Below are 144,179 nucleotides of genomic sequence, written 5' to 3'. Positions count from 1 at the left end.
ACATGCCATGATCTATAGAGAGCTGCAAGCACACCAACACTGTAAATATATAGTTGATTCTCTGCCCGGTTGTTTTATTTATCCAGCAACCATTCCCAGCTGTCAGTAAGTTCTCTTTCCATTGCTTTAATCTTGACTGTTTATATTGGCTTTCTTTGGAACTGTTGCTTTTAAATCTGCATTTCTTTGCTGTTTTCTGTATTATTTCTACTTTTCCCTTTATTCACCCGCCCTTTGTTGTATATGAAAAAGAACCAAGAATCTATAGAAATGTAAAAATATGGTATCATTACTGTGATCAACGTTATTACTCTTGTCAAGACATAGCTAAATGTCTTCTCCATTCATACTCTCATATCTACAAATTTTCCTTCTGCTTCTTGTCTTATCTGTGCTTCTACAGATTTCTTGAAATATACGATATAAATGCCAATCATAGAAAAAGAGGTGTAATTTTTCCCATTAATGATTTTTAAAGTTTTTGAGAACATTACCCTGAACACTGTATCTACATCACTCCTGCCTGCCTCACACTGCTCCTGTCTCCCCTCCCAATTTCTTTTTTTTTAATTAATGTATTCAGATTACAACTCAATTGTTATCGCATCACTTGTATTCTCTCATTCCTCCCTCCCGCTTTCACCCTATTCCCCTCCCCCAGGTCTATGACCGAGGGGGACCTCCTCCCCCACTATATGGTCATAGGCTATCAAGTCTCATCTTGGTAGCCTGCTTATTCTTTCTTTGAGTGCCACCACCAAAGGGAGGTGGTCAAACATGGGGCACCAGAGTTCATGTCAGAGTCAGTCCCCGCTCTCCAGATAACTGTGGAGAATATCCAGTCCATTGGGTAGATTAGAGTAGGGGTTCGATGTTTACTATTTATATTGTCCTTGGTTAGTGCAGTAGTTTGAGCAGACCCCCCCTGGCCCCCAATTCACGCACCACGGTGTCTTTTTGTAGGTTTCTAGGACCCTCTGGGTCCTTCTATTTCCCCATCTCCTATATTTCTCTTACCTAGCGTCCCAGTAGGATGTCCTCATATCTGTCCCAATCTTGTAGTAAGTGAAGACTTTCATGGGCTAGTGCCCACTTTGAATGGCTGAGAAACACTTAAGGAAATGCTCAACGTCTTTAGTCATCAGAGAAATGCAAATCAAAATGACTCTAAGATTCCACCTTATACCCATCAGAATGGCTAAGACCAAACATTCAAGTGACACCACATGCTGGTGAGGATGTGGAGAAAGAGGAACACTCCCTCATTGCTGGTGGGAATGCAAACTTGTGTGACCATTTTGGAAATCTATCTGGCGCTTTCTCAGAAAACTGGGAATAGGGCTTCCTCAAGACCTAGCTATTCCACTCCTTGGAATATACCCAGAAAATGGCCCACCACACAACAAGGACATATGCTCAACCATGTTCATAGGAGCCTTATTCATAATAGGCAGAACCTGGAAACAGCCTAAATGTCCCCTTCCAAATTCATGAACTCTTTTTCTCAATAATTGTTGTCACATGGACACACACACACACACACACACACACACACACACACACATAGGGACACATGATCTACCGAGTTTATTTAACATTGTCCATATGCACATGTATCCAGGGCTGGCCATTTGACATTAGAAATTCTGCGTGGGAGCACCTTCCTGAAGGAAACTAATTTTCTCCCTCTCTCTGCCACAGGGATAAGACTGTGGAGTTTCCTGCATTCACACTAGCATGTCAACTGGTGCTGTCATTATGTTTATCTTGTTCATGGAGTCATATTGTTGAAGAGTTCTTGGGCACATTTTCCATGTCATGTCTACAAGATATTACCAGGCAGCAGGCATCCTGGGCCACTAGCTCTTACAAGCTTTAACATGAAGGCTGTATCATAGATATATCAGTTGGAGTTGAGCACCTTACATTCACTTATTCTTACTCTCTGCTTTGACCAGTTCTGCATCTCCTTAATGGTCTCATATGTTGAAAAAAAAAAAGAGAAGCCATTTTGAAAAAGGGTGAGAGCTACAGTTATCATAGACAATAGATAGATGATAGGATAATATGTACATATTATATCTATCTATAGATTTATAATACTTATCTGTCTATAGTAGATATATGTGGATATATATATGCCCATATACAATAGGGATATGAAAGCATGAGCAACTTTTTTCAAGACCCAGACATTAAACTCTAATCTGTAGTAATTGTGCTCTTTACAGTGTGTGTGTGTGTGTGTGTGTGTGTGTGTGTGTGTGTGTGTGTAATATATCAGTATATAGGTAAGTATTTGGACTACATGTAGCATGTTTTTAATCTGGAAGTAGTCAGTGAGCCAAGCTACATTCATTAAACATCATCTATAAACACAATGATTTTAGTAAAACTAGAGAAAAAGTTGTAAAAGATGTAGTTTTTGACCTAAGAAAGCTTACTATCTAGGCAGAGTGACACACCACACAATGAACATGAAAGGAGACATCAACATGGTGTAGAGATGCTCTCAGTTCAGAAAGAGAAACAAGTTGAGGCCAGTAGGTAAGAATTTCTGAACGTGAACTTTAAAAGGAAATGAGTATTGAAAGTTGACAGGAACGGGGCATTCTAGCTAACCCCTTGGTGTTAGTCGACTATTTCCTATAGCTTTCCACATTACACTGGGGACTGCTCAGTTCTCTGATGGCTTTTTCATTTCTGTTTTAATACATTATTATAAGCATGCTTGAAACTTAAGAAAAGCCTAATATGGCTTCATTTGGAGTTTCTTTTGCTTCTATGATCGTGCATATTGGTTTGGTATAATCACATCCTACCTCTCCAGTTCTTTCAGAGGTTTTAAGGGGTTGTGGTTTCTTTGGTTGTTGCTTGCTTGGTTCCTGTCTGAGTTTGGTTTGAGTTTTTCTCTTTTTAGGTATGTGTTTTTAGCAAGGCATACGAAAGGCAGCTTGTTAAAGGAAGTTGGATTTGCCTTTGGACCTTGTTTCATCCTTGGCCAAAATCCTTCCATTCTCTCTATATAGATCGAGTTATAAAACAGCCTCGTCCATCCAGAAGTCAGGAAGCCAAGGGAAAATCATCTGAATGAATCAGAACCTACTGACCACTTGGTCAATACACCCCAAGCCTAATATACATAATCACTCTCATTATCTTTTCTAACAGCTTGGCATCTTCCTTTTCACATTTGTTTCAAATTGAAGTTGACGAAGTGACTGTTACTTGTAAATTAAAATTCATCTTGGAAAGAAATAGAGGGCATAATGCTTTTAAACAAGAAGCCAGATTTCCAATAGCAGAAGAGTTTCTTCCTATTTACTTTGTTTTCCTTATGCCGGTAACTGTTTAAAGAACGAGCTACTTATGTAAGACCTCCCCCGATCCTGCCATGCCCATACGGTGCTCCACACACCTGCCTGCTGAAGATATACGCCAAGGTCAGCTGTGAATGCAATAATATAAATTTTATATTCCACTAAAGTATGTTTGACTGATCCTTCCTGAAAGGATTTCTCAGGCAAGAGACTAATAACTGGAAAGAGAAAAGGAGAGGGCAAACTGTAAGATGCCATAGAGATAAGAGAGTGAAATAGCAAAGAACAATTTGATGGCAGAAAGAAGGTCAATGGTTTTACAGTTTTGTAGAGCCCCGTCATGGCCCACATCACCTGTAGAGCATTGGCATCATGCACCCTCCTGCAGCACTGCACACCTTCACCTGTTGCATCTACCAGAAAAGCTCTACAAGGCACGTATTTCACATCACTTTGACTTTTAAGAAAACAACAAAGGGAGATGCTTTCATCTGGCTCATTATAGTTCTGATCTGCTCATTTTCATGTTCTGGGTGGCCAGAGAAGAACTCTCAGCCACAGAAAGCCCCTCGGTGTAAATTTGTCTTCACTGAAAGCCACTGAGCTTAGCGCTGTAGCTCGGTCACAGGTGTCTGCCCATTGCAAGCCAGTGTCATACTTGTCTCGTGCTTTTCATCAAACCTTTGATTCAGCAGGCAGATTTTCAAGGCTCAGTGCTGATAGAAATGCCCTGTAGCCAACGTCGAAGCCAGACCTTAGATTTATGGAAATAAAGTACGTGTGGTACTTCAATTATACATGCCTACTTTGAATCAAAGTGAACACTCAAAAAATGCATCCTATAAATCCTGCTATTGATTTTTTTTTTATCAAGAGAGTCTCCTGATTTGGCCCAAAGTGCTTTCCTCAAGGGGGCATTTTAATGAAGTCTGCATTCATACATAACAGCATATGAATGGACTTCCATCACCATTTAGTGTGTGTGTGTGTGTGTGTGTGTGTGTGTGTGTGTGTGTGTGTGTACACAGTTAAGTGGCAGGCTTTCGGGTGATTAAATGTCACCCTGCCTATCTCTGGCTCAGCTGGAAAGCTCACAGTGCCTGCACAATTTTCACAGTGCCTCATCAAAGTTTCAAAGTATAGTTACTAGCTTGTAGATTGGTTATCTATAGTAGTGTGAGGCCTTGACAGCGGCCTTGACACTTCTCTGAGAGTAGAATAAAGGTAGTGAACATGACTGAGTGCCTGCTCCTGCAGAGTGCATAGGGCATGAAGTGCCCAGCCTAAAAGAACCAGAACATGCATTTATATGTACTCATTCATGTGCACATACATGTACACAAACATTAACTCACATACATTGTATCTGCCACATATGTATACTCATACATGTATACATACATGGACACACACACCACACACACACACACACACATATACACACAAAAAAATAATGGAGAAATACTAATGAAATCCCAAAGTGGATTTTAAAAATTGTAAAAATTATCCACATGTATGGCCAAGGCTCTGAGGTTTGGAAGAGGTTTTCCGGTGAATGCTTCCTATACAAAAGTATGAGACAATATAATGAAGCAAGGACCAGTGTGGACATCTGAAAAAGCCAAGCCATGCAAGTCACATGCGGAGCATGCGCAAGGGTATGCCACCATTAAAAAGCAGACAGGAAATGGAAGGGATGGAGGAATGGGAGGATACAAGGGATGGTATAACAATTGAGATATAATATGAATAAATTAATAAAACATATTTTTTAAAAGCAGACAGGAATTAGGTTTCAGAAAAAGAACAGACAGGAAGAAGAAGAAGCTGGGCTTAAAGAGCTAAGCTAAAATGATGCTACTCTGGGAAGAAAAGGAACTCTATAGTAAGTGTGAAATAACACGTGTCATCTTATATGAAAAACAGGACATTTTGAAATGTAGACAGTAATTAATGGGGCCCCAATGAAACATCTTGTGTCACCAAGCAAAAAAAAAAAAAAAACCCCAGTGCTATGAATGGGTTACATCTTGCTAAGTTGTTGGCCAAACTGGTCCCATAGACCACTCAAAACATCACAGGTTATTGTCAAGGCTATTGATTACCCTTTCCAGACTGAGGAAGACACTGATAAAGATACCACTTACTTATGTCACTGAGCATGGAGGATGGAGATGGGGCCCAGCTAGAAGCTTTACCCCTACTTCTAGCATCCATGGTACTAGGAGGCACTTTGCACACTATTGCAAAAACAAACAAACAAACAAACAATCTACCTGTCAATATTACTTAGTTACAAACCCTACTACTATAGCAGTGACCCACCTGCAAGACATACTGGTGCAATAGTTGCACAACCACTTCTTTATTTAAGGGTCATTCTATTAAAGAGACCCTAAACTTGACGCTGCTGAAGTGGCCAAGATCCCGAGACTAGATATCCCATTGGCCCTAGGGGGAACCTACAGCTATTATCCTACTAAAAGAACACAGCAATTAGATGACTTCTAATGACACACTGCTGTAGCCACAGATCAGTGCACTGCTCAGCCCTCACCAGGGAAGCTTCTGCTCTCAGGAGAAAGGAATTAAAATAGAGGGCGAGATCTGGCTATTATGAATAAAGCTGCTATGAACATGGTTGAGCATATGTCCTTGTTGTGTGCTGGAGCATCTTCTGGGTATATTCCAAGGAGTGGAATAGCTGGGTCTTGAAGAAGCCGTATTCCCAGTTTTCTGAAATAGCACCAGATAGATTTCCAAAGTGTCTGTACTAGTTAGTATTCCCATGAGCAATGAAGGGGTGTTCCTCTCTCTCCACATCTTCGCCAGCATGTGGTGTCACTTGAATTTTTGATCTTAGCCATTCTGATGGGTGTAAGATAGAATCTCAGAGTTGTTTTGATTTGCATTTCCCTGATGACTAAGGAGGTTGAGCATTTCTTTAAGTGTTTCAAGGACAAAACTTCAAACCCCTACCCAGATCTAGCCAATGGACAGGACATTCTCCACAGTTGAGTGGAAAATGGAGTATGACTTTCACACGTACTCTGGTGCCTCATATTTGACCACGTCCCCTGGATGGGGAGGCCTGGTGGCACTCAGAGGAAGGATAGCAGGCTACCAAGAAGAGACTTGATACCCTATGAGCATATACAGGGGGAGGAAGTCCCCCTCAGTCACAGTCATAGGGGAGGGAAGTAAGGGGAAAATGGGAGGGAGGGAGGAATGGGAGGATACAAGGGATGGGATAACCATTGAGATGTAATAAGAATAAATTAATAAAATTAAATTAAAATTTTTTAAAGTAAATAAAATAGATAACAACACTTGACAATGTGCAGAGATGAGAGACTTTAGAGCTCTCAGCCCTAATGGGATGTCATCACCAAACCCCACCCATAACAGTTCAGGGACTGGTGTGGAAAAGGAGACATAGAGACTGTAAAAGACAGGGATGGGATAACCATTGAGATGTAACAAGAATAAATTAATAAAAAAAAATTTAAAAAGAGACTGTAAAAGCCAAAGGTGGTGGACAACTCCAAGGAAAGAACTGCCTTTTCCAAACCCAGCCGGGCTGATATACATGTGGATTCAAGAAGACTGTGCACAACGCCTGATAAAGCTCAAGCCACACAAAATCCCAACATGGAAAAGGGAAGGAGAAGCAAATTTCCGTTCTTAACCAATCAGCTTTTTGCAAGGGAAACATGCAGAGAGAAGGAAAATCCTTTTTCTTCAGTGGAGTAGACACTAGGTGTGTCAGCTACACTCCAGGGAAGGTCCCATGCCCAGGGCTTTTGTCTTTTTTGATGGTTTGATGGTTTTGTCATATGGATGTTTTGTTTGATATTATTTTTCTGCTGTTGTTTTGTTTTAGAGAGAGAGAGAGAGAGCATGAAGTGGGCAGATAAGAGGTGGCAAGGGTCTGGAAGGAGTTGAAAGATGAGAAAGAATATAATGAAAATATTATATGAGAACAGATAAGGAAAAAGTAAGAACAAATTTTCCTCTAGGTAAGTCATAAGTCCAGCTAGATTCAATATGGCTCACCTTTTTCTGATTATAAAAACGGCACCTTTGAACTAGAAATGATCATAATGAGTGAGTTAACCCAGAAGCAGAAAGACTCAAATGGTATATACTCACTTATATCTGGACACTAGGCCAAGGGGCATGTCCCATGAAAGTCTTCACTTATCAGGAAAGTGGGACAGAGGGGAGGATATCCTATTGGGACTCTAGGTGAGAGAAGCATGGGAGAATGGGGAAATAGAAGGATCCAGAAGGTCCTAGAAACCTACAAGAAGAACATTATGGCGGCGGATCGGGGCCCAGGGGTCCTGCTCAAACTATGGCACCAGCCAAGGACAATACATGCAGTAAACGTCGAACCCCTACCCAGATCTTCACAGTTGAATGGAAAGTGGGGTCTGACTTTCACACGAACTCTGGTGCCCCATATTTGACCATGTCCCCTGGATGAGGAGGCCTGATGGCACTCAAAGGAAGGATAGCAGGCTACCAAGAAGAGACTTGATACCCTATGAGCATATGCAGGGGGAGGAGGTCCCCTCATACACAGTCATAGGGGAGGGGAGTAAGGGGAAAATGGGAGGGAGGGAGGAATGGGAGGATACAAGGGATGGGATAACCATTGAGATGTAATATGAATAAATTAATAAAATATATTTTTAAAACAGCACCATTACAAGCATATGGTGTCATGTTTGTTCCAGCCATGTTTAAGCATCACTGTTGATGGGGCTTCATGGATGTAGCTGCTGACACTTTCAGGAATCAGTCTCAGAGCACACTCCCTGATCCTCTGACCCTTACAGTCTTTCCGCCTTCCCCCCACCCCCAGCCCCACTTTCTGCCATGGTTCCTGAGCCTTAGGTGCAGGAGTTGTGTTATAGATGTGTCATCTGGGACCAGGATCCACAACCCTACCTTTTGATCTGTTGTGATCTTCTGTAGTGGTATCTGTTGGAAAGAGAAGTTTCCCTGATGAGGGGTGATGACTACAGTTACCTGTGGCATTAGGACAAGTCGTAAGAATGTAGCTACAGACTATGTTGGTTTAGTCAGGTGGCAGTTGTGCTAATAGTTGTACTAGTGTAGAAGGCGGAGCTCAGGAGGCCCTAACTTTAGGCAAAGAACTGCAGGCAACTAAGGAAGGCAGAGAGTGGGAGAAATAGTCTTCCCAAGGGAAGAGCACACCAATTGGGTATCCATGGATGGTCAGCCATGAAAAACATACATACAACTAACATAAACACAGTAAATAGACTGAACAAGTTGGATTTATGTGTTTAGGAATACACACACACACACACACACACACACAGCAACAACAACATAAAAAGAAGCCCTGAAAGCCATGAATCTGAAATGAGGAGGAAACATGGAAGGTTCGGGAGTAAGGAAATAAAAGGGGAAATGATGTGATTATATTATAATCTCAAAAAATAAAAAAATTATTTTGAAATTCATACAACTTGAAGGTTTTTTTCATACAAGTCTTTCACTCGCTTGGTTAGACTTACACCCAAATACAAAGGGGAGACTGCCTCTGATATGAAGTCTGGTGCCCTCGATTTGATCACTTCCCCTTGGTGGGGTGGCCCGCTGGCACACAGAGGAAGGGGAAGCAGGCTATCTGGATTAGACCTAACAGGCTGTGGTTATAGGTGGGGGAGGAGGTCCACTTCTGTCAGAGGTCTAGGGGAGGGGAATAGGATGGGAGGGGGGAGGGGGGATGATGGAAAGATACAAGTGAGGGGATAACAATCAGGATATAATCTGAATAAATTATAAGGAATTAAAATTTTAAAAATACACATTACCATTTGAAAATTTAAAATTAAAAGAAGAAAAAGAATAAGGAAAGAAAAGAAATATCCATGATTTCATTAATCAAAGCTAATCAATGCTTGAAAACTACATTTTTAGAAGTTTACATTAACTCCTAATATTTACATTAAAATGAAGGTTCTGTATCTTTCTACATAATATGCAATTACTTCCTGTTTCTAATTATTCTATAATCACCTCCTTGGAATATATCATTGAAGGGAAAATCTCGTGTCTGGTTTTAGAAACTTTCCCTCAACACTCCTTAGACTGTATGTCTTTGAAGTCCTCTGCTAGACCAGGTAGAAAATGCAGTGCCAAATACATCATTAACCTATAACACAAAGTCACCTCTGAACACACACAGATGTCATTTTACTTTTTGGAGTTATGAGTTCCTTTGAGAATGACATGAAACGTATGAACTTATTCCTGCTAAAATATTCATAGATGGGAAAAAATAGATTGCTGGAGCCAGTTATGGAATAACTCAGACTGACTTCTCCACATCCAACCTTGGTGAAATCCTGGAACATGGTCTTGTATGTAACTTGGGGCTCTAACAGTAAGTTCAAGCAGATGGAAAAGGATTAGGGTGGAGCTACTGTATTTGCTTCCAAGTTCCAGGGATACACCTCAACAGACTTAGTTCCGCCCCTTGCTGGACCTCTGAAACCCCTTCCTTCTGCAAATCCTGGAGCTTTTGGAATAGCCCTCCTTGACTGGCATGATGTAGCCAGGTCCCTGTCCTATGGAACCCACACTGGGTTCTTGGAGGTTCAGGAGTAACTGAGGCCTTCACCAACTCTGTCTGTTTGCCATCTGCTGCAGAATACAAATGGTTTTCAATATGCTTTACTGAACACATCTCCAATCTCCAACCTTACATCATAATCACAGATTAGGAGTGCTTTAGTAGCATAAACCGTGTAACTCAAATATGCCCAATTTATTCAACATATTTATCAGAAAATGTCTGCCAAAATGCACTGAACCAAGAGGAATTTGTCTAGAATGTTGTTCTAAATGGAGGAGAACAGTATATCTTTGGTTAAATAAAAGGAGATCAGCGTTGCCTGAGGTGACTATAAACTCTACAAACTGTCTACACACACATATGCATTAACCATCATTTTAGCTTAAAAAAAACATTTACATACAGAGTTGATTCCCATTCACAGTAGTTTATATATTCTAAAAGTTGCTGAGCATTCTAATTTAGCAAACACTGGTCCATTGTCCCCAGTAGAAACACACAGTCAGGTTTGTGTGAGCTTGTGATCACAGTTTCATCAATAATTCCACGAATAAGTCCTGTTTTCCATGTTTTTCAGTTTAAAGATACTTCATTTAGCATACATATACATACATACATACATACATACACACACACATACATATATACATGGATAGTTTGCTAATGCTGGACACACTATCAACAGCTCTATAACTCACAGCTGAAAGAAACTTGTTCAGGACACACATTCTCCTAATGAACACCTTCTTGTTCTTTTTTTCATATACTTATTTTTTATTATTAATTTATTCATATTACACCTCAGTTGTTAGCCCATCCCTTGTATCCTCCCATTCCTCCCTCCCTCCCACTTCCCCCCCCCCCTACTCCCCTCCTCTATGTCTGTGACTTGAGGTGTGAGAAGCCTGAGAGAATGAGGAAATAGAAGGATCCAGAGGGTCCTGGAAAACTACAGGTGGGTCTGGGCCCTGGGGTCCTCCTCAAACTATGGCACCAGCCAAGGAAAATATAGGCAGTAAACTTCGAACCCCTACCCAGACTAGCCGATGGACAGGACATTCTCCACCGTTAAGTGGAGAAAGAGATCTGACTTTCACTTTCTTGTTCTTAGGGGTGCTTCAGCACTGTGCGTGAAAGTCATTTTATGGAACCAATCACCACCACCACTATCACCAAAAACAACAACAACAACAACAACAAACAAAAAAATTCAAAGACATAGCACCAATAACTATATCATGAAAGTGGCACTTGCTCATACATAGTAGGAGAGCAGAACCCAGAATCTGTACATCACCTGTTCAACCACAGCAGGGGATCTGTTTCACAACTCAAATTTACCATAGCTCTTATCCATGAGTGACTACAAGAGCCTGGCCGTGTTGCCCTCGGTGCTATAAACAAATGTTAGCAAATAGATACATTATCAAGTATGGAATCTGTGAATAAAGAATGGCTAGGGCTCTTAGGTAAGGTGTCAGGTTAGAAGTTTCTATGTATCTCTGCCTGTCAGAAAAGTTTTAGTGACAGGAAACAACCTCATTCTAAACACAGAGAAGAACACCACGGGTGAAGAAATCGGTGACAAGGAAGCTGACAAAGACAAAGAAACAGTGACGCAGAGAAAAGCAGCTTCTGTGTGCAGCTCTCCAATGGCCAGAAGCTGTACCTACCAGTGAAATTGAGACAGGATTAGAAAAACCAAGAACTGCATGGTTATCCTCACCTGTGCAATGTTGAAGGAATAAAACAAAAAAAAGAGAGACCTGGAAGTAGGAGAGTATCAGGGAAGAGGAAGGGGAGGAAGAGGGATGAGACGGAACAAGATCAACGGTCATTATGTGAACATAGGAAAATGACATGGAAAGTTTGTCATGTGAATATGTGAAATGTCACGATACACAATATATGCAAATAAAAATATCTTGATTTTCCTCTTCATTTAGCTTTCATTGCCTCATTTTTAGCCCCTAAGTCCACCTTGAAAGGTTAAAACTCTTAAAAATCCTCATACTGATTCCCACCCTGTCTCTCTCTCCTTTGTGAGTAGCACAATTATGAGTTACCCTCTTCAGTCACTTCAAACCTCCTCTGGCTTCAGTTTTGTTTCTTGGCTACTCTTCCTGCCTGGTTTCGCTCATGCGCTCCGCCTTTCCCCCTCCCCCAGCCTGCCTGGCGTTTTCTTGGAATCTCCCTTTCATGCGCTGCCCTGCTCCTCTCTCATACATTCTCAGTCTCATACCAGTCTTGTGTGTGCAGTCCCAGCTGCCACAAGTCCACATGTGCATCAGCCTGCACTGCACTGCAAACACTGTTTGGGTGCAGATAGCCACCACCTCCCGCTCTTAAGATCTTTCCAACCTCTCTTCTGCATGATCCTGAGTCTTGGGAGCAGGGAGAGTACAGCTGTCTCGTTTTGATCTGAGCATCCCACAGCCTCTTAGTCTCTAGTTCTACTCCATAATGTTAACAGCCATTATGCTGGTTTGTTTTGAAATATTAAAAGCTAATCTTTATTAGGCGAGAACATAAAGGGAAGAAGGCATTGTGCTCTGGGGAGGACGTGATGGTTCTGACCTGAGTTTTCCTTTGGTTACTTCTTTTATTTCTAAATAAAGAAATGGGAAAACAATTCCTCAAAATATATTCAGAATGTCCACACATTGGCTTGTATGATGGGTGTGTTTGTGTATTGTGGGCAGTACACAAGACTTCAAGGGACATACATTGTTCTAGAGATAGAGTTTCCAAACTGCAGATTGTACATAGTGAGTTGTCCACACATTCTAATAAAATGGAGTAAAAATGAGTTAAAATATATCTTGTACAATAAAACATTATTTCCTGAGAATTTGTGTATGTTATACATTTGTGTATGTACATGTATATATACAAATATATTTGAATATATATAAGGTATAATGTAGAATACATTTCTTCCTGTTGAGTAAAGTCAAAAACATTTGTTAAATTATGCTGAAGACTGCCAACAGAATCACAATGGTTTTAACTTGTCATAATAACACCTGACACTTACTAGTTATTGAGGTTTATATATGAAATCCCGCCCACTAAAGGCTCATGTGTCTATATGCTTGGTTGTCAGCTGGTGGGCCTGTAGGGGAATGATTGAATCATGAGATAGATTCTCGATTTGATGGTGTTATTGTGAGGTGGTGGCTACTAGGAGAAGCATCTGGGCTGGAAGATGTAGCTCACTGGGAGGATTCTTTAAAGAAACTATCTTGCCTCCCTTCCTTTATTTTTCCCTCTATCCCTCATGCTGAGTAGGATGAGAAATCCTCTCTAAGACCCTTTATCTGCCATGATGTTCTAATGATTATGAAACTAAAAATCAAAAGAAATATCTACTTCTCTGACTTTTCTGGTATTTAGCAATAATAACTAAAGTTGACTCACATCTGTTCATAAGTATTTTGTAGCAATAGTGTTTTCATTTAGCTCAGATGTAAACACTATTTTGTGAGTGTCAATGAATGATTGAATACATTTTGATTAAAGCCAATGATGAAAAATTCATAATCAAAGAATCAATTTAAGAAATAAGTGTGGATCATGAGTGAGTTGACTGGAGAAGAATATGAAAACAACACTGTAATAGTAGAGGTCAGAACGTGTGACAGAGTGTGTTTAGAAGTGGCCATTAAGGTACTGGGCCCAGCACACATTGAAAGGGGCCAGTGGGCCTTGCAGTTGCCATTAAGGTACTGGGCACAGCACATGTTGAAAGGGGCCAGTGGGCCTTGCAGTGAGCAAGGATGAAGGAAAGCTGTCCTTTATCCAGATCTCCTTTTCGCTTCCATGGATGAGTTCCTTCCTGTAAGCCATGATGAGTTATATTCCATTGTGTGTCACTCACTCTACTCTTCCAGATTCTCCTTTCAGTGGCCTGACAGTCACTTGACACCAGTGCATCCTTGGCCTTCCATTTCTACCCTCAGGTACCACCTTGACCAATGCTCTCTCTACCATCTGGATCAGCGCATTTCATATCCCAAATGTCTTTTGACCAGTCTCAGCTAGGTTTCCATGGGAAAACAACAACAACAACCAAAAGAACTTGAACTTCAAGGCATGAGAAGGAGAATAACTTTAAATCAAACTCATAGGTTTGTGCAATTCCACCAAGAAGAAACCTTGCAGGCCAAATGTGTTATTTGGAGTTTCTATTGCTATGAAAAATAAAATAAAATAAAACACCATGTCCATTGCAACTATTAAAAAGGGAAACATTTAATTGGGGCTGATTACAGGTTCATAGGTTTAATCCAGTATTGTCATGGCGGGAAGCATGGCAGCCTGCAGGTAGACATGGCCCTGGAGGAGGAGCTGAGAGTTGTATGTCTGGAATAGCAGGAAGAGAGAGCAACACTGGGCCTGGATTGAGCATTTGAAACCTCAAGGCCCTTCCTCAATAAGACACTTCCTCCAACAAGACTGCTGCACCTACCCCCACAAGGCAAAACATTTTAGTACTGTCACTCCCCATTTTCATTCAAACCACCACACCAAATATATGGTATGCAATACAGAAAGAATTAAGATTTAGAAGAAAACGATTTTTAAAACAAGAGTTGATATTTATTGATGACCCGTTGTGTGCAAGGCATTTTACAAGCATCAAGTCATTTGATCTTCACAATGATGCTCACATGATAATAGTGTCAGCTCCATAACAATAAGTTACACAATACTATTGACAAAGTAATAATGTCAGTAATGCCAGCTCCACTGTTCAGATGAAGTTAATGAGACACAGCGCTTGTTTTCTGAAGCAACTAACACAGTCTGATAGCTAAAACTTGGAAGGGCTATGGGAAGAAAAGAGTGAACTAAGATTAGAATAAAATGTGTAAATTTCTAGCTTGGGTTTACTTAGAACCACAAGGATTCAAACACACACACACATATATGCACACACTTGCATGTACACACACACAAACACACATGCACACACATGCACATACACCCACACCCACATACTTGCACACACATCACACTCACACACACACACACACGGTGGAGCTATTCTGATCCATGTGCCTTTTCCTGTTGACTACTGTGTGATATTTGTGGGTCTACCCAAAGGCAGCCTCCAAAAGCTTTTTCCTCAAGAAAGGCTCTGTGTTTGGAGCTTCCAGGTCAGTTCTTATTGCAGAGTGATGGTCGATGAAAATCTAGGAGGATACAAGGGATGGGCTAACAACAATTGAGATGTAATATGAATAAATTAATAAAATACTTTTTTAAAAAAGCATCCAATTTCATGTGAATGAAGTACTTTCTTTCATTTTATAGACTAATAAAATTACAGTATATAATGTCTGTCCTCAAAAAAAAAAAAAAAAAGAAAGTAAGTAAGTCTAGGGGCTCACCAAGATGCTAATACAAAGCACAAGGAACTGCTTCATTAAGTGACTAAAATCCAGCATCCTCATTTGTGATGGGCCAGTCCTCAACTTTATCTTGGGAAACCAGCAGAAGGAGATGGCTGCTGACCCCAGGTATCCCATAAGTGGGGCTAAGAAAGATCATCCCAGCCCCACCCCCAGTGAGCCAGCATCCCCACAGCTAATGTCAAGCAACTGGGTTTGATATTGAACACTTGATAAGAGTTTCTCCACAGAGGTATTTAAGAAACTGAAAAGGTTGTTCAAAGGTGGGGGGGAAAAAAAGGACGAACAAAAGAGATGGGGCTAGTTTTGTTTCCTAAAAGATTTGAAGTTCTTCTAACAAAGGAATAGGACTTCAAGTTCATCACGATACCCACATGACGGCCACAATCACATTAGAATCCCATCCAAATGCCATAACTATGAAAGAACCCAGTCCCCGCTGCTCCTACTCATTTCTAAAAGCCAGCGGAGAGCTCGTGTCTCATATCCTCTGTGGCCACAGGGAGCTCAGAGAATATCACTCTCACACACACACACACACACACACACACACACACACACACACACACACAAAATGTTACAAGAACAAAACATTCCAAAAGTTAACACGTGTGGTAAGCATTGTCTCTTCCTGCCATGGCCATCTGAGTAAAGCCTTTGAGAATAAAAGAGTTAAAATTTAGAAGTTCCAGAACAACCAGTTGACCTTTAAATGTGCTGGTTTGAGGCCAATCACCTTTCAACAAGCATGAAATCTGGCTCAAGGCAAGCCAAAACACACCAATTATTTTCACGGTGTACATGACTAAGCTCACAGTGTCCCATTTAGCAAAAAGAATAATGTTCCTTTTCCAAAAGTCAGGCTTAGTGGCTGAGCACCTCTGTTTGGAAGATTTTCCTTTGCTAGCCACCTCCAAAAGTGCTTCTGGACAAGCCTCATCCTAAAAAAGTACAGAACCTTGAAAAAATAACACGGTGCTTTTCTTTAACTTCTACATATAAAATAGCAACCCCCTCCCCAACTTTCAGTATATCTGAAATAAAAATACCAGAGACGCAGTTACCAAATTCAGTTATGAATTTCACAGCTAAAATACATAGCAAGGGGGAAACAATCTAAAGCTAAGTGTAGAGCATCCTGTGAGCTCAGCACTCAGGCAGAGGCAGGAGGATTGCTAAATTCAAGACCAGCCTGGAATATAGAGTAGGTCCTTGTCTCAAAAAGAAAAGGCATTCCAGAATCAGTAAAAGGGTAAAATGTTGGCCCCTGCTGTGAGGAAATTCTTTAAAATCCAGAGATTCAAAGCCAATCCCTGGAAGAGCATCTACTGCCTAAAATAATCCCTTGCTGCTAAAGGGTAATTCCCATGAGAGTCTTGGAAGTGGTGAGATTCCCTTGCATTTTTAAAAATAATATTCAATTTACAAACATTCCACCCCCACCCCTACCCTAAACAAACAAATAACAAGATGCAATAAACGTTGCCTAGCTATCTGGGGGCCATGTGCAGGACGCACACCCTAAATGGGTGCCAGACCATGACACCATTTTGTCTCTGAGCACTGCAAATGTGTGTCCTTTTTTCTCCTCTTCTGTTTTTCAGTCCTTGACCTCTGAGCTCTCATGGGTGTCCCAAGCACTCCCTTCCCATCGGCACTTGCTCCTACACTGGCCGGTTACATGAGCTCCTCACCTCCACATCTAGACCATAGCCAAATCCAAATCTAAGTTTCCTTGTTTAATCCTCTTCTTGAGGGCTATAGCTTTGGAGATGCCAAATCTGAAAATCCTCTCTATGGTGCGCACTCTAGAGTGAGACATTTGCCAAACCCTCCTTTCCCTAATATTTAACTTCCACCTCATCTACTCCTCTTTTGAAAGTCCAGAAAGAGAAAGGTCAGGATCTAACTGAAATGAGACTAGCAGCCTGTGGGTTGTGGCCCCCGTCCAACACCCAGCTCACCACTCTCCCACCACTTCTGCTTTGGGGCGGTGGAGGGAATGGCTTACTCCTGGAAGAACAGCCAGTGCTGGGTTGGGAACACCTCACAGACAGTCAAGAAAACACCTGCTGGCCTTGGGTAGATCCTAACACCGAAGGATCCTTGAGGTTTACTGTCTATCCAGACAGCAGCATGGTTGTATGTCTGGTCCTAAGGCCTGTTCTAGAATCTGAGGGTTCTCTCCAGAGTCCAGACAGCGCCTGTTACTTCATAAACTTGTGAGACACGGCAGTAGCCAAGGTTTCCACAGCGGCTCCTGTCCTAGGATTCCTAATAATCGGAGTTTCCACCACTGACTTCTTCTAAGCAGCCATTAATTCTGACTCCCTTTTCCTCACTAGATACCATATTGATGCCAACTCACAACTGGCTCCCCACTTTCATTTGTCTTACCAAGATCGGAGTAACATGCATGTGTCTTGAGCCCCAGCAAAATATGTGTGCCACCCAAAGACATCATGAAACATGGCTAGGCCTGCACTTAACATTTTAGCTTTTCTCCATAATTGCAATTAATGGTTGACTCAAGGCACAGCACATTCAAGCCTGTGCCCAAAAAGAGGGGGAGGGGGTGCTTCTACATTGAAAGATCTGCATGGCAACTTGACTTTATTCATCTAGGTACAAAATTTAATAGCACAGGAATTTGACCATTTTCTCCAGCCCAACCACTATTTCCTTGCTTCCTGCCAGCATCTTACCAGAAAATCCATCAGTATAAATAGAAGACAGCACAAGATGGCTAAAGATGGGACACTAGAGAGCTACTCTCACTGACGTTATCACCTGAGTAACCCAGGCTAAGTCACCGAATGTCACTAAACCCTCAGTGTCACTTTTTATAAAGGGGAAACTAGAACACCCACCTCTCAGTGTGCTGTGAAGGAAACAAACGACGTCAAGAGCCTGAAGACGTTTTAAACGGGGGTGAGAAGAGGGTAACAGGCCAGAGAAGAAACAGTGAAGAGACACCCCTCCCTCATCCTCACCGCTTCCATGGGCAGGTCCAGTGAGACTTCAGACGGGAAACCTACAGGCGATGACTCACATAGTGTAGCCCTAACAACCGCCCAAGGGAGCAGCCACTGAGACCTCAACATCCGGCCAAGATCTCAACCTGAGAAGCAAATTTTGAAATTCAGATGCATGGAAACATGCACTGTATAGACTTGGAACTTGGGATCTACAGGATAAAAGCAAAAGTTTTACTCACTTCATTCTGTTTTTTGTTTGTTTGTTTGTTGTTTTGTTTTGTAAAGCAACTGAAGAGAAAACTCTAGGACACATACCCCCAAAGCATGAACTTACTTTATACCCCATGGAAAATCAACTCCAGGAGAATTTTCAACTTTGGGTGTTCTGCTGGATCCCACTTGAATGGGAAGTGACACTCAGGGCCCCGAAACAGAAAGCAGGAAGTCAACTGAGCTGATTTTTTTCTAACTTCTAAAATATAAATTATCACCACATTGTCATGCATAAGAACCCCAATAAGTTGCAAACCTAACCCTCCCCTTAAATTGTGCACAGGAAACATCCTACCACCAGACTGGAGAAGAGGTAGGCGTGACTGGGTGGGGATTTAGGACAAACCACAAGTGAAGCCCACTATGAGTCCCCTCAAAGCCAAACCGCCACTGTACCTAGGGAAAGAGTTTGTGCCATTAAAGGTACTTTTATTGAAGAGAACAAAGGCAAACCCTCTTTCTGTTGACTCTAGTTTTTAATCTTATTTCCATTGGGATATCATAAGCCTCTACCTCACTTCCACCAACCTCCCAACACTATGTAAGAGAGAAAGAAGGTTAGTGGGGAGAGAGGGTGTAGACTTCACTTCTTTACTTCTCTCGGATGTTTAGAGTCAATTGAAGCCTCTTCTCCCCCTCCTTCTCTCCCTCCTTCCCTCCTTTTCTCCCTTCTTCCCTCACTCCCTCCTTCTCTCTCTCTCTCTCTCTCTCTCTCTCTCTCTCTCTCTCTCTCTCTCTCTCTCTCTCTCCCTCCCTCCCTCTCTCTCTCTCTCTCTCTCTCTCTCTCTCTCTCTCTCTCTAGGAGTGCAATCCTCCAAGTGTTCCTCAAAGCCTTCTCTCCATCTGTCTCCTCTAAGCTGCCACACTTTCTTTCTCTGGACTCTCATATTTATACCTTCTCAGTCCTCAGAATTAAACTAACTATAGCTGGCAAAGACCACACCCATCTCCACACCACACGAGGCAGGCTGTTATCAGCTGGCAAAGACCAAGTCCACTCGAGGCAACTATCAGCTGTGGACAAACTAAAGCCCAAACTAAAATCTCATACTTGAGGTTAAAACAAAACCATGTTTATATAACATAATTGAGGTTTTAAAGAAACCCAAACTTCTATTCCATCTTTCTTTCCAACCTCCTGTTGTGCCTGCCTGGTTTGACTCCAGTAGAAACTCTGAGTTCTGTCCTGTATGCTCTAATAGTTGCATTCGTTCATAGACCATCAGGTCCACCTGGTTTTCATCAGCCACACATTCTTCTGATCCTCAACTCTGGTTTTCATACCAGGCCTCTCTGGGATGAATTCTCCACTCCTCTGCTCCCCCTGGCTTCTCTTTGCCAATACTGCCAAGTGATTTTTTTTCTAGCAGCATACATCTTTCTAGCATTGCCTTCCTGACACACCCCTTAGTACCTACTGCTCATCTTTAACTTGCTCAGCAAGCGGTTCTCACCCTATATACTTAGGGGGCGATGTGTTATAGTGGAAACTGCATGAACCCGTGGCCAAGTGTATTGGTTAAGACTCTATCTTAGGGTAAGCTTTTTCTCTTAGTAGCTATGGGAGTCTGATAAGTTACAGAATCTCTATGTACCTCAGTTTTCTCTAGTGGGATAAAGACAACACCTACCTACACAACTGCTAAAAATTAAAAGAGCTAATTATAGATAAGGTGGTCAGCCCTCAGACTTGAATAAGAACAAGAATTAATGCTTATAAAGTTCTTACTATGTTTCAGATCTACTCGGAGAGTTGTGTCCATGGTTGTATTGCGATCATTTCTTAAGACTATTATTAACCTCATTTCACTCAAGGAGGAACCGAGGCAAGACAGAACCCACATACAGAGTCAGGAGAAAATCCAGTCTTGCCCTATGGCCGCCAACTTTTGCTACTTCCCTTCCTCTAGGCACGTGTGTGTGTGTGTGTGTGTGTGTGTGTGTGTGTGTGTGTGTGTGTGTTTTGAGAGAGGTCTCACTATGAAAAACAGACTGGCCTTGAGCTCCTAATCTTCCTCTCTCAGGCTCCCAAGTGCCTGCACCATTATGTCTTGTTTCTCCTCGGCTTTCAGAGCAAAAATCTCCTCTGGGCATGCCTCACTGTGCGACTTCACTTAAACCCAGCCCATTTCCTGTTGACAGATAACATCATAACTACTAAAGTTCACACGATGAGCCTGATGATCCTGGCCCTAAACAGGCAAAACTGCCTGAAAATTTGACTTTCTAGTCACACTGTTCACTGCCCCCCTCACCTCCACACTCTTCCCTTCATACACCACAGCTGAGAGAGACATTTCATAGGTTCCCAAGGTGATTCGTGTTCTTATTCCCTGCTCTTCTTCAATTTAACTCTAGGATTTATATTCTGCACTATTCAAGCACAAAATCACCTCATGTATGGAGCTTACTTCCATTTTCTGATTTTCTTTAAACAACATGTATCTCCCTTAAGTCCTACCTTGTATTACAGTCACTAGGATATCTATCTTATGGTCTTTATCTTCAGGGCAGGTACTTTGTCTTCATCATATTTGAACCAATAAAGTTGTCTATTATTTTTTATTGTTATCTTTTGTTTTTTGGGTTCGTGTGTGTGTGTGTGTGTGTGTGTGTGTGTGTTTATTGCTGTTTTGTTTTTGTTTGTTTTTTTTTTTTTTGAGATGGGGTTTCTCTGTGTAGCCCTGGCTGTCCTAGAAATTGATCTGTTTCCTGAAACTCAGAAATCTGCCTACCTCTACCTCCTGAGTGCTGAGATTAAATATGCACCACCACCACCCCGTCAATCATATTGAATATAGTGCCCAGCAGAATGTCTCAAACATAATATGCATTCCACAAATGAGGAAAATATTTTGTTCACATTGTATATTATAACATGGAAAAAAATCTCATGTGGAAACCCTAGTGCCTCCCCACTCCCCGCTTTGCCATTACTGTCAATAGCAATGATCAATTTCCTGTGTCAGCTTAGTGGGGATAAGGGAGAATTGAGGAGTGGACTGTCGATAAGGCTGTGTCTGGAAGAGAGCAGCATTTAAATTAGTACAGCAGGCAGCATCATTCCATTCACGGAGGGCTCAGTGTAAACAAAGAGAGAGAAAGGGAACCTCAAGCTGAGGGGGCCATCGCCACAGCAGAGGATCCCTAAGCTGATGTCTCTGTCTTCAAATCAGAGTATCCCTACACTGAGATCTCCATTGCCTGTCCTAGCGCTTTGAAGTATTTGGCTCAACCAGCAGCCCTCTGGTTTCTCAGGCCTATAGCATCAGTTTGAGAGTTATAATAATCCCTCCCCTGGTTCGCAGGCCTTCAACCTCAGTCTGGATTTCACCAGCAGCTTTCCTGGCTCTTCAACTTGCACACAACATATTGTGAGAATTCTCAACCTCCATAGCGACATGAGCAAATTCCCATAATAAGTCTCTTGCATGTCTATATATTTCCCATTGGTTCTGTTTCTCTGGAAATCTCATCTAATCATTTATCCAACACATCTTTTCATCCCTAGGTAATGTGTTATTCATTAGCGGTCAAAAATAAAGACACAAATGTCTATACTCAATAAACTTATATTCTGTATCAGAAAGACTGGCACAGAATACAAATAAAATAATTATACACATAACAGTAGGAACTGCCAAGTCATGGTAACTGTATCATCAACAAAGTATGTGACCTCAGGCAAATCATACTGTGATCTAGGTGTTAGTAAGTGTACAGTGTAAACCCCTGGTATTCTGTGAGTCTAATGCTAACTAGTCAAGTGTATTAGCCTCCTTTGTGAATGGATGATGGATGGTTATTTCTCTGGTAGTAAGTGGTAATGTATTTGCAAAAAAAAATCATAATACTATGTTATTGATGCTAATTTGTTCTAGGGAAATCAAGAAACTAGCATCTGAAAGGGTTTTTAAAAAACCAGTAGCTGAAATGAATAATTGCAGAAGGAGAAAAATGAATTACCTGTACTGTATCAGCACCTCTAGATAAAAAAAAAACCAGTAAAATCAAGGCTGTGAGATACAAGACAAGCTTTATGGGAAAGCTGTCCCAGGAGGGATGAGAAAAAAGCTTCCTTAGGGTTCTGTACTCTGCCCTCGGAGAGCAGAAACTTACTTGCATGAGCAAGTTAGCCCCCTCTGCTGTGGGGAGGAACTTCTTTTCACTTACTCTTGTATCTGGTGCCTTACAGGTAACAGGCATTGGAGAAATGCTTGTGAGCAAACCAATCATTCATCATCAAGAATTGTGTATGTAGAGATTTCCAATAGCAGGGTTGGGAAACCAATCCAGACACAAAACCTTCAACCTACACTTTGTCCTGCCTACAGGATGTGCTGGGGTGCTGGTGGCATAGAAAACTGTGAGAGTATCCAACCAATGACTGGTCCATCTTGAGGCCCATGGCAGGAGAGGGGGCCCACTCCTGACACTACCTAGAGGGCCAGGAACCAGAGGCTGAATAGCCCAGAGACCCATGATAGAACCAAACAAATTGACTTTGGAGAGAAAAATCAATGAAATGATCCCTAATGATATTCTGCTAGATTCATAGACTGGAGTCTAGGCCAATTGTTATCAGAGAGGCTTCACGCAGCCTCTGATGGAAACAGATGCAGAGACCCACAGCCAAACACTAGGCAGTGCTTGGGGGAATTTCTTGAAAGACTAGAAGGAAGGATTGAAGGAGCCAGAGGGGTCAAAGACACCACTAGAAAACCCACAGAATCAACTAATCTGGGACCATAGGGGCTCACAGAGAGTGAAATGTCAAACGAGGAGCCTGCATGGGCCTAACACAGGCCCTCTGCACACATGTTGCAGTTCTGTAGCTTGGTCTTCTTGTGGACTACTAGCAGTGGAAGCAGGAGCTGTCTCTGTCTATGTTGCCTGTCTTTGCTTGGGACCCTGTTCCCCTACTGCGTTGCCTTGGCCAGCCTTCATAGAAGAGGAGGTGTCTAGCCTCACTGCAACTTGATATACCATGGTTGGTGTATCCTGGCACTGAGGAGTTGACGGGTGGTTGGAAGTGGGGGAAGGCTCTGGGAAGAGAGGAGGGAGGGAAACTATTGTAGAGATGTAAAATAAAACAAAATAAAAATAAAAATTGTGGATGTCACCAGACGTGGTGGTGCACGCCTTTAATCCCAGCACTCGGGAGGCAGAGGCAGAGGCAGGGGGATCGCTGTGAGTGTGAGAGCCTGGTATTCTACCCTGCTCTACAAAGCAAGTTCCAGGACCCCTAGGGCTATTGCATAGAAAAACTCTGTCTCAAAAAAAAGGAGAAGAAAGAAAGAAAGAGAGGGAAGGAGGGAAGCAAGGAGGGCGGCAAGAAGAGAGGGAAGAAGGGAGGGGAGAGTAGGGGAGGAGAGGTAAGGGGAAGGGAGGGGAGAGGAGAGGAGAAGGAGAGCAGAGTTGTGTATGTGGGCCTGGCAAGATGACTCAGTGGGCAAAAATGTCTGCTGCTAAATCTATGTTCTCTCTCTGTGTCTCTCTCTGTTTCTGTCTCTGTCTCTATCTCTCTCTGTGTCTCTGTCTCTGTCTGTCTGTCTGTCTGTCTGCCTCTCTCTCCCTCTCTCTCCCTCTCTCTCTCTCTCTCTCTCTCTCTGTCTCTCTGTCTCTCTCTGTCTCTCTCTGTCTCTCTGTCTCTGCCTCTGTGTCTCTCTGTCTCTCTGTCTCTCTCTCTCTCTCTGTCTCTCTCTCTCTCTCTGTCTCTCTCTCTCTCTCTCTCTCTCTCTCCCTCCCTCCCTCCCTCCCTCTCTCTCTCCTTCCCTCCCCCCCTTTCTCTCTCTCTCCCTCCCTCCTTCATTGTTTGGCCTATTGTGGCCTTACCCTACCCCCACCCCTGTATTTGTATATTCAGTAGAAAAACTCAGTCAGCTGAAATTTACTGCAGCAATATAGTAAGCAGGTCCTAATGGGCCAGAACATAGGCAGGATGCCACGGGTCCCATGTGCAGACTTCTTGATCTTCTGCCCTCCTGTGTAGGATCCCAGCCAATAAATGCAGTGACTTGTATATGATGTTTCAGCCCAGGTCTTTTAAGAAATTAGTGCCATGGCTTTTAATGGAGCTAGTCACATAGGCACCTTGTGACTAACATGTTAAAACATCTAAGACTCCCAGAAGGAAATCATCTGTTGAAACACAGCTGTGGTTGGTATAAGAGTTGATGCACAGTGAACCACAGAAGCTAACTATTGACTGAGAGCACTCCAGAAACCAAGTCCCTGGTTACCAGCCCTGGCCCAGTCTTGCAAACAAGTATTCCAAAGGACAAGAACCTCGGTCTAGTGTGCCAGCTCTTTTACGCAAACATACACCAAGACTCAATTTTTACCTCAAGGCAACATAGACTTAGAAAAAAATAACTATACGCAAGCGTGCTATGCCTGCATGGGTACAACATGGTAGATAACACTAAAGCAGTGTTCCCCAAGTGTCCCCTGGATACCTTTATCAAAACCATGAGGGCGCTTGTTGGCCTAGTGGCTACAATCCAACAGGTGGTTAATATCAGAAGAAAGAAGCAAGCATCCAAGCCAGAGGCTGAGGTGAGATTATATTAGACCTTGAACACACAGCATGAGAAATTTGATTTTACTTTCAGTCTTCAGAAGCTATTGGAAGTTTCCCCTTCTCTTTGCCAGATAAATTATCACATGAGAACCAGCAGGGTGGGAGGATAAGTCTATCCATGTTGTGCAGACTCTGCTTAGAGAGGTAGAGAACAGAAGCTAAGAAGTCTGGAGCTCAAAAATAAGAAACAGGCCAGATCTCATGCAAAAAGGACCCTCTCTTTGGGCCTAGACTCTGCTCAGGGTGGCTCTGTGGACTTTCCAAGGACAGTGCTGCTGCCTGCATGCTCAGAATCAGCTTTCTCAGCATTGCCTAAGCCAGGGCAAAGGCAAGGAAAGAGTGGTGAGGAGCCGTCTGTAGCAAGAGACAGGAAAATATCACTTATAACTCCCACATGTATCCTGAGCTTTCCTCCCTGTGACACGTTCACTGTAAGAGACCGAGAAAGCCATCATCCGCGACCCAAGAGGTTGACAGAAGAAGGATGGGGAAGGAATGGGGCATCATCCTGTTTCTTCCTGGCCCATGGAGAGAAGAAGAAGTAAAAGCACAGCAGTGCCTCCATCAGGAGAAGAATGGGCACCTGCTGGCATCCCCAGTCCTGGGAGATAAGCTTCAAAATCACTCAACACTGATGATGTGATTATTGAGATGTCTACAGTTAATACTCCATTAGCATCAATAGTGCCATCAAGACATACTTATTGATCTCTTGGTCGCACCAAAAAGTGTTGGTGAAGGCTGGAGGGGATGATGGCTCAGTGGCTAAGTGGCACCTGCTGTTCTTGAAGATGACTGAGCCTTGCTTCTGAGCACCCACACAAGCAGCTCACAACTATCTGCACCTCCAGTTGTGGCGGACCTCTCCTGGCCCTTGCATGCACGTGATACACACACACACACACACACACACACACACACACACACACACACACATTCAAGAATACACACATAAACATAACATAAATAATCCTTTTCAGATATAGTAAATAACTAAAAAGAAAGTGTCAGGGGTGCTAGCATAAGACACTAGCCCAAGAGCTTGAAAGAGTACCTGCCAGTGATTTGGTTGACAACCGTCTTCCTTCATAAAGCCCAGAAGTAAGCAGTAAGACACAAGGTACTCTTTATGGGAAATGAATCACTCGCTTCTTTTTTAGACAGGAAACCAAAGATCATCAGAAAATTTAAAACAAATCCATATATCCAAATATGGCAATCGTAGAATATTGATTATCTTTTTGGAAACCCCTCACGATCTTTCTCAACTCTTAGCATATAAACTAAAAGGGCAGTTTAGCTCTCTCTTATTCTGAATTTCTACTAGTCAATTGAAGTACTCAAAAGCAGTAAACTTCAAACCCCTACTCAGATCTAGCCAATGGATAGGACACTCTCCACCGTTGAGTGGAGAGTGGGGTCTGACTTTCATGTGAACTCTGGCGCCCCATTTTTGACCATGTCCCCTTGATAGGGAGGCCTGGTGGTACTCAGAGGAAGGATAGCAGGCTACCAAGAAGAGACCTGATACCCTATGAGCATATGCAGGGGGAGGAAATCCCCCTCAGTCACAGTCATGGGGAGGGGAGTAAGGAGAAAGCGTGAGGGAAGGAGGAATGGGAGGATACAAGGGATGGTCTAACAATTGAGATGTAACATGAATAAATTAATAAAAAATAAAATAAAATAAAAAATATAACCAGAAAGGGACAAAGAGGAATACTTAGGCAAAACTTTCCAACTTCAGGCATGGCACAGGGGAGATGGCTCCGTGGTAAAAAGTGTTTGCCACATGAGCACGAGACCTGAATTTCAGTCCCCGGAACCCATGTAAAAGATTCACAAGGGTCTGTCGCATCAGTGCCCCCATAGGAGATGGCAGGCTGAGACAGGGGAGTCTCTGGAAATTCCTGGAAATGCATGTTGAGAAAAAAGGGCATGTGACAACTTGTCTCTAAGAAGGTGGACAGGGAGGACCAACACCCAAGGTTGTCCCCTGACTTTCCCTTGTGTGCTGAACTGTGTGTACACCAGCAATCACAGACTTGTGATACATGTATACATGAGCACACATAAATAACAACAAAAAAAAAATGAAAGACCTTAGCTATCCCTGCACTGGCCTGCCAAATGACCCCCCAGACTAGGATGGAAAGAATCAGACTGCATTCTCAATGCAGATAACCAGGTCAGTTACAAACCACACACTCATCCTGGTGAGGAGTTATTTAGAAGGATCTGTCTCTCCTCGGGGTTTATGCATTACTGCCTCTCTTCAGCCTGCCTTGTAGTTCACGCGTGCTATGAAAGGACAGATGACAACACAGCCTGCCTTTTTCATGAGAAAAAGGTGGGGCCGACACAGAGAACAGCAATATTGGAACACACACACAGGTAAGTCTTTATGAGCAGTGATTAGAAGTAGAGACTGTGGAAGTCCAACAGGCTTAAATCCTGGCTCTAGTAGCTACCACTTTGAACAAGTTTTAGGACCCTCTCCAAGCCTCAGTTTCCCTTCCTGGGAACCTGAATTAATAATTCTACACCCATTCCATAGGATTGTTGTGAAGAATTGAAAGATAATGAAATGAAATCCTTAAAAAATACAATAAAAATGAGCTTACAACAAATGCTAGCTAGTATGTCAGAAACCATTATTTTTGTTTTTACTGGGACTGTTACGTCTACCACCCTGCTACTGCCAACAATATTTTGCCTCATACCTTATGGATAAAGAAGATCCCACGTTGCTTGAAGCTGTCCAGTCCAGATGGAATAATTCATCCTCACTGAGAGGTGAGGGGGCCCCCAGCTCGTTAGATGGCAGAGGAGAGGATTTCAGAGAGAGAGGGAAGTAAGCCTGGCCTGGCCAAAGCAGATAAGTAAGTTTGTTCTAAATGGCTTCCTGGACCGAGGAGGGCCACATGCTCACAGTCATATGATGAACTGGCGACCGTCTTAGAAATGCCTACCTCACTCTGAAGAAGAAGCTGCAGAATTTGAATAGTCACAAGAATCCTGTGCCTTCTTCTAATGCTATTTGGAATTGTGAAATAAATTTAGTTCCGTGAAGAAGAAGAAGAAAAAAAAAAACACGTTGGATGCAACGACAGCTTTAAAAAGAATTTTATTTAGCTCCTGAAAAGATACATATTTCTTCCTCTGATCATGTGGTAACAATGTGAGCACCGAATGTGCTTGCTCACCACAGCTCTTTTATCCCTCAGGGTGGCGAGAACAGCCAGGCTCAGGTTACTCTCAATGTCACGTTTATCTGCTGATGAATTTCAAAGTCTGTGACCTCTTTGCTCTAAGACTGTCACACTCCAAATAGGCCAGAACCTTGCTTACTTCACATCCCGACTTTTACCGAGGCACAGCATAAGACTCCAGTGGCTTTCCCTTAAACACGTCTACTTGGCAGAGAAGGAGAGCGCAAACCCTGCTGATGGAGGGAAGGGGGAAGAGACACGACAGTGCGGGCTTGAAATAACTTGCTGTGGGGAATCCAGTGACGTGGGCAGCTTTTAAGATTTCAACCAGAAGGGCGCTTAAGTGAAGTATTTCTTGAGGTGAAGCATTCTTGCTGCTATATATAATACACAGTAAATTAACTGTGTCAGATTTCTTATCTCTGTACCTTTTGCTACTAGATTTGCTACAAATATATGTGTGTGATACAAATGTGTATACACATATATGTATATATGTATGTACATACATATGTAATATGTTTAAGAGTGAAATCCAGTGTTTTTTTTAAATTAATTTATTCATATTACAGCTCAGTTGTTAGCCCATCCCATGTATCCTCCCATTCCTCCCTTCCTCCCACTTCCCCCCTACTCCCCTCCCCTCCCCTCCCCTATGTCTGTGTCTGAGGGGGACCTCCTCCCCCTGTATATGCTCAAAGGGTATCAAGTCTCTCCTTGGTGACCTATTATCTTTCCTCTGAGTGCCACCAGGCATCTCCATCCAAGGGACATGTTCAAATATGGGGCACCAGAGTTTGTGTGAAAGTTGGATCTCCTTCTCCACTCAACAGTGGAGAATGTCCTGTCCATCGGCTAGTCTGGGTAGGGGTTCGAAGTTTACTGCCTATTTTTTCCTTGGCTGCTGGCATAGTTTGCAGAGGACCCCAGGGCCCACACTCGCCCGTAGTTTTCCGGGACCCGCTGGATCCTTCTATTTCCTCTTTCTCCCAGGCTTCTCAGACATCCAATTGAGACTTTAGGTGTGAGAAGCCTGGGAGAAAGAGGAAATAGAAGGATCCAGTGTTTTTTTTAAACCGAGCAAATTTCTATTTATAATCAGGACTTCACCCATTTTAGAAGTGAGCCTTACTGTTTGTTTCCGCTTAGCGGTTAGAACAAACCTGAGGTCTCTACGAGAACTTAAGACCTTGGCATCCTTATGGTGTTCCTCAAGTCAGTAGCCAGGCCTTTAGCCTCGCTTCCCCAGGAGTGTCCTCAGTTCGGGACATTTTGTCAGGTAGAGTCCTCACTCCATCCCACACAGGCGGGGACTTGTGGACACACTACAGACCTACGCTCTTAGTGAACTTCCAGGCCACGTCTGTGATGAAGACCTTGGTTTCTAAGATCCAGCCTTCATAACATTTTCCCCAAAAAGGCGTCTGTTGAAAAGGAACTTCAGGGTTAGAATGTATTCTGTTTAACATCTCTCCTGTCCCATGTCAAAGGCTTTGCCAGTGGGAAAACTTGTAAAGGGCAATGTAAACATGTCTGTGTTTGCCTTCTGAAACAGAAGTTAAACACACTTGTGATATGGCCCATGCTAACCAATAAGCCATGCTGTTCTCACTAAAGAAAGTATTCTAAAGTCCTGGGAAATAAATGGGGTGAGGGCCAGGGAACTTCAGGGTTTCTACATAACTGCAGGTGGGCAGGAAGAGCAGGAATCTATCCCCAGAAAGAGGTAAGAGCTTTTCACGCATTTTGTTTTTATTGCCTATGCTCAAGTTTGTACCTGTTTTGACTCATACATACATAGTAAAAATGATTGCTACCAAATTGCAATATGGGTTGCTTTTCTAAAGAGACACCAATGTTACACAAGCTGCAGGTTGCATAAGAAACTACAGTGACATCAGCCCTGCTCTCGCCCTAGCTTCCAGGACTGGTCTCTTGAGTGAGTCTCAAGCTGTCCCATGCGCAACAATAGACGAACTCCCCCATCTCACATAGGGGTGTGTGTGTGTGTGTGTGTGTGTGTGTGTGTGTGTGTGTGTGTGTGTGTTGGTGTGTTGGTAAAAGTACATAAAACCTACTCTCTTGGCAAATTTTTGATATTAACTCTGGTCTTCATGCTGCATACTAGCTAAGTTTGCTTGCTCTATATAACTAAAATTTGTACCCTCTGGTCTCTCTCTTTCCATCTTCCCTACTCTTTCCAACCCAACTAACCACTTTCCCATTGTTTCTATGTACTCAGATCTTTGAGTTTTCTGCATGTTACATCATCAACATGTGTCTTTGTATGGTTTAATTTACTTAGTATAATATTCATCGGATCCATTCACGCTCCTCCAAAGAACAAGACTCCATTTCACTGGGCTGAATTGTGTGAGCGTAGGTTGAGTGTAGGCACTTCGCAACGTCTTTGCTCATCCATCCGCTGGCAGATGCATCGTGTCTACTGTGAGTGACACAGTGATGGACACGAAGGCATACATCTCTTCATGGGCAGATTCCGCTCTCTTTGGATGTATTCTAATACTCATTTCCTTAGGAACCTCCACAAGGGCTGAACCAATATGCCTTCCCATCAAGGGCACGCAAGGGTTAACTTTTCTCAGTACCCTTGCCAACGTTTGCTATTGCTTACCTGTTTTTATGCACTAGCCAGTCTCACAAGTAGAATGTACTGATGCTCTGCACTCCATGACGACTAGTGACATTGACTCTATTCTCCTATGCCTTTCATAAAACAATGTCTATGCAGCTGTATTTTTTTTTCAAGCATATTCTACTCCTGTGAAAAGCATAGTGGCTAGCAACCTCTTCAGTCTCACCAGGAAAACATCAGCTTCTGCCTAGTGGAAATGACATGGCTAAAGCTTCTTCCACCTCCAAGCCCTCCTGCCCCCTCTACTGAAGTGAAGGGAGATAGTGTCACTCAGGCCAAACCTTGGGAAATGGTGACAAGCTGATGCTCGAGAGCTCACTCAGCCTTTTATCTCCAGAGGCTTCCTGGGGTATTTTGACCCTGGGAACTTCCATGCAGGGAGCTAGGCACTCAGGTCCCCAGCTGCAATGCAAGCAAATCATCCTACGCTCATCCTCAGTATCTTTGGTGTTTTTGTTTTTTTAACCTTATTTATATCTTAACTGGATTTACAAAATAAAAAAAAAATAGTGAGTTGCTTTTCTAAAGAGACACAAATGCTACAAGATCTGCAAATTACACAAGAAACTGCAGTGACAATAGTATCGTTCTTTCCCTATCTTCCAGACGCCCAATGATTGGTCTCTTGAGTGCATCTCAAGTTGTCCCATGCACAAGGATAGATGGGAGGGCAGGTTGCTTATGCAACTTTTGCATCCAACAACCTTTTTCTGTTGTGGACTCCAAGGACAAGTGGGCTGTATCTTCTTTGACTTGGAATGGCTCTCTGCAGCAGTACCAGGCTGGTAACAACCTAACCTTATAACACTTCTCACTGCTGCTCTGAGTGGAATTTTTCCCAACTGTTTTTATCCTCCCATGTGAACATCAGTACCAGCTTCTTGGCCATGTCGTCTTTATTGTGTCATGCCATGTACCGGGCATTGACATGTATGAAGACTATTGATTTCTGCATCTAGCCACCCTACTCTGTTCTCTGGACTCTTCTAAGCACAGTTATATGATTTCTATGTATGTTTATTTTGCCATTTCCTTTTCTATTTGTTCTCTTATCTAAATGAAAATTGGCCAACACCTCAAATCAATGTTAAGTAATGGTAGCACTGTGTTTTTCCTCATTAGCCTTGAGTACATCTATTGTTTGTTCCAACGGCGTGAGCCTCTTTTGGCATAATACAAAATTTGTTGGTTTAGTTTTTGTTTTTTATTTTTGGTTTTTTTTTTCAACACATGGTTTCTCTGTGTAGCCTTGGCTGTACTGGACTTGCTTTGTAGACCAGCCTGGCCTTGAACTCACAGTGATCCGCCTGCCTCTGCCTCCCAAGTGCTGGGATTAAAGGCGTGTGCCACCACGCCTGGCTAAGACAAAATATTTTTTAATCACAAATTACAAATTCAGTTCTGTTTTATGAGCTGTTCTTTTTTTCCTTAATCAATAGTGAACTTCCTGTTTCCAATAAATAGTTTCTGCAACCATGGTGTGACCATGTGTAGCTTTGCTATTTAGATGTCACCATTGTAAACTTTTTCAGTGCTTTTCCTAAAATTAAGCAATCTTTCCTTTCTTGAAATTCATCTCACTTGACTTGGTCCTGTGAAGAGACAATACCACAAAAGGTATAAAACTTGAACTTGCTCTTCTACCAATGTTCTGAAATCTAACACTTGCTGACATTTTGTGGAAGATCATTGCATTGATAAAATCAGAAAACATTGACATGTGGTTTTCTTTCTCTTTTTGGCTTTATTTGCTCTTTGGTAGACTCTGTCAACAATATAATTTCAATTTCATATAAAGAAGCTAGAAGGTTTTTCCCTAGAAGTTTACAAATCACAGCAGTGGTTGACCTAGTTGATTTATTAATGTTTGGAAGAGCTCACCTGGAGGAATATCTGCACAATAAAATTGCCTTTTAGTAATATCTCTCTCCTCTCTATCTCTCTCTATCTCTCTCTCTCTCTCTCTCTCTCTCTCTCTCTCTCTCTCTCTCTCCACTTCCTTTCCTCTATTTCCTCTTATTTCTTTCAATTAATATTTTATTTATTTTCAAGATCTATGTGACCAGCCATAGAATCCTATCCTATATAAGAACCATCTATTGTATCCATATGTCTACATTTATCTACATATTGTTGAACAAATTACTCTCCCATAATCACCTTTAGATCCCTCTATCTGTGCTTATTTCTTCAATGTTTTGTATCATCTACTTCTGCTTTCTTTATTTTAAAACCTGTGTCTCACATTTATTCTTAGTAACCAAAAACTGCAATCCATTTGTCTACAAATACAAGATGGATGAGTAACATGTAGCAGAGGCAGGACTGGCTATGTGTGCAGTGGCAGCGCTTTTACAAAAAGCTGGAGGTTCAATTCTTAGCACAACATACATGTGCATGCACTCACATGCACTTGCACACACACACACTCATGCATACATGCATGCACACACCACATACACTCACAAAGTCACTTGCACACTCAGTCTCACTCATGCACACATGCACACACATGCACACACATGCACACACATGCACACACCACACACACACAAACACACACATACAAACACAGACTGGTGTATACATATATATTATATAGATGTTAGAATAAGTAAAGATCTGATAAAATCTATGACATGAGACAGTTTTGAAAACATAACACTAAATAAAATAAGCAGAAACAAAAGCTCAAATATTATATTAGTATATTCACATAAGCCTAGAGATGAAAGAGTAAATCAGAGGTTCCTAGGCTCGAGGACAGAGAGATGGAGGGGTGCTGTGCTACATGGTGACAACTACACAGCACTGCACACAAAATTAACATCACCAAATCATGTACTTCAAATAATTATGATGACAAATCTAGGTAATGTGTTTTTACCACCACCACGACAACAACAACAACAACAACAACAAAAATACTACAAAAACTAAGTGTTGCAAATGTCTTCTCTAAATGATTCTTTGGACACAACCCTTAGCCTAGGTCTGTGATTGTAATGGCTTTCTGTTTCAGTAGTCTCCTGTTGGCTTCTTGAAGTTTATAATTGACCTTCTTTGACCTTCTTTACTGTTCACTCTTAATACTTCATGAGCATTAATTTTGTCATAATTTTTAACTTCTTGGTGGTAGTTATATTTTTTTTCTGGTGAGGATTTCATTCAAGAGGATCCCTTTCCTCAATGCCTCTTGTCCTTTCGTGTCACGGTGTCTTATATAGAGCCTGGACCCACTCCCTCCTCATATTTAGGTGCAGTGTATTCTTCCTGGCCCTCAGAGATGGCTCGTGTCCCAGGCCATCAGTTCTCTCTGGCTCTAGGGGGAAATCACAAGACAGAATGAATGTGCACCACTGTCTTTGCAGCCAACAGACAGGGGCTGCTATGAATATACCACCCTCCCTACCATCTCACCAGGAGACAGGTGGAAGGGAGCCTTTCTTCCTATTTGCAGTTTTGCTTCCTTCACTTTTCTAAGGTCAGATGGGGCCGAGGGACCTTGCAGTAAGTCAATGTTTGGCCTACAGAAAAGCATGGGGTTCCAAAGAAACTGTTGCTTTGCTCTCAGCTTGTGCTGCTTAAGGAAATAATTCTCAACCACCTACATCTGAGATGTCCACACACAAATACATCTTCTCTGGGTCTCCTTGCATATAAATTTGATCTTTATTACAGTGTTGGCCCTCTCTAGACATTACCATTTGAGAGTTAGGTTGTGGTTTGTTTGTTTGTTTTTTTTTTTTTCAATTTTGTCAAAGGTGAAATTCATATATTTTTAACCTCTCCCAGGTTTATTCTGGCAAAATTTGTGGGGAAAGAAAGGAGACATATCTTCAGGCTCTAGTCTGCTTTCTAAAATGCAAGTTTAATCACCTACAAAACTGGGTTTTAAAGTGAACACTAGTACTACACTTATAGGAGGGAGATGTCATGTCGGGAGAATGTACACACCTGAAAGCTAACTGTGAGATGGGTAGAGCATCACTTTGCATCTGCCTGGTTAGTTGGAAGTCAGAGAGTAATATGCAGACTCTCTGAGCATGTGTTAATTTCTTCCCTTTATCCTTGCCCACTGGTACCCACAGCGTGGTCCAGCATGACGTGGGCGCCTATTAGACATATGGCCTCAAGCCCCTTCCAACTCCGGACCCAGAGTGGAATTCTGCATTTCAGCAAAAGTCCCAGATGACTCACAGACATGTAAAACTGTAGACATGCCACTTCTCATCCTTTTACCCACTCGCCCAGTCATACCAAGTATTACAGTTACTCATATGCATACACATTTCACATGCATGTATATGATATTGTGATTTCTGTCTCAGAGCATTTTTGGTGGCACTTCATACTTCCCCAGTCTCCTGCTGGAAGACTAAGCCATGTGCCCATCAACACGGACTCCAGGTCCACTGTTCCGATTGGCCTCACTTTGCCGCCCCTAGCCATGGCTTGGAAACATCTCCCACCAGAAGTGAAAGAGTAAAGAAGAAAATAACAGCCTTCCCAAAAACTCTTAAGAAACCTCACCACTCCGTCGTGCCCTTCCGTTGTACACCTCTGCAAATGACACAATGAGATTCTTTTTCCTGGGTGTTGTTTCAGAAACTGGGCATGATTTCTGTGTGGAAAGGGAAGACACGCAGTACAGACACTAGTCACATCACTCTATTCAATGCTCTGTCTGCAGAGATCATGTTGTAAGAGCCAGGTCCTGGTGAGAGGGGGTAGCTAGAGCAAGTGTGGGGGGTGCTGGGGACTGGCTTTCCCAGCACTCTATCCTTAGGCTATGCTCAAGCCACAGGATTTCTCTTGTCAGTTGCCCTTACCAGGTACAGCTAAAATTGCCATTCTCAGCCATTGGGGGAGGGAGGGGAGGTATTTTGATAAGCCGAGAATGAAAGGTGATCGTTTAAAACTAGTTTCCCTACGTGGGTCATCAAACCCTCACTAAATACAGTGAGTTTAAAGCAAATGTTCACAACGTTGAAACAGAACATGATCGTTCTAAAAATACACACTTCCTTGCTTTGAAAGTCCTCTCTGGGAAACCCAAACACAGAGGCAGGGTGAGGATTTCATCTTTCCCAGCCGCATCCTGGGAAGCAGCTTTTTCCCAAGGCACAAGGTTCACCACACAGCGGGGAAGCAGCCAGACTGGGTAGCAGGACTTCCGTGGGTTCTCAGGAAGCTAATGGTAGGAAGTCAAGGGGATTTAGGCTACAGGAGGAACAAGTTCTCTCTGCGGGATCCTGTTCTGCAGCAATCTAAACAAATGACATGTGTGAAGTCTCCTGGTGCACGCAGAGGCCAGAGCGGTGGGAGGAAGGGCCGTCAGGGCCTGGACTGCATTGTGCTCCGTGATGTAACTTAACAGAATTGAGAAGTACACAAAGAAATGGCCAGGATGGGCATGGATGTGCCAAAGCTGTGACCTGGGAGCATTACACACATTCGAGTTTTGAAATATCACACTACGTTCCAGAAACAAGCATAATTACATATGTCTTTTAAAGCTTAAGAGTTTTTGAAAAATAGTAAAATCACTCAATGGGAAAAATCAACCTCCTTTGAAACATAAAACTTACAAGGAAAAGCCAGGCGTAGTGACACATGCCTTTAATCCCAGCACTCGGGAGGCAGAGGCAGGCAGTTCTCTGTGAGTTTGAGGCCAGCCTGGTCTACTAAGTGAGTCTAGAACAGCCAAAGCTACATAGAGAAACCCTGTCTCAGAAAAATAAAAATAAATAAATAAATAAATAAATAAATAAATAAATAAAGCACAAGGAGGTTGTTTTCCTTCATCCAAATATCAGAATCTGAAATGCTCCAAAATATAAACTTGTCTTAGAGTTGACATGATGCTACAGGTAAGAACTTCCAGATCTGATACTGTGTATTGTTATAGTCTGAGTCACAGGTATACTAAAAATATCACAGAAGATCAGCTTTCAGGAAAGGTGAAGGTGGAAGGTAGATAAAACATGAACATCATATTTAAATTTAGATTTGCATGTGTTCATAAATCCCAAACTATGAAATTGCAAACACTTGTGGTCCAAAGCATATCAGAGGAAGAATGTTTACCTTGTACAGCCTGGAAAACGATAAACCCAGTTCCCCAACAAAGCTCTTTCTGGTCACAGAGTTAATCACAAATGGCCAACAAGCCTTCATGAAGTTGCCTGCTCTTTCCAACTCCTATTCCCTACATTTTCCTTTTGAATTCACTACATACGCGTGCACACGCGCACGCGTGCGCGCGCGCGCGCACACACACACACACACACACACACACACAAAGGCCAGAGTATCCTTCATGGTGCTCAGTACTGTAGTTAGTCCTGTCATAGAGACAGCTGATGATTGCATTCTTGAAAGTTTACTTTTTTGTTACTGTTGCTAATATTTATTAATTTATAACAAACTTCACATCCTTATTTATGCACTTACTATTTTTGATCATATTCATTCCCCCAAGTACTTCTACTAACTCCTCCAGAACCAACTCCTCAGCAGCCTCCAAAAGTCTTGCCCAATTTCTTTAATAGCTCACTGCTTCTAATTAGTGCTTACCAAATGTGACTGTTCGGGAGGCCATCCTCAGGGTTGACCTACCATGGACCATACTCCTAAAGGAACCTGAGTCTCATCTCCCCCAAGAAGCCATCAGCTGTAAACAGCTCCTCAGCTAGGGGCAGAAGTTTGTGAGCCCCTTGACCCTCCATGCTAGAATGTTAAGTGTGCAGGTCTTGTGCCAGCCACCGTGGCTACTCTGAGTTCACGGGTACAACACTCCTGTGCTAGACCACCCTGCTCTTATAATCTTCCCACCCCTCCCCTTCCCTCCAATGTTCCCTGAGTCTTGTGGGAGGGATTAGGATACAGATGAGCCATGTGTGAGTGAACACTGCACTGACATGCATTTTCTGCACATCAATATGTTGGGAGTTGCTGTGTCAGCTGACATATGTTCCACAGAGATGCATCTCTGATGAGGACTGAGAGAGATGCACTGACCTGTGTAACAAGGATTTGGATTTAGAGGGAGGGTGGACATTAAGACACTTTAGCAAAAGCAAAATAACAGTATTAGATTAATTCCCGGGAGCCAGGGGCTCTTGGCTTGTGGTACCAGGCATGCACTTCCTCTGATAGAAATGGGTCTTCCATTCACTTTACATTTAAGCCCTCATTCCTGCTTCACTCTTTTCTCGCCTCAGTAAGGGCTCAACTAGCACAGAAAATCAGAATTTGCTTGTGTGTGATTGTGGGAGCCCAAATCTCCACTGCTCTTTGACTGTTGCAAGAAAATTTGAGGTTTCCATCACCTTTATAGCAAAATTGTGTGTGTAAGTGTGTGTGTGTGTGTGTGTGTGTGTGTGTGTGTGTGTGGCAGGGGATATGACAGAACCACACACTCTCTCTCTCCTCCCAAGATAATATGTGTATGTTCAATAATTACCACAGGCAAGTTCTCTTTCCCTGTTTTCTAAAAATAGTAATTAGATCTGAAGACGTGTTGCTATAAAATATCCCATGAGGCATTTTCACTTGTTTCTTTCTGCCTTTCTCAGAAAATATGGCCCAATTTGTGGCTGTTGAATAACTGGAAAAAATACAAAAATAAGAAAGCATCCAAAGATGCCTCTGAGACTCTTTGGATGGTTCAGAAATCACAAGGATGTGCATGCAAATGCACACACACACACACACACACACACACACACACACACACACACAGAGAGACACACACACACACACACTCACACACCTTAACTGGTCTCTGGGAGCATCCTTCTCTCTGCACACCCCAGTACTCCAGCACAAACACATGTGTCTGATGCTCAGATGTTAAGTCAGCTTCCACACCTTATGGCTGAGACTCACCATGGAATAACAGATAGGTCTTCTCACTCTGAATCCTTCAAAGGATCCTATTCTGTCTTGGTGAATTTGGTCTCTTCCCAGATGACCACTAGGACAGTGACTACATGGTATTACATCAATAGCTCTCTGCTTTGAGTTTTAAAGGTCCTTAGCCAATGCCCTTGAGTGCAGATGACGAAAAGCAATCCTACAAAGATAAGGGATTGCCCAGAACCCCCAAGTAGGCAGAGCCACATCGGGCACCATGGTGTCTTTGCTTCCCACATGCTACTTGATTTCTGGAGTTTTATCTTCTGCAAGGCTAGGCAACAGGTGCATGGCGACCCCTCTGCTGTGTTCTCCTTGTCCCAATATGGTAAAGATATCTTCCTATGATTCTTAAATGCTGTATGGAATTCCTTAACTAGGTATGGTGGTATGCCTCTAATCCCAGTCACAAAAGGGCTGAGGCAGAAGCACCAAGAGTTTGAGGTACATAGTGAGACCTTGTTTTAACTTTCTTTTTTACTCTGATATGGGGGGAAGTTTTAATATAGGGGCTTAACTTAACATAGCGAAGTGTGGTCCTTTCCCGCTTAAAACAATCATTGCTTTGGGAAGCTGCCTTGGAAAGACTGATGGGCATTTATAGAATTCTTAGCCCAAAGCGTATTTCTGTTCTCAACTAAGATGAGCTTAATCTGAGCCTGTTTTCTTCAAGGGGGCCCTCAAGATTTCAGATACTTTCTTCTGTTGTTTTCGCCCCAAGTAATGCACTTCAGCCTACTTTATAACACAAAAACAAACTGCTGAGCTTCAGAATATAAAATTATCTATACCTAAGTCTTCAGATTATAATAATGAACAATTTCCCGGATTCATTGCCCACAAAAAAAAAAAAAAGCTACAAAGAAACATAATGTGTCTAATAATGGAGATGCTCACACTCAGACAAACAACACTAAGCACATTTTCCCCTAGTTTTAGAGATATGGCTGAATACCAATTCTTTCACAATATTGGATATACACCTCCCAAAACTATCCCTGGCCACACCCATCAGAACTTTTATTGGCATCATTAATGCTTTATTGATACAATTCATAAGTTCTTGCAGTTTCTCTTGCTTCCTCAAGGGCAGAGACTACTTTGAACACCACCCCACCCATACTCAACAGTAGTAGTTACCAGAAAATAATGGTTAAACAACCATTTCTTGTGTTGTGTGGTTGAGTTTTATTTCTTTCATTTTCGTTTTTACAGAACTTAATCTTCTGGTCCCAATGAGAACGCCATATTGCCTCACCCGGGCCTGATCACAACACTCCATGTTCAGTACGGAGTAGGTTGAGAAGGCAGGGTCCCAGCTGAAGAAACGGCTCAGCCATTAAAGGCTAGGCTCACGACCAAAAATATAAGAGAAGGCAGGATCCATTTGTCTATCTTCTAAAGCACATACAAGTGTGGGTCCATTCCATAGTCTGTAGGTACATGGAATTCCATGTCCTATACTTTTTTTAAAAAAAATCTAATTCCAATTGCATGAACAATTTCCCATTATGGGCACAGAAAGTCCAATCCAGCCATCTCCAGGCTACCATCTACTACCCAATCTACCAACACATACAAAAGCACAGGGGATCTTAAACTACATTTGAGAACAGATCTCTAGTCTGGCCTTTGGTCTATCATGGTCTCAGGACATTGAATTATATTTTCCAACCTAGGCGCTTTGCCACGTAGTGGATGGCTGTCACTCAAAGAGTAGCTGACTCTTCGAGAGCCTCTGCTCCACCGCCAAGGTGTTGACTACATATCCAATCCACAAGCACCGCCCTCCAGGCCTGAAGCACTCTCACACCTCCGTCCAACATCTCTCTCCCACTTTATCTTTCTTTCAGTGCAGTTGCTCCAAAAACACAGGCCCATGGCCCAAAAGGTAAGGCACAACACATGTTTCTGCATAAACCCCTCTGGCCAGCCTCATCAGGTAGAGAATGAAGATAGAGAAAAGGAAAAAGAAAAAGAAAAAAAAAAAAAAAAAGAAAGAAAAAGTTAGAGATGTTTCAAGGATTCCATGCCACTACAGAATAAGCTATTTGCACTGTTCACCACAACCACATTTAAAGACAAGTACAACTATAAATTGTTCCATTAAAAGTGTGGGAATTTTTTTTTTCAATTTGTAAAGAATTCAGGCCAAGGAATAAGGAAGCTGGGGCCGGGAGGATTCTATTTTAGTAGTTTGAAATGCCGATCTTCTCCCACCTCACAAGTCTGAAAGTAACAAACTCTCTCCCTTTTCTGAAGTGAGAAGCAGCCATGCTCACAATAAACCCACCTCATCTTCTTCTGCTTCCGTCCTGGAGACTTTCCTGACCTGGCCTACAAGTCACCATAAGAAATCAGGCTGACTGACAGAGTTCATAATTCTTTCACTGATTCTGAGAGAGCCTTCGAGCATAACACTTTGAGAGTTTTTCAATTATATCAGTCAGAAATTTAGACTTGGGAGGAGAGTTAAGGCAGGGAAAGGAGCCTTTCACCTTTGTGTCTAAATTCTGGAACTTGCCAACTGCCCTGCTGTCATCCCACATGAGCGTAACTCACTGGAGTCTGCAAGTTTATACAACTTGGGAACTTTTCCTAACACGAATTACATAAAACAGATTCTTAACCTCTAAAATGTAATGGGCGTTTTATGTTGTGTTTACTGTTTTCCATGGGAGCCAAGAAAGAATCTAGCATGTCTGACACTTTTAAGAGATGAGCTTGTTTCATATTCTGAGTCCAACTCAAACATCCAAAGTTCAAGAGAAAATGCTTAAGAGGAAGTGGCTACAATATATCTTCATATTTCATATAGCGGGGTTTAATATGTAACATGCAATAGGGTATATCATAGATATGCAATGTATAACAAGTAGAACTTTAATTATTTAGTGAATGTTTCAAGCGGACATGGATTTTAAAATATACCAGTTAACAGGTGAAAAAACGACAGTTGTGAGATTTTATTTTTGTTTTCTTTTTTTCCTCTGTATTTGCTTTAAACTTCAGTTCTTTATTCACTGACTTCAAGGAAGGGTGAGCACAGGTAGAAAGTAGACAAGGCCTACTGGTTGTTTTGGCATTCATTCCGGGAGAGTTGTTGTGAGTAAGAACTAAACCCTGAAAGACGGTTATAAAACATCTTCAGATAAACAAGAAAGGACACGTCCCAGCCCAGTGTACCACCATCTGGGAAGAGAGGCTCCTGGGGCAGAGGAGAACAAAGATGAGGACACAGCGACACTCTGTACCCCCTCCATCAAGGCACAGAAACAGGCAACCTTAAGGACATAGTGCCAGACATGGGGTACGCACACAGTGGGAAAGCTGCCCAAGGTGAACATGCTCTGCCCAGGGAAATCAGGAAAGGCTCAGCAGCAGCATATGAGAGCTAAGGACCAGGACCAGAGGGGCGGTCAGCCATCTCACAGATACCTACCTGCAAAGAACCACACCCAGGTCATGCCCAACATTAGATACTTGTCTAGTAGTTGGACTCAAGGTGTAAAAGAGAGAGAGAGAAAAAAAAAAGGTGGATCCAAGCCTGACTAAGAATATTTCTACTATGCCAGTGGAACGTAAGTTAGCAATAATGAATTTTTTTAAAAAGGGGCCAATATTTGTGAGCTGATATTTATACTCATTAGAGTTTTTTTTCCCCATTTAAACAAAGAAACAGAATGGAAAAAAAAGTGCCCATCTGCTTCAATCACAATGTCTACCATATCAGAAAGCTTACTGCGTGGCAAATTATTATGCAAACACATAAAAATCAAAGCATTCTTCTACACGGTAGTTTGCTAGGAACAACAGCTTTGGCTTGTTTCAGCCTGTAGCAAAGCCTATGTTCTCATACAGGTTTGGCCAGTGTGCCACGGCAGACGACATCATCGAGGACAAAGTGTCATTTAACAACTGTTGCTCTTTACCTTGACTCAAGTTTCATTTCTTCTTAAGTCACCTGTTTACTCGGAGTCAAAGGCTGCTTTGCATGCAGCAGAACATCATGTTTCTTGTCCAGAGTCAAGCCAGATGGAAAGACGACAGGCACAAAAAAGCCGTGCTTAGGAAGCAGAGCTCCCAGAGTTGACCGATGGCCTCACGGTACTTGACACTCAGCACTCCAGATCAACCAGCACAGCGGAATGAGGAGGAATCTGTCTTGCTGTCTCTAGCATGCTTTTCCTCTGGCTCTTATGGTGTAGCTACAGGGATGTGTGGGGCACGCAAAGCCACCCACCCTACTGAGACTTTAAGCAGCACTCTAGAAAGTGAGTCTTCACCGAACACGCCCCCGGGTAGTCTGACTCCCGTGCACCCGGATGTGGGGCTCCGGCAGCTATTACCAGCACGCCAGGGTACAATCCTGCTCAGAAGCCCTAAACTGCACAGTTTAGCAGACCTCTCTGCTGCCCAGTGAACTGAACCTAAAGCTCTCTGCAGAGTGAGCACCATACTTGCACCGTAGTCAGGTATGATGGCAATGCAGCCTAATCGAGGCCAGCCTGGACTATATAGCAAGACCCTGACTCTGAAATATAAGTAAGTGAAATAAGATATTCAAAATCATCCTTACAAAAACATCCTTATGTGTTATGTTACATTTTCCTTGGTCATATTATAGATGAAGGTCCAGCTCCTGGCTGATAAGGAGTCATTTTTCACTGAAAACATGGGATTATGGGCTTGTGTGGGTTGTATCCTTGGCCTCAAGGAGTGTTGGGTTCATTATTAGTGAAAAACAGATGTATAGCAGAGTTCTCCAGAGAAGAAGAAAGAGGTTATGCTTCTGTATGCATAGGTACATGTGTACATAGTGAAAGAGAAGGGAGGATGTTTTAAAAACTTGGCTTAAACAATTGAGAAGAACTGGACATTTTGAAATCTGTAAGTAGAGGCAGCAGGCTGAAAACTCATACTAGTAAAAGCTTCAGTCTTGAGTCTGGAAATGTATAGGTCAGGCTAGAAACTGGTTGAGATTACCATTGTTCAAGGTAATCAGTTTTTCTGAGAATCAACTGATTATAGATTTATCAGTATTTTATAAAAATTACTAGGCACAGAATTGTTTTAGCTATCCTGAGGCCAACAGAGGCAACTAACCTAGGCCCATAGGGGCTTACAGGGGACCAAGGTACCAACCAAAGAGCACGTATTGGTTGGACCTAGGCCCCACACACATACATAACCTATGGGCAGCTTGATCTTCATGTGGGCCCCCTAGCAAGTGGAGCAGGGGTTGTCTCCGACATGAACTCTGTTGCCTGCTTTTGGGTCACTTTCCCCTAGCTGGGCTGCCTGGCCTTGCCTCAGTGGAAGAGGATGTGCTTAGTTCTGATGTGACTTGATGTGCCAGGGTGAGTTAGTATTGGGGGGAGTGGCTTCCCTTTTCTGAGGAGAAGGGGAGAGGGGATGGGGGGGAAGGGTAGGAGAGTGGGAGGGTGGAACCAGGAGAAGAGGGAGGGGGCTGTGATTGGGGTGTAAAGTAAACAAATAAAAATTTTTTTAATCACTAGGCACTGTAACCTCACTACCTTGACACTCTAACTAACCATCACAGGGTACTAGCAACCATTTTCTGCACTAGCAACAAAATTAATTACAGTACCACAAGTGCTTAAATCTAATAGATTTATGTTACAAAAAAAAACTGTGTAGCAAATGGAAGGTCTGTGGCCATGGTGCTTGACTATCGTGGCTGTAACAGTGATGACAAGGCAGATGGCATAGATGAGTGGCCCTGAGTGTCTTCAAGCACTAACGAAAAGAAATGGACATGATTGTGTTCTTAACTCAGCTCAGGACATGCCTCAAGTAATTCTAGAATGGCCTTTCTCTTTTTTTAATATAGCTGTTATTTTGTCAACAATCAGAAATGACATGTAATAGTGTAGAGCAGCTAATTCTTCATTTCACTTTACTGCTCTCTAGAGTCTCTGTATCAAAACAGAGGCACTTACTTGCAAAGAATGGAACCCAGATACATTGAATGGGAACAACTGGTTACATTTAACTACAACCAACACTCACACATCCACAAGTAACTCTGAGTCTTCTTTACCAACAGGAATAGGCTTCTCTCCCCATTTGCCCAAGGAGAATAGAATTTCCTTGCAAAAGCAAAGCAAAACAAACAACATACCTGTGATATCACACAGAGGAGCAAGTTTGAGAGGGATAGTCACACGTTCTCTTTAAGGCCAGCCACAACTGTAACGACCTTTTGTAGCCACCTGGCCACAATGCTGGGCTAAGAATCTCAACATGCTCCAGAGACTCGGGTGTATAATACACAAAGGGAAATAAAAACGTATTCATCAAGTAAGTCTCAAGATTTACTATAAATGTTGACAGAAAGCTGGGTGGGGGCTGTTGATGGAACTAGTCTCTGGGTACATTAAAGCAAGGCTGGGGCAAGGCCAGAAGACAGCACCATGACATTTGGACAGATTTATCAATTAGGTATATTTACCAGAGATACGGGATTTAATGTGCTAGCCTATTCATCTTCTAGAGTCTTACTGTTATGTGGTTGGTTGATTAAACAATCAACCATAGCCTACAAAACTTAGAAAGGCAGAGACAGTGGGGAAAAATATGTACAATCTACATACCTATATACCTACAAGCCTAATTATATGCCTTAAGAACTCCTATGGTCTTTTTAACAAAATCTGTCAAATATTGTATTTTTCCAGTAAAGAGACTGGAGCCAGATGCTGGAGTGAAAGGCTGCTAGCTCAGAGAGGCAGAGAAAACACTCAGCTGACCTTCTTCTTCAGCCAATGTTCCAAAAGGAAAAGCCTCCTTCCCTCCGCCATCTCAAAAACCTCTCAAGCTCAACATCCCTCCTTCTACTTCCTGTACATCTCTCTCTCTCCCAACTTCCTCTTACTCTCTATGGTTTTTTCCTGTGTTCACTCCTTCTCAACTGGTTGTTTGCTCCACCTCTTGACTTACCGTTAACTTTATTTAGTCCTGTTTACAGTAAGTAGAAAACCCTTGAATTAAAGGTGTGTGCTAGGGCTGTGGCACAGCACAACTAGAAACAGGTTTTTTCCAGTAAACAACATTATCTCAGGGTTTGCAGTGTGATCAAATGTCCTGCAGCACACCTACATATATCACTATTGTGTGTTTATTAGGCGAAACCCTTCCTTAGCCCACATATTCATTTTTCACAGTTTCTCAATAACAAACACCTAATAAACTCAACCCAAAGAAATCCTTAACATCTTAAACATCATCTTGTGCTTTGAAAGACAAGAGTCTTCTAACTCATATAATTTCTCATAGAGGGTCTGAGAGAGAAAGCTCAGTAGTAAAGAACACTACCCTTGTAGAGGGGAGACAAGAGCTGTTTCTAGCATCCATGTCAGGTGGCTCATAGCTTTAACTGTATCCTCTTGTAACTCTAACTCCGAGAGATCCAACGCCCTTCTCTGATTTCATGAACATTCTCACAAACGTACATACCCACAGAGAGAAACACACACAAACACACATGCATACATATAAGTAAATTGTTAAAGCCGGGCATGGTGGCACACACCTTTAATCCCAGCTGCCTCAGGGAGGCAGAGGCAGGCGGATCTCTGTGAGTTCGAGGTCAGCTTGGTCTATAGAATGAATTCCAGGACAGCTAAGGCTACACCAAGAAACCATGTCTTGAAAAATCAAAAATGAATGAATGAGTTGTTTTTAAAAAAAAAAAAAAAGTTTTCATGGATGTCTTAAAGTTTCTACTGCTGAGATAAAACACCCTGGCCAAAGGCAGCTTTGGAAGGATAGTTTATTTCACCTTTAAATTTCAGGTAACTAAGGGACGTCGGGGCAGGAACTGAAGTAGGGCAGGAGTCTGGAGGCAGAGATGGAAGCAGGAGCCAAGAAAGAATGTGGCTTATTAGCTTCTCCCTGTGGCTCGCTCAGCCTCCTTTCTCATAGCATCCGGTACCATGTCTCAGGGGTGGCACCACCCCCATTGGTCTGTGTCCTCCACCTCAGTCGTTAGTCAGGAAAATAACATATGCTTGTGGTGGTTTTAAATGTTGACTTGGTGCAGTCTAGAACTACCTAGGAAGACAGTCTCAGTTGAGGGATTCCCTTAGATCAGATTGGACAGGGAGACTCTCTAGGGATGACTGTGATCACACTGAATATGGCCAGCAGCATTTCAAGTGAGTGAAGAAAACTAACTGAGAACAAGCACCCAGGCAACATGAGTATATGTGTTTCTCTTGGCTTTTGACCGTGGATGTGATCGCGACTAGCTATTTGTGTTCCTGCCTTGATGTCCCCAAAAATGATGGACCGTAACTTGGAACTGTAAACCAATTTAACTTTTTTTCTCCCCTCCAAAAAAAAAGGAGGAATGACAGGAGGGAAGGAGATAGGAAGAAGGAAAGAGAGAGGGAGAGGGAGGGAGAGGGAGGGAGAGGGAGAGAGGAGGGGAGAGAGAGAGAGAGAGAGAGAGAGAGAGAGAGAGACAGACAGACAGACAGACAGACAGACAGACAGAGACAGAGAGACAGAGACAGACAGAGACAGAGAGACAGAAAGAGAGAGAGAGAGAGAGAGAGAGAGAGAGAGAGAGAGAGAGAGCGCAATCTGGTGAGTTCCTCTTTCCCTCTTTCCAAATGACTCTACCTGACTCTACCTTGTATCAAGTTGACAAAAACTAGCCAGGAATCTTTATGTCATTGTAAATCTATGTATTGAGGGCTGGGCTGGTTGCTGCCCAAATGAGTAGGCTCACATACCCCAAAATGATGTTTGTGACTAAAACTTGTTTCTGTTTAGCCAATAAAAATCCTACACACTCATAGAGTATCAAGTCTCTTCTTGGTAGCCTGCTATCCTTCTTCTGATAGGGGAGGGGAGTAAGAGGAAAATGGGAGGGAGGGAAGAATGGGAGGATACAAGGGATGGGATAACAATTGAGATGTAATATGAATAAATTAATAAAATATATTTTTAAAAATAAATAAATAAATAAAGCCAACACACCTGACCAGGGCAAATGGGATAGGCATGGCTAAGGTTCGCAGGCTTTGAGGAGAGAGAGGATCCTGGGAAGGAGACAGCAGAGGAAGAGGAGGAGGAAGGAGGCTGCCATCATGGGTGGAGGTGGAGAAGAAGCACATGGCTGGCATGGATGGAGGATTTGGCCTAGATGAAGAACATTAGCAAGTATGTGGGACTCCGGATGAGAAGTAGTTCAACAGAAAATATTAGAGGCAGATGGCATGGAATGGAGCAGGGAGATATGGAAGATAGTTTAGGGGATTAATATCTGCCCTGCCCCAGGTGAAGCAAGGCTATTTTAAAATATAACAAATGTCTGTGTTTTTATTGATTGATAGTGGTTAGAAAATACCACCGAAATAACTATAGGGCTAATAAATGACATTATTAGACCATGCCTTTAAATTAATAGCAGCATCTATGTATGCCCGCTTTATTGGGTCAACCACAGGAAAGTTACAGAGAGTTACAGCCCCGGAGAAGAGAGCAAGAAAAGCCACAACAGTGAGCCAGGAATGCTGATTTCTGTGAGTTCAAGGTGAGCCTGGGCTACAAAAAGAGTCCAGAATAGCCAAGGCTACCTCTGTCTTGAAAAGAAAAAGCCACCACTGTGTGAAATCACAAAAGACCCTGCATTGGGGGTTTTATCAAAGCCCTGAAAGCTGTTGTGATCATTGACCTAGATGCCAACACTCCTCCCAACGGATGCAGAAAGGCATTAATGTGCTTTTTACTACCCGAGTTAGCACTCTTGCAGTTAGTCATACTTTACTAGCTGATATTATTTGTATTAAATGTTCCCTGTCGAGTCACTATTAGGATTCTGTCCCCGTCCCTGGACATCGATTGGTACAGAATCCCTTGGGGAACACTCCTCCTTAGAAAGTTCAAAGTTGCCCTGCAAGGGCATTGCTAAATATTAACAAGTTATAGCTCCTCACAGAACTCCTCCCAAAGTTGGTGGCTAATAATAATGATCCAGTAAAATTTCTGCCAAAAACTATCATCATAAATGTGCATTTTATGAGGCAGTCACTGAGTGGGAACCTTCATATGTGGCTGGTAAGACTCTAAAACAGTCTGAGAGTTGCCCAAAAATTTAAGCACAGAGCTACCCTTTCACCCTGAAATGTGTACACACTCACCCACAAGAAGTGTGAAAATACAAGCCACACAAAAGTTTATTCATGTTCATAGCTGCATTCTTCATGGACAAAAAGTTAAAAAAAAAAACTCAAGTGATAAACAGGTACATAAAAATGTAGTTGTGTGCATACAATGAAATATTCAGCAATAGAAAGATGAACCTCGAAAACACTGTGTTCAGGGAAAGAAACCAAAACTATCACAAAAGGCAACAGATTGCAGGCATTCACTTACATAAATGTCCAGAGCAGGCAGGTCTACAGAAAGTCGGCAGGTGGCCACCGAAGGCTGGAGACAGGAAAAAAGGAAAGGTGGGAAGGAAGCGGAAATGGAGTGTGCATCCAGTGAGTACAGGGTCCCTTTTAGGGTGACATATATTCTAGAATTAGATTGTAGTGGTGTTTGCATGGAGCTATGAGTATACCAAACTGAGCGAATGTACACTTTGAACATATATAAACGGATGTGTCTCATAACTCTATAAAATTGCCTTTAAAAGGTGGCTTTTATATCGCCTCTAGTTCATGAAATGTTTCCCAACTGGTGCTTGAATACAAGCAAGCCTTCAGCCCAGTGAGTCACAAAATCTTTATTGGAAAAAAATATTTGCTGCCTGTTTATTTTAGCTGCATTGTATCTGGTTTTAATAAAATGTGTTTAGAGGAACATCTGAGAGGTTCGTGGACCGTTTTTCTCAGATGCCCTATAATAGGCTAGCTGTTATACGAGAGTGCCTGCAGGATATTCCTTGCTGAGTGTGATTTAATGTGCAATGATTATAAAAAAAAAAAAAAAAAAAAAAAAAAAAAAAAAAAAAAAACGGTTAAAGGCAAGCTCGTGGACGGGCATAAGCAGCAATGCATGATGGGAAATGCCAAGGGCTGTCCAAATTCCCTGTCTGGAAATGGAGGCCTGAGCCCTCCAGCACACCTTCATCTCACTGGGCCTCTGTCCTCAGCGGTGAAATGACAGCGCTGAAGCAGATGGTCTCTGCAGGTCTTTAAGACACCAACCTCTGTGAACACGAGACACAGCCGTCATGTATGTGTTAGAAGTAAAGAAACGCATGGCTGAGATCTGAACAGGTTCTGCACGTGGGAACGCGCTTTTTAAAGCTGAGCGCTGAAGTCTGATGGTTGATGCCGTCAAGGATGGCCAGGCGCACAAGCCCTCAGCAGGCGCCAGGGCCACCCTTCTTTAGAAAGCGGACAAATAGAATCAGAGGCTAGGCCGGGTGTGGCGGCGCACTCCTTTAATCCCAGCACTTGGGAGGCAGAGGCAAGCGGATCGCTGTGACTTCGAGGCCAGCCTGGTCTACAAAGCGAGTCCAGGACAGCCAAGACTACACAGAGAGACCCTGTCTCAAAAAACCAAAATAAATAAATAAAATAGGAGGCTAGGCGGAGGTCAAACAACAGTGGGCTCTCCAAAACGAGGGCCTTCGAGTGAGGGCATACCATCACTATGACAGTCATTAGCTAAACGTATTGCCATCTTTTACTAAGATAGTAAGAACCACTCTATTTTAATATAGGCTTCTGTATTCTGTATTCTGTATTCTGTATTCTGTATTCTGTATTCTGTATTCCTATTGTGGGGGAAAAAAAGCAACCTGAAAATAATTAAATCCTTTTTCCACTTTTTTCCACACTGCTCATCTATTCTTTTTCTCCCTGCGGACATCGTGAATTATTGTAGCTCCGCAGAACTAGAGGCAAGGCATCCTCCTCCTTTCCCGTCTTTCTTGTGGATGCAATGGAAGATCCCCAGAGGGGTTTCCCACCACGATTCCAAACGTACAAGCTAAATCTACTTCTAATTGCTCCTTACATTAGCTAATCTCACATTTAAATCACAGTGATGACATTTTATCGAGGCCGGGGAAATTGCTGAAGCAATTTTCTGTTTACTTGAATGAACTGTAGCCTAGATGCTATGCAAGGAGGTTAAGGCCAAAATTGCAGTCTCAGAAATTTCAGCTCATTTATTTTACATTGTATGTAAAACGGGTTAGGTGGCTAAAATAAGATAAAAGATCTTTGGTTTTTATCTGAATAATAGAAAATATAAATTGTATTAAATGAATACAATAAATCCTAATATATTTAAATGCATTAGGATGGAATTACTATAAATGTGTGTATATAGTATATTTATTAGAGGCAGAGCACTTTAGATACATTAGATGTAGATATAAAATAATACAAAGAGTGAATGCTTTTTTTTTTTTTTCAAAACAGCATTTTTCTGTGTAACCACGGCTGTCTGGAACTCGCTCTGTAGACCTGGCTGGCCTCCGGCTCATAGGGATCCTCTTGTCTCTGACCCCCCCCCCACCCCCATTGCTGGGATTCAAGGTCGGCACCACCTCACTTGGCAAGTGAATACTCTGAAACTGAAAAAAACTTCAAGAAAAAATGCAGACTTCCAGAAGGTGATAAAGACCATAGCCACTTAAAACTAAACTAATAAACAACAAAATATTTTCTTTGATTAGCTACTAGACATAGTCTGGCAGCCTCTCTCCCTGCAGTTGCAGCTGAATACTCTTTGATCAACATGTCAAATGACAGTGATATTTTTCTCCAAAATATCTAATTAGAAAGACTTCCTTTTGTTTGCCGTACGTTCTACTTGATTCCCAGTAAATAATATAGGGTCATGACTGTGAAGACATCATTAAACATCACTTAATGAATTAAATCTCATCGTAACAAGTTGTAACAAAAGATGACAAGTAATTATCAAAATAAATGACTTGGTAGGAATTCAGCTATGACTAGCCTTATGGCCTTTTGTGTTGACTGCAAAAATTAAGTGTCTCTTCTCTGTCATATCTTTAAGATACAAATTAATATAACTTTGTTGTTATATGTGGAATATAGGCTGTTTTGTAGAACAATGCTTCTCAAAACTTTTACTTTTGGGTAACATTTATTTTTTAATTTAAATTTCTATAACTTCATAAGTATTATATTTATATTATTCCCATCCTTTTCTCTTACCACTCCAACTCATTCCATGTCAGCACTCCTTATCAGAGTCACAACCACTTAATTATTGGTAGATATATATATCCATATTTGTACACACACACACATTTAGTGTTGCTCTTCTGTACATGTGTTCAAGGCTGACCACTTTGGATTGGCTAACCTATCGGGTGGTTCATCCCTGAAGAATACATCAGCCATTGATTGCCTGCATCTTTTCATTTACGGGTTGCATTTTCTTTCTTTCCTCTGTTTTTGATCCATGTCCTGTCTCACAGAATCTCATAAAGACCTGTCTGTCTTCTGTCTTCAGTTTTATTATGCTCCACCTGTGATCTTGATCCTTGTTCCTAATTCATTGGTTTCAGCATTCAGTTGTTAGATTCTGATGCAACAGAAGCAAAGAATTTTGATGCTTTGAGGCTCCTGCTAGTTCCTTGGTGTGTGTCCACCTTTCCCCACCCACCCCTCTATGGTGAGTTCTGTGACCATTCCATGTGCAGGTTTGTGTTTGAGCGCCTGTCTTCAACTTCTTTGGACATATACCTGGGAACTATAGTTACTATGTTTAACTTCTGGAGGAATTCCCAAAGAATTTTTTGCAGCTTAAGCCTTGCATCTTTTAAAATGGCCATGGAGAAAAAAAAGAATATTGGAGGAGAGGGTCTCAAAGCAAGTGGGGGAATGGGAAAATGGAATATTCTAGATCAGTTGTTCCACAATGGTTCTCAGTCCTGACTGCCCTTGCAACCACCCAGGTGATAGTGAAATATCTTGAGAGAACCTAGTTAAAACAAATCTTTGGGATGTACAAACATCTTCCCCAAACACTGTAGTATAATTGTACAGTGCATTGCACCACCCATGCAACACCCTTTGGGTTGCAGTCTTTGTGCCGGACAGAGTCAAGCCCCATCCTGTATACTTTATCTACTCTGGCTTTGGGAAGACCAGATGAGAAAGTTTTACTTTGAATCATTTGAATGGCACAATTGACATGTCATACATCTTTTAAATCTAAACAATAGTCATTTCATCAGGAAATGCAACTTTATTACATCTTCAATAAAACAAAGTACTAAGATGCAGCATTATCAAAGTCTCATAAGATAAAAAGACACTACAGTTGATGTACACATAGTGTGCAGAAGTGTGTTCACTGGTTTAAAATAACAATTAAAGATGACTATCTGAAACTTCAAGATACAAGGTCATTTAAATTAAAACTAAAGTCAAACTTCTTCATGGGTGGTGCTACACCGCTGTAGCATGGGAGAAGTAAACCCTAAAATAAATTCACAAGTCTGAAGATGGTCACAGGCTAAAGCAGTGAGGTAAGAACTCGTGGCTGCTGGAAACAGGAGGGGGCTCTCCTGGACTACACTATTATCCATAAAAGCAAGCCATGTGGGTTGGTTTTAGCAGTTGGGTTCTTTTTTTGTTCAGTCGGTTGGTTTGGGGGGGGGGGGTTGTTTGTTGGTTTGTTTGTTTTTACATTTTGATCCCTGAAAAGGGAATAGCAATGGGTATTACTATCAGATACTGGTAGGCGTGCCTACACAGTTGGTTGTTTTAGCTTATTTAGTCCTTCCGTTCACTCTTTTATTTTAAGAATAAAAAACAGAAGTGGATGAGATAGCAGATCCAGGACAAATCACTTGGCAGGCATGTGCAGAGCCCCGGGTTCGGTCGGCAGGACCAGGACAAGATGACAAGGAAGGGAAAGGCAGAAGTAAGAACAGCAAGGAAGAACCAGAACCCTGAAGACTGTAGCTCTCACCTGCTAAAAATTTAAGATATTACCTTGACCAAACCCACAGGTTAAAAATAAACAAAAGATCAATAGAATATGTTTGGAGCCGACTTGCAAGAAGTACGCACATCAAGCTCTTTGGAGATTCTAATGCTGTCCCAAAAGGAAGGTGTGTGGCCCAATAAACCCATTATTAGAAAACAGGAAACATAAATAAGATTGAGGCATTTATCTCATGGCGCACAAAGAAAAACAACAAATTGGTGTGAAAGAAAAGAGAAGGCAGGAGATGAAGACGCAGGAATAGATTTAGAACAGAGTCACCAGTGAGAGCTAACACTGGGTCTTCACAGCCCAGGAATAATTCACCGCGATGTCAGAGATGGGCTAAAGTCCGAGATGGCCCTGTAAGCCAAGCTCTTGGGCCTTAGTCTAAAGGGCTACATATACCCTGAAGGGCGTGGTATTAATAAGAGTGACTCCTGCATTTAGGTCACCTTATACAAGCTGGCCTAAAATGTAAGTTAAGCCTGCTTTAAACATGGAGTTCAATGGTGAAGTCATTCTTATTTCAACATACTTAGAACTGTTTTTGAAATCTCTCTCTCTCTCTCTCTCTCTCTCTCTCTCTCTCTCTCTCTCTCTCTCTCTCTAAAAATAGTTGCTTATGACTATTTCATAACTTTCAATGAAGTTCAATTTTACAGTCAACAGAACACTATCAGATTGATATTCTACACAAAGCGGTTTTTGTTGTTGTTAAACTATGCTGAGTAGGGTCATAAATATTACTTTGAAAACAAAATGTTGCTTTATAGTTACTAATAAAACTCCAGATGACTGTAAACACCTCCCTCATATTAGAAAAGAATGTATCCCGTGATATTTAACAAGCATTAATTCCACAATTTCCGACCGGGCTTCTCCTCCCTGGGGTTATTAATATACCTCTTTGAGCTTAAGTGCCAGGACAGCTCTCCCAAGCAGAGAGTCTCTGCGTGTTTTCCCGACCCAACCTCTGCATCACCTGGTCTGTTAGTTGGCTTTGGGTTTCCGTGACTAAGTCAACCGGGAGGAAAGGTTTATTAACCCTCATAGCTTCAGAGACTTCGGTACAGTCACTTGACCGTTGTTTCTGGGCTGTGGTAAGGTAGAACATTGTGGAAGAGGGTAGGAGAAATGAGGAACAACATACACAATTTAAGGCTCACACCAACTAGGCTCCACCTCCCAGAGTTCCCACCGTGTCCCAAAGACCCAGAAACATGGCTCCATTTGTCTTTACCGCTCTAGAGACAGTGGAACCTGGGACAATGGAGCCTTAAACTGAAGGCAACTAAAGTCTCACGCAAATAGCCAACTTAACTCAGAGTCTCGGACAATTTACACTCTGAGGATTGAGAAGAACCACCCAAGTAGAGTGTACAATCACAAGGAGAAGCCACACATGGCAAAACCACGTTTTTCCACAGCCATACAAACAAATAGCAGCAGCCAGTTGCAACGAATAAAGTAACCCCGCTCCCATCCGCTACATCAGGAGGAGCGCATCAACACATTCCTAAAACATCTCCATGTTTTGAAGAAACTGAGGTCACAAGACTCTCGTCTTTCTTCTTGTTTTCTTGGGGTTTTCTCACAAACACTCAGAGTTCTCCTCATATGACTATTCTCGGACCGTGTTAAGACACATCTATAGGGTCAGATTCAACATGGCGGGTCAACTCCCAAAGCACTCCTGCACCCCCAACATGGCTGCGTGGAAGGTCTAAGCTGTCGGGGGGGGGGGGGTGGGGGCGGGGGGCTTTTCAGACCTGAATCTTAGGCCGCAGACCAACTAGGGGGCAGATTCCCAGGCTGCTCCTCAGGCCTTCTGACTCCGACTCCAGCGGCAGAGGAGCCTGACACTTGTGTTCTCAAGAGTCCAGATGATTTTAGTAGACCTATGGAAAAACAACAGCTCAGAAGCAACTGTGCATGTTCCCAAGGGCAGGCGCTCTGCTGGTCTCATCCACAAGTGTTGGCAGTTTATACTGAGTTTTAATGGCTCTGACCAAAGCAGGAGACTAATTATAAGAGGAAGAACTTCAGGAGTTCTCACAGAAGACGAGTTCTATATTTGCAAAATTGGTCCAAAATCAGCACTTCCCAGCACTCAGCAAGAAATGACAAAAAAAAAAAAAAAAAAAAGTAATGAGCTGATAATGCTAAAATATACTTGCCTGTGCATTTGATCACTCTCCTGGGTAGACTTGCCCTGCCCCTGAAAGAGGATATTAACAAGGAAAAAAAATAATAAAGTAAAGGAAGCAAGCCCTGAGCTCAAGGACACCCAATTAGAAAGTGACAGAATGGAAATAAGATGTACCCGCACTTTATCACCAATTATCCCACGGTGACAATGACTAGATTTGTTTTGTGCTTCCCCTGTCTTATTCCTGCGCGTATGTAGAGAAGAAAATGAAGAGATATGTGTCCCCCGAGTTCCCTCAGCTCACTGCTGCCATAGTGTCAGCACAGCAGCTACAAGTTCCCTGGGAGCCAAGGAACATTAGTCCCTCAGCAAAACGGGGCAGAGCGTTTGCTTTCTCGATTTTGTCTTGAGTTTGCTTTTTAAATTGAAATAATGCAGTTTTGGGGGTTTTTTGTTTTGTTTTGTTTGTTTTGGTTTGGTTGGTTGGTTGGTTTGGGGTTTTTTTTTTGTTTGTTTGTTTTGTTTTGTTTTTTTTTTTTACTCGTTCTAACTCAGACAAAAGGTTAAACTTGAGATGAGTGCTTAATAGAACTACATGATTGGGCAGAAGAAAGAAAAGGAAAGTTAATGTGTTTTTCAGCTATTACGGTGCCTTGATTTCTCCCACCGGAGTATACAGGAAATAGAATTTCCCAGAGACCCAGGCTCCATCCCTTGCTGGGATGCTCTGGGGCAGTGGGGCAGAGAGCAACACTCTGAAGTGGATCCCTGATATCTCTACCTGGCACTTGGAAGAAAAGCTCTTTTTAGCAACCATTTCAAATCCTTTAAATTGTGTAGACAGTATGTGTTCATTTTAAGTGAAACTGGAATTCAAAGAGTACAGTATCAATATTTAATATAAACAAACTTGTAAGAAACCTTTGAGGAGAAGCCCTTGGTTGTGATCCCTGTGTGAATCCTGCATTAAGTATGGCGGACAGATGAAACACTTTTATGTTGCAGAATATTTGATCCCATTGGAAACCCCAAGATTGTGAACTGTAAAAACCTGTTTCTTGTTTGGTGTGGCTCAGCCCTAGCACACAATTTTAATCCAAGAGTTTTCTGTACATAGGATTAAATAAAGTTAACCTTAGGTCAAGAAGTAGAACAAGAGACCAGCTCACAGGGGATAAACAGAAAGGAGGGGCATTGCGTTGAAGGGTATTTAAGACAGTGTGCAGGAGGAGACTTTCTCCTTCTCAGCCAGCAGCTGAGTAGAAAAGTCAGCTGGGCGCTTTCTCTGCCTCTCTGCCATAACACTATTTCACCCCAGAATCTGGCTCCTGAATCTTTATTGGTAAAAATCCAACAATTGGGATTTTTGTATTTAAAACAACACTTTCAAATACCATATATTTCATGGGTACATTTGCAATTCAAATGTAAAAGAGAATCTGCATCTACACACTGTAAATCTACTTACTGCTGAATGTTTTCTGACTTGATCTTTGATTTTTGGTTGTGTTCCAGAGGAATTCCAAGCTCCATGGGCCCAGAGAAGATGGGAATCCTGCTGCACTGAGAACTGGGAACAAGGGATCAGTGCTGGTGACAATACAGAGAAAAGCACCTGCCCACATGGATGAAAGTAAATTTCAGAATGCTGAACTGCATTTCTTCTCATCTGTTACAGAGCCTCGTGGTTGGAGATGGAGTAGGGACATTTGGGAACGCCCATCCTCAGCCTTCCCAGATTGCCAGCTCTCCAATAAAGCACTCGGTGCACACTCTCTGCTCAGTGGCATCTGTGTTTATGGGCAGATCCAGCTCCAGACTTCTAGTGACATTGAGTCCTAAAGGACATATACATCTCCACAGCCTGGTATCTGGGTTGCAGCGCGTCGCTTGGCTACACACCACTCTTGACAGGGAGGATGCATAAAAGGCTCACTTGCCAACTGGTACCAGCAGGGATAATGGTGCCCCTGCTGGAGGCAACAGTCAGAACCAAGTTGCCTGTGTTGTGATCTCAGTTGTACCCTCCTCTGCCAAGGTTCCTACCGAATTCCTGATCCTTATTCTTCAGTCTTAGTCATCCAACAATTCCTGTGGTTGGGATGGCCCCATGAGACTATTCTCTAGAATATTCTCAGTAGTGGTGGATTTTTTTTTTAACCCTTTGAGGATAAATTTGAATTTTCAGAGAGATAAAGGAATTTTAAAATAGGTAATGGTGCTATTTAACATCATACTTGGTCATAAACATACACATACATACACGTGTACAGAAACACACACTACACAGGTATGTACACGCACACCACAGGTCTTCCTGCCTGAGAACTGAAATAGTCAGAATATGGCTTTGAACAAAGGGAGCATTGTGAAACTGAGTGCATTTTAACATTTCGTGACCTCTCTCTTCAAAAAGATGAGATTCATTTCATTGTTTACTCATTTATAAATTAAAATCATTCTCATTACTGCCTACCTAGTGTGAAGCTTGCACGAGCCCAGCATAACAGGACCTCATGGTCCTTTATAATTAAGAGGAAAACTGTAGTCACAGACTCATGGTTTAATTAAATTAAACCTCATAAATGCAATTCTATTTACTGTGCTTAAAAATGTATTGTCTATGCTATCATAATACTCCCATGTCTTTGTCCTGACAACTGGCCTACATAAATAAAACATTAACTTGAAATAGTATTCTGTGGCCATCAAAACAAACAAGTGTTTCAATTATTTTGTTTTAGGTAACCATGCATGTTGACATTTCTCAAAATACACATTTTTCATTTTATCTCTTTGCCACACAGTAAGCACTACAATGTTTTCATCTTATGGTTTTGGAAGTAGAAGAAAACAGCTTTATTGTGATATTTCTATGCCACAAACTCACCCAGTTAAATGTAAACTAAGTGTCCACTTTGATAGGCTGCAACATATGTACCATTATTCAACTATCATGACCGTGGTTTAAGAGGCATTAGCAGGGGCTGGAGAAACAGTGGCTAAGAGCACTTGCGGCCCCATCACAGGACCTTAGTTAACTCGGTTTCCAGAACGCATGTCAGTAGCTCACGGCCACTTGTAAAGTCCAGCTCTAGAGTATCCAGTGCCCTATCCTGGTCACTGAAGGTAGCAGCATACATTGGACATAAACACACACACACACACACACACACACACACACACACACACACACACACTATATCATATAAATTTAAATTTTTAAAGCTTTTTTTAAGCATCATGTATTTGTGTGTGTGTCCAGGATGGCTCTCTCTCAGTCCGCATGACCTTCTTACATGGTGATTTGCATCTTATCGCTCATCAGAAGTTGGAGTGTGTGGCCCCCTTTTCTCAACCAGTACAAGCTTGTAATTTATAAAGTGTAAAGACAAGTGACTTACAAAGGTTAGAGCCTGGGGAGCCATATGGCTTTTTCTGTTTCCTTGGTGCTAAGGAGTTTGGAAAGCATCCAATGTGCTATAAGGAGACTCTAATTAACACCAGTTCAGGGACCACACAGAGAGACCACACTCAATGCTCCAGCACAGTCCTCAACTCCAAATGGCACACAGAACCAAGCTGGGTAATCCCATTAGTGCTGTAAGCCAGCACTGATGAAACTGAAACAGGAGGATTGTTGAGAGTTAGAGGCCAGCCTGGGCTACAAGAGTGAGACAGTATCTTAAAGCAATAAAACAAAACAAAGGATCCTTCCAGATATTCCACTTCTTAGCCTGGGAATGATGCTGAGCCTACCAACCTTCCCAGATGAGGACCATGACTTGATGGAATTCCGCCAATCATAGCTATTGCTTCCCATCCAAACTCAGGCCCAGGCCCCACAGTATGGCGTGCTTGAGAGATAGTAACATTGACTGTGACTGTCTGAAATCACTTTTTAAGCAACAATGTGTCACTATAGACTCAAATTCCAAAAGCATCCAAGTTGATTTGGGGTAACCACTTTCTTTTTAAAAATCTATTGAATTCCAATATCAAAAGCACCTTTCTATTCCAGCTGCACTCTGTAGATATTACTGTGGCTCTTTAAAAAACAAACAACAACAAAGCTTTATTGGGTTTGTGCTTGCTGGCAGTAACTGCACTGCTTCTAGTAAAGACTTGCTTGCAGCGGGTGGCTACGGCCTCAGACAGTGACTTCGACAGACCTGGACTGGCTGTCATAGGATTTGTAGGCCCCAAATGACAAAAGGCAGCAACAGTAGGTGTTTGCTCTACTGCTGAGAAGGAGAAAGAAACTAGGAGAAGCTCAGCGACGGGTTTTGCTCTTAAAATCAGCCGGGAGAGAGAAGTGCTTTCCGTGTGCACAAACGCTGGCTTCTCGCAATAAAATGCCTCTGGGCTGTTAAATAAAATCTCACCCCTGCTCTTCTTTTTGAAAGCAGAAAATATCCCATGATAGAGTCCTGCGGGTGTTCCCCCATTCAGTGTTACCTCATCAACTGCCATTCACTCTCATTACCTTTGAGGACAGCCGGTTAACTTGTTCCCAACACTGCCCAGCACACAGCCCCATGCTGGGGTCAGCTCTCTTAACTCTGGAAGCTGCGGTTAGCCCGGAGCTGTTTTGCATTACCTATGATTTCGTTAAAGTGAAATAAAAAGTTCATCCCGCATAGAAAGTTACTTGGCAACAGAGCTTGCCTCTATTTTTACAAAACGACCTTAATCTCTTAACATTGTTTTTACCATCAGCTCCTTCAACAGCCGTTCTTACATCCACTCACCATCACCAAGGTTTTCGACTAAGGTTTTTAATCTTAATTTTCATAGAAGAAATATTTTTTGCATTCATATTTCATAGGGATTTTTTTATAGTCTCTGGTTGAATTTTGTGAAACAGTAAAAGGCGCAATTACTGCTGTAACCAGATCCCATGAAAGCCTCCAACAGCCCTCTAGTGAATTATACCCTACTTTATGCTAACTACGGTTGAGTTGTATAACTAACAGAACATCTCAGAAATGACAACACATGGCTTATGACACTGTTATAGGAGGCACCGTGGCTTTTATCCTGTTCCCTCTAGGATGACTCACCTTGGGATGAGCCAACTGTCATGTTGTCATAAGAGCACTCAGACAGCTGATAGGCATGACTCTGTGGCAAGAAGCAAAGGCCTCCACTGACAGCCACCATCAGCTTATCAAACCCAGGGGTGAATCATATTAGAATGACTTGCCTTTGCCCCAGTCAAGCTCTCAGAGGACTGCAAAACCACCTAGTAACTTGGTTGCAAGCTCATCCCCCAAGTCAGTTGCCCTAATTACGCTGAACAGAATCCCAGACCCATATACACTGAGGTTTAACAAACATTCACTGTTGTTTTTTAAACCACTGAGTTTTAATCTATTAAGTCAAGCACTCCATATTTTCCTGATGTTTCTGTTGTCCCTACTTGAGATAGCCAAGAACTGGATAAAAAGGCAAGTCCCCAAAGGCTGTCTCTGACTCTATTGCCTGCCTTGGGCCTTTACCGTGACCGGGTTGCCTTGTCCAGCCTCAACAGAAGATGTGCCTAGTCCTACTACAACTTAATATGTCAAGGTGGGTTGATATCCATGGGTATTGGGGAGGGGGGTCTCCTCTTTTCTGCGAGGGGAGGGGAGAAGAGGGAAGAGAGGGGGGAGGGGAAGCTGTGGTTGAGATGTAAAGTTAATTAATAATGAAAGGCAAGCCCCTTCTCCCAGGAGACCAAAAATGACCTCTACTTGCTCTAATTCAACTTAACTCTCCCAAGAGTGATCAAACCCTCCACGCGCTGAATGAAATCTTACCATTTTGTTGAACCACAGTTCCCCATAGGCCAGGTTTCTTGCTATGAAGCCCAGGCTAACACTAATTTTTCTTTTACTGAGTTTCTAAGAAAAACAAAAAGTGAGAGAGCTCTTGATTCTTTTGATCAAGTTTGGCTTCCCACACCGCCAGCTCTGTTTAAGACAGCCCATCGTAACAAAACACCGAACACGGGCAAGTTTCTTTCATGCTAGTTATAAAAGCCCTGAGTCCACTCCAGGTCCCTCACTTTCTCATCCTCCGACCATGGCTATCAGAAGGTGCCTTGCATGTACACAAACTTTCAGGAGGCCAGGCATGGTGGCGAATGCCTTTAATTCCAGTACTCGGGGAGACAGAGGCAGGAGGATCTCTGTGACTTTGAAGCCAGCTTGGTCTACAAAGAGAGTCTAGGACAACCAAGTACACATTTCTCTTTTTTTGTTTGTTTGTTTTTCTGTTTGTTTTTGTTTTTTCAAGACAGGGTTTCTCTGTGTAGCCTTGGCCATCCTGGACTTACTTTGTAGACCAGGCTGGCCTCAAACTCACAGCGATCCGCCTGCCTCTGCCTCCCGAGTGCTGGGATTAAAGGTGTGTGCCACCACTGCCAGGCTAAGTACACATTTCAAAATCATTTCTATTCCAGTTAGAACTTCAACTCCCACTAGCAAATGAAAATGAATGAATGAGTACTTTAGAAGACAGGCTAGCACAGAAAACATCGGGCTAGAAAAGACATAAGCTCAGGATGTCCAGGAACGCATATTTCATAAAATAGGCAAGGTCACTGACACCATAAGCGACCTCCCATTGCCTGTCTTCAGAAGATAAGAACAAAATGGTTCACTAGGGCACTGATAAGACAACTTTTGCAATACTAAAAGAAAAGGCGCTGCCAATGAACTCCAATACAGTCGCTAGACCCGCATCTTAGTTTCAGAGATCCTGAAATACAGATTTTAAAAAAAGCATGTCTTGGAAGGAAAGAAATATCAAAGTAGAAATGTTCAAATCCTCAAAACAAGATCTAAATTATGCTGGAAGGCTGAGGCTGTGACTCGGTAAGCAGAACATTCGGCAAGCACGCACAAAGCCCTGCGTTCAGTCCCAAGTACCAAATCAACTGGGCACAGTAACACACCGATAACCCCAGGACTCAGGAGGCAGGAGGATGAGGAAAGAGTTCAAAATCATCTCTGGCTACATCATGTGTTTGAGGCCAACCTGGCTATGCAAAAATACTGCCTCATAATGAAGGAAGAGGCTGGAGAGCATATCAGAACAGAAAAATCTCCAGTGCTCAACGATTGGTAAAATTAATACTATAAAAATGATGGATGAAGGAATAAACCTCAGGATTCAAATTATACTGGAAATACTAAAAAGCAGCTGCACAAGTGAAAATATTGGACCAAGAGCTTCTGAGATAATGTCTAATATATTTTTCAGCATTTCTAGCTTCCAGAATTCACTATAGAAAATGGGGGGGGGGTAGAGTTCTGAAGCAAGCATTTAAGTATTCCCAAATGTCACAGCAGCCAAGTACAGCAGTAAAGAAATGAAAAGACATGAGCAATTGGAAGCCCGGAAGTGTCGCTAGTGTCTGCAAATGCTGCTGAGCAACAGGAAAGGGCAGTGAAGGAGGCGGACAACGCTGTGTCCTGTGACAGAAATACTGTGGGCAGTGTGCCTCAGAAGCACAGGGTACTGCTAGGCCCAGTTTATTTTCACCTAAAACACAGAATGAACGACTTGTCAAATCCATCCCTCTCTGCCACCTACAAATTGATGGTACAGAAAGAGACAGAGAAAACAATAAAAAAGCATGAATACAAATATTAAAATCCCATCCTTATAGTGTCTGTTAAAGCAAAGAGAGGAAGCAGAGTTCAGTAGAGTTGCTCTTGTGCATCTACTTCAGAACTGAATGAACAATTAGGCAGCTTGACTCTGGAGAAAATGGATTCTCCCCTTCAGCAGCCAATGATGGCCAATAGCTCTTCATCTAGGGGTGGGACCTTGTGGAATGTCCCATCTATACTGGCATATCAGTAGGGTGTGGGGAGCATGTATGTGTAGTAATAATTGAAGAAGAGATCATGAATTTGAAAGGGAGAGGAAAGGGGACAAAGGAGGAGTTAAGAGGGAAAGAAAGATGGACGGAAGTAAATACTCAAAAGTTTAAATGAAAAAAAAAAAAAGTATGTGACCAAAGTTAAGATCTTAGAATTCAGCTCCTGTTTATACATTCTCAGAACTGTATATGCTTATGAAGGTAGATTCTATTTACAAAGATAATCAGTAGTAAATCAGCCAGAAATGGCGGCGCACACACCAGCAGACCCAGCACTCAGGGTGCTGAGGCAGAAGAACCACCATGAAGTTAAGGCCAGCTCAAACTCCAGGGAGAGACCCTGCATCAGTTTTTGCTTGTTTTAATAAAAAATATTATCAGGGAATTTGAAATAGCTTAGAAATGCCTATTTAATATTTTCATTTTACATTGAGACTCTCTCTCTGTCTGTCTCTGTCTGTCTCTGTCTGTCTCTGTCTCTGTCTGTCTCTGTCTGTCTCTGTCTCTGTCTCTGTCTCTGTCTCTGTCTCTCTCTCTCTCTCTCTCTCTCTCTCTCTCTCTCTCTCTCTCTCTCTTACACACACACACACACACACACACACACACACACACACACACACACACACACCTTTAAAAGGCTCTTGCTCTTGATTCAATGATTAAAACTTGAAAGCAAGCATCATGACACAAGTCACGCAATCCTCAATCTAATGGGACAAGTTATTGCTTTGTGGCAGCTCTAAAACTCAGTTTTCCAAGTCCTGAAAACAGTCATTAGCACCAATAATGATTCAAAATGTGAGTATGTTTTATATAATTGCAACTCCATACAATTGGTGAAAAGACTATTTATTGTGATTGATGTATTATTCACTGAATTCAAAAGGCAAATCATTGACGATCCAGGCTTCCTGCAGGGGTAGGAGATTAGCCACATGGAAATCAAAGGAAGGCTAAGGGAAACACGGTGTTCACATGTGGAGAAAATATTAATAGCATCTCACTTCAGGCAAAAAAGCTCAGGCAATGCATCTGTGGAGCCAGTTCTAATGCTCATTACACGTTATGAAAAGGAACAGTACAGACCCAGGGGCACAGGATATCAGGCTACTAGTGGCAAAATGAAAGCCAGTAATAAAAGGATCACTCTTGAAACAGAGCATGGGGGGACTGCTCATCAACACCAGCCATCCGGCGATGCCCTGGGCCTACCAAAAGCACATGGAATCAAATGAATACAAGTGAGTCTCGTGCAAAGGCAGAAAGAGGAAAGATAATGTAACACCAATCTGAAAAGGATCCAAAATTCCAAAGAGCACTGGGAGCTAAATGGACTGGCTGGGTATGCAAGTAGGGTGGCCATCTTGAAGATGCTATCAGAGAGATTTCATCTACGCTGAAAAAGAATTTTTGGACATCGACTCTGCCTGCATCCAAGCTTGCCCTTTTTTAGGTAGAATTTTGTCTGTGGTAGAAACAAGGACGTTTTGCCCAGTGGCTTGTTTGCCACATTTGAAGCCATCTCCATAGGAGTTTTTTTTTTTTTTTTTTTAATGTTCATCATCCTCTTTGAGGTAGGCTGGGTGTTGCCACAAGTTAACCTGTCTCATTATCAGTGAATCTTTAAAATAATAAAAAACATTTTTAAATGCCATATTCTCTATGTCTCTGAGGCTTTTGAAGACCTTGTCTAACTATTTCACCTTATCTTTCTATACAATCATATCTGTCTGTGGCACTTAAAATGTATATTCTTGTGATAAAAAATAGACCAGTAATTGATATGCCCATGATTTTATCAACTAACAATTAACTTATATAACTTATTTTTCACATGACTTATTTATCTTAAATAGCCTCCAATAGCACTTTCAAAGTATTGGAAGTAAACCTTGTACTATAATTGAGTTGGATAGATACAATGCCTCACATTATAGTAGAAATATATCTAATGTGTGAAGAACCTTGCATTTGAATTCTATACCACTGTATCTAAAATTAAATTTATTTTGCAACTATATACAAAATTCTACACCAGTGAATTAAAAATAATCTTTTGAGTGACAATTAAGGCATTAAGTTGAGAAGTAGAGTCACTAATCTCTTTTTTGTTCTATCTTCCCTATATATTTCTATATTCCCTCTTCTTTCTTTTCAACCCCTATATCCAAACCAAAGAAAAGGAGATAACAGAAAAGAGAGACATCTATGAGTCCAACCTTGTTGTCTCTCAAAATAAGACCAGTAATAACTTATAACCAAGTCCTCAATGGTTCCAGCCTCACAATTATGTCTGTCAGATATATTGGGCCAGAAGGCTGAAGATGATGCTCCAACATTTATAGAGAGTTTGGGGTGACTATTCAGGTAACAGACTGTCTCGGCTCATTTGGAAAGCTACGAACCTGCACTCCCAGTGTACTCAAGTAATCAATTTTATTCCTGCTCAAGTCTCTGATGGGGTTGAAGACCAGATAGTTTAGTTTTACAATTAAACTTAGTTGTTTAGGGATTAAGATGTTTTTAGATCTAGATAGATGTTTTAAGTTGATAATGACAATATATGATAGATACTGATTTACATTCAGAATTTTAGATGCACCAAGACAGGAAAGATGTTTTCTTCAAGGATGTCAAATACAAATAGCCAAAACACTAAGAATATAATATTTATATCATTTCTGATTGTGTCATGGTTCTTCTTGCTATAGGTAGTTTATTGTATATATATGTAATAATATAAATGTATATGTAAAAACTAAAAAGTGTTTAATAAAAAAAGAAAAAAATTCTCTATACTAGAAAATAATCATTTAAAATAAAAAATAGGCCAAGAAATGCTATATAACAAAGAAGTACAGAACTTGCCTAGTATGTGCAAATCCTTGGGTTTCATCTTGATCTCATCTTGATAGTAACAACAATGTAATAATAATTTAAAATAAACAAGTAATTCTGATATTAAAAAAAAAGAATTTTTGTCCTGCCACAACTCACAGTGTCCCTTGCTGCCCATTCCTTTAAAAGCCTTTTAGACTTTAAAGTGTTACTCCTGGTCACCAGAGCCTGTTCCCTCAAGGATGTCATCATGCTATCTTCCTTGCTGATGAACAACACATCTTGAGAAGTTATCTCAAATGGTAGCTCCCAGTGACTCTCATCTCCCTCCAACATCCCTGGAAAATGTAGCTGTCCCCTCCAGCCATGTACTGTAGAAACATATATACCACTGATTTCTTCCCTGAGCTGAGGCCCTTTTAGAGCTAGAGCCATCTTCTTCCCTCGTTGTCAATCCTTTGGTTTCACACATTAGGCTCCACAATATGCTGAATAAACAAAAGGCTCGAACTAGGCGGGGAGCTGGCTAGTCTTTATGACGCGATGCCCTACAGCCTGGACACATTTAGTTGAGGGTGTGGATGTCAGTGATCCTGCAGTGAAAGAGCAATCATACTTGGCACTGCACTGTTTGACCAGATCCTGAAAGTGTCTCAGACAAAATGCTTAAGAAACACACACGAGGAGGTGGGAGAGTAAAGGCACAGGGACAGCGATGAGAAAGAAGGGAGCGAGGAGATTTTAACAAGATTTAAGTTTCCTAATCCATGAGCATGTGAGGTCTCTCTGTCTTTTAGTGTCTTCAATGTTTTTCTTCTGTGGTTTTTAATTGTAGAGATTGTTCACGTCCTTATTAATATGGGTGACATATAATGTGTGTACTATATATACACATAGTATATAGTATATAGTATGTACATTGTACTGTGAATGGATTTATCTTCTTGAATTCTTTCTCAGTAAGTTCATAATTGGTGAATTGAAAGCTATTGGATCTTCACATTGGTTTTGTAGCTGCCACTTTGCTAACTTTCGTCAATTTTACTCTATCAACATACCAGTGACATTTATTCATAGAATTAGAAGAAAAAAATCAAAACTTACACAGAAGCACCAAATACCCAGAATGGCCAAAGCAACTGAGCAAAAAGAACAAAATTAGTGACATCACAATACCAATTTCTAGATAATGCTACCATATCAAAACAACAGAAACAACGTGCAGACTGATGGGATAAAATGGAGGACCCAGAAATAAGCCCATCTATCTGCAGCAGACTGATTCTCCTCAAAGGTGTCAAAAACACGCTTTGGAGAAAGGCCAGCCTCTTCAACAAATGGTGGGAGGAAAACTTAGACATCCACCCATAGACAAGTGAAATTTGATCCTCATCTCTCACTCTTGAAAAAAATCAACCCAAGGCTTGCCCCTAGAAGGGCTGCAGGGGTAGCTGCTGTGTCACATGTGTCAGTAGGTGACAAAGAGGAGAGAGGCTATGTCTACACTCAAGTGTTCTGACCTGTGACCATCTGAATCACTAGTGGCCTAACATTCCCTGAAAAAAAGCTAGCCTGAGAGAGTGTTAGTCCAGTGCTATACAGGTCCTAAAGGCTCCCAGGATTGGGGCAGAGGGGTGGGAATGGCAGAGGCGGGCAGTGAGCCCCAGACACATGACACTCACATGGGGCCACTCTGGTGGGCCTGTCAAGGGCGATCCTGAGATGACCACCATACCTGTGCTGTAGGACCTGGACAGGGAACTAGCCTGAGAGACAACCACCAGTGGAGTGGGGATTGGGAGAGCCAAAAAATCTTTGGGGGTGGGGAGGAGGCAGACCATGCCCAAGATGACCCCTTCCCTGCACCATGATGCATGAGCACGGCATGGCACCCCTGAGATGATTCCAGACACTCAGAAACCCCAGGTGCCACTGAGAGGAGCAAGTATGTGGCGGAGAAGTGAAGGAGAAGGAAACACAAGGCTGTACATGGGAGAGAGGCAGAACTGGAGACTCCATCTTAGTGACCTCAAAGATGGCTTCTTAGCTATGCTCTTTTAGCTGTTTACTGAATGTTAGCACCAGCAACCCCAAAAGAATTGCCTGGAGAATTCTATTTATCACAGATTTATTATAATACCTGGTTTAGAGATTTTTGATTGAGTACTGAAACTACACATCACAAGGAAAGAGAACAAGCCACAGACCAGAGAGAAAATAACTGAGGCAAGGGGCTGGCTCACCTCAGGGTTTTTCTGCTCAAACTGAATGTGCAGACAAAATTTTTCATTTTAAAATCCAGTACTCAGACACTTATTCCTAATTATTTGCTGCTGGATTTAGGTAATTATTATTTTTCTCCTACTTTTAAAGAGGATTTAGTGAATGTACTCTGGTTACTATAAAGATGGATAGTTTTTTTTTAAGGTATTATTTTCACACAATAAATGACTTACCAAAACACAGCGGACAAATCACTACTCTTTCCCATATGATGCAGCAATTATCAACACTGGGAAGAACTCTATTTGGAAATCTGTCCTCGTTATATGCACTGTGGCTTGTGAAAAGTCAAGCTAAACTAGACACCTCCTAGGGTCTTACTATGTCACCAAATGCAAACTTTGTGAAAAGGCAAAAGTGGGGGGGCTTCCTGAAATTAAAATCATCATCTGTAGACAGCAATTGTTTCTAATTTTACCCGGCATTTTGCTTAAGAAAGCAGAAAGAAATCAGATGCTTATTAAAGACAGACTAGGATGCTGAGATAATTTGATTCAGGTAGGCATAACCATTCTGTGCACCTAACTTAGAGGGCTTGCACTTTTTTTTTTTCCTAAGCACCAAAAATCTTTTACAGATTTCTTTATGGATACAAATGTTTTGCCTGCATGTAGCTATGTGTACCGTGTGCAGAGTTCAGAGGAAGAGGCGAGATGCCCTGGCACTGGAGCTACAGGTGGTTATGAGCCGCCTTGTGCATGCCAGGAACCAAACCCAGGGCTTGGGCAAGAGCAGCAGGTGCTCATAACCCCTGGGCCATCTCTCTAGCCCAAAGCCAAAACCCTTCTCAAAGGTCAGCCAGATACTCAGGGTGCTGAAGCGTGAGCATCACTAGAGTTCAGGAGCTTGAGACCTGCCTAGGGCAAGACAGTGAGGCACTGTCTTGAAAACAAACGTTCATTCAAACAGAAACACGGCTCTAATTTCTTAAATTATGCAACTAATAGGCAATATGGCTGATGTCATGTGTTATGCTTCCCCTGTGACCCTCATCATTAAGATCTCATGTGATGTAGCTTTCAGACCCATGATTCTAACGTTTAATAATCTCTCCCAACGGTTTGACTTGGAGCTTTTACTAGCTGCTGAAGTCTAACACATCCGACCTTAAAAACACAGGTACAAAGAGACCAGTATTCATCCATACCTACAGACACACTAGACCCATGAGATCCTGGAGAGTCAGGCAATGTGTCACCCTGTACAACTGTTTCCAGCAGCCAACAGTCATGCTGTCTTAGTAAATTAACATGGAGTGTTTTCTTGCCAGGCCTCTTCAAAGGTCAAGAGTCCGTCATGGAAATAGTGAGTAAAAGGCCTCTGCATTCCCATGTTGGACTTGTCTACAGCAATCAAAATAAATATAGTTTAATTCTAGATGCCAATTACAGCTTACTTATTTCCATGAAAACAACCTTTAGGCCTCTTTAAAAAAAAAAAAGCTTTATTTGTTTTACTAAACATAAAACAATAGTACATAACACTCCAGAAGATTTTCTTGTTATGACTGATAAAAGAACACTGGCAGTCGCCTCCAGCTTGCGATGTGTGGCAGAAGGGACAGCCTTCCTTCTATTCTTGAGAAAAAGTTCTAAATGCTGTCCATTTCCTCACAGGGACAGCAGAACCAAGAGACATACAGTGAACTGGAGAGACCTAACCAAAGCCATGAGTTCCGTTTTGTTTTGGAAAGAAGTCTCGATGGTAACAGTTACGGAGAACCTAATCTTGCTCAAGACAATCAGCTGAAACAAACAATTTGCTCAACAGTCTCCAAAGTGAAATCTGAAACATTATTAATGGGGATTTTAAACAGAATCTTAGAGACACTAGAAAATGTTGACGCTTATGTGACAAAATGCACATTTACTAAACACCCAAAGTGGCATCTCACTGGACTAGTGGATGCATCTGGGACCCACTGCAGATGGCATCTTTGCTCCTCAGATATCAAATAACCCTGCCTTAATGTCCTTTGCTGACAGACTGTAAGGAAGCATTAAGGAAATAAGCCCCTTTCCCCCAGGCTGCTTTGATCATGGCGTTCCACCACAGCCACAGAAAGCGGAACAAGATAACATTCAACAAGGAAACAATGTCTAGGATTGGCAGTGAACCGCAAACATTAAGTGCCAAAATGCAAATCATCTCATCTGAAGCTGGGCTGATAACCTGGACACGTATTTCTCAAAGGGTGAAACGCAAATAGCCTATAAATGTCTGAGAGAACCACGTGGCAGCAATGCTAGTGACGAGGAGACGTGGAGAAATAAAAACTCAACTGCTGGGAATGTAAACTGATGCACAAGCGCGGCCACTGTGGAAACAGGTCTTGGAGGTCCCAAAGCAAACTAGAGCAGCCACTATGTGACTCAGCTGTACCACTCCAACACAGGCCCCAAAGGATTCTAAGTCAGCAAAGTACACAGATACTTGCACATCTGGCCTACATGTCTTTCAACATGAGGATGTATGAAGAAAATGTGGTGTGTGTATACATACAATGGAATTTTACTGCACTATAAAGAAAAACTAAATTATTGTATTCAAAGGAAAACATGAAACTGGAGACTATTATGTTAAGTGAAAGAGCGCAGACTCTGAAAGATGAAAAGTGCTTTCTCACGCATGCATGGGGCGTATCTGTGTAGTAAGGAAGTAGAAAGGGAAAGAAGTCCAAACAGGGGTCAGGGGACAAGAGAAAGTAATAAAATACACATGTCACGACAGCAGGGGAGGGGAGTTTAGGAGGAGGAAGGTAGCAAGAGGGGAAAACTGAAAATGAGGGGAGGGAGTGAAGAGGATAAGATCAAAGGAGAATGATGTACACGTATGAAACATGTATGAACATGTCATACAACACATTCATTTCATATTAAAGAGTAAAACAAGATTAAGAAATAAAAGCACATAGTGTTGATTGGAGAGAAAGATCAGACAGGAACTACAGTGCTTATAGGAAGCATTGTGTTAGTCCTGCCTTTAGGGTCTTAAGTGGTAACTGACGAAACACAGCAAGAGGCAAAATATTCACAAGAAAAAAAAAGGAAAAGGAATAATAAAACAAGAGGATCTCAAATTCAAGGCTAGCCTTGGCTACATAGCAAGCACTATCTCAAGCACACACACACACAAAACAACAAACAAACAAAAACACAGACATTAACAACAGAATATAGACATGTATTAAAAACACAGTATAATACATTGTGACTTAACACCGTTCTCCATGCCACTCAATGTTGGACTCATACTCAAATTCAACTACTCAATCGGCCCCATGCGCAATAAAAGTAAGCACTGGGGGACTGGAGAGATGGCGTACAGAAGACCTTTGGACCTTTGTCTTCACAGGCCTGAGGATCTGAGTTTAGACCCCTTCATCCATAAAAAGAGCTGCGCTCACCTATAACGTCAGTCTGTGGGAGAGGCCGAGCGAGGGGAATGCCTGGTGCTTGTTCTGGGTTCAGTAAGAGGAACAAGGCAGCAGTTGACAGAGCAGGACCACTCAGGGATTGCCATGGCCTCCAGGAGGATGCACGCCTGCCAATACATATGTGCATATTCTAGTACACTTACATATACACGAAAGCTCAAATTAAAATAAAATACCTTCATTTACTATGATAAAAAGTAATACCCAAATACTCTAAAGTATCCTGAAAGCTTTCCCTTTAAAACTCAAGGATCGTGACAGGTATTGTCTCTGTTCAGCGTTATCTTGAGGGTCTCCAGGGCTGTGTGGCAATTTGACATTTTGGGGCAGAGTGAGGGGAAAGAGAGAGAATTTAAACAGTATATCATTTCAATTGCTGAAGTAAAAATTATACTGCAAATTATTATGAAACTACGGGTTTTTATATAATAGTTCCTATGTGTGTAGCTTAGTCCCCTGCTGTTGACTGGGTTTTTAAAAGACGGCCATTCAGAGCATCAGCTGGGGCTAATCACCTCAGGGTGGGCTAAGGTAGGGTTTAAAAAGGTAATGCCAGGCCTCCTATCTCCCCTGGCTGCTGACTAAATATAAACAAACAAGCAAATAAATAAACAGAAAGGAAGAAAGAGAGACGCAGACAGACACGACTGCTCCTAGGTATGGTGAAGAATAAGATATATTGTAGATAAAAGGGAGAGAACAGCCCAAGGCAGCTCCATCTGGGAGAGTCCTGAGTGAACATGACCCCAGCCAGGCCCTGTGAGGAGAGGAGAAAGGGAGGGTGAAGAGGGAAGAGCCAGACTAAGCGGTAAGGCGGATAAAGCGCAGACCAAACAAAAGGCAGCCAGTCCAGTTTGCTGTGTGTTAACTAGGCCTTTTGTTCGGGGTTTGAGACCTATCGGGGCCAGCAGCTGCTGCTCTGGCAAGATGAGCCACTCCTGGTGAAGGGAGGGGGTTACACTGCATTAACTATCAGGAATGGCCTAAGAGAAGGCTAAGCAGGTACAGGTGCTGCTGCCAAACAGGTGGAAGGATAGCACTTAACTACTACAAGCTGTCATCTGACACACACAGACACACCACACACACACCACACACACACACACACACACACACACACACACACACAACACACACACAAAACACACACTACACACACCAAACACACACACCATACACACACACACCAAACACACACACCAAACACACACACACCAAACACACACACACACACTACACGCACCACACACACACACTACACGTGTCGATGCGCCCCCGTCCAGCAGGAAAGACACCAACACCGGGAACTCTTCTCGCAGTTGTTTTATTCAGGAACCTTGACTACCGAAGTGACCCTGGGAAAAGCTCCCACAGAACCTTTATAGTGTGCCTGGTCCTATCAGAGACTGCCACATTGTCGCTCCTGGTTGGTGCGGTCAGATCACGCCACCTCACGCTATGCCTTCAGGCATGCACATAAGGGGGGGGGGGCTTGCTCACTGCGCATGCGCATAAGGGTTTACTCACTGCGCATGCACAAAAAGGGGCGCACTGTGCATGCGCAAAAAGGGGCGCATTGCGCTGGGGAAGCAGCAGGGGGCGCTGCTATCTGTGGCCCTCCACATACACGCACCACACACACCAAACACACACACACACTACACACACCACACACCACACACACACCAAACACACATACACACAGAACATACACACACCACACATACCAAACACACACCACACACACATACAACATACACACTACACACACCACAGATACACATACATATACTACATACACCAAACACACACACATATATACACACAAACACATGCACACACAGGAAGAAACAAATGCAGTTATTCTTAAAATTAAGTATTCACAATTAAGTATCAGAACACAAAGACTACTGGAAATAGCTCAGATACAGAAAAGAAAACCAAAAAGTCATTGTTTGCTGATATGACGGTAGAAAATGTCACACTAACTGTTCAGAATTAGTAAGTATAGCAAAGTCATTAACCATGCCAGTCTGCCATGACCTACACCCACACATTGTGTCAGATGGCTGTGTAGGTGTGCCCTGTGTTTTCAGTTGTTATTACTGTGCTGGCAGAGCCAGGTGCCGGGAGGGTATTTGGTATTGTCATCTCTATGGAGCTTTATCAATTTTCTATATGTAAATGCTGTCCTTCCTTCCCTGCCCAAGAGATAATTCTCTGAGAGTATCGTGTTCAAAAGCAAGCTTCTGTGGTGAAGGTGGCCCTCAGTGACAAAGGGCAACCCAAAGAGACACCCAGGCATCATCCTGCTGCTAATTGGTTCAGAACGGACAAGTAAGAGTGTAGCTTTTTGCAGAATATGACCTGCACTGGAGCTGAGGCAAAAGGCGAGGCAGGACAGAGCAGGGAGGTGAAGAGAGCCATGTGACAGGAGTGTGAGGGCAGGGAAGTCAGGATAAAGGTTGAAGGCCAGCTGAGGGACTGCCCAGCAAAAAGCCTTATACTACACAGAAGTCTCCTGTGTCTTTATTATTAAAATTCAAGCAGGCCCCCTGAAAATCCCTCTCAATAACAGTCAGTAAACAAAACTCAGCTTTATCACCCATACTAGTAGAAGGAAAGAGAGCTTCCAGACATTAATAATAGAATCAAAACATGTTGATACTAACCTTTTTTCAAAGTATTAAATAGTTAGAAACAAAACACTTGTAAAACCTTTAAAGAAAAAAAAAATAACAAAAGTGAATGGTGAGCTTGTGACAGGAAGATTTGCTATCAGTGGATTCCTTCTCTTCTCTGTTGCTGTGATAAACACCATGACCAAAAGCAACTCCGGGTGGAAACAGTCCACTATGCAGGGAAGGGGCAGGAACATGGAGGCGAGCACTGACACAGAGACCACAGAGCAGTGCTGTTCATGGCCTCCTCTCTGTGCCTTGCTCAATTTGCTTTCTTAGACAACCATCTTTTTTTTTTTTTTGGAGGGGGGCTGCCACCTACAGCTGGCTGGGCCCTCCCACACCAATCCTCTATCTAGAAAAAGGCCCCACAGACATGCCCACAGGACAATTTGTTGGAGGCAAGTCCTCAGCTGAGGCTCCCTTTTTCCAGGTGAGTGGAGGTAACGTCAAAATGAGAAACGCTAACCAGCACAGCTGTGAATGTTGTCGTATCACCAAACTGATTTATAACTTCAATACAATCTAAATCATGGAATGTATATGCATATAAGTTAAAGTTTTACAAAAGTGGGAAAATGTGCAGCTGTATTACAATCAGAGTGAAACCACAAACAGACACCAGTATTTACCTATACACTGACAATTCAAACCCAACAAGGCAAGCTTTGGGGAATATGCTAAGTAAAGCTGGACGCAGTGGTGCACACACCTGTAATCTCAGCACTGGGGGAGGCAGAGGCAGGTGGATCTCTGTGAGTTCGAGGCCAGCCTGGTCTACAAAGTGAATCCAGGACAGCCAAGGCTACACAGAGAGACCCTGTCTTGAAAAACCAGAAAAGAAGGAGGAGGAGGAAAAGGAGGAGGAGGCAGAGAAGAAAAAGAGGTGAAAGAAAGAAAGAAAGGAAGGAAGGAAGAAAGAGCAGCTATGTAAAGATTCACATACTGATGATACATGTACTAATTGGTACAAAGCAAACCATTGCTACCTAGCACCAGTTGAGTACTTGGTTTCTGGAGCATACACATAAGGATTTTATACATGGTTCTAGAAGTAAACATAAAACAGAAGGCAATTACGCACACACATTTCCAAAAACTGGCAGACAGTGGGGTCCTCCACCACAGAGCAAGACTGAGCAGAGAGCCCATCGTCACATGAATTATTTGGAACAGTACTCAGACCAACAGGATTACTTACCTATTTTAAACGGGCAAGCCTCAGTCAGCTACAGGAAAACGCCTGCCCCAGGAGACCAGGGGCCAATCTCAGGAATGAGAACACAAACTCAGTTCAGCGTAACTTCCCTCTCAAGTATTCCAGATGCTCCACTGTTTTGTAGAGGAAACAATGGAGAGAGAAGGGAGAAAAGGAGGAGGAAGCAAAATGAACAGGAACGAAGGAGGGAGAGAAAGACAGACACAAAGCCAGGCAGGCAGGCAGGCAGGCACACAGGCACAGGTGGCGGGGCACCTGAAGCCAATACAAAGCCAAAATAAACCTCACCTACTTTTTTATATAAAGGAGAATGATGTGAAGATATTGGCAAAGGCGTTTGAGGAGGATCGCTAACATCTAAATAAACAGCAAAGAAGAAAAAACACTAGGCACAGTGTATATATATTTATCTAAAAAACTCAGTATTTATTTACATTCCATTTACTTTCAAAAGGATGAAGAAGCTGAGAAATACATTTATAAAGGAAGTAATTTCATCTTACCCAACCCATTTATGCTTTTCATAAAACCAAACAAAGATTTAATTTAGATTTACAGGTCTAAGGGAACCCAAATAATTCATCCAGCTCAACCTTCCATCTTTAGCTGAGGCTCAAATCACGTGACCGTGGGCAGATGCAAACTACTCCACATCCAGTCGTATGCAGGCTGATATCTGAGGAATCAAAAAGCCAGATCTAGTAAATCTCACAGCAACTGGCAAATCTGCCATCACAATGCAAAACATTAGGGACTTCCACACAATAGCAAAACAAAAACAAAAACGTAAGAACCACGGCATTTACACAGGAGAAATCACAACTGGCAATTAAGTCAACCCACCACAGGACCAGCACGCAGTGTTGCTCTTATTCAAGTATGTACAGTATTCTGAGGCTTGGCTCTCACAAAGGCGTCATGAGTAGGAAGAACACACAAGGACTTTACACACCATGGAAAACAGCAAATAGAAGGAGAACATTTTACCTTCAGACTTTGTAGCGATCCCTGGCCTGCTAACACCACCACACCCCACCATTCATTGAATTGAACATCTCTGAAAACGGCATTGAAACTTAACAAAAATACTGATAATGGCTCAACATTGTGGGAGTCAGATAATCTGGCGGATTCTCCGAAACTCCGTATTTCAGTAGTTTATTACAGCATTCGTGATCCCCAACTGACTCAAAACTGTCTCTACTACTGACATCTGCAAAGCTCCAGTCACATCCGGAAGCTTCGAGTTCTCTGAAATGGCTGGAAAGGCTTCCTCAGCGCCCACATGAACAGCTGCGGCTTGGCCTTGGGTTTTTCAGGAAAAAGTAGTGCTTCACTCTCTGGTGTAGGGAACCGCTCCTGGTAGACTTCGGGATAAGATTTCTGAAACTGAACAGGAGTCCAATATGAGTCACCAAGGAAAAAAAAAAAAGACACGAAAGAGCCCCAAAAATTATACAGGCAAATTTTAAGAGTTCCTGTTCCCTGGGTCCTTAATTTTGCTTAGATAACCTGATGCTGATGCTCCTACCTCATCTTTCCTTTGACCCGGTTTTCAGATGAAGTTGCCCTTGTAACCAAATCCCTCAGAATGCTGCCACTGTCAACTATAACTAGGCCTCACTGTGAACACCAGCCACTAGTACGTCTGAACGGAAAATAACTTTTCTTCTACACTAAGTCTGGCCTGACTGTGTTTTACCATCTCTTTGCTTTGCCAATCACACTGGCCACCTTCTACCCAACAGAGAGAGCACACGCTGGATGGGTCGCTGCATGGAAATAGACAGGGAAGCAGCGCGTTCCTCCTTTGATCTTCACCACTCGACTCTTTTCCAACATTAGCAGAAGGAAAATGAGAAAGCAGCGCAGAACCCTGGTGTTCAGGGAACTAGCGTACAGATGCTGTGTCCAGGAATCTAGCAGTACAGAGAAGTACAAACCAAGAGTGGTGGGGTACCACTTCTGAGGCCCGCACTCAGGAGGCAGAGATGAAAGGGTGGCTACATCAAGGCTGGCCTGGGCGACGGACTGAGAATCTGTCTAAAAATTTAAAAATTAGGGGAAAACAAAATATCATCCACCCGCGGGAGGACAAGTCTTTAAGGATGCCAGAGTGCAGGCAAGAAGGGACAGGAAATGTCCTCCTGGCTCATTGTTTTAGATGCTTGGTTCCCAACTTGGGCGTGACTTTGGGAGGTTTTGAAAACCCGTAGGCAGAGCCTGGCTGGAGGAGGTGAATCCATTTCCAGGGATGTGCACTGGCCTGTGGTGACACAAATAGCCCTTATAGCTCCTGCTGCCACACGCTAGCTTCTCCGGCATCCCTCGCCCGTCGTGATGAGTAGACCCTCTGACTCTGGGACACGGTGACACCTCCTCCACCACTTCTATCAGGCTCTCTTTCAGCAACACAGCACACCTTTTCTGAAGGAAAACTGTTCTCTAAAGCCTGTGGCAGTGTAGCCTCACTCAGGTGTAACTGAGTTTGGTTATGGCACACAGTGGAATCTGAGACAACAAACTACACTCATATTGCCTATCTAAAAACAGTAGTTTCTGCAAGGTGGTTCAGTGTGTAGAAGTGCTTTCACAAAGGCCTAACACCGAGGTGCAGGAGAGAGCTGACTTCTAACAATTGTCCTGACTTTTACATGCAATGTACACCTACATGCTTGCACACATGCGCGCGCGCGCGCGCGCACACACACACACACACACACACACACACACACACACACACAAAATATTGCCCATATAATCAGTTTCTTTGAAGTAACTGGCTGATTCACATCGTGTCATACAGCAAGACAAAGGACAAATATTAAAGCCTAACTCTACAAAGGAAATACTTGATATAAAAGTAATACAACTGGGAAAATGACACAATGTACCAACAACCAAACATCTGGAGCCAGAACCTAAGAGGGAAATTTACAGGTCCTTCTGAGGGTTACATAAAGCCCATGAAATTGAGAGCAAAAGGAACAACTACGGACAGAAGGAGGGAGGGAGGGAGGGAAGGAGGGAGGGAGGGAAGAAGGGAAGGAGGGAGGGAAGGAGGGAGGGAGGGAGGGAGCCGGGTTACCTGTTTCAGCTTCTTCTTCTTCTCCTTATTGGAGAGTTTAGCATCTGCTATGACTTCTTCCAACAAGGCTGCCAGGGGCTCCTGGGAGCCATACGCCCTTTGGTACTCAAATTCCTCTGGACTAATTTGACGGCAAAATGAAGGTACAGACAGAGTGATGTCCATATCAGCTCCTGGATATTTTATCTGAGACAAAGCACAAAATTAGATGAAGTCAAAACCAGTGTGCCTCCCGGGAGGAGCAGGGTACTCGCTTCAGTGTGCCTGGGGGAAGCCATATTGAAAAGGAGAAGTGCTTTCATGCTTTCAAAAAGAATAATATTTAAATTTTAAAAAGAGATTGTTTTACTTTTCTGACCTTGAGACCCATTCTAGTAAAAAACAAGACAAGGATAACAGCAGCAATAAAGGACACCTCTGTGTGCCCTTCAGAAAGGTAAGAAATTTAAACAGACATCAGGGGCTGGTGAGGTGAGTGGGTAGAGGCCTTTTCTAGACAAGCCAGGGGCCTGCGCTTGACCTCCAGGGCCACGTAGAGACATCACTGACTTTATTCAGTCATAGTCTGAATAAAGTCAGACAAGTCCCCCTTATCTGCAGTTAACTTAATCATCGTGGCCCACCCTTGGTCCGCAGAAGCACAGGCCCTCAGGCTGAGCTGCTGCTGGCTGCCTGTGATGTATGTGAGCATGCTAGTGTGATGTATGCAAGCACACGCACGCGTACACTGGAGCAACAGTCCCTGCTCTACCCTTTCCTTGTAAAGATTTGAGGAGACGTTTCAACCTTACTCTTCAAAAGTCTGGCTCATAAAAACATTAGGAGAAAACAATGTTAAACTAAAATACTAGTGAGATTATGTGTTTACCAATGCAAATGGCAAGGGTATGTGTGTACGTATATTATATATATATATCATACACACACATACATATATATGCAGACATGGTAATTATACGCAAGCAGAGGCAAAGGTGACATGAACATGTATTTTATTATGTCACTGACATAAATTGAAATAATCAAACTAAAAGGATATTGGCAATATGCTGTCAATACTTAAGATACATTTAGGGTCTCTGACTCAGCAATGATGCACCTAGAAATTTACTCTTGGAAAACAGTTGTGGATCAGCTCCCTCCCCCAAAATCTAGCTATAGAAATATTTACTAATGTATTGCTTCAAAATGGAGAAAAATAGAGATAATCTAAATATCAAACACAGCTGGCAATGGTTGCTCATGCCTATAACCCCAGGCCTCAGGAGCTGAAACAGGAGGGTTACCCCCAAATTCAAGGCCAGCTTAGGCTACATAATTAATTCCAGATCATCTTGTTCTTCAGTATGAGACCCTGTCTTAAAAAACATAAAGTAATCAGCCTGGTCTACAAAGTGAGTCCAGGATAGCCAAGACTACACAGAGAAACCTTGTCTCAAAAAAACAAAAAACTGCATAAAGTAAAATAAAACTAAAAGCTAAAAATAAAAAAAAATAAAACCTAGAGCACCACACTTAAGTTAACTTTGTATATATTTCTATTATGGAATGTGATGCTGCCAATAATGACATTAATCATCATGTACCAATATCAACAATAATAACAATAACTTCAGCAGCAGTCACTCATTAAAGGTTTGCTATGTGGCAGGTAATGAAAGCATTACTAGGATACCCATAGAGCAATGACTGCCATAATAAACCAAGCCTGCATCCCATGGCTGTCTATGATAACAACAAGCCCATGCCATGTTTAGTATGTGCCAAGACGTATTGAATAAGCACTTCGTTCCCACCAATTCACTTCATCCTTGGTACCAAATGCCAGAAGGAAGCCGGTGAACTTCCTTGGCTTCCCACTGCCAATCTTGCGCAACTGACCACACCCCCTCCTTTACCTGGACTCTTCGCAGATGAGCCACGCGCTCTTCGATGGAGGTCTGCAGGGCCGCAGGAACTTTCAGAATCTCCTGGTAATTGTCCATCAGAAACGTCACCAGCCGAGCAGCCAGCAGCTCATCCAAGTCTACTTCATCCTTAGAACACAGGATGCACCGGGAAAATGTCTGAACCATCTAGGACGAAACAAGAGGCAGGGAGAGGGTCAAAATAAGCAGAAGCCAGCCTCCTTGTTGCCTTCTCTGAACCATGTTGCCTGTCTGTTTGCAAAAGGCAAGTGTGACTAGCTGGTGAGAAGAGGCCAAGGATGCCCATCCCTCCAGGCACCTAGTCACATAGGGCTAACTCAAATGGGAATCTCCCCCACAGAGACTCAGGAGAGAGGAGGTTGTCTGAGGAATCATTAAAACTCTCTATTTTATACAAGGTATAATATGCATATACATTTGCATGCATACATACACATATGCAAATATACTCTTAAAATTACATGAATTTAGCACCTTGAAGTTTCAAGAACTTCACAGCCACTTGGCCAGACAATATCCAAATTTCACTGCTTGTTCCACTCTGAGTTCCTCAACTGTCGTATCTTTCCTTGCCTAACTTATTTTCTCTATGATTTGTGTTTGAACAATGAAGCTGCGTGTCATGTGTCGAGGTGCTTTATGGTAACCAGATATATAAATATATAGCTAACATAAGCAAGCAGTCTCTATGGAACCATATCTCTACCTCAGGCAACTCTAGGCTCCATATTAATCTCCTTTTTCTTTTTCTTCTAATGTTATTGCCATCCATTTCACATCAAAACCTACAAACAAAGTCACATGGTACAGCCTGTTAAGTCGTATTAAGACTAGCTTTCATCAACACTGTGTCACTTTATATTTGCGTATATAAGGAGAGGCAGAAATTTTTGCTTGGAAACAACAAACTTCAGTAGATTTACAACTGCTTTGAAATCATGTATAAGTTTTACATTTACATATACACACTATATATAGCATATGTATATATACTCTCTGTATATGTAAATATTTGTATGTATATGTGTGTGTGTATATCTGATATAACTCTCTTAATGGGGAGAGGATAAAGAGGGAGGAGATTTTCAGGTGAATGAGCATCATTGGCTGGGCTGAGGCTCTGGGAATGCTTCATTTGCATGGGGAGGAATTCCAAGAGCTAAGCTACAGGATAACCTTGAGAACTGCTAAGGGCATGCAGGCACAGAAGAGGGAGGGAGAAATCCTCACTCCTGCAGGTCTCAGATTGAGATTTTTCGGAGTTTGGGCACGTCTCTACCTCACTCTAGCTCCAGGCCGGTGTCCCCCATCGCACAGTCCTGTGCTGCAACAGGAGGATGTGGTCTCCTTAGCCTGTCTGCCCTCCTTCATTATTTGTGTTGACAGGAGGCAGTCATTTATAGAATGCTAAGAAAAGGCCAGCAGCTGTCTCTAGAGGGGCAGCCTGGTCCCTACTTCCTCTTTACTTTCCACCATGTCCTCCAGGTCCTGAGATGGAAAGCATCGTAAACCGGTGGACGGCTGGCCGGGCTTTTCAATTAAGCCTCCCTCCCTCCCTCCCACTTTTGCCTGGCTGCTCAGAACAGGAAACCTGATTTGGTTGCACTTCAGACTGAAAACCCAGGTCACAGTAGATGTTAACAATCCACCTACCAGTGTGCGCGTGCCAAAGCCATCACAGAGTGGTGGCATCTCTCTGTTTACGCAGATCCTTGTCATCATCCTCATCAACAGCTGTAACTTTCTCCTGTTTTCAGGAGGCAGAAGGAGACAACAGATCTGAAACGCTTCAATTGCCATCTTCTCTTTCTGTAGCAAACCTGATTCAAAAGAGAAGTTTCTTCCCTTAGTGCACACACAGCCCACGTGACAGCGCCTCCTCCCTCACCTGTCTATGCTTCAAATCATACAAAATGTTTTCACATATTCAATTACACCTGGAAAGGTGCACTGTGGGATGCACTGTGCCTCACAAATCAGCACAGGAAATACAAAGCATTGAACAGGGATGAGGTGTGGGACAAGCAGCCATTTCCTCTCTCATCTACCACCATGTGGACAGACGGAATAAGTTCATAGCACTCTTTGCCAATAAAGCAGGAGTGGTCCAGAAACCTAACCCTAACCTGAGGTGATCAAGAAGACACTATATAAGAAGGACGAGCATCTCAGTAGTCGCAGAAATGCATTTAATAAATTCAGCATCCTCTCACACTACAAATTCTGAAGAAATTAGGGATGGAAGGACCATAATGAGGGGCTGGGGAGTTGGCTCAGCAATGGGGAGCACTGGCTGCTCTTCCAGAGGACTCGCATGGCACCTCACAACTGTCTGTAGCTCCAGTTCTGGGAGATCAGACACCCTCACACAGACAGACATACAGGCAAAACACCAATGTACATAAAATATAAAGAAAAATCACCTCCAAAAGCAAACAGCAAAAGCCCCAAAGGAGGATAACTAAACACAATAAAAGCCATTTGCAGCAATAAATGGCTGCAACCAGAGAGGGTGTGCATTGGGTAAAAATAAAATGTGGGACGGACAAACCCAATGGTCTGAATTTGGCCCCTGGGATCCTTGTAAAAAGCCTGAGGCTGTTGCACATCTGTAAGCACTCCTATGGCAAAATGGAAGACAGAGAAGGAAGTGCCCAGGAGCTGCTCACAGGCTGGTTAGCCTGGAGGATGACGCCCAGAGAAGCCGGCCGACTGCCTCAGAAAGGAGGTAGAGCGGAGGAACCAACACCCAAAAGATGCCCACCAGCCACATGTGTGTCCCCACACATGTGCCCACACTCCCTTACACAAACACACAGAGAAAGGAAGGGAGGGAAAGACAGACACAGAGACAGAGACAGACACAGAGAGATATTTTGCATTATACTGACGAAAGAAATCTGAAAGCCTTTTTTCTTTTTTTAAGATTTAATTTATTATGTATACAGTATGCATCAGGTCACATTATAGATGGTTTTAAGTCACCATGTGGTAGCTGAGAATTGAATTCAGGACCTCTGGAAGAGCAGGCAGTGCTCTTAACCGCCGAGCCATCTCTCCAGCCCCAAACGCCTTTTTTCTAAGATCTGTATTGAGAAAAGTATGCTCAAGTTCCCACTTTTTATTCAGCACAGCTGTGTTTAATGGCACACAGCTGGAGACATCACACACACCTGACTTTAAAAAAACTATCAAGGGGTGGAGAGACGGCTCCATGGTTAAGAGCACTTACTGCTCTTCTAGAGGACACTTGTTCACATCCCAGCACTCATGTCAGGCAGCTCACAGCTGCCCTCTTCTGGCCCCTGCTGACACAGGCAGACAAAGAGAGACACACAAGAATACCAGGAACAGAACAGACCCTGGAAGCAGGCAGGCCGGCGCCCTTACAACCGCTTGATTTCCAGCATCGGTGCTAAGGACACACATAGGACAGCCATCCAACTGAAGACTACCCACACGCAGAAGGGTGAAACCAGATCCCTGCTCCTTACCAGTCTCACAAAATACAACCCCCAAATGGAAAAAGACTCCAGTGTTAACACTTGACACTGAAACTCCCAGAACAAAAGACCGGCTGGCCTCAAGCCCACAGCATTCCTCTTGCTTCTACGCCCCAATTCTGGAATCACAGGCATGAGGCGCCATGTCATACATGAGGGTATCATTACATAACATACACTGGGAACAGAAAGACAAGTACCCATGACCTCAATCACATATGGTGGAATCTAGGAGAACAGGCCCAGTGCTATGGCAATATTGGCCAGTGTGTGCTAAGGGGCGTCAGGTATGACGAGAAGGCTCTGGGGTACCTGACATTGCACAGTCAAGTGGCAACAGACAACATTAACACCAAAATGCCATATGAAAATATTTGTGATGTTTTTAATCATTAAAAAAAAAAGGCAGCTCGAGGCCCTGAGTGTGAATGCGGGGCTCACATGGTAGAAAGTGAAAACTGACTCCCCCAAGTTGACTTCCACATACATGCCATGCCATGTTCATACACACATATGCATACCTATGCACATACTAAAACATGGTTTAAATTTTAAGATAGCTGCACTCCATCACAAGGCGGCGCATGATCAGCACCTGGCACTATGCACTAGCACTTCACTGAGGCTTCAAAGCCCGCGCTCTGAACAACCAATGATATGTATCTGCTCACTGTGTGCATGTTAGGGTTAGGGCATCTCTTTTATAAGATGTCTATTAAAAGTCCCTGCCCTTCTTTTATCATAACAGCTGTCTTATTCTTGAAAAATTACAAATATATTCTAATGTATTAGTTGCGGTGCACATTATTGTGGCAAAGGACTTGAAAAGGGGTGTCTTAAACCTTTGGCCCCAGTACAAGGGTATCGTCACAGAGGGGAGCTCGGGTGGCTGGTCACGGTGTATGCGCAGTGGGGAAGCAGGGAGCCATGAACACATGCACTCGGTCGGCTCTTTCCTTCATATTCAGTCTGGGGCTGGAATGGCACTGCTCACCGCTGAGAGGGGTCTTCCCGGCTCAGTTAGCCCAACCCAGGGACAGATCTGCTTCCGTGGTGACTCCACTCTTCTTCTGTTATGTTATGTGTAGGGGTGCTCTGCCTGCATGTATGTCTATACACCACACATGTGCCTGGAGCCAACGGAGGCCAGGAGAGGGCAGCAGATCAGTCACCACGTGGGTCCTTGGAATCAAACCAGGGTTCTCTGGAAGAGCAGCCAGTACTGTTAACCACTGCACCCTTTCTTCACCCCCTCCAATGATGACTGTCAATCTTACTAGTTTCACACTCAAAATTGACCATAACATCTGGCTTCAAGTATTGTCTCAGATATATAATAAACACATGTTGTTCAATCTTGTTTCTTTGCATTTCAATGGTATATTTCTTTTTAATGTTTTGTTTGTTTGTTTGTTTGTTGTTTTTGTTTTTTATTTTTCAGGACAGGGTTTCTCTGTGTAACCTTAGCTGTCCTGGTCTCGCTTTGTAGACCAGGCTGGCCTCGAACTCACAGCGATCCATCCACCTGCCTCTGCCTCCCAAGTGCTCGGATTAAAGGCATGTGCCACCATCGCCTGGCTGTATTTTTATGTTCTTACATCTCACATTTTTATTGTTTTCATTTACTCTTCTTTTTTAAGATTTATTTATTTATTACGTATACAGTGTTTTGTCTGCATGTACACCTGCATGCCAGAAGAGGGCATCAGATCTCATTATAGATGGTTGTGAGCCACCATTTGGTTGCTGAGAATTGAACTCAGGACCTTTGAAAGAGCAGTCAGTGCTCTTAACCTCTGAGCCATCTCTCCAGTCCCCTTTTGTTTAGTTTTCAGCAACTATAAATTCAAAATGTCTTTGTCTTGGAAAGCAAAAACCAAACAGCAAAGTTGTCATGACCTTGTTTTGGAGAGAGGTGGCAGGCAGTTAAGTAGCAAGAGTCTGAGTGACACGGGCACAGTGCTGGTGGTTCTGAGAGGAAACAGCAATCGTGACAAATGATAACTTACTGGTGGCATTTGTGTGAGAGAGAAAACTGTTAGAAAATTCTAAAGTGACTCATGGGCCAGAAGGGGAGTAGTGTTCGCTAAATGCCTCAGTAGAGTTTGACTAAAGCACACACTTTTGAAAGTTGCTAGAAGCAGGTAAAAAAACAGGTTGGATCACCTCGGTTTCCAAGCTCACAGCTGTAACACACACACTTCTGCGGCCTTCCCTTCCGCTAAGCGCTGTGGCAGGAGGTTCACTCAGCTCTCTTCTAACAAATGGCAAGTGCCAAAACCACGTGTGCAATGGGAAGAGGGGGAGAGATCACTTTTGGAAGACCTGCAGACAGGACACCCCTCGCTAGCTCATTTTCTTCATGCTTTGAGATGGAGCGCACGGAAAGCACTAGAACCCAACATGAGCTTTTTTGAGCTGAGTATTTTCAGGCCTGCGGGGCCCGTTGGATAGCCAGTCTGCACATCTCTCTACCTCAACTCCTGACTGTCAGCCATGGGCCCTGCTGGTGTGACTCTCAAACACTGAGCATGATCCGCCGATCCCCATGTGGAGGACGGCCAGTACTGTGAGAATCGCCCTGGAGCGGTCCTGTCCTGATGCATGCTAAGTGTGTCTTGAGTATTAGGATGGGGCAGGTACTCAAGTGACACATCTTCCTCTGCCATCACTGTCGCTGCGGCTGCTGGTCGTGGCCCTTCTGGCCAGGAGCTGCTCATGCCAGCTGGCAGGGCCCACGGGCCGTAGTTTTCCTCAAAGCAGTTGCTGTTCTGGGGCAGGGGCCCCAGTAGCTCAACAAAACCACACAGCATTGATGGTGAACGAACATTTACTTGGGGCACAACAACATAATCAACCATTCTCAAGCGACAAGACTAAATAACCCACAAGTCTAGTCTCCCTGACCGCCTTTCTGCATTTCCTAACGTAGTATTCCAAACAGGAGGCGTTTTTAAATGAGGTCAATTTGACGGATTTTTTATTTATTGTTTCCACTTCCTATATGTATATCTTTGCCTACCCAAGATTGCAAGAATTGTCTCCTACATTTGCTTCTGGCAGGTTTTAGTTTGACTTGTTATGCTAGAGTCTATGATCTACTCTCTAATGTAAAATCTGAAACAAGTAGGAAGAGGAGAATTTAAAGGCTCGCTTTTTCCAGTTACTCTCACGTCATTTATTGAAAACATCCTTTCTCCTAGTTTCTCTTGAAAAAACACTTGATGTTGGTATATGAAACTATTTCTGGACTAGTTCAAAAAGCAATGACATGTGAAAACCGTCAGGAGGGCCTGGGAGTCCCAGAGGGGCCAATAGCATCAAGTCTGCTGAACAAGGGGGTGGGGAAAGATCTAAGTTTCATTTTTATTGAAAACAGATATAAAAAGAAGAAAAAAAGATGATGCTGAACCGAAAGGACATAAAATACACATCAGTTGGCAAGAGGTCCTTGCTTAAAGAAAAACACAGCAAGAGAAATTACTTCTTTGAAGATTTTTAAGGAAAGGCAAGCAGGTTCCTCAGGGGATTATTCAAAAGTAGGTATAGGCTCTCCATGCTCAAGATGATGTCCTTTCTGGCATGAACCCCCAACACAGCACCTTAATAATCCGTTGGCTTTCAGGCTCAAAAAGTTCTTTACTCATCCAAATATTGGATAAAGAGAAACCTTATTTCATGTTGCATTTTAAAATGTTTATCTTTATCCTGCTGAAATGGTATGAGATGATTCTTGGACTTTGTTCCCAAAAGTTTTGTCAATCGTCTTAGTGGTCGCAGATATAAATAATGTATACATTTGGTTACAAGCAAAGAAAATGCAGACACTCCCTAAATTGCTACCATTAGGGAATACTTAACTCCATGCCAAAGATACTGAGGGTGAACAGACATCTGTACCTTGGCCATCTGTGTCTTCAAAAGCTTCAGTCTCAAGACCTGAGCCCAGAAAGCAGATGCCATCACCACCAATAACATGAAGTGCACAGAAACAAGAGCTCTGTCCACCCAAGCACTCTAACGCGTCACTCTCTCAGAAAAGAGCTGAGAAGGGACAAGAACTGAGGTAACCGGCAGAACAGGTAAAGATGGCACACTGTTCTACAGGTCACCTCCCCTCCCCTGCCCCTCAGAAACAAAACAGTCATTTGGACATTCTGCACTATAAACACACACACACACACACACACACACACACACACACACACACACACACCATCTCTGACTTCTGAGTCAGATGATCCAGTGCATAATCTCTCTAGTGAATGGCAATGCCGTGTTCAAGATTCAAGTCAAGAGGAAATAATAAATAACAAGAGCTACAGTCTGCTAGCAGGGAAAGCAGGCTGCACAGCTGAGCTGCCCGCAGAGGCACACAAATGGAGTAAACATGAAGCAGGGACCGAGTGAGCTGCAGCCCAGCCTGAGAAGCCTGACAGCAGCACGTCCCAAACGCTGGCTCCTCCCACTGGAAGCCTTCATACAGCATCAACTTGTACCACCAAAACCTCAAGCCCCACACTACCAGATCCTTCCATGCTTCTTTTTAAGACGCCATATATATACATTTTATATGAATACCCCGTTACTTAAAATATGTAAACTAATCAAGTTCATTTTTGAAAATCATACAGTTCAAAGTAGATATCCTATAGTTATATAGGATATTTATAGAGGCAAGGCTAGTACAAACCAAGAGTAGGGTCCCTCGTTCCTAAAACACCCTACTTGACTCCTATCTCATTACCTTATTCATCTTCATCTATCTCCATATGTAAATAGCCAAAGCCAAATGCTACACAAGCCAATGCGCTGTGTGTTGGAATGTGGAGCATGAGCAAAGGGCGTTACTCTGTGCCATTCAGGACAGTAGAGAGTCAAACGCTCATCTTGGAAACAAAGATCAGCTGTGGACAGTCGGCCGGGTTAGACTATGAACCAAACTGAGTATTTTGTGATTATTGGTAAAGAATAAGACTCCCATCTTCCTGGTCCCCTTCCCACACTTGTTAACTGTTGTATGAGTCCTGAGAGAGGGTCTTGCTATGTAGCCCAGGCTGGCCTCAAATGTGTGTTCTCCTGTCACAATCTCCTAAGTGCTGGGATTAGAGGCATGGGGCCACCACACCTGTGTCCTTTCTTTGAAAACTATTAAAATGAACTTGAGCTGCCCAGTCTCATACATCAGTAATGACTAACAGCTCTCAAGGTCACAGCTCTGGTCACAAGGCCTACCATGTTCAGTCACACAAAGGCATGAACCTCAGAAGAAGACTGTAAGCTAAGTGACAATCACATCCATTGAAAACTGCTGTACAATTTTCAGCTTCTACACAAAGTAGACTGATTACGTACTTGAAAAGACAACATCCTGCTTCAATCAAGGCTACATCCTATTTCAATCAAAGTCAAGACATCGAAGAGATGATTCAACCCTACTAATAAATTCAACCAATATATCCAGATATTTCCTTTTATCCACAGACTATATTAGATACTCTTTGTTAATCATGTAAACAAATTATAACCTTCCTGTCTGGGATTTCTTTCTCACTACAGGAAGAATTTTTTTAAACTATTTCCAATGCACATATATTCACTTGGGAAGGATTGATAATAGAGCAGATTAATACGTCTTTACCAGCCACAATCAATAGTCTATTCTGTCTGACAGCTAAAAGCAATAAACGCCTAATGTCCAGCATTCTCCTCCTCAAATCCTTTGTATTTTATGGGGTAGCTGATTCTGAGATCAACGTGGGATAACAACAGCTTTAACTCCTAACTTAGCTCAAAATGAATAATTGCGAAAGACGAATGATATTTTTAAAAAAAAACCAGCAGATTCAAATTGGAATTTGGGTTCTTAAAAAGAATGCTACAAGTCATTCTATTCCCAAATCAAATAATTTTCCTACAGAAGAGTAGAAAAACTGAAAAGGAGAAGCGCCTCTAAGAACGTAGTTTTCAGCCCAGTTGGTCTAACCAGTGCTGGTGGCAGAAAGTACGGATAATGGGGATCTACTTGCTTAAGTCCATGGGTGTCCTCATCGGCCATGAGAGACACAAGGACACAAGCCCCCTGTGCCATTCAGCTGAAAACAAACTGTCAAGAAGACTCAACAGTCTCAAGACCCCATAACAAAGCTTAATTGGTGGAAGATACCTGTAATCCAGCAAGTGGTTGGTTACGAGGAAGAGGCAGGATTAGAAGTTCAAGGCCAGCCTGGGCTGAACAGTGAGTTCAAGGCCAGCTGGGTCTGCATGAGATTCATCCTAAAAAATCAAACCAAAACCAAAAGATCCATAAAAGATCAACTGGACTTAAATAAAATACCCAGAAGACCTACTGGTTTTAAAATTCCATAATAAACAAGTTCTTCCATTTACCCCGAGTGGTGATATATCTAAAAAGAATCACTCCCAAGACAAGGCGGCTCAGTGGGTGAAAGCATTGGGTATGGAGCCCATGTAAATTTGGAAAGAGAAAACCAGCTGTACAAAGTTGTCCTCTGCTCTCAACATGTGCACGTGGCATATGCTCCCACACACACTGTGAACCCAACACAGACACACACACAATAATAAAACTTTAGAAGCAGTTACTATCACATTATGATTTGTAGAGACTGTATTTGTTACTGTCAGAGAACCTGCAAGAACACGAACCTGAAACATACAGCACGGCTGAGTTCAGGCAACTCATTCACACTGGGCTGACATTTCATTTGGATGCTATGGCGGCAGCCACACTTTGCAAAAAGAAAGATAGAAAGAAGAAAGTAAAAGGGATGAAAAAACAAGAAGTAGTAAAATGGAAGAGGGAAGAGTCTAATGCCCAGGATGCTAAGGAACAAGGGTGTGCTAATTAATTTCTCTCAAGTCTATAGAACTGAGGATATTCACACCCCATGCATTTTGACAAGAAAAATATACTTACAGCCCACAGGGAAATCTGACTTCCAAAAAGAAAGGAACAATTGTCATAATGGCCTTCCCAAACCCTTTCTACCATGTTTCCTTCATAGTGTAAATTCTAAGGTACAAATCTATATGAAGAACAAAAACAAGCTTTACATAAATAATAATGTTATTGTACTTAGTATGCATATTTCAACTATCAAATAGCTCCATTAAAACTTGTTTCTTCTAATAAAAAACAAATTACCTTCCGGATGACAATATACCTCCTACACTGACCATGAAGTCATACCTAGAGTAATAGATTTAGTCACGAAGAGTAAATGTCAACTTTATATTCTTCTCTACCAGCAATGTCACCCTCTTACATAAAAAATGACATATGACATCCTGTTTTTCCTTTAGAAATAAACTTGCTGGTCTTTGCTTTGGGTTTTACAATCCAGGTTAACTGTTTTCTTTTATTCCTTTCTGGAGCAAGAATTAAGCACTCTGCCAGTTTTTATTTTGAAAATGCCTATGTGGCTTTTACTGTACAGGAAGGTACTATGCAGGCTGCTAGGAGCAAAAAGTCACCAACAGTTTTACCCAGCTGTGCACCCTGCCCTGGTGCAACAGTAACATGGCTGTGTGGAGGTAACCAACCACTTGCTGACTGGATTGGAGACCTTGCTCCATGGGAAGGAATTAATGCCAGGCACTAGCGGAGAAGCCACCACTGTTGCGTTGATAAACGGATATGCTAGACCCGTCATCTCAGCGCCTGCCTTCTGAAGGTCCATCAGCTCTGGTCAGAGAAGCTTCTCTTTCAGTGCATGATGGTTAGAACTGATGGAAGCTGAGAATAAGGGACTACTCAATGTTCTGCCATAAACAGGACAGCCTATCACCCTCTTACAAGGCTCAAGGAGCATGGCAGAAAAGGCAGGGAAAGAAAATGAGCCAGAGGAAGGGTGTGACAAAATGCTGTCTTCCAGGTATGACACGCCAGTTGCACTCATGAGCTAGTGCAGCTATGATTCTCTGCATAAGACCTGCACAAGACTGGGCACATCAACACTGCATCATGGATAAAGATTTAAGATAACAAGCCAGGTGTGGTGGCACACAGCTATGATCCCAGCACTCAGGAGGCAGAGGCAGGAGGATCTCTGTGAGTTTGAGGCCAGCCTGGTCTACAAAGTGAGTCCAAGACAGCTAGAGCTTGTTACACACAGAAACCCTGTCCTGAAAAAAGCAAAAACAAAAAGATTTAAATAGCAGTTAAAGATTGGTCGGGGGGAGGGGGGTCGGGGTTGGGGGAGTCAGGAGTCCCTACTCTACCCTGAGAAACTGCCAGCAGTTAACGGTTGCTTGCTAGGGGAAAGGGAAACATCGCCCTTAGTGGTAGACCCGCTTAAGGTGCAATGATCCTCTAAATAGCTCTTACCAATGCTCAGATGATGAAACCTAATGAAACTCTTTGGGTCACACACAAAAAAGGAAAGAGACATGAAAGTAGAGGGGTTATGCTTGTGAAGAGGAAAGCAGGGGAAGGAATGGGAAGGTGTCAAAAAGGACAATGCATTACATATGTACCTGAAAATGTCTTCATGGGACCCATTATTATATATATGCTAATAAAAAATACTTGGGAGGGAGGAATGGGAGGATGCATGGGATGGGATAGCAAATGAGATGTAATATGAATTATTTTATTTTTCAATAAAAATGTGTTAAAAATACTTATATATGAAATTCTCAAAAATTCCAAATACATAATTTATATAAATATTAAAAATAAAGAAAGAGAGAATAAGATGCTAAGTCAAAATTTGAAATGGGATTTTTTTTAAAGAAAATATTCTGAACCTCTGCTAATGGAAGTCTCAAGACAGAGACAGCAGAGAAGATTCAGTGTCAACATGTGGTGGGCATACACACACTCACCTAACACACTGACGAAAGCGTCGAAGAGATGAAACGTGAGCAATGGCTCCTTCAGCTGAGCGTAGTAATCCGCTATAGTTTTAAAGACATCTTTTTCAAACCCCAAGTACATAGGCTGCTTCCAATCTGTACAGTTGGGCCCTTTAAAAAAAAAACAAAAAACAAAAAAGGAGACAAGGAATGATTGATTAATGAGGCAGATGAGGCAGCTACTTCTACGTACTGTAGTCTGACCACATGTGTGGTGTACATGGATGTCCAAGATACACAGACAAGTTTCACATGGAAATATGACTTTATTATTTTAATATATTCTAATGAAGAACACTAATATATCTCCATTTTTTTTAAAAAGCCTGCCTATCTCTTTTTATGTCAATGCAAGCTCATTCATTTAAACAATTTTCTTTGAAGTACTCAACATTTTCCTGGGCTTAAAAAAGCAAAGTAGCGAATTGGTAATCTGTAACAGATGAGTTATCAAGAACTTATTAGAGCCTGACTCACTAGCTATACTACACTACCCTACAACCGTACAGTGGAGTGGAATAATCAGTTTCCCCTAACAAACTATTTCAGACAAATGGAAACTTAAATGCTTTTTCAAAACATAAGGAGAAAGATTTCACACTCTAGCTTGTCGGTTCCTTCTCAGCTCCAACCAGTTTAGAATGAAGCACAGAAGCAAAACTGTTCACACTGCAAGGCGGGAGCAACAGGAGAAACCCTGACCTGGCCGGGCCCTGGCCGTGCGCGATGCCAACAGCAGGGCAGAGGAGAGCTCCACACAGCCTGGGTCCCTGTGGAATAAGAGATGGTCTGTGCCGTTTGGCAGCAAATGCGCCCGGTGCACTACCTGATGACCATGGATTCACGCTACCATGTTGACGGGCAAACAGGAGGTTCCGGGGGCCTGAGGAAAACAACTCGTCCCAAGAGGACCCCAGAAGAAAAATCATGGTGACCAGCTCCAGGCCAGCAGAGGACTAGGCTGTCAACCCCAATGAAGTGCTAATACCCAGGAGAGTGAACAAAGCAGCTAAGATGAATTCAAGGAAATTCTTCCCACACAATCGCGGGAGCTAAGAGATCATAGCTGTAACACAGAGGAAACCACTCAGTTCCCTAGGATATCATAAAATGGCTCTTTATGGTATCCCTAAAAACTCCTTTCCTGGAGACTGGAAAAATGGATCAGAGGTTAAGAGTAAGTACTGCTCCTGCAGAGGGCCTGAGATCGATTCCCAGCACCCACGTCAGATGGCTCACAACACTTATAACTGAAAGTCTAGGGAATCCAGTGCCCTTTTCTGACTTCTACCAGTACGTCCACTCACACACACACGTCCCACATACAGACACATGTGCATACACATGATTAAAAATAATATCTTTAAACAAAAGCAAAACCTTGTTTACCCTCCATATTCTGTTCTCTTCTTAAAAGTTAATTTTCTTGGCTAAAATAATGAAACGCCTTTATGTGTTGTAGCACATAAGCCTAGCAGCAACTGTATAAACCACTTGTCTTACGTCCTCCTCACATAGCAAGCCTAATAAAACAAAAGTGGGGTACGTCTCAGCAAGCAAGGAACATTACAGAACTAGTGCTTATCAGAATATGTGAGTGATTCATTCTAAGCAACTATATGTCTTGATAATATGTCACATCTTTGAAAAAATATATGAAAGAAAAAAATCCCTAAAAGAAAACAGAACACGGATCTTTTCTTTCTTAAATCACCTTGAGCTCTAAGAACATTTTTTTCTTAGTGTAGCTTTTGATAAATCTTATTCCTGACAAAGTCTGGAGTGAAATGTGTTGGCTACTTTATTTCCATTTGTGACTGGCTCTACACACACACACACACACACACACACACACACACACACACACACACACACAGAGTAGCAAAAGGAGTCAGTGAGTCCAGTTTTCACTATAGCATCAACCTTTATTCTGAGCATCCATGAAAGGTTTGGCCCGTACCTAAACACCCAGGCCCATATGTGCAGTCTACAGTGACTCAAGGAGTACACGAAAGAGAAGAGGACTAGCAGGCTTTAGAAAAGAAGGCAAGACGCCCTCAACACAGCAGCTAGTCAGCATGTCCCCTGTGGAGGACTCAACAGGAATTTGCACTTATCACAGGACAAAGAGCCTGGCATGACTTTGACAGACTCCAAGTAAATTTTGATGGACAGAGTTTGGTAAAGCTTAGAAATTTTATAAAAGTACCCAACAGGCTGACCTTGTCCTTTGGCCACCTCTTCCACCTGATACAAAAGCTAACCTCTGTGATGTGCTGTTTGTAAAGGTTACTCTCAACACGTGTGAGGCACGCTTCTGCTCAACACTTGCTGTTTCATGTATGACAGTTATGAAGTCACATGTGACACCTTTCCTCTACTCACTGTCCAGTCATGCCAACCTTGCCTCAGGAAGGTGTGTGTGGCTCTATGTGTCAAATGGGGAACTGATCATACAATTCCCTGCATTCCAGTCATCAAGGAAAGTCTAAGACAAGAAACACACCGTACAGCATTTTAGCACACACTGTACTTCATTGCCAGCTGGTAACTTGCAAATAGTTGGTTCTCCAGGAGCTAAGAAGGAGTGTGTGGGAGCTTAGTGATTGTTCCTCCAGCTCATCACTGCCAACACTGGCCAAGTATCCTGTGACCTCCACACACACTTGCTGTGGCATGGGAATGTTACACACACACACACACACACACACACACACACACACACACACACACGGAGGGAGGGAGGGAGGGAGGGAGGGAGGAGGGAGAGAGAGAGAGAGAGACTAACTACATGCAATGTTTAAATTTTTAGATAAAGTACTTCTTCCCCAAGTTATAGCTATACTCAGAGTGTCCCAAAACATCAGCCAAAAATCAATGAAAATTTTAAGAGTTAAACCTGGATACTGAGTTTCATGCAAATTGACATCACTATACACACTCAGAAGGAGAGTGCACACCCACCCCCACACAGGGCCTGGGAAACCAGCAAAGCTCGGTGGTTAGTTTCATTCTGTAATCAAACAAATCTGACTCCAGTGTAATCAATAATTCAGCTTACTAATCCAGTTACGTAAGCACCTGGCTCTGCATCTGCTGATCCTACACAAAAATAAGAAAGTAACGATTCCCTGAAGTAGCTGTGAGACTACACCGCTTCCCTGAGCCCAAATATTGCCATTATCAATCAACCAAATTAATGAGACTTTTTGTTAATAGCACACATTAGACAGTTCCTCAGGTAAAAGCGCTGGCCATGCACGCCTGATAATGTGACTGAAGATCCCCAAAAGCCATGGTAGAGAGAGGTGACCCCCCAAAATAATCTGCGCACCACAGCATGCATCCATCTGTGTGCATACATACAAATCACACACACAAACATGCATACATTCTTTGGCCTGAGCTTCCTGAAGATTCCAAGAGAAAAACAGTAGGGTTCATGAGCTATTATTGCCCTGCTCCTTCCCAGCGCCCACGATAGCCAATGGGATGCACGCCGTGTCTACTGAAGAGAATGCATGTGCCTGCCAACAGCCCTCCAGGCCCGCCATGGCCCAGGGCGCCAGACCTTCCACGCAGGTCTCTGAGACAGTCTTTCCTGTTTCTCTGCATGCAGGCTCCTCTCCTAAGGCATCCTGCAGACCAGTCAGGTCAGTCCTCTAAAACACTTCTGTTCCTCTTAAAGCTCTGCCAGCTGAAACCCAGGAGGGGACGGAAGCTGCCCAGCAAGTGGAGATGTAAACGTGGCAGGTACTTAACAATGATGTCTTAGAACAAAAACTCTACAGAGCATTAGTAGGTGGCTGCCGCTGGGTTATGAGCACCTACCGCCCATTCCTTGCACCTATGCTGAGTTCCTAGAGTGGCATGGACTCTATCTGCAGTGCGACCATATCCATGAGACCATACAAGAAGTAAACGTCATTAAAGCTATTAGATAGCAACCTTCCGCTAAGCCGCGAATCTACAGTATGCCCTGTGGACTCCTAACAGGGCCCTGCCAGCCGCACAGGTGTCAAATCAATGTCCAGGCCAGAAATATTTTCTAATTCAAGGCACTAATTTCTGTTAATTCTATAAAACTGGCAGATAATTAGTACTTACAATTTGCCAAACATTTCATGGCTGACAGAACCCAATGAGGAAGTTCTTCTGTAGACAAAAAGAAAAATGCAAAAGATATTTTATTCATCTTTTTACAACTCAAAGTGCGCGCGCACGCGCATACACACACACACACACACACACTATTATAAAGATGTATCATTTCCCCAGGTAATATGACACATTTCACCAACTTGTGTACCAGAATATTAAAAACATAGAAATCTTTCTTTAGTAGCAACGTTGTAACATGTACTTAACATTATCTCTAAGGATAGGATACACCTTTAAAAACTGCAGTAAAAAGAAAGAATTAGATAGTTTGTCCAGAGAGCTACCCTGGGTTCAATCCACAGAACCAAAAGGAGGAAAAAGTATATCTCGTAGGTCCAATATAGCTAACATTTTACCTGTTACCATTTTCAAACTGTTCTAAGTAAAGAAAATTCCACTAGCATTTTAACTACAGGCTGCTAGCGGCTGCAGGTCAGCCTTACAATCATAGAGCATTGCTCAGATAAGACCAGCCCAGGAGATGGAGATGGCTGGGAGTTAGAGCACGGGATGCTCTTCCACAGGACCAGAATCAATCATTGTTCCTAGCATACACACCAGGTGACTCACAATCACAGGCAACTCCAGCTTCAAGGAATAACTCCCTCTTCTGGCCTCTGTCAGTATTGCACCCATATGCACAAACCTACACAGACACAGACCAAGACATACACACACGCATACTCACACGCACACACATACAGACACACACGAGTTTAAAAAACAAAAACAAACAAAAAAAAAAAAACTCCCAGGCAAATCACTTGCTATAGCAGCAGAGATGAGCTTGTGGGTGATGCTATGGAAAGGGAAGCAGTTTGTTAAGTTGAGTTTAACCAAATGAACAAATCTGAGACCCGTAAAACTGTCCCTTCTTCCAGAAAAAGTTAGTAAAACAAAAAGTGGCTGGTTGTCTGAGGATAGACCCTGCTACACGAGAGGGTGTGGGCAGGGTCAGCAGTACGTCAAGACTCCTGCTCGTCCATGGAAGGGAACCTAATCTTACAGCTTGATATTAGCCCTGCAAGTCATGAAGTCTCCAAGCCGGTTTCAGCCTGCCACTGTTCTCTATTCTTGATCGGAAGAAGGGGGTTACAAAAGGGGAAGTGCAAGCTCTACTCCTGTCAGGAGACACGCTCACTGACACCTCAGCATTCACACACACACACACACACACACACACACACACACACACACCGTGATCCCTTTCCGTGCACACCACTGGCTCCTCAGCCTGAATTTAGTTCATTATGTCCTCAAAGTACACACCATTTTCTCACATCCAAAGATCATTTAGTCCCAGCCGATGCTCGGCATCAAAGACTTAAATTAAAAGGTCAACTTGAAGAACCATCTACTTCCAGCCTACCCCTAATCTATATGAAGGGTTTCATAAACCAGTCTTGGGTCAGGTACAATTGACACTTGCCTGTCAGCTGAGGGAGGGGACTCTCAAGTTCAAGGCCAGCCTGTACTACATAATAAAACCTTGCCACAAATAAATAAACAAAATAAATTTGATGCTTGTGTCCCACTACCAGCATTATAAGTAACATAACTATCTTGTTCTTAGTTCTTTTTTTTTTTTTTAAGATATTTTTGGTTGGTTGGTTGGTTGGGGGCCAGATTTATAAGCCATCTCAGAGAATGAGTTATTTAAAAAGAAAGAAAAGGATTTTCAACATTTCAAGTTATCTCACTAAAAGAAAAATAAATACTAGAGATTAGCCCAGACAACTCAACTCACTGACTGCACTCTGACAAGGTAAGCCAGAAAGCCAGATGTGAGGCCGAGACAGCAGCTCACTTGGTGGAGAAGCTGCTAGCACGCCTAGCAGGCCCTGTGTTCAACAGCCAGCACTGTGTGGCAATGTGTGCCCCTGAGAACAGCATTCAGGAGACGGGGGTGGGAGGTGATCCTCGGCTGCCGAGCTTGGGCTACATAACACTCTAACTCCAAAACAAAAAAGAAGAAACCTGAATGCAATCAGACCTAAAGTACACTCGGGCACTTGCTTAGGACTAAACCTCTCATGATCCTGGAGCTTTCCCAGGGACAATATGGAGCCACTAAACACCTAGGCAGCACACAGGGAGTGAGAGCAGTAGTTCTCAACCTGTGGGTCGTGACCCACCTGTTAAAACAACACTTTCCCAGGGGTTGTATATCAGATATCCTGCCTACCAGATGTTTATATTATAATTCATAACTAGCAAAATTACAGTTATAAAGTAGCAACAAGATAGTTTTATGGTTGGGGGGGCCCACAACATGAGGAGCTGCATTAAAGCGTCACAGCATTGAGGATGAGATCCACTGCACTAAAACACTGATTGCAACTGTGCTGAGCTGGCATCTGCGGACACTCATCTTTCTATGACCTCTAATAAATCAAACATTGGGTAAAAGGCATTGGCCAGAAATAGAATAGATGTACCCAGAGGTAAACTTAGCTGAGTAGGCAAGGGTAGACTGGGAACTAAGAGATCTGGGCAGACAGACCTCAGTATGGGTCGAACAAAGGCAAACAGTTTGCGAGCACTTACTTGACTTGTCGTCCAAGATGACAACCCCCTGCTTGCTCACACTGTACACATTATGGATTATGAACTTGGAGTTGACAAGCTTGGTGTTTAAAACTTCTTCTAAGGAATCTAGGCCAAGGATTTTCTGTAAACTAAAAGGATAATTTATCCTTAAAATAATTGTCAAAATATTTTAATCATTATTTTTGTAGTACTAAAAATTGATCAATACAAAAGATTGCATGTGTGTGTGCACATGTGTGCATGGTGTCTGTGTACATGTGAGCCAACACATGCATGTGTCTTCTCTGTAGCCCTCAGCTAGGCTAGCTGGCCAGTTAGCAAGCTCCCAGAATCTACCGGTCTCGAGCCACGGTGCTGCAGTTACAGGTAAAAGGGCAGGCATGAGTCATTACACATGCTGGAGATTTGAACTCATGTCTTCCTGCTTTCACAGGAAGCACTCTTACGCACTGAGCATCCGCTCAATGCCCCCAAAGACCAGTCTTTAAGATGTACTGTCTTCATGTACTGTACCCACACTTTCTAGACAATGAGTTAGAAATGGAATATGTAGCCAGGCAGTGGTGGCGCACGCCTTTAATCCCAGCACTCGGGAGGCAGAGGCAGGCGGATCGCTGTGAGTTTGAGACCAGCCTGGTCTACAAAGTGAGTCCAGGACAGCCAAGGCTACACAGAGAGACCCTGTCTTGAAAAAACCAAAAGACAAAACAAAACAAAATAGAAATGGAATATGATTAAAATTTTCTTTTCCAATCACATACTTCTTTACTTAATCACACAACAACTTAAATTCCAAAAAAAAATTTTTAAGTAAAATTACTTAAAGCCAAATTTTCCATTATGTGTTTATGAAACAGAAGACATCGGTGGCACACACACATAACAATCCCAGCTCGCAAAAGGTGGAGCAACATGCTAGAGAATTCAAGGTCAACCTGGGATACACAGCAAATGCACGTCTCAAGGGGGAAATGTTAACAACTAAAAAGGAATTTAAGCTCCTATTTTAACGACTACATATCTAACAATAGAAATGTCTCAAAATTTAGTTAAATTATATTTGTGAAACAGCATAAGTACAGATTATGCAAAGCTGAGATTTGTTTTAAAGATAATTTCAGAAAAACTAAATATGCAGAGAGTAGGAAAGAGATAAGATAGAGACCCCCTGGAATTCTCAAATGCCAAATGTGCATACTGTGATAATGTCGTAGATTTCCAGATCTCTTCCACGTTGGCCTCGGTCAGCTGCCTGCGGTGGACTAGGCGGCAAGCCGGCACCTCTCCAATGGCGATACTGTGGCGCTTGAACCACATCTCAGAATTCTGTTTTGGCCCGGGGGTAGGGGAGTGGAGGGGGGGTAGGGGAGTGGAGGGGGGGTAGGGGAGAGGAGGGAGGGAAGGAGGTGGGATAGTAGGAGAGAGAAGACATATTTCAATATAAAATGCTATGGTTTATGAGAAAAGACTTGCCTACTTGTGATTTGACTGAAACTAGCAGTTAGAGTTATAAGCTGCCTTTCTTTGCATGGACCTCAGAGAAGTAATAAGTGGCTCTTAAGATTAGGTCATATTACAATAAACAGCAAAAGAGCTAAGGCAGTGAGTGCGTCACTAAACCACTGCTATTTCCTGTGAGAGTCCCAACTGGCTAGTGAAACAGATTTTTATACATTCAAAATTAAGTGCAGAAATGCTTGTCTTAATTCACATTGTCCCAACTGAGTAATCATTTAAAATGAGAATAATATACCTTCTAGAACTCTCTTTTATAAGCAAATATTAAATACAGTATCAGAGAGCAACCCGACCGCAGGCCACCACTAAGGAGGTGCCGCCCTCCCAGGGACGAGACAAGGTACAGCTTAGACAGCTGCCCAGGTCACACAGCGCCATGCAACCCTGCTCCCAGGAGCTCATGCCCACAGCTAGGCCATCAGACACAAGTCCAACACTTCTTTGCCACCACAGAGAAGAATTCTGATCTGTAAGAGGCAAAATATGTTAGGAAACATTTACAACGGGTTTCTGGAATACATTTTTGTGAATATAACACTACAGAAAAATCTTATTAATTTGAAGTGGGAAAAATAAGGAAAGTTGTTATTTTTTGTTTGATTTTTGCTTTTGTTTTTTAAAAGGTGTGTGTGTGTGTATGTGTGTGTGTGCGTGTGCACACGCATAGGAGACAGAGACAGAGACAAACAGAAAGAGAGGGAGGGAAGGAAGGAAGGAGACTATGTGAGTGAGTGAGTGAGTGTGTGAGTGAGTGAGTGTGTGAACGAGTGTGTGAGTGAGTGAGTGAGTGTGTGAGTGAGTGTGTGTGTGAGTGAGTGAGTGAGTGTGTGAGTAAGTGAGTGAGTGTGTAAGTGAGTGAGTGTGTGAGTGAGTGAGTGTGTGAGTGTGTGAGTGAGTGTGTGAGTGAGTGTGTGAGTAAGTGTGTGAGTGTGTGAGTAAGTGTGTGAGTGAGTGAGTGTGTGAGTGAGTGAGTGTGTGAGTGAGTGAGTGAGTGTGTGAGTGAGTGAGTGAGTGAGTGTGTGAGTGTGTGAGTGAGTGAGTGTGTGAGTGACTGAGTGAGTGAGTGTGTGAGTGAGTGAGTGTGTGAATGAGTGTGTGAGTGTGTGAGTGAGTGAGTGAGTGAGTGTGTGTGAGTGTGTGATTGTGAGTGAGTGAGTGTGTGAGTGAGTGAGTGAGTGTGTGAGTGAGTGAGTGTGTGAGTGAGTGAGTGAGTGTGTGAGTGAGTGAGTGTGTGAGTGTGTGAGTGAGTGAGTGTGTGAGTGAGTGAGTGTGTGAGTGAGTGTGTGAGTGAGTGAGTGTGTGAGTGAGTGAGTGAGTGTGTGAGTGAGTGAGTGAGAGAGTGAGTGTGTGAGTGTGTGAGTGAGTGAGTGAGTGAGTGAGTGAGTTCAGGTGCCCATGGAAGCCAGCCTCACTGGCTTTTCAATGGTTGCTAGCCAGTTAACATGGCTGCTGGGAACCAAACTTCGTTCCTCTGCAGGAGCAGAAAGCGCTCTTAACTGCTCAGCCATCTCTCTATCCCCTGCCTTTGCTTTGAAAGATTTACCAATTTATAAATGAAACTCAAAGACCAGGTGGATGTGTAAAAATGTTAATATCTAAGTCAGGTGTTTGGGCTTGAAGGTGACAGACATTTACCCTGCAAGCCTGTTTCCAAAGGTGCCTAAAAAGTACTCCGGGGTGTATACATGAGTCTGTTTATCTGTAAAGGTACTGTTTAGAATGGCACATGTTGAAAAGCTGGAAAAATATACCTAGCAATGAAGGACTAAGCAAATCAATATTATCACTTTTATAATACGCATGATAAAATTAGATGTACTAAAATGACGTCAGATGTTTAATAGTGTGAACCATGGGCATAACACACTGTTCTACGGGAAGAATATGAGACACAAAACAGCCCAGGGTGGCCCCATTGTGTCAAAACATGCAACAAGAGGGTACACAATAAAAATGTTATCTGGAGTAATTCTCCGTAGACATCCCACGTAATTTCTTTCTCTGAAACAAATTGATCACAGAAGCTATACTTGAGTGCTACTGAGAACTGAAAGCCTGCACAGGGAATCCTGCTCATACACGGAAACTCAGCTGATGGTGCGGTCCCTCTACCTCCCAGGGCACCAGCATCCCAGCGTCACTGCTCAGAGCCCTTCCACAAAAGCACCACAGACAACAGAGTTCAAATGCTGGGACCCACAAACGCCGGGACCCAGAGGCAGCAATCTGGCTCCAGAATGGACTCTTGTTTTTTCCCTCCTGTAATTTACTTATTTATTCACTTTACATCCTTATTGAAGCACTCCCTCTCCCGTTCCCCATTCTCCCCTCTCATTGTCCTGGTTGGGGGTGGGGGGTCGGCGTGGGGTCAGTTAGCGGCGCATGCCTTTAATCCCAGCAGAGGAGCGGCCAGCCTGGGCTACAGAACCCATTCTGATTCTGTGCGTGATCACTTTGCGCCTCAGAAAGGATGGCAAATAATTGCTTACTCTGTTTCGTTATTCATTTTATTTCACATACTGATTGGACAAGTGAAAAGGCAGGACAAAGAGCGCTGGGATGTGTTCAGTGGCGTGGACAAATCACTGGGTTGAACCCTCAGCTCTGCCTCCCCACCCACAGCAGTCATCACCACCCCCAAAAAGAAAAAAGATACATTTTCTAGTTTCTGGTTTGTTCTCCTGCCCCCCACCTCACCTCCACCTCCCAACACAGGGTTTCTCAGTGTAACCTTGGCTGCCCTGGACTCGCTTTATAGACTAGGCTGGCCTCAAACTCACAGAGATCCACCTGCCTCTGTCTTCTGAGTGCTGGGATTACAGGTGTGCACCACCACATCCGGCTGTTTTGTTCTTTTGAGACTGAGTCTCAGTCTATAAGCCCAGGCTAGCCTGGAACTCATTAGGTAGCCTAGGCTGGCTTTAACTGAAGACCTTGCCTAAGCCTCCAGGCACGCACCACCTCACCTGCCTCTCAAGCTCTTTAAGAAAGAGGGATCATTTATTTACTGATGATCAACCTCACTCTAAAAGCTGTGTCAAGATCTCCCTAAGGGAAAGGATCCTGGTCCGCTGTTCTTGGTCTGAGTACGTGCCAGGAAGCAGGTACACACTGTGGTAGATCTCATGACAAGCAGTGAGCTTACATCCTTGCTTATCATGTCCGAGGGAAATGCCAGGAAACAGAACAGAACGTATCGAAAAAGAAGTGCGGATGCATGCAGACGGCTGAAGAAGAAGCCAATGCCTTAAGAGTGTGGAGGGCTGGATGGCTCTGGGGTACTGGTACACTCCAGGGCTCCCGAGCATGGAAGGTGCTGCCACTGGTGCAAGGCTCTGAACAGGGTTGACACGTGCTAATGAACACGTGGTCTTCCCAGGCACAGCAGCAACATTATAACGGCACAGGAGAGAAAGGGGAAGTCATACGGAGGCCGCAAAGCCTGCTTATTTAGCTGTACAACACTGGCCTTCTGAAACAGCCCGACTTACAGTGGTGTATTAGGTGTTTAAATAAACATACTGAAGAAAAGACTATCCAATTTCTTAGAGTTTACATATTAATTTTTTTTCTGACTAGGAACTAAGACTTGGTTATTAAATAGTCCTTAATTATGAGCAGTCCTCAAATAGAGAAAACTCCCATGGCTCCCATTTTGCTAACACTTTATTTCCTATTTTACTATTTTTTTTCTTTGTAGACTGTGAGAGTGAAGAGTGTGTCACACGTCACCAACTCCGCTGAGCTTGGGACACCTGTCACACGGGGACACTATTAATGAATCTTTTTGAACAGGTAAATGAGGAACACCCAAACGCAGTCTCTCCTCTAGGTTCCAGGGTCCTGCCTCCACCCACCTGTGAGGTGCTCCCATTTCACAGAAATCATCATCACCAAGTTCACACTGACGTCATCACCATCCTTGACAAATCTGCAAGACCCCGTGGAGTCCCCACTTCTGTCGCTGGTGTCATCTTTTGCCTGGATCATCTTTGATAAGTCTAAGCTTCTTAATTATCCTCTCCAAGCATAATTTGGGGGGGTGGAGAGGCTGTTCTTCCTTTTCATTGGACTGGCTAAGAACAACCTCACGTCTTTACAAACAAAACTCTTTTGATGTCTAGTCTTATAGCACCCGATTAACCTAAGTCAACAGTGCTAGTCAATTTCTTCCAAATTGCCTTATCAGGGTTTCCGTCTCTGTCCCATTTCTCAGCAGCACCTCAGTCTTGGCAGCCTTGTACTGGCAATATTTTAACAAAGAGGCATGGATATCTGAGGCTGTGCGCTTCATAATGCACTATTGTTAGAGACCAGATGAAGCCACATTTGTTCGTGTGCTGTGCTGGGTACTGGGGCCCCTCCACAGGACAGCCTGCTTTCTCACTCTCACCTGACAGAATAATTGAGACAAAGTTCTGGAGGAGACAAGGGGGGAGAAGTAAACTCCAGCACAGGAAAGGGCTCAGAAGGGACCTTAGCAAAGACCTGCTCTGACTGAACATATGAAACCAGCTACCACATGTTCCACCAAAACGTCAGTGGTGAAAGTGAAGACCGGGTGCCACTCTTCCTGTTAAACGACCTCTTGACTATTGACACGTGCTGTCATTTCACAGGACTTCCCAAACATGGTTCACAAAGGACCCACTAGAAAGTACAGGACCAAGCTTACAGCTCACTAGATGAGGCCTCCTGGACTGAGCCCATCATCTCTTAAAAAGTCGTGCCTACTGTTTATTTATTGATTGATTGATTGATTGATTGATTGATTTAGTGGCACTTTCATATATGCATCTAGTACATTCTGGTCACATTGGCCACCACCCCTCCACCCCAGTACGTCCTTCACATCCCTTCCAGACCCTTCCACCACCAAGTCCCCATCTCGCTTTCAGCTCTTTATTTTGTTTTTGCTGTATGATTCACCGGGTTTATCCAGGGCCAACTGTGTGGGCACGGCTATGGAGCTATTCACTGGAACATGAGTAACTCACCAATGGGGACAGCACGGATACAATGACTTCCTGGTCCCCACTGGTAGCTTTTACTCACAGCACTTACCATCACAATTGGCCTCACTGGGATGTTCTCTTGTGACGTGCCTGGTGGGGGATCGTTCCATTCTGGAAACTTAATAACATCTCTCTGATACAGGGGCTTCTTTGGATATGGCTTCAGGGGTGAGGAAGGAGGAAATCTAAATCCAAGAAGAAACGCTCTGTTATTGCAGACAGTAGGAGGCAGAGGCTTTACAGCACTCAGATAAGTGATGAGCCCACTGCCCATTCTTCATCAAATTATTGCACATGAGTCACACAGAGCAGTGCTCGACAATAACCACTTTTAAGATATTCATTCATTACACACACCAATTAATATTTATAGAGGAAAAAGTCATAAAATATACATAACATTTTAAATAATAAAACTTGCTTGAAAAACTGGCTTCCTACTTGATTTCTTTTCCTTTGTCTTTAAGATGAGGTCTCACTGTGGCCCCCAGATGAGGTCTCACTGTGGTACCCAGATGAGGTCTCACTGTGGCCCCCAGATGAGGTCTCACTGTGGCACCCAGATGAGGTCTCACTGTGGCCCCCAGATGAGGTCTCACTGTGGCCCCCAGATGAGGTCTCACTGTGGTACCCAGATGAGGTCTCACTGTGGCCCCCAGATGAGGTCTCACTGTGGCCCCCAGATGAGGTCTCACTGTGGCCCCCAGATGAGGTCTCACTGTGGTACCCAGATGAGGTCTCACTGTGGTACCCAGATGAGGTCTCACTGTGGTACCCAGATGAGGTCTCACTGTGGTACCCAGATGAGGTCTCACTGTGGTACCCAGATGAGGTCTCACTGTGGTACCCAGATGAGGTCTCACTGTGGTACCCAGATGAGGTCTCACTGTGGCCCCCAGATGAGGTCTCACTGTGGTACCCAGATGAGGTCTCACTGTGGCCCCCAGATGAGGTCTCACTGTGGTCCCCAGATGAGGTCTCACTGTGGCACCCAGATGAGGTCTCACTGTGGTCCCCAGATGAGGTCTCACTGTGGTACCCAGATGAGGTCTCACTGTGGCCCCCAGATGAGGTCTCACTGTGGCCCCCAGATGAGGTCTCACTGTGGTACCCAGATGAGGTCTCACTGTGGCACCCAGATGAGGTCTCACTGTGGCCCCCAGATGAGGTCTCACTGTGGCCCCCAGATGAGGTCTCACTGTGGCCCCCAGATGAGGTCTCACTGTGGCCCCCAGATGAGGTCTCACTGTGGCCCCCAGATGAGGTCTCACTGTGGCCCCCAGATGAGGTCTCACTGTGGCCCCCAGATGAGGTCTCACTGTGGCCCCCAGATGAGGTCTCACTGTGGCACCCAGATGAGGTCTCACTGTGGTACCCAGATGAGGTCTCACTGTGGCCCCCAGATGAGGTCTCACTGTGGTCCCCAGATGAGGTCTCACTGTGGCCCCCAGATGAGGTCTCACTGTGGTACCCAGATGAGGTCTCACTGTGGTACCCAGATGAGGTCTCACTGTGGTACCCAGATGAGGTCTCACTGTGGTACCCAGATGAGGTCTCACTGTGGCACCCAGATGAGGTCTCACTGTGGCCCCCAGATGAGGTCTCACTGTGGCCCCCAGATGAGGTCTCACTGTGGTACCCAGATGAGGTCTCACTGTGGCACCCAGATGAGGTCTCACTGTGGTACCCAGATGAGGTCTCACTGTGGTACCCAGATGAGGTCTCACTGTGGTACCCAGATGAGGTCTCACTGTGGTACCCAGATGAGGTCTCACTGTGGTCCCCAGATGAGGTCTCACTGTGGCCCCCAGTTGAGGTCTCACTGTGGTCCCCAGATGAGGTCTCACTGTGGCCCCCAGATGAGGTCTCACTGTGGTACCCAGATGAGGTCTCACTGTGGTACCCAGATGAGGTCTCACTGTGGTACCCAGATGAGGTCTCACTGTGGTACCCAGATGAGGTCTCACTGTGGTACCCAGATGAGGTCTCACTGTGGTCCCCAGATGAGGTCTCACTGTGGTACCCAGATGAGGTCTCACTGTGGCCCCCAGATGAGGTCTCACTGTGGTACCCAGATGAGGTCTCACTGTGGTACCCAGATGAGGTCTCACTGTGGTACCCAGGCTTGAACTCCTGGCCCAAGCAACCCTTCTTCTTTTGCTTCCAAGATGGCAATAACAGGTGCGCATCGCCTCACCTAGTTCTAAAGATGCTCTAAAGTCCTAAAGATGGAACGGGGGCCTCTGCTTGAACTCAGTAGTGCCTTGTGGCTCTATTGCTAGAGTTTGTAACTGGTGTTCCAAACACAAATACTGACCTTGCCGAGGGACAGTACACTGACCTGACATCCGCTTCTTTCTTTTCCTTTACAGGGCTAGCCCTCACACACCAGGAAGCATTCCACCACTGAGTTGTGCCCTCACCCCCCAATGTTCACTTTTATAAATACTTTTCAAAAAGACTAGCTCTCCTTCCCTTGGATACAGAACATGTCACACAGAGATTCAAACACCAACCAGAAAATGCATCTTAAGGGAAGCCAGGAAACTGTCTAGACTCATTCTTCTGCCTTTCCCCACACGGCCCCTCTCCCTGGATCTCTGGCTTATCAGAGCCATTCCACCTTGAACATGAAAATTCTCCTGAAAATGGATTTCACCCTACCAATAAAGAACTAATACAAAATATGTGTGTGTGTGTGGGGGGGGGTTCTCATAAGATGTTTCCCTATTAATTTATTAGAAAAGAATACAGTGAAATATATCACTAGGATGGATGGATGGCTCAGGGATGAGCTCTTACTTCACATGTGTGAAGGGGGTGGACCCCAGCACTGAAACAAAAGGGGCGGGGCAGGGGGAGGCATTGCAAAAGCATGCAAGAAATTAGGAAGTGGTTGGCTCTTGTCTTAAAATATAGACCCGATGACTAAAGGCTTAGGATCTTCCTATGGGAGTCAGAGAAATGGCGCAGTCATGAAGAGCATTAAGACTCAAGTTGGGTTACCTGCATCAAAGCCAGGAGGCCCACAACTGCCTGTCACTGCAGTTCCAGGGCGTTTGAGGGCCTCTCTGGCCTCCGGGAGACTGTCTTACATCCACGCCCACACATAGACACACATTCTCACACACACATACACAGACACACACACATATACACACACAGACACACACACTCACACACATACACAATTTCTTAAAAGTTCTTCCTTGTGATATCCAAGAGAAGAATAAAGCAGGTTATTGAATATTTTATTCTTTTTTAAAACGATGTTTCTTAATTAAGCGTTTCATGCACATACACAAATGTATTTTATGCACCCTCCACTTCTCCCAGACCATCCACCTCCTACCCCTCCCCAACCTATCTTTTTTTTTTCTTAAGTAGGCCATGAGGTCCAACTTGTACTTCCATCACATACTGGTGAGTATGAGGCCATCCTCTGGAGCAGGCTTGCTACCAGGAGGCCAAGTAAGAAAAGTGAGTCTTCCTCCCCTAGACGGCATGGACTGTCAGCAGCTCCACTGCAAGGGTAGGAGCGCACAAGCCCCACCTCTCTGTGCCGAGGTGTGGGCAGCTCGATCTTGTGCAGCTGCTGTCAGAGTGGGGGTCCAGTCACAGCCCCAAGACACTGCTTAGCCCTGGTCCTCCCCAACCTCTGTCTCTAACCATCTTTCTATCCCTGTCTTTTTCAATGTTCCCTGTGCTTTAGGGGCAAAGGGTGTGATACACATGTCTCCTCTGTGGCCAAACATTCGCTAAACACTTGCTCTCTGCACTTGGACCTGTTGTGAGCTTCGGGGCTGTGAGCATCTCGTTCTGAGGGGAACACAGAACCAAAGAGCTTTAAAGGCACTGATAGCTTTCACAGAAAGTCTGTACCAAGGTGAATCAGGAGACAGGCAACAGCAAGAGCACTGCAGGAAACCACTTCAGGAGCAGTCACAAGAGCCTTGAGAAGAACTGAGCAGTGGGAAAAAGCGGAACGCCACGCACTCTGAAAAGAACATCTAATAACCGCGCTGGATTTAAGAAATCAGTGTTAATCCGCAGAAAAACAATAAAGTCTGGAAATCATCAAATCAAGTCAAATAAACTGAAATTGTCAGTTTATTTCTGTGGCAATCAGATTATTAAAGTAAGTGACAGAAGCCCAAATATAAGATAAATGAAGATTTTTAAGCCAGTCTAAGAGAACTGTGTAGTTAAGGCTAACCCTATAGTTAAGGCTATCTCTGTAGTTAAGGCTATCTCTGTAGTTAAGGCTAACCCTATAGTTAAGGCTATCTCTGTAGTTAAGGCTATCTCTGTAGTTAAGGCTATCTCTGTAGTTAAGGCTATCTCTGTAGTTAAGGCTATCTCTGTAGTTAGTTAAGGCTATCTCTGTAGTTAGTTAAGGCTATCTCTGTAGTTAAGGCTATCTCTGTAGTTAAGGCTATCTCTGTAGTTAGTTAAGGCTATCTCTGTAGTTAAGGCTATCTCACAGCAGTTAATGTGGCTCTTCTCGGCTCTCTGGCTCCTCTTTTCACCTCCTCTCTCCTCTTTCTTCCTCTCCTGTCCTCCTTTTCCTGTTTCTTCTTCTTTCAGGCAGGACCTTGCTATGTAGCCCAGGTTGGCCTTGAACTCAAGATCCTCCTCTTGCCGCCTTCCATGTGCTAGAGTGGCCGGTGTGACAGACCCTCCACACCTAGGTCTAATCTGATTTCACAACGGTCTTATTTCTAACTGAGGTTGGTATTTAGGCATGTGCACTCTCACAGACTAGCCCATGCATATAATACCAGTTCATAGATAAATAGGATTAAATAACTCCCAACCAGCACTCACTCACCCTCAGTTATGGGGCCTTGAGTTCCTGTTCTGGCTCTCTCATGAACTACCTGTACATCCTTTGGCAGGTAAAAGCTACTCTAAATAGTAACATATTGATCTGTCGGGTGACCTATACATTTCCCCTCTGCTTTAAAAACTATGTCTTTGTGTCTCCACGCTCAGAATAAACTATCTTCCAAAAGGCAAAGCAGAACTTCTCTTTATGTTTGTTTGGGAGTTTTTGTTTGTTTCCCTGTGTTGCCTTGGCTGCCCTGGACTCACTTTGTAAACCAGACTGACCTAGAATTCATAGCAATCCACCTGCCTCTGCCTCTGCCTCCTGGAGTGCTGGGATTACAGGCATGCGCCACCACACCCAGCTGAAGCAGAACTTCTTCGGTGGAGAATGGTGAGGTTCTGCCTGGCAGTCCCTCCTCAGGCTACCTGGAGATCCTCCCCAGCAGTGACATTTGCAGCTAGATACCTCATTTCTACCCCAGCCTGGCACCTTTGCCTGAGGAAAGCGCGCACAAGGGTTCCCTCTAGTGGTGACTGATGAAAGTGCCTTCTGGAGACACCAGAAATTGCCAGTTTAATCCCAACATTTGACTTTTGTCATCTGGGGCTAGACCTCCCATTAGATGATCTGCTTCAGATATCACTTGGATGAAATAGGAATAATTCCCAAATAGGAAAGCAACTTTTTAAAAAAGCTGCACAACTAACTGTCTCAGAGCTTAAAGCATCTCTAAAAGAGAGTTATAAACTCTTCATTAGCTATATTAGCACATGCCTATAATCACAGCCCTTGGGAATCTCTAAGGGTAGTCTGGGTGCCATAAAAGCCTGTCTCAAAAAAAAAAAAGTAAGTAGACAATGGACAGTAGCTCACGCAGAGACTTACACCTTGTACAGAAAGTAAGTGTGGCTACAGAGTGCTCACCTCCCCACCCCAAGGCTCAAAAGAAAGAAAGAGAAGAGAAGAAAAGAAACCATGACAAAAGAGGCTAGCAAAGATTCTAACGGCCAAAAATCAGGAAGGACCAGTGTGACACCACAGGAGCATCAGATTCATGAGTTCACAGCAGTGCGGCGGCCTGCCTGCGTGCAACCAGCACAAGATCAAGCCAGCATGAAAGCCATTGGCAGTTGAGGGCAGGGGAGTCCGTTTTCTTCAGGGTGTGGTCTCTCCTCTCAGAGGCTGCCCATAAGCTGGACCTGTAATCATGTGCATACCCGAAGCACCAAATGGACTCAGTGGGTTATGCATGTATGTATGTATGTATGTATGTATGTACAAATATATTTATTTATTTTAAGGAAGAAGATAAAAGTTTTGGTGGGAACAGGTGGAGTGGTTCATGAGAGAAGTTGGAGGGTGGAGTAGGAGTGATTAAGATAAAAAAAATGTATACCCTTATGACATTCTTTTTTTTTAAGTAAGTTTATTTATTCACTTTACATCCCAATTGTAGCCCCTCTTACCTCTCCTCCCAGCCCCACCCTCCCACCCTCTTCTATTCCCTCCCATCACCCCCTCCCCTTCTCCTCAGAAAAGGGGTCCCTAGCCCCCACCAACCCACACCAGCACATCAAGTCACACCAGGACTGAGCGCATCTTCTTCCACTGAGGCTGGGGCAAGGCAGCCACACCAGGTAGAGGTGACTGAAAAGCAGAAAACAGAGTCCATGTCTGAAATTCTTAAAGAAAAAAGATATGTAAAATTCAACTTAGGCCAACAGGATGAAATTCCAGTGACATTATAAAAAAATCTTTTCCTGAGAACAATAAGATGCCTCTAAACTGTACGTGAAAATGATGAAAAGAGCCAAAAATAATCAAGTCATTGTTAAAGCAGAAAAACAATGGTGAGACTTTTCTACCAGGTATCAGGGTGAATAAAGAAAACACAGCATTGTAATGCTGCCAGCATGAGCAGGAGCCTCCCTTCTCAGCATGGCTGATGTCCGTCAGTCTGTCACCGGGGCTGTCCTGAGCACTATAACTATCCCTGGCCTGCGCCCACTGCTGGTAGCATTCCTGATGTGCCTATTGTAGCACAACCAAATATTTCTCCAAGACATTGGCATGGGGGAGGTATGGGGCTAAACAAAGTGAGTTCAACTATACACTCAAGTTTGAAAACAGAGTTAATGACAGAATAGGCCGTGTACATAGTGGAAAAGCATGGTCTATTTAGTACATAAGACAGGGCCAATGTGGTCCATGTAGGAAAGGTGACATTGCATCCAACAACAGACTTACACCTGCAAAGGTGCTCCCTCCCTGACCTGCCACTGCAGTACCAAGAGGCACAGTATGTTGTCCACCTTCTTGAGTCTGGATGAGCCCTTCTCACTGCTATAATAACTAGAAAATGGCACCAACACCAGCTTGTCCTTGCTAGAACTATGTTCCTTACTTTAGAAACTATCACTTCTTTTTGGCAAAATCCTCTGCAGTAACCAGCCATCATGTAATATGTGACTACCTTGAGATCCCAATGTTGGTAGATGCCCAGGTGGCAGAAAGAGGCCCTAAAGATGAGATACCAAAGAGTAAGAAACTGAACGAGGAAGAACCAGATTCCAGACCTGTGAATGCAAAGGCACCAACAGCGGGAGGCTCTCCATCCTCAGATGCCAAGTGATGGCTTCCTAGGCCCTTTCAAATTCCCAAGCACACAATTTGTCTAAATTTAAGGGTTGCTTAAAGTCACTAAATTTGGCCTGGTTTTACTACACAACAGATAACTGAACAGAGATGGAGGCATCTGCATCCGGACATGGCAGTCAGGGGAGGCTGCAGGATCCCGCGATATTCTTGGAAGCTGGAAGAGCAAGAATGAAGTTGAGGCTGGCCATTAGAGAAAAGGCCTGTGCTACACAGTCACATGAATCTCAGAAAAACTGTCACCTGGAGGAACATGGAAAACAGAAAGCCTGGATCTGGCCAAGGAATGTTCCACAGTAACCAGTAAAAGAGCAAACTGCTTTCTCTGAGCTGTGGCAGCAAGGTACCGGTAGAGCAAGGAAAGAGTGTTAGCCCGATGCCGTATATGTGTTTATTTGTAATTATTATTGTCGCTAATGATGAGTTTTAGTGGATACAGAAAAACATACAAAGACATGATTGGGTGATTCAAAAACAAAGCAATTTCTCATCCCCCAGTCCCTCAGTAAAGGTTCACAAGGTAAAACCATCTATGTTTTTAGTAAAGTATGATTTTGGCAGGACCATGAGTGCATGATCCTAAGGACCTTGCCATGCCTTCAGCAGGATCTAAGTCCATGCCTTCAGCAGGATCTAAGTCCATGACTACAGCAGGATGTAAGTCCATGACTACAGCAGGATGTAAGCCCATGCCTACAGCAGGATCTAAGTCCATGCCTTCAGCAGGATGTAAGGCAACGCTGCAGAGACAGCATGACTCAGAACAACAGTTTATAAGGGAAATCCTTAGTCTGCTTTACCTGCCTACTCGCTTTTCCCACATAACACAGAATAGTCCCATGGTCAGGTATGTGGGCCCCACCACCACCACCAAGGAGTCTCCTGTGGGCATGCGCATGGGTGTATAGTTCAATTTATTTCATTTCTGACACTACTATGTGGAGACAGCACCATACCCCATAGGCTTAAGGACTCAGTCTCGCAAGACTTCCCTCAGTCCAGAGGTCAAGCGAAAGCTCCCAGATTAACTGGCTAGAAGTTAGGGTCTCCACAAAACCCCCACCGCACCCACAGGCTCCATCATTTATTAGAACAGCTCATATAACTCAGGGGAACACTGCATATACATTTACCAGTTTATGCTAAAGGACATATGAGTCAGACAAAAAAGCCGGATGAAGAGATGGTTTAGATGGTATGAGAAAGAACACAATGGAAGCCCTTTGGCTACCACCCTTCCGTGCCTCCAGATTATGCAAGCTCGGCAACCTGGAAACTCAAACCCTGTTGCTCAACAGTCTTTCCAGAAACTCCAGTGGGTGGGGCTAAAAGTTCCAACTGTCTCATCATCCAATCACTGGGCCTTTTAAAAGACTGAGTCCATCCTTGAAGCTGCCCAGGGCCCCAGCAGTTTTAAAAAAAAAAAAAAAAGCTCAATAACATAAACTCAGTATTTATCAAAGCAAATTGTCACTCAGGTAGTTCCAGGCCTCTTAGGGGTTCCATGACTGGGTCTGGGGATCTGTTTGCTGCTCTATCACATGTTTCTAAGAACTGCAAGGGTACTATGCTGCAGAGGACTTCTGAGCAGCCCAAGACACAGCAGAAGCTGACTCAAAGAGGTATGAGAGCATGACTTTGTCTAACGGAGCCAGCCACAATAAGATGCCTAAGAAAGCACAAGATTCTTAAGTCAATAACCACAGTAGAACTACCACCTGTGTCGTACGGTTCAAACAAAAACTGAAAATCAAATCCACTTCAACTTTTCAAAGTGAAATGAGCAGTCAAGACTTTCAACCTTGAGGGCATCGGACCTATCTAAGAAAGATGTTCGGCTGCAGGCATGGGCTGTTTCTTATAAAAGAATGACCCAGAATGCTAAGCAGAGGAGAGCCATGGGCCACACAGAACTCTAGGAAGCAGCAGAAATGGCAGACACATAGCCAATTGCCTTTCAAAGGTGCTATGGACCAGTCGGCCATCAGTAGACGGGATGAGATAATGGAATGAAACTCAGTTGTCTTGTTGGAGAGGGTGAGTGCAGCTGCAAATGAAAGGAAGTTGTTGCAGCCAGAGGCGAACTAGGACAGATTATATTTCCCACGCCACATACTCTTCCCAGCCTATTCCACATGCTCTTCTCATCCCTTATGCTCTTCCTACCCAACATGTGACCAACAGTTTCCCATGGACAGATTTCTCTACCCCACCCCCGGTGTGAGTGGGCTATGCAATTGCTCTGACAAGCAGAATACAGAAGTGAGGCTCAGCCAGTCCTGGGCACAGACCTTGGCTGCCCGTCCTCCGGCTTTCTCTCCTTGCCTACTGAAAATACTTGCATTGGGGATGCTCATGCTTGGGACACAATCTCTGCTAAGCCACCTACCACGTAAGTGTGGAGTCTACCCTAGCCCCATCGTACTGCATGAAGCCTATGCAGGATGCCCAAGACAGTGAGACCTCACGTGACGAGATAAACAGGCCAACGAGCAACAAAGGTGCCTTGGTGAGAGAAGCCATGGCAGATTGTTACAGCACTGTTGTAAGGGCAGAACCGTGGAAACAATCCAAATCCCCACCGACAGGGGAACAGTCTGTGGGATGAAACATGACAAACCATAACTATACACTTCGCTGTGATGAAATCTTTAGAAACTACAAGAAACAAGAGAATACATATTCTGCTAAGTTTTACATAAAAGTCAAGGGCAGAGAAAATATTTCAGAAACAAAACAATCAAACAATCATTTACTTAGGGGCTTGGAGAAGGCTCAGAGGTTAAGGGCACTCGCTGCTCTTGCAGAAGACCCGGGTTCGATTCCTGGCATTCACACAGTGGCTCATGACCAGCTCCAGCTCCAGGGGATCCAATCCCCTCTTCCGGCCTATGCAGGCACCAGATTTTCCCATGATACATAGACATTGATGTAGGCAAAACACTCTTACACAAAAAATAAATGTGTTAAAAGATAGGAATGAATTGTTTAAAGATAATGTGGCTAAGTGATTAAAGGAAATAAAAAACCAGAACCAGCAGAATAATTAATACCTGAGTCGAAACACTCACTGCTGACGTCGCAGGAGGTGATGAAAACTGTGGGCAAAGAGGGATCCGTTTTGCTCTCAGTACAGGCATGTTTCAGACACAGTCTATCTGCTCCAGCATGAGATGGCCTGCATACTAACAGACCATTCAAAGGAGCACAGCGCCCTCTGCTGGGTAACCTTTACAACTGCTTATTTTAAAACGTGTAAATCTTAAGTTTCAGAACTGTAAAGTCCCAATGACAACACTTAACTTCTCATGTGTATACTAGAGACACTGAGAGCAGAAGAGTTATCAGCATCCCTGTCTAGGAATGATGCAATCCTGATCTTTTAGCATCCCAGCCCCCTCACACCAAATAATGGCTGGAAAAGCCTTTACAACAAAGCATGTGCCACCACTACTATTCCTCGGTGGATTTACTGAAAAAGTTAAAATTATTGTTTAATCCAAAGCACTACAGACTATCTTAAGTCATAAGGAAAATCTTGGAGGGCTAGCAAGATGGTTCAGTGGTTAGAGGCAGCTGTTGCTCTTCTGGAACCCCAGAGTTCAGCTCCCAGCAGCTACAGTAAGCAGCTCACAGCCACCAGTTTCAAGAGATCCCACCCCCTCTTCTGCCCTCTACACTACACACACACACACACACACACACACACACACACACACACACACACACACACGCACCACAAGTAAAAAATAAAATCTTCAATAAATCTTTGTAGACTTGGCTGGTCTGTAATGGAGTTCTCACACTATCTCAAGCTCCCTTCCTTTGGATATGCTGAAAATTCTTCAGCAGAAATTTTCAGCACCAGCAGCTCCAGCCAACCTGTGTCTGCCCAGTAACCTAAGGCCTTTATACTAACGAACTCAGCAAGAGCCAAGCCCTGCCAGGTATCAACTGCCAGGAGCTCTGGTCTCCCCAAGGCTGCTGGTTCCCAGAAACCCATGAGTTAGACAAATCTTCAACAATTCTAAGGGTGTAACTGGGATGTATAAAGCCCCTCATCATTGTTATTGGTGTGGTATATATGTGTGTGAACATACATGTATATATGGTACATATGGAAATACCACCTAAATACTGAAAGTTTGCTAAAAATTATATTTCACAAAACTGCTTGAATACATGTCAAGAATATTAATAGCATCAAAAACATGAACAACTTAAAATCTAAAGAAACATGTTCACGATCAAAATAACAAAACTACGCACCACTGCAGAAAAATAGACAGAAAGTTCTGTACTCTGTTTATGACTCAGAACACTTGATTCTGTTAAGATGTTAAATTCCAAATTCATCTACTAATTGCATGAAATTCCATTCAAAACCCCAGGAAGAACTGTTGTAGGGATAAACACATCAATTCTAGAACAAGTGTGAAAAGGTGAATGGCCTGGAATAAGAAACCATTTGAAAAAGAGCAAAGATAAAGAAGCTGATCTCCAAGACTGTCACAAAGCTACACTGATCAGACCAGTGATCAGACCAGCCCTGCACTGGAGACACACCAGCGGGCCTATAGCAGTGGACCTGGCCGGGAATTAATGGCTCACTATGGAACTGGCTTCCCCTAGGAAGAATGCAAATGTATCAAACATCAAGGGCTGGAGGCTGGAGAGAGGCTCACTGGCTGCTCTTCCAGAGGTCCTGAGTTCAATTCCCAGCAACCACATGGTGGCTCACAACCATCTATAGTGAGATCTGATGCCCTCTTCTGGCCTGCAAGACATACATGCAAGCAGAATAATTTAAACATAATAAATTATATACATATATATTACATATATATATACATAAACTATCTAAGGATGGGGGGGAAAAGTAACCCTGCTCACCACCCCTCCTAGTACCTAGCAACTGCCTGGGAACTCCTTGGGCTTCCTGTCACCACCACTCTGGATCCTGCAAGTAGTACTCCTGTCCCCAGAGGGATAAACTCTTGCTAGGGACCTCGTGGGAGCACTCTGGAGTCCTCTTTGTGGCCAGAGGACAGAGGGCAAGAACAATTAGTACCATGGCACAGGTAAGAGAGCCTGATGCGAGGGAAGGATGACTGTGCTTGCACCGGGGACGCAGGAGGAAAAGCCACAGCACCCAGGGTCAGCATGGCACCCCTCGGCACCTTCTTGTCCCGTCGCAAGCATGAAGGGGCCAGTGCAGAACTACTAGTCTGAGAAGTACGCTATGATAGAGTGTCCAGACAGACAGGAATAAACTGGTGGGTCACTCTGCAGACACAGCACTCTGCGCCAGCAAGGTGATTGACAGAGAATGCGAGAACTCAATGGGGAAGGAGGTAGGGGACAAGCACCAGCTGCCACCAGAAGATTGGCTGTGGGGACAGGAGCAGTGGTCTTCCTGGCAGTTTCTGTCTTCTTGGTCTCCGCTTAGGAAGACTGTACCACAAACATGAGTGGAAAGTGGTTCTGTTGGTCTCAGAGGTTCCAGCTCGTCTCTCCCTTCAGGCCAGCAGCTCCCACTGCTGTATCCTGCTTTCCTCATAAAATACTTCTAACCCATCCCAGAGCTCACAGAGTCACAGCCAACGCCTTCCTTCCAGAGGATGCAGGGCCCCAGCAGCAGTCTTTGCTTGGGAACCCTGCATGAGTCCAGGAAGCAACTGGTCCTGAGTTCCTGCGATCTTTCCCCTCTCAGGTCAGACCTGCATCACAGTGTGCAGGCTGGGTCTACTAACTCCCGTTCCCTCAAGGTCCTCCCTACCTACAGCACAGCAGATCGTACATACTTATTACTACCCTGCCACCTCCGTCTCTACTCCAAAGTCCCAACAAATCCCGCGTTTACACTCATTCATATACAATGACATCACATGGATGCAAGGAACAGATGTACCTGCTATGTATGAGGCACAACTGGGTCAATCTTAGGGCCTAACAGCTGTAGCCTGCAGGTCAAAGCCCATCATCTGCTTTATAGAAATCTTACTGGCAAACTCGACATACTACTTAGAGTTGCTTTTGCCAGAAAGCAGGAGTGTGGGGCTGTGCCAACAGAGCCTTCATGGCCCACTCTCTACTCTCTGGCCATGTGTAAATCAAAGCTGCTGAGCCCTGGTCTAGAGGAAGGACAGATGTAACATCATTGACTAGAAGCCACACAGACAGCATGAGGACAAGGGACAGACAGACCAAGTTTGGTCCCACTGTGGTGCCAACCACAGGCATATTCGGCTTGGACATTATAAGTTACAGGAGCATGGTTAAACACCTACCTCTAAATGTGGGCCAAGTCCATGATGTTGGCATTCCTAGTTTACAGATGTAGATCGAAGGCTGTAAGCTATTTGCTTACAATGCACAGTGGAAAATTGCAAATAGCCGGGATTAGAGGCTAGTCCTGCCACACTCCAAAGCCTCTGTGACAGCTCTCCTGTCACTGGGCCCACAGTGTACTCCATTACTACTCCCATGTAACTGTGGAAAAGCTACAGCCCCCATTCCTAGGAATGGAGGTGGGTGAGCACTGCTTGCTTACAGTAAGGACGGGAACCCAGTCTTTTCAGACTAAACTTTGGACTCTGTCTCAACACGCACTAGGTATTCTCTTCCGTTATGGAGACACCTAGATAAAAAGAAAGTTCTCCCGCACCCTTATCTTCCACCACTCCCTGTGTAATGACCCCCAACTTATTTATTGGCTTCCTCAAGGGGCACCACCTGCTGCTGATAAAGGTTCAACCTTAGAAACAACCTCCCTGAGGGACCCAAGCAGAGCTAACCTTTCTACAGCCCTGAAGCCATGACCCACCAGAGGTTCCAGAGCAAGAGATCCAGATTTACAGGGAGCAGCACTACGGGGAGGTGTGCCCTTGGTGGAAAACAGAGCAAAGCAGCATGTGTAGGGGTCTAATTAACAGAGACACCTGCCCCAACACAAAATTCTAACAAATCAGAACCAGGCCAGCAAGATGGCTCAGCAATTAAAGCACTTCGCACCAAGCCAACCTGAGATTGGTCCCAAGGTGCCACACGATGGATGGAAGGACAGAGCCCATTCTCATGAGCTGACCTCCACACATACACTGGGGCACACCCCCGCCATTGCATAAGTAAATAAAGCTATAGCTTAAAAAAAAAAAAGGCTCAAAACTTAAGCTTACAGTTTTTTCAAGTTTTAAGCACACACACACACACACACACACACACACACACACACACACACACACACAATACTTCCCCCTCATACCAGAACATAAGTTTCAATCAAGCAATTGGTAAGAGGCTGGCATGAGGGACATAAATATGCTTCTGTCTCCTGGGTTTCCTGAGGCGCACATGACACATCTGCCGGGCGTCTTCCATTTCTAGTTTACAAGCTTGCCAGCTCCACACACTCAAATTGGTGTGCCTTTTCCCCCTCTCAGCAACTTCACTAAACCTCATGCTACAACCTGAATCTCAGAGCAGCCATCCACTGCTGTCAGGGAGCCATCATTTAGGATGGACAGAGAAGGACTAACTAACGCCCATGTGCCTCTGTTTGCTTCTGTGTGTGTAACATCTGTGGTGGACTCCTGTGCAACCTTCCCCCGGGGTCAAAAGAGCTTTCTCTGCTGTGCAAAATGGGCAGGGCAGGAGACCTCAGAAGTCAGGCTCCACCTTCTACTGGAGCTGAAAACATGCAGGGAGAATTCATAGAAAAACAGAGCTAAGGATCAAAGCAAATAGCAAAACTTCAAGGACATACGAGTAGTGGTCAAATGCATAAGAGAGATATATACAGAGGGAATGGATAAGGAAACCTGGCAGAGTGGGAAACACGGAAACATTTCAGGGTCAGGACAGAGAAGCAACTCATGGGTTGGAAATTAGCATGAATTAATCCCCAACACACCTTAGAAGGAATGTTACAAAACTGTGTCAGCAATCAGGATGCACCTGGTTTGAATCAGAACAGCATATTTCAACATCCTGTTGGCATGCCTACCAGCTCCGGGGCAACCTCCACATCGGAAGATGGCGGTGATGGGCTCCAACCTCAGATGCAGGCTGACTTATAGCTCCACATATATGTGCATGTGTAGACATCTCAGCCCAGGGTTCAACTGGCAAAGCTCCTGTCTTTGACATCTTTGACAACTCCCTCCCTTCCCCCCCCCCCCACCCCATGCCTGCGGGCTTACAGGGAACTCCAAGGATCCCTCCCGCCTTGGAATGTCACACAACAGCCTGAGTCACTGCTTTGCTTTCAGATAGTTCACACACAATTTTCTAGGCCTGCAAAGCTGTCCCAGCTTCATGCTCTCAGCAGTCATCGCCTGTCCCATCAGTACGGGTTCTTGCGGCTGTAAACAACAGACACCAATCCTGGCAAAGTTAAGGAGAAAGGAATCAGAAAATATCAGAGTCACAAAATCAGTAGAGAGAGCTAGAGAACAGGATGAAAAGAGATGAAGCTGAGATAAAAGCAGAAGGCCAGGCACCACATCCCCCACATGGCCAGAAGCACTGGTGAGACCACACCCTAGGAACAGGCTGGTCCCGACACCAGCACTGGGACACGGCTCTGTGTGCTTCTCGTTGTTCTTACAGGATCCGACTTCGGTCACAAGAAGCTGCACACTGTCCCTTCCTTTTGCATGAAGAGTCAGTCCTGGGCAGGGACACCTAAAGAGCCAGGATCGGGCCGTGCGTTAGTAGGGAGGCGGAGGGTGGCTTCCATCACTCAAATGGCCTTCCTTCCCACCGAGAACCACACAAACAGAAGCTCCCACAAACAGAAAAGTTTAGAATGATTGGCCAACAAAAAAGGCTAAAGGCCCCATATAAATACAAGCATATATATGTATAAAATTTTCACCAATATTCCAGAACTCCAATGTGGCTGTTTATTAGTGACCCTTGTGAGGTATGCAACAGAGAGGCAAAGAGACCCTGAGACTCCTTGAAACACTAACTAGGTACAAAGATATCACAAATACCCAGTATGAAGAACTGAAAGTATTATGGATTGTTAACTGGCTTTAAAAAGACTAATATTATAGCCCAAGCCTCAATATGGAAATGTTAAACACTAATAAAAATTCTAAATAAAATGGCTCATGCGGTAAAGGCCTCTAAGCTCGACCACCTGAGCTCAAAAATCAATGACCCACATGCTGGGAGGAGAGAGACAACTCCTGCAAGTTGTCCTCTGACCCACACACACATAGCGAGAGGTAGACATGCATGTGCACACACACACATGCACAACACACACAGGCGCACACACACATACACACACACAGGCACACAGGCACACACACACATACATACACACACAGGCACATACACGCACACACAAATACAGGCACACACACAGGCACACACATGCACACACACACATGCGCACACACACACAGGGGAATACACATACACATGGGCACACATACACACACAAACACAGAGGCATACAATCTTTTTTTAAAGATTCTAGATGAAAATCTAGGTTTCCTGAACAATAAAAAGATAGAATGTCAGCTCCCAGACAAAGCTTAGGTAGCCTGTGAGGAAGCGGGAGTACGAAGCTCTACCGTCCCTACTGGCACTGTCACCCAGTGTCCCCAGCAGCCCCGCCTTACCGCTTATGCACTACTGTTACAAAATGACCACTTTAGAACACGGGCTTCACCTGGGCTGCTTTTTCACAAGGAAGAGTCTACGCTAAGGGAATGAGGGATGACCCCGGGGCTTAGAGCACTTGTCTCTCCTGCACAGGACCCGGGTTCTGTTCTCAGCACCTACATGTCATCTGCAGTTCCAGTTTCAGGGAATTTGACAGCTGGTGCACATACATGTACATACATGCTAGCAAAACCCTCATACACATAAATTGAAATAAATCTAAAGTCTATTCCCTAGCTATAAATGTAATAATTCAGCCATGTTTGCCTCCTCCCACCTGTCACATTAAAGCTTACAGGCTAGTGTTTCTGACCAGCAGCCTTGTTCTTCCGCCGAGGTCACCAGGGATACCCTCTCGCCTCCCACCCCCTACTATCCAGACCCTGCCCACCACAGGGCCGCCCTACTGAAGCAATCTTCCTCCTCTCTCTATCACCAGGTCCTGAAGCAATTCCCTCTACACTGACTGGGTCACAGACACAGCTCCTACCTGGGCTCCGCAGATAACACAATCATCAGGGAAACCAGAGAGTGTGACCACTGGAGTGCGTGCCATCCGGACCTTCTAAGCTCCTAATTGTTCTGCTTAATATAGGTCTCACACTATGTTGCCCAAGCTGGTCTTGAACATCTGGATCCAAGTGATCCTCCTGCCTTTCAAGGACCTGGAACTATCAGCACAACCACAGCTGGCTGGCAGAGGCATGACTTTTTATTTGAATATTTTATTAATTCATATTACATCTCAATTGTTAGCCCATCCTTTGTATCCTCCCATTCCTCCCTCCTTCCCACTTTCCCCTTACTCCCCTCCCCTATGTCTGTGACTGAGGGGGACCTCCTCCCCCTGTATATGCTCACAGAGTATCAAGTCTCTTCTTGGTAGCCTCTCTGAGTGCCACCAGGCCTCTGTGAGAGAAGCATGGGAGAACGAGGAAATAGAAGGATCCAGAGGGTCGTAGAAACCTACAAGAAGAACATCATGGCAGACGGATCTGGGCCCAGGGGTCCTGCTCAAATTATGGCACAGCCAAGGACAATACGGGCAGTAAACTTCAAACCTCTACCCACATCTAGCCAATGGACAGGACATTCTCCACCATTGAGTGGAGAGTGGGGACTGACTGTCACAAAAATTCTGGTGCCCCATTTTTGACAGTGGCATGATTTTTTAAGGCATGACTACAACTAGTAACATTAGGTGTCACTGGGGAATGGAACTGCTTGACCGAAGGAAAGAGACAGGAAGATGGGTCTTTATTGTATGTATTTTTTTGTATTTTGTAAAATCTGAACAACATGGAAGCATTACCATGCAGAAAATAGAAAACATGAAGATAGTAAGACTTATAAAACAACAACTAAAATTACTATGCAGACCAAGCAAAACAGATGAGTCACTCCATGGACTGCCAGTATAGGAATTCACGTGTGTGTGTGTGTGTGTGTGTGTGTGTGTGTGTGTGTGTGTATACATGTGTATGTATGTATGTATATACACATATATACACACATACATATACATATATATTCATACATGCATGCACATACGTACATGTGTGTTACACGTGTGCACCTATATGTATACATGTTTACATGCATGTGCATACATGTGTGTATGTGTGTAAGCATGTATGTGATAAATGGGCATATATTTATATATAAATATATGTTTATATATATTTTTATATAAATATATGTTTATATATATTTCTCTTATTATTTGCTATGGATTCCTGTAGGTAATTAATTAAATATGCTTTGATTTGCCTATTTATCTTCTTCAGTGCAAAGCAGGAAGAGAAGGAATCATGTTACATTTTCTTTCCTACCATGGTGTGGTAAGTGTGATACTCAATATTTAGAATAATTTTAAAAGGACCTTAAAGGAGGCTGGGAGCACATACCTGTAATCCCAACACTCGGAGGCAAAAGGACTCTGAGTTCGAGCCCAGCATTATGCTATGTGTAGCAAGTTTGAGACCAACCTGGCCTCATAGCATAACATGGTACCAAAGAGCCTTAAAGATCTAATTGACTGCTACAGACATAATGGAAGTCGTTATGAATATTTCTCAAAAACTTGGAACTACAATTACCATATGACTCAGCTACATCACCCCGAGGCACATGCCCAGAAGCCTCCGTATGCTACCACCAGGAAATCTTTACATCCGTGCCTACTGCTGCATTATTTACAAGAGCAAGGAAAATAAAAACCAGCGCATATGTCCATCAGCGGATGGATGAACAATGAGGACCTGGCTCTTACACACAGAGCCACCAAGAAAAATAAAATCTGCAATAAAAAGTAAAGGATCCGGAAAAAATTTTATTAAATGAGGTGACCAGGGTTTAGGAAGATAAAAATCAATCACGTGTTCTCTCTTATATGTGGATCCTAACTTTAAATGTTTGTATGTATGTAAATAAGGGGTACGAGAGTGGGTATGGACTGTGAAATTAGGTAGCAGATCAGAAGGAAGAAGTGGGGTGTTGAAGAAGAAGGGTAGGCAAAGGTCACCCGTGACATGAGAGGATGCAAAGGAGGAAGAAAATGGGAAAGAGCCGGTAGAAGGTTTGTTTGTTTTTTTTTTAACTGTTCAAAAAATGTCACAACGAAATCTAGTGCTTCGTATGTTGCTAAACAGTTGGCTTGGGCACCCTGTTTACCCCGGCTCTGCAGCGCAGCGTGAGAGCAGATGGGGTAACAGGCCAGCACTCCTTTCGCTCATGATTGACCCAGCTCCCCAAGCTCTTCTGTTTCTCGTGACCTTTAAGGTTGCTTTTCTCTTTCTCTGAAGAATGGCAGAGAATTTAGCCAGGGTTGTGCTGAGTCTTTAAGTGGTTTTGGTACGATGGTCATTTTCACAGCATTAGCTCTACCAACTACGGGCATGGGAGGTCTTCCATCTTCTGGTGCCTTCTTTGAGCATTAATAGGAATTTTTTTCTCTTTTGCATGAACAGAAGTGAACTCAGTGACTCATGGCTGCTCCAGTGGACAAGTAGTGGCTGAGTCTTCAGTCCTCACCGGGACATGTACACCATCCAGTCTAAGGCTCAGCGGATACAAAGGAAGGAACGCAGGAACCCAAAGATAAGAAAAGTTGAGCCACTGCACTCATGATGTCGCAGCAGCGGCAGCTGCCTACACTGAGGCAGTGTAGTGCCCAAGGCTAGGCCTGGGGACAGTCAACCATGGACCAGGGAGGAGTTTCTGGAGCCTTAGCACTCCCTGCTGAGCTTTTGGTCACAGATTCTGGAGGAAGAACAGTCACAGCTTCCCTCTATAACCACCAGTTAGCAAAAGCGGGCACTAGGGGATAGTTTCACACCCATGGCCACACAGAGGCCTCCGGCACATTCAATGGGTCACAAAGCAAAATGAAGACATGACTATAAGAAAGGAAGGTGGGGGCAGGGCGGAGGTTGTCAGGGGCTGGGAAGAAGGTAAGAGAGAAGCATTAGAGAAACAATAAACCATGCACATAGAAGAAACTGTCTAAGAACAAAGTGCATGGAAACACTCACATGCACCACAAACACAGAGGAGAAGACCCGGTGCAAAGCAGAGGGGGAAATGAGGAAGCCAGAACATCCGGTCTCTTCCCAGGGCTGGGTTATGTTTTCAGGAGAAGAGTTTTAATCTCCTGATTTAGGACTGGTCCTTTCAGGAGAAAAGGGAAGGTTGATTCACCCACAACTATTGTGTAACAGGTCCTGCTCCAGCTTTGAACTTGTTGAGCCAGTCCCGCAGCAGCAGCAGCAGCAGCAGCAGCAGCAGGCCTGCTGGTGAGAGACAAAAGGCTAAGGCTTTATTAGGCCTTTGTTTAAAGCTGCCAGGCTTTTATCTCGAGTGGGGGTGGGGAGTGTGAAAAAAGAAGCCTGCATCTCTGTTATCCAGCCATGGCCTGCTCCCTATCTGTCTGTTTGGGGGGGGGGTGGCGGGGGGGGGGGAGGTCTCTCTAACTCCTACACCCTCAGTGCCGCAGTTGGATTGGAGGAGTCACCTGTAGCAATCTAAAGCCCAAGAGAGTTAACTATGGGTAACAAAATCAAAGAATATTTCCACACAGGTAGAAGGAATTTTAAATGAAACATGTGTGAGGTGATACAAGTGCCAGTGGACGGAATCTGGTCATAAACACGGTGCATGGATGCCACACCATATCCATCAAACATGTAATTAGTGGGTCAACTTAAGACAAAAATACATCCAAAAAAAAAAAAAATCAGCAGACACAAAATAATCTAATGAATTGTTCTTTTTTTTTTAATTAGTGTTGCCAAAACTAAAAGTAGACCATATGTTGCAATAAAGAACCCTGAGCAAAAGATTATCCAGTGTTTGTACCAGTTTCTTAAGAAGAAAAAGCACACCTTCCACTTCCCTGTATGCCTCCAGATTCAACTGACCAACTAGATCTTGGATTTCTCTCTATTCACTTAAGAAATGAAAAATAGGTCTTTGAGCCTCCAGTCCCCACCCGTGGTTGATCTTAGTGCCTCAGGCATTTATACCTAGCGCCTGAAAATTTGATTGCTGTGAACTTGGTGAAATTAGGAGAGAGAGAAAACTACAATCATATATACAGCTTGTGTTTTCCTACTTTAAAAAAGATGACCACTAGAGGGAGTAAAGAGTTCATGCATAAAAACAAGTCCCTTCCAAAGACTACAAAATAATAATTCAAGAAAGTTCCACAGGGTCACAAAAAATGACGAAGAGGTCACACATCTTAAAACATCTGCTCAAGTTTCTAGCACCAGAGATTCGTATAAGATTTTTAAAGTCTGCACATACTGGCCTACAGGAAAGCTGATGGGGGTGAGTGGGTAGGTAATAAAACCCTATCCATTTTAACACAATCTCATGTGTGGCGTCCACCTCAAGAAACAACAGTTTCATTGTTCTCCTAACGCTCTTTCTTTCTCTCATTGTATGGTACATCACCCTTCCCCAACCTGACAGTGTTCTATTTTATAGATGAGTTGTGGACGTTCATCCAACCATGGGACATTTAGGTTACTGACAATTATTAATAGAGCCACTAAGAATACTCATAAGTTTTCCATTCGCACACTAAAGTTTCATTGTTCTAGGGGAAATATCCAATAGGAATGCTGACTGAGATCACCTATATTTATTAACTCTATATGAAACTTTGAACAGGGTTTCCAACCTAAGTATTCCAACAGAAATACCAACCTAGGATTCCTGTCAGTGACACTTGACATTGTTGGTACTTTCATTTTAGTCATTTTAACAGTAAGTAGCATCACTTTACTTTGCATCTCCGTAAGGTTTACTATGTTAAACATCCTTATAAGGGCTCATCTGCTATCTGTATATTTCAAAGCATCTGTTCAGACCTCTTGCTCATTCTTTGAATTGTTGCTGTTTCACTGTTGAGTTCAAAAGTTCTTCCGTGTTGTTGGTACCAGCCCACTGTCACGTATGTGTTTGCAGCTATCTCTGCCTGTTGTTTGTCTTCTTGCCCTCTCTTTCTGTCAGTGCTTTGTTTTGTTTTGAATGTGTAGTGGTTTTGGTCACATGTCTGTGCACCGTGTGTGCCCGGAGGTCAGAAGGGGCTTCAGATCCCTGGAACTGGAGTTACGATTAGGAGCTGCCTTGTGGGCACCAGGGAAGGAACCTGCGTCCTCTGCTATAGCAGCAAGTGCTCTTAACTGCCGAGCCAACTCAGCCCTCTTTCCACGATCTTAATGGTGTCACACAACTTTTTTTTTTTCATTTTGACATCTGTCATCTCTTTGGTGACAGGTGCCTTTGGTGTCCCATTTTAAAAACTCTGCCTAACTTCAAGATGTAATGATATGGTCTTATATTTAAATCAATGATCCACTTTGGATTAACTTTTGCATCTTTTGTGAGGTATAGCTTGAGACTCATTGAGAATTATTTTTGCACATAGGCAGCTAGATAGCCAAATGTTGAACAATCATTCAGTATGGGTGGAACTGTATAGCTTGTGGTAGAGTACCTTCCTAAAATGCACAAAGCTTTGGGCTCAGTGCCCAGCACTGCCAAAATCATTTACTGACAACACTAGTCATTTTCTATCAACTGACTGTACTCATATCTATTTGGTTCTGAGCTTCTACTGTGTCCCACTGTTTTATATGCCTGCGCCTTCTCCAATTTAACATCACCCTCATCCAAAGTGCTTCAGGCAAGAAGTGATTCAGAGTTCAGAGTTTTCTTGATCACAGAATATTTATACAGACATTCTCTGGTAAAGCATCCCATATGAAAAAAAAAGGAGGGGGTATCTGGAATATAAAACTCACTTTCATTTTGAGCCTTGGTGTCGACTTCACCTTTTCCAAACCTACCTTATTTGGGGTTCTTTAAATGCTTATACCTCCCTTCCAACCCACCCACCCTACATAGGAGAGTGAGGAGGTTTATGGGAACAGGAGAAGTAGACCTTTCTGGACTCAGTTCCTGGGAATGATTCCCCTGGCATAGTCAGCAGGATTTCAGCAGACCAGCAATTCCACCAGAGTTGCTGCTGGAACCTGAAACAGCAGCCGGAACCCAGAGCCCCAAAGCGTTCTCTGGAGTAGTCTCTCTAGGAGCATCTCCAAGTGGAGTGATGAACAGCCAAATAATACCAAGATCTCAAAAAGCCCCACCTCTTGTTTTGGGTTTAGAGTCTATGCTAGAATGTTTTTCAGCTGGCAAAAACTAAGCCCCACCAACAAGGTGGCTCGACGTCTAAGTGGATAAACATTACCTGTTCTCTCAGAAGTCTGTTCCCCATCCCACACTGGGGATCAAAACAAAAACATAGGTATATCCAATACCTATCCCACACTTGGGATCAAAACAAAACCTTGTTTCCATCCACTCCACCTGGGTCTTGATATGCTGCCGGCCCACACATAAACTCAAAGAGACTATGGACGCAGGCACAGGGCCTGTACAGGTTCAAGCCAGAAAGGGTCTCAACACTGACAGGGGAAGAGGACAGGGGCTCCCACCCATAATCAAGAAGCTGATACTCATTAGCAAAGCAAAAATGAGTTTTCTCCAATGGAGTTTCATGAGGTGTATTAATCACACTTCAGGGCAGGTGCCATATGGCCAACACAAAATAAACTCAATTGTAATTTTTTTAGTTTTGTCTCATTCTGCTTTGCTGGGGCTTTTGTTTTTGTTTTTTTATTTTTTATTTTTGTCTTACTGATCTTTTACTTAATACTTTTACTACTTTTGATTTCTGTTGGGGGTATTTATTTTCCTATTTGAGTTTTTTGTTTTTGTTTTTGTTTTTTTTTTAAGAGAGAAAGAACATAAACTTGGGTGGGTGGAGAGGTGGGAAGGATCTGGAAGAAATTGAGGGAGGGGAAAACATGATAAAAATATTGTTTGTGAAAAGTATTTTCAATTAAAAAATAAATGAAGTCTTGAAAAGTGGCTTAGGAAAATAAATAACAAAAAAATTAAAGCTTGGAATCCTTCTTTTTTTGTTGTTTTTTGTTTTTTGTTTTTCAAGACAGGGTCTCTCTGTGTAGCCTTGGCTGTCCTGGACTTGCTTTGTAGACCAGACTAGCCTCCAACTCACAGCAATCTGCCTGCCTCTGCCTCCCAAGTGCCGGGATTAAAGATGTGCGCCACCACACCCAGCCCTTGGAATCCTACTTATTGCTACCCACCAGTTAGGGGAACAAGTCAAGAGTCAGCCAGACTCAGGGCAATCGTGCTAAAAATCTACAAGCAGCCAAGCAGTTCTCCCTTTAAAAAGTACAAAACGAGGACTTCATTCCTCACCATGTATAAAATTCCCCAATACATATATGTAATTTCTCTCTTGAAAACATAGTCGGGTCCCAGACATAGAGTTCAAAGGTCATACAAGACCCTGGGTTTGGTCTCCATCACTACAGACACAACAAAACAAACCAAAAAAGACAAAAGATAATGAGTATTTGCATTCATGTAGCTTTCTCTAATTGCACAGACTCGGGATACCCCCTCACTGTGTCTAGATGGCGTTTGGATTGACCGCTGTCTACCCCTCCTTCATCTGAGAAGACTTTCTTCAAGAAGGTACATAGCAGTTACTGTGCATCAAAGAACTACGTGGCTACAAACATGCCGGCCATACCAAAAGTTCCTCAGGAGTCTCTGTGTTTATTCAGCACTAACATATCTGTTAAGGTATGTCAACCTCCCCTTGTGGAAACTGACCCAGCCTGGCATAGGACTCTCTCTCCAAAGAAAGAGAAAACAATCCATACAATTAGGAGGATACTACCACTGCATAGTCAGGGGTTGAGTTAAATGACAAATTACATACTGAGTTTGCCACACCGGACATGCTATGGAATGGCTGCTTCTTTCTTTCCAACGAGAACTCCTCCCCTCGTCCTTTCCAGCACTTTCTAGACTACTCACAAAGGACTCCTTTCCATAAATCTCAATCTTCGCCATCCATTTCAAATCCAATGTGCCTTGGCTCATTCTCTCCTCCTCAGCTTCTGTGAGAACTTGGCATTAGTGCCCCTCACTGGAGGAAAGGAGCTGTCACCAGACAGAAGAGCGAGGGCAGCCCTCCCCAGACCACTAGCCTGGAATGTACGCTCATTAGCTAGCTCTCAATGCAAGTCACGGACACCCTCGCCAATGATTTACACGTTAAATAGACTCCATCCAAAACTAATCTAGATAACTGGCCAAAGTCGGTGGTTAATTTATGGAATTCCCATGCAGGGGGAAAAAAAAGTGACAGCTTGCAGGTACTACATAACAAAAAGCTGCCCTGCGTATGCCTCATAAGCACTCTGCTACCCAAACTAAGGAACAAGGGAAACAATCATATAATTAGGATACTATCCTTAGAATCAGCCCTCTGTAGCCATGAGCTCTGTCTTCAGACAAACCCAAGCATGGCCCAAAGGTATGGGAAGAAAAACCTTCCAGCGAGGTGCAGTGGCCCCTCCCGCTAGCCCCATCGCTTCAGGACCTGCCACAGAGAATCATATCTGAACCCAGGAGTTCAAGGCCAGCTCCAACAACAAAGCAAGAACCCCATCTCAAAAATTTTAAAAAAAAAAAAAAATTGTTTCCAGAAAGTCCGAAGAGCAGAACTTGAATTCACCATATAGCATACAGCATGCTGAGCACATGAGTGAAAAGTTACCGCTGTTGCCCACCACCTCACACATCCTCAGCCTCTCTTCAGCACATTCGCCTCACATCTCACTGCCCCTCGCACCCTGTTCGCGCTCTGTGTGGAATATATGTACCTTCGGTCATTATTTCATAACAATGCACTGCAACTATTTACGTAGTATTTGTATTAGGTATTATAAGCAATCTAGAGGGGATTTAAAGTACAGGGGATGTGTGTAGGTTGTTTGGAAATGCTGTATTTTACATAAGAAACTTTAATATATGCCGATTTTTAGATACATGCGAAGTTCCCGGAACTAATACTCGGTGCGCCCTGAATAAGGAAACAGCATCTGTCTTATCAGTTCTTATCTCAAAGGGGATGAATGATTATGTCTTAATAGTGAAATGAATTATTCTAGTACTTGGTGTTCAGTGGTCAGGTCCGAGAACACACTGCTAGGGTGTTCTCCTGAGGATTCTGAAGCCTCGGGGGACTCAATGGGAGGGGTGCCCTATTTAAGGTCACACTAGGAAAGACTGTATCTCATGCAGAGAAGCCATTCGGAAGGGTTCTAGCTATATCTTGATGAGTACAAGCAAGGAAGCTCCCAGACAGTAACCACGTAAGAAGCCCAAAGGCAGTTTGGCACGTGGGGCCAGGACGAGATTCGAACCCACGAAGCAGCCAGGCCTCGGGATAAGCCCAGTCCTTCCAAGACCCTAATTAAAAGTTAAAGCAGCAAATAACTGCCAAGTGGAGACAACTGACTGCTCAGATGACAATCCTGACACCAGGCACTGGAGGCTTCTGAGGGCGGTCCATAAGGAGGCCTGGCGGGAAACACACGAGGGAATCCGTCTTTAGCCTTACATGCCTATGGCCACCCTCACCCTGCTCTGCTGTGCACAGAAGCTAGTCTAAGACGGAAACAAAGGGATAGTTCATGCATAAGAGAGCAGCTCAAAGCCATGCACCTCAGGGCACCACACGCATCAGATGTGCTATAATCACATCCTTGTTTTTCTATTAGAATAAAGGAAAGGAAGCACTAAGAGTCTGGCCTCTCTATTTTCCATGACACTGACAGGCTTCAGCAGACAATGAAACAGCTCCTCCCTGGACGTGTGTCACTCCATTCTTCTTTACCTTCTTCCATCACCTGATCTCAAGTCAGCCTCCTTGGCCTCTAGCAACCAAACACCCTAAAGTTCAGTGAGAAAGCACTAGAAGGAGAGAGATCTCCATCTTCCCTCAGATTAGCTGGAGGTAAATATCCACATCATCAAATATCGTCAGCATATCCTACAGAGAAAAGCAGGCTTGCAGCGTCAGGCTCAGTTAGAGATGTCAAGGACGTCTAACACAACCCCACACATGCTCCCTGAGCTGTTTCAAGACCAGACACTCCGCCTGAGTACTGCAGTCCTCGGTGCTCAGCAAAGCTAAACCCGGAGCTAGTTCCACCCTTCAGATACTCTGGAAGAACTAAGTTAATATAAACCCACTACTGCTTCAGCCTTCAGGTACTCTAGAAGAACTAAGTTACTAAAACCCAGTACTGTTTCGCCACTCCAGAAGTACTAAGTTACTGCACCCATCCTCCCGAGCAAGCAGAAGGCATGGAAAATTTTCCCCACTGGAAAATCATTGCAACAACAGCCTGCTCTGTGGTACTCTGACAGAGCAGGACAAACTGTAATTGGTTTTATTTTAACAGCCCATCCAGCTAGGCATTTAACATACTGCAAACAGAAGCATCGCTTCAGTGGGCACGGTAAATTCTTTCACTTCAGGAAGTTTCCAGATGCTGGCCAGATGCACTCACTCTCCCCCTATTCCATCTTCAGAATTAAACACGCTGCCATTACCTGTAGAGGTGACGGTTGTCCTCAAAATCCTCCTGGCCCCATTTTCCCTTGATGTCTTCAATAACATGATTCTTCAGGAATTTTCCTAACAGCTGGACTGTTTGCTTCCGAGTTACCTCGGGCCCAAAGTTCTGACTGTTCCTCAGAAGTTCATGTAGCCAGTCCACAGCATCAGCCGCTGTGAAGCAGTGCTCGTAAGTCTTGAAGCGACAGCGATGCTTCCGCAATGGCATCCTGGCACGAAAAAGCTCCACCGTTTCGTTCCACTAGGCAAAGAACACAAAAGCATTTAGTCATCGACTAGTGGTTTTTAAAGGTTAATACATCCCAAATACTTAAATCAAGGAATACTAGTTTTCCACTTAATAAACTGGTTAAAGACTAGAGGCTCCTTAGCTTACACAAGACCCTAAGACAAATGATAAACAGATTGACCCACAAACTGATGGGTCAGTAGGTCAGTAGGTGGGTAAATGGGAAGGCAGATAGAATCAGTTTTTATAAATTAACAAACACTGGAATAATAGATGGAGGCTTGGTGTTTTATTTGCAGCCTTCATACTCTTTTTCCCCCCCAGGTTAATAACTTATTGTACAAATTGAATATTACATGTTGAGTTGACATCAGGTTCTTCAGGCATGGGACTTAACAAATGATGTCAGACATTTCAAAATCCATATATGTTGCTTTCACAGCAGAAGTTTTTTAGGCCTTAGCTTGATGTATAAAACAAACAAAGCAATGCTTTCATGTGGCCAGGACATAATTCATTCTACCTGTGTGAGTATAAGAGTTGAAACACTTTTTAATACCAGTGAACTGGAATTAGCTATCACTTTCTACACCAGCCATGACTTCAGTTGGCCAGTGTAGGACCCTCGGTTCAGGATCCTGAGGGTCTGGGGGATCCTGGAGAGCCCCCAAATGTATACCGAGATCGCCCAGATCACCCCAGAAATGACCACCAGGACTCAATACTGATGCAACATACACAAGGTCCTGTATTATGGGCTCAGAGCTCGGGTCACAGTCCTCCCTGACACAGCAGGATAGGAAAGTGACCTTAAAGTCCTAAGGAATAAATGGTGGGAAGCAATGATTACAAAACTGTACGAATATAACGCAAGCCACAACTACACACTTAGAAACAGTTAAAATAGTCTACATTATGGCTGCCTTGTTATAACTGACGCAAGAACAGAACTTAATTACAGAACAGAAACAAGAGAAATGCAACTTCTCAAGGGGTGTTTATTCTTTGTTCTTTCAAGGAATAGTTACCGTAGACTCTTATGTGTGAAAACCGAGGTAGTGAGTGCTGGTTAAACTGAGCTCATCGCTGAGTGCAGTGCGGCACACTATATATAAGCCCAGTGCTCAGGAAGCTGAGGCAGGAGAACTCTGAGTTCAAAGCCAGCCTGTAATTCATACAAAATCCGAGGTCCAGCTTAGGCTATGTAGTGAAACACTGCCTGAGCTGATACCCCTCCCCCAAACCTAGCCCACTGCACATAATTCATTTCCAGAAGTCCCAAGTATAATACAACTTCAATGCTGAAGACCTCAAGACAGGAGAGAAAAACCTTTGCAAAGTAGGATCAATCAAGTATTTGCTTATGTGCAAAAGAAAGCGTTTGAAAAGAGTCACTACTGAGACATTTCCAGTCACACACACCAACTGCAAAGCACCTTCTAGTCTTTTGCTGCAGTCAAGTCTCTCAAGCCGTTTGCATGCCTGAGAGGATGCTTGGCTCTGAGGCTCTTCTAGAAGAACACGGTTTAGTTAGTCATGATGTCTTCAGACTGACTAGACAGAGCTGAGACTCTGAAGCCCAGTGTGACAGAATCACAGCCTGTTTTGCTAATGGTCAGAGGACCAGCCTCATATTAACTGCTAGCCAAGCCTACATATCGCCAGCGACAAAGCTAAAAGACCAGAGACATAAAAAATAAAAGGGAAAATCCTATCACAGTGCCTGCCTTGAAGCAGCTACTTAGCAAATCTCACCTATATATTGCTATTTCCTTTATTATCAGAGTAGGTATGGCCATTAAAGCCGAGCATTTAATGAGTAGTGTTCCTCATACAACAGGCATATGTTCCAATCTGTCTCCCCACTGTGCCTTTCCTGTTGGGCCCCTTCAACAGGACAGAATCAATCTTTGAAGAATGGGGAAAACGTGACGTACTGGGTGAGACCAGGGTTCTAATCCCAGACCTTCCATTCACTGTCCATTCACGTAAGGTTTGGTACACGGCAAGCACCATAAAAATATCCAGTTTCTTTCTGCTCCCAAATGCCACTGATAGTCTCACATGAGCCACTATGTCCCTCAACAGACAAAAAACCAGATCTCTCTGGATGTCAAGACAACTCAGACTCTTCCTCCTTGTTTGCAAGTGAAATTGCTTCAGTGACAGGAAATCAGAAGGTGGATAAGTCTAGAAGAAAGAAGGCACTTACCCAGCTAGAAAGAAGGCACTTACCCAGCTCCTGCTGGGAACTTTAAGAACACAGCAATGACCTAGTTAGCATCCCAGTATCCCCGCAGTCGGCACAGAAGCAACAGCGAGTGGATACTGCAAGCATCAGAGAGTGGTCACTATATAAAAACACTCAAAGCTTTCCAGAGCCTATGTCAGAGACAGCAAGAACACCACAGCAATGCTCCTGACACGCCTTGGAATTAATCCCACCCCACATGAGGCTGTTGGCTACTCTTTGCTTCTAGGATGTGAACATGTGAATGAATGGCTCTCATATCTGTTCCTCATACAACAGGAATACACTCCAATCTGTCTCCCCGCTGTGCCTTTCCATGATCCTCATGGTAACTATTACCATTCCATAGCTGTCATGAACCTGGGAGAGCGGAGACTAAAAATGAGGCCGACTAAAGTCTCATGCAATAGCCATATCATGATTCAGAGCATCAGCTAATTTATATTCTGAGGTTATTCTGGGGGCAAGGTCATGAGCAAAGTTCACATGAGTTTAGGGTGTATACAGTCACGAGGGCAACTCAAACTTAGAAACATCGTTCTGAATAATAATGGGTAATATAAAATAAACCCACTCCTATTAATTACACCTAGGGGGGGTATGAAAGCACATTTCAAGAATGATCCATGCTATGATCAAACAGATTAAAAGGCCTCTGCCTTGTTTCCTTGGAGCTATCTCACAAGGTCTCAAAATTTTCTCTCACCAAGCTTCATACATGAACCATGTTCCGATAATAACGACCATCCAAAAAGGTAGGCATTTGTTCCAAGCTACACAGTGGAAGTCTTCTGTAAACTATTTTATGTGAGTTTAAAAAAAAAAAAAACACCTGTTTCAATGATGATGAATAAGTCTCTGACTACTTCCTATACTGTCATGAATTAGGGCTGAAAAAGGTTTTCCAAACAAATGGATCCAAGAAGCAAGCTGGAGTAGGCCTTCTAAAATCTAATAAAATAGACTTTCAGCTAATCAAAAGAGATGAGGAAGGACACTTCATACTCATCAAAGGAACATTCCACCAAGATGCCATCTCAATTCTGAATATCTACGTCCCAAACACAAGGGCACCCACATTCAGAAAAAAAAAAAAGTACTAAAGCTTAAATCACGCATTGAACTCCACACAACAATACTGGATATTAGCCATGTAATACAGGATAACCACACTACAATCCACAGACCTAAAGAAACTAAGTAACAAGGAGGACTCTAGGGAGGATGCTTAATTCTCATTCAGAAGAGCAAATAGAATAGACACCGGAAGTGGTTGAAAGAGAAGGCACAGGATGGGAGCCTACCATAGAGGTGCTCTGAAAGACTCCACCCAGCAGGAGATTGAAGCAGATGCTGAGACTCACAGCCAAACATTGGGGCAGAGTGCAGGGAGACTTACAGAGGAGTTGGGGGATTGAAGGATCTGAAGGGGACAGGAACTCCACAAATCTGGGCCCAGGGGGACCTCCAGAGACATCATCCAAGCACCATGCACGGAGAGGACCTAGACCGCTGCTCAGATACAGTCAATGGGTAGCACAGCCTCCACGTGAACCCCATAATATGTGGAGTAGCGGCTGCCTCTGACAAGGACCCACTCATTGGTCACTTCCCCCTGGTGGGGAGGCCATGCCAGCCCACAGAGAAAGAGGATGCAGGCAGTCCTGATGAGACTTGATAGGCTGGGGTCAGATGGTAGGTGAGGAGGGCTCCTCCTTTCTGAGGACTAGAGGAGTGGGGGGGGGGGGAGCGGGGGAAGGGATGAAGCGTGGGACCAGGAGGAGACTAGGGAAGGGGATACAACCAGGATGTAAAGTGAATAAATGAAAAATAAACAAACAAGCAAAAAAGCTTTAAGGAATGGCTGGATTGTATTCCTAAAATATTTACAAGTTGGATAACAGCTATAATTTCTGTTGATAGCAACCCTCACAATTGGGGGGGGGGGGAAACCTGGCAATCACTATATTTTTCAGGTCTTAATATTTAACATTAAGTTTTTCAAATAAATAATAAAGCTGAAAGCTGAATTGATTACCTGCTAAATCCTGGTAAACCTGAAGGGTCTTTATTAATCACCTATATACTATTCTATTTAATTAGTTCATAGGTCTAAACTGAGCTTGAATGTTATGGGAATTAGGGGTTAAAGGCATCCAAAGTATTTTTCTTTACAGACTCCTTCAGTAATAGATTAATGTGACAAAGAACCCAGCATCTATAGATTCAGCCTCTGTGGCCATGAAGAAAGGCACCCCACACAGTTCTGTGAAGACGACCATCTTAGTCACTGTGCTATTGCTGTGAAAAGACACCATGACCACGGCAGTCCTACAAAAGAAAGCATTAAATTCGGGCCTGCTTACAGCTTCAGAGTTTAGTCTATTACCATCAAGGTGGGGAACATGGCAGTACGCAGGTAGACATGGGGTTGGAGAAGTAGCTGAGAGTTCTACATCTGGATCAGCAGGTAGCAAAAAGAGAGAGACACCGGGCCTGACCTGGCTTTGGAAACCTCAAAGCCCAGCTCCAGTGACACACTCCCTCCATAAAGGCCACACCAACTCCAACAAAGCCACACCTCCACATCCTTCTCAAGTATGACTGGGCTGATGACTGGGCATCCAAATACATGAGCCTTTATGGCCGTTCTTATTCAAACCACCACAATGGCATGTAAAACAGTTCTAATTATTATATTCATTTTACAGAAAGGCAGGATAAAGACCTGTCATACCAACATACAGTCTGTTTCCCTTGAACAAGTATTGTGAATAAATTGTATAGAGGACGTGTTCTTTTTTTCTACCCTATCGGAAGATGTGATAGTCAACCTTTATCCAAAATTTCAGTCACCCAGAGCAAACAGTGGCCTGAATAATATAAAATTCCAAAAATGTATACAGTTCCTACGTTTCCAATTGCGTGCAGCCCTGGGTAGCACAGTGAAAGTGCCTCATCCCATCAAGTGTGTGAAGGATCTCAACGTCCAGGGCATCCACACTGTATGTGCCACTCCCACACCAGTCATTTAGTGGTGTGTAGGTCCTCAGACTGATCAGTGCAGCTTCACAGGACATGAGCTCAAGTCATCTTTATTTTAAAGACCAATAGCTCCAAAGCATCATAGTGAACTTTATTAGAGTAATGGAGTTGTTCCGTTTTGATATTGCTGTTGTTAGTCCCTCACTGTATTGATTGATAAATTAAACTACCATAAATGTATGTAGGGAAAACATACTGTATAGAGAACATAAAGTGTTAATGGTTATTTTTAAAATGTGTTGCAGTTCCTCTTAATCCAGCTAGCACCCAAATAATTGAGGCTGGCACTAGTATATTTATTTGACAGGCTTTAAGGCACAAGAACTGAGCTAACTGTTTTAACCCTTTGAGCTAATCTAGCTACCTCCCAGCTAAAAGCTCCAAGATACTTGCACTTTATGGCTTTCTCTGCTCCAGCTGCTCTCTCATGCTGTCTCCTGGACCTCTCCTGGTGGCTGAATCCCTACTTCCTCTCTCTCTCTCTCTTCCTCCCCTGGCTAGCAGGAAGCCCAGCCCTACTCTCTCTCCTGGTCAGTGACTGGCTGTCAAGCTGCTTTCCTGACATATCAGGGAACAACTGGGGAGCAATGTTTAGACAGGAGATTCTCAGAACAAGGAGTACAACTAGATACCGGGTCCACAAAAGTCAGCATTTGAATCTTTACCCAGTGCGCAATAACATTATGCCTACAATATAGGGTTTAGCACTGTCATCGTTTTAAGCATTGGCTGTGTCTTGGTCACTGTTCTATTGCTGTACAGAGACACCATGACCAAAGGCCACTCTTCTATAGAAAAGCATTTGCTTGGGGGGCTTGTTTATAGTTTCGGGAGCTTAGTCCTTTATCATAATGACAGAGAGCACACAGCCACAGGCAGCCAGGCGCTGGGGAAATAGGAGTTACATATTGATTCGCAGATTGAGAGACACACTCTGGGCTCAGCATGGACTTTTCAAACCTCAAAGCCCACCCCCAGTGACAAGCTTCCTCCAACAAGGCCACGCCTCCCAGTCCTTGGAACCTTTTCAAACAGTTCCACTCCCTGCTGACCAAGCACTCACATATATATGACTATATGAGGGCCATTCTTACTCAAACCACCACACCAGGGTTCTGGCAACATAACCTGCACAAATAAGGGAGGACTGCCATAAGAGTTTGTCAAAGCCACTAAAAAAGGGACACCTTCTCTCACCCCTCAAGTCAGAACTAACAATAGTCCCGACCACAGGTAGAAACGCTGTTTCTAAGACTATTTTTCCTTGTCATCACCATTCATACCTCTTAGAAACTAGCCCCACCCCACCCCCCCAAAAAAAACTTCTAAATTTATTTATTTTATTCTTTTTTTTTTTTAATAAATGGATCAGTCTGGGTGTTCAGCGGGTCAAACAACAACTCCTCCAATCCTCCTCACATGCATCTGAACAGTGTGACTGTTACCATCTCTTCACATTAAAAAGTAGCAGTGGGGGGCTGCAAGATGGCTCTGTGGATAAAGGTCACTTGCCATGCAAGGCTGGTGTCCCGAGTTCAATCCTTGCACATAAAGGTGGAAGGAAGGATGTGACTTCAAAAAGTTGTCCTCTAATCTCTCTCTCTCTCTCTACACACACACACACACACACACACACACACACACACACACACACACACACACACACTCCCTCACACAAAAACACAATAACAATAAGTCTTTTTTTTTTTAATTAAAATTAGTTTCTAGATTCTAGATACAGCCATTTTACTTGCTTTGGCCAATGAGATGTGAGCAAAACGTCGCGAGTAAAAAACCATGGCACCATGAGCCCACTGTGTGAAGAATCTGAGCAAACCTGTCAGAGATACCTGGCTGAACCAACACTGAGGACCAGGATACCACGTGACACCATCCAGTGCCAGTCAAACCACCACATAGCGACACTTGAGTGATCGCCATTGGATGAACCACTGGCAAGAGTCCAAACCAGACCAATGACCCTAAGCAAATATTTGTTGTTTTCAGCCAAATGAAGTAAGACCACAGTCCCTAAAATCTTAGGAGAAACCCCACATGTGACGTGTGCTCTTCTCTGTGAAGACAAAAATCTCCATTTGATCCTCCAAGAACCCTAGAAGTCTAATTAAAAAAGAAACAAGCTCCCTGAACCCTAACTTCTCATACACGGACGGTGGCTTAACGCCACAGAACACAGACCACCGGGCCCTAGAAAGAAAGGACACTATGCCTCGAGCATATGAGTCTAAAACGTGAGTTAAGAGTTTGGATACTCGCTCCCACCTTTTCCAGAGTCCAGAAAGCAGCAAGACTTGATTGCACGGTACACGCAGTTGAGAGGGTTCACAGCCTCAACTCTAAAACTTTTTGTCTTTTCTACTGCCCTAAACCTCTGAGGCAGAAGTCGGTAAAATTACTTCCTCCAAGAAATAATACAGACCAGATAGGTCTCTAAATATCAAAACTTCTTTCCACAAAAAAAGGGCCTCGCCCTGGTGCACCTGTAGAACTGTCACACCAGCTATGAGACCTGATCCCTAAGTGAGGTCGGTACTAACGACAACTGAAACGCCAGGGGCAGGAAACCTTAGAGGAGTGACGCACCTCCCTGCTGTGCACCGTTACAAAGAACACTTGTCAAGTGTCAACAGTGTCACTCAGGAAGCAGGCACGCCCTGCCTGGAGCACCGCAACCCGCAAGTGCTACACAGGTAGGGTGGTCTTAGGGCTCCACCCAAGGTCAACCTCGTCTTAGTCGCTAGAGTAGGTCCTGAGGACAAAGCGGAACGCGATCGCCTGCCTTTCGGTTCCGTAAATGCCGAAGGCGCGATCTACAGCCAAGAACCTTCAGCAGATGAAGTCTATGCCACCTTGGTGGGGCATGTTCCAGGCCTCACCTGGCCACCGAGGGGCAAGGTGAGGAGCCGCGACCCCGCAGACATTCGCCCACCAGCACTTGCAGCCCCCGCCCACCCCAGAGACGGTTCATGGCCCGAGTCACGGCGGTGACGGCTGTGCAGGGTCGGCTCGGCTCTTCTGTCACTCACCAGCCTGGTGGCCCGGTACGGGCCGGGCCCGACGATGCGGTGCTCCATTCCTAACCCGCACCAGCCGCCGGGCAACGCCAGCACGGATTCCCGCAGTCGCCGCGCTGCAGTTTGAATCACAAGCCTGGAGGTTCCGGGCGTTGATTGGACGGCGCGAGGGCACGTGACAGGAACTGCGTGAGTGGGCGTGGCCTGGGTTTTACTAACTATGGTTGCCAGGAGGAAAAAGACGCTTCCTCCACCCCCGGGGGCGCTCAGACGCACAGGGTTGTGACTGCTCGTGGAGGGTATGTAGGGTCGAAGTAGAAGGCGCTGCCCAAACCCTACATGGACTATCCCCG

The 144,179-nt window shown here is 43.6% G+C and overlaps 2 protein-coding genes across 4 annotated transcripts in view; both read right to left on the bottom strand.

Annotated features, from left to right (window-relative positions):
* Positions 1-28,027, bottom strand: part of PDE4D (phosphodiesterase 4D) — a 1,423,826-nt gene extending 1,395,799 nt beyond the window's left edge. For both annotated transcript variants that reach the window (XM_084801381.1, XM_084801385.1), the window contains exon 1: positions 27,911-28,027. The gene's annotated coding sequence lies outside the window, so the exon portion shown is untranslated. The remainder of the gene's footprint in view (positions 1-27,910) is intronic.
* Positions 28,028-76,929: 48,902 nt separating this feature from the next.
* Positions 76,930-143,967, bottom strand: DEPDC1B (DEP domain containing 1B). 2 transcript variants are annotated; one of them, XM_084802586.1, is made up of 11 exons: positions 143,839-143,967; positions 135,242-135,507; positions 107,111-107,246; positions 101,727-101,854; positions 100,526-100,656; positions 97,925-97,972; positions 93,788-93,928; positions 83,088-83,254; positions 81,405-81,581; positions 79,507-79,692; positions 76,930-77,807 (listed from the first exon to the last, which is right to left on the bottom strand). In XM_084802586.1, the coding sequence occupies exons 1-11, from the start codon at positions 143,884-143,886 to the stop codon at positions 77,646-77,648; spliced, it is 1,590 nt and encodes a 529-aa protein (XP_084658712.1). In that variant the 5' UTR covers positions 143,887-143,967; the 3' UTR covers positions 76,930-77,645. The 2 variants fall into 2 exon arrangements, with proteins under 2 accessions (XP_084658712.1, XP_084658713.1); XM_084802587.1 differs by lacking the exons at positions 135,242-135,507; positions 143,839-143,967 and adding an exon at positions 132,653-132,677.
* Between the last annotated feature and the right edge of the window lie 212 nt (positions 143,968-144,179).

Source organism: Acomys minous (assembly GCF_964271855.1).
Source record: "Acomys minous genome assembly, chromosome: 11".
NCBI classification, from domain to species: domain Eukaryota; kingdom Metazoa; phylum Chordata; class Mammalia; order Rodentia; family Muridae; genus Acomys; species Acomys minous.
The sequence above is the reverse complement of the archived record's forward strand: the minus strand, read 5'-3'. Positions and strand labels throughout refer to the sequence as shown.

What these genes read in the sequence shown, in the direction of transcription:
- DEPDC1B (XM_084802586.1), bottom strand. Translation starts at nt 143,886, where the DNA reads ATGGAGCACCGCATCGTCGGGCCCGGCCCGTACCGGGCCACCAGGCTG. An exon ending in CATCTTGGACGACAAGTCAA is followed by an intron (nt 97,973 to 100,525) that starts GTAAGTGCTCGC and finishes TTTTGTCTACAG; the next exon opens with AAGAACTTCCTCATTGGGTT. An exon ending in CATGAAATGTTTGGCAAATT is followed by an intron (nt 93,929 to 97,924) that starts GTAAGTACTAAT and finishes TTTTTTTTAAAG; the next exon opens with GGCCCAACTGTACAGATTGG.